This window comes from Mercurialis annua, linkage group LG6 (assembly GCF_937616625.2).
Source record: "Mercurialis annua linkage group LG6, ddMerAnnu1.2, whole genome shotgun sequence".
Lineage (NCBI taxonomy): Eukaryota > Viridiplantae > Streptophyta > Magnoliopsida > Malpighiales > Euphorbiaceae > Mercurialis > Mercurialis annua.
In genome coordinates, this window is record NC_065575.1 from 8557622 (window position 1) to 8673896 (window position 116275).

Consider the following 116275-nt stretch of genomic DNA (forward strand, 5'->3'; position numbering starts at 1 on the left):
TACCACTAGACCAAACTCGTGTGGGCCAAGAAAAAGTATATTGTAAGCACCATTTAGTTGATATTTTTAGGATTGAGACTACAAAGGTGTTTTTAGTTAAATTATTTAGTTATAAAAATTTGTGTCCTAATTTTTTTTTTAGGTCAGTAATCTCAAAATTGCATTTTCTCATTACTTTGATTTGCATTGCATACACAGATACAATGATTTCATGGATGCTGCTATTGTGCACAAAACAGGAATAAGTAAATTGTAAGCACTTTTCAATTAATTTTCTTATATTAAGACTAAATAGAGTCTTAAATAGAAACATAAGACCACACGACATTCAAGAAAAATGGCACAAAAATAAGAAAAAGCAAACAACTTTATGTGCATGTAGCAAGAACAGAGACAAAAATTGAGTGAAATCCTTAAATCAGATAAAACCAAACCACCCAGAAGCGAAAATTATTGGCACTGTACCTTAGCCATAGTTGTAAGAGGGAGCTTAGAGTGACATATTAAATTCAGCAAACTGAGAGTTTCCACTTAAATTTTCGTTTTCATGTGCTTGCGATTCGAGTGTGTTTGAGTTTTTTCAAGAATATCAGGAAACAAAAATTAAAACAAAATAACATATGATCAAAATGGGCCCTCGACCTGTGTACTCCTAACTTTGAAGGCTTTTTGATAGGGATAACTACAAAAATATCCTACAAATCACTTAAAATGGATATTTAATTAAAAAAAATTAACTGCACCAAAGAAATTTAAAAACTTTACATAAAATAAGTACTTTTTTTTACTATAAAAAAGTTTGCATATTTGATAGATGTTTAATACATCTCTGATACTGTACGTAAAAAGTGAAAACTTATTTCGTATTTTTATAAAAAAAATTGGTATTAAATGTAATTTTTTTGAAAAGTTCATATTTTTATAATTTTTTCCGTTTTTTGAATTTTTCAGTAATTTTTCCCTTTTAATATAAAATACTGTTAATTTTAACAATATTTATTTTTTTATTACCTTTTGAAAATTTTGAAAAAATTAAAAAATTATCTAAAAAGCAAAAATATAAATATTTTTAATTTCAAAAATCCAACTTAACTTTTTTACTCCAACGTACTTATTTTTTACTGTTCTATCCTATTCATTTTGTTTCATCCTTTACCTCTTTGAATTTCATATTTTTTTTAGTTTATTCAAATAAAATAACTAACAATTCAGCACATAAATTTAAAATTTTCAATTTATAAAAATTCAACAGATTAATTTTTCTACCAAACTGTTAAACATTTTACTATTTTCAGTCTTCTAATCATCCTCTTTGTAATATGTCTGTTATATCAGTATACTTATCTTCAGAGAAAAAAATAGTAGTAATGCTATTTAATTTATTTTAGGATTAATTATATATAAAATCATCATCTTTACACCATTTTTAAAAGTAACTCAACTTTTAAAACATGCCAATTCAGGGCATCACCTTTTATTTATTTTTTCAAAAACAACATGAGTATATTTTCAGGTAAAATTGTGCCGATGTGGACATCCGATGAGTATGCCACGTGTCCTGCCACGTCAGCAAAAATGCCAATAAAAATTGCCAATGTTGTTTTTAAAAAGAAACGAGAGATGAACCCCAGAATTAACACGTTTGAAAAATCGAATTATTTTTAAAAATTCGTATAAAAATGATGATTTATATGTAATTAATCCTTTATTTTATTACATCACCTTAAGTGGTAATAGATAAATAAACAGAGGAAGACAATTTTTTAAAAATTATACACATTTGAGGAGAAATTAAACAAATGAAAATTTGGCAAACAAATAGAAACGAAAGAAAATACAAATTAGCAATTTATAAAATATATATTTTTTTAGCCCGTACGGATTTGGTCCAATGGTCTAAACTTCAGCCATCTGGGCGTCAAATGTTGCGAATTCGAATTTCGGCTACGCTATTTTTTAATATGGAGTGGTTGAGATTGGATTGCTGGTCATTGTAGTCATGAATTACCAGGTATGTGGATTTGCGGGCAGTCCACATCCCGAATTTTGACAATAATATTGAATTTCGGCTCAGTAGAGTGAGTCCTCGTCACAAATTTTTTTTAGCCGGCGGAGTACAGAAAAAAAACATGAACAGATACAAACACGTGCAGCCAAACAAACAGCAGTTTCTTCAACATGTTGACATAAAATAAAGCCATTTCGTACAGTCTCCACGTCAAACACTTTTTAAACAACAATGTCACAGTCTCACCTTCACTCTGTCTCTTCCTATGTAAAAGAACCCATCACAATCATCGCAAAAAAATCAAATCCAACAGATGTTTTCAATTGGGTCCTTCAATTTCCCCCTCCACCTCCAAACCCACCAAAATTCTTCACCAAAGTCTCCACCTTTGTCAAATGCAAGAACAAAAGCAATGGCTAAAACCCCATATCCACCCTCAAATTCAACTAGTTTTAGATTCAGGGACTTAATGGAAACTTTGACAGTGGATGTAGAGAGGGCAGAGAATAGGCCATTGAATGTTCCTTTGATTGCACCCTTTACTATAGCTTCTTCGAGGCTTGATAAAGTGGAGAATGTGGCTATTCGGATTGAGCTTAGTAATGGGTGTGTGGGATGGGGTGAGACTCCTATATTGCCATTTGTTACTGCTGAGGATCAGCCAACAGCTATGGTGAAAGCTAGGGAGGTTTGTGAGTTGCTGAGGGATTGTCCACCTGTGAGTTTGAGGTTACTTTTGGAGAAGATTGGTGAGGTTCTTCCTGGACATCAGTTTGCTTCTGTAAGTATATTTGGAATTGTTTTGATTTTGTTGTGTTTTTTATTGTCAATTATGCTATGTTTTTGGTTAGCTTGGTAATTGTTTTGCTTGATTTAAGTAAATCTTTCAACTTTAAGTTTTGTTCTTGAGAAAACTGGCATGTTAACCAATCCTAGTACAAGTACACACATGATTAGATATTTTAGACTTTGTTGATATGTGTGTGTTTAGTGTTTTCATAAGGTTCGGTTTTTATTAAGATTTTGGGGAGATTTCAGTTGGTGAACTTGAAAGTTAAGTTTGATATCATGGCAAGGGGGAAATTTTGGAAACTTAACTCAGCCATATTACTTCTGCAAGTATGTCAGAGGGACACAATTGCTGATAACAAGTTTTGTTTGTAGGTGTTGGTGACCATGTTCTGATATGTAGTGTAACTAATAAGTGAAACCTGGTTGGCAATTGGGTGATAGATATTAACATTTCATATGTACTAATTGAACTTTTGTTGCTCTTAAAAGGTGCGGGCGGGAGTCGAGATGGCATTGATTGATTCGGTGGCTAATAGCATTGGCATACCTTTATGGAGGCTATTTGGTGGAGCTTCAGATACTATAACTACTGATATAACAGTTCAGTGCCTTTGGTAGTGATTCTGCAGTTAGAGGATCATTTTTCTTTTTGTGTTTGACATTAATTGCTTCATAAAGAATACACTTGAAAAATATGTAAATAAAGCTTATCCACGTTATTTGTGCAGATTCCCATTGTATCACCAGCTGAAGCTGCTGATTTGGCTTTGAAGTATCACAAACAGGGATTTAAAACTTTGAAGCTGAAGGTGGGAAAGAATCTCAAGGCAGATATTGAAGTTCTTCAGTCCATTCGTGCAGTCTACCCTGATTGTCTCTTTATCTTGGATGCCAATGAGGGATACAAACCCAAGGAAGCTATTGAAGTTCTTGAAAAGTTACATGGTACATGGTTTAGTGTTTGTTGTTTTACGCGTTCCATTTCATGATAGCTTTAGCACTCTCTATGTAAAGAGAGTAATTCATACGCTTTAAAATAGTAGTTCAATCGTGAAACATATATATGCTTTGATGTGTAAAATTAACTTAAACTACCACTTCTTCTAGAAATGCAGGTTACACCTATTCTCTTTGAACAACCAGTTCATAGAGATGACTGGGAAGGTCTTGGTCACGTTACTAATGTTGCAAAAAACAAATACGGGGTGTCTGTTGCAGCCGATGAAAGCTGCCGGGGTTTAAATGACGTGAAGAAAATAGTAGCAGGTAAGCTTGCTGATGTCGTTAACATCAAGCTTGCCAAAGTTGGAGTTGTCGGGGCACTTGAGATTATTGAGTTGGCTAGATCATCAGGATTGGATCTTATGATTGGCGGTATGGTTGAGACCAGGCTTGCCATGGGCTTTGCAGGGCACCTTGCTGCTGGCCTAGGGTGTTTCAAGTAAGTACATTGAACTTCTAATTGCCTGCAACTTGCAGTCGACCTAGTTAGTTTATTTAATTCTTTGTAATATTATGCTTAATTTGAAATTCCGAAATAGCTCCTTCCTTTTCCGAGTTTCCATTTATAATGGTCGGGCTTACTTCATTATCCTGTGGCTTACTCTTCAGTATAAAATACTCTCCTTTTTGAGTGTTTAGTTACAAATGTTCAATGCAGGTTCATAGACCTAGATACTCCTCTTTTGATGTCAGAAGATCCTGTTCATGGGGGTTATGAAGGTAATTAAATCTTTTCATTGGTCACGCAATCTATAATAATCTAACTTCTATATTTAAAGCAATTCAGTATCATTATATTTATGGAAGTAATTTTAAAAATTGATGATGCTTTTCTTTTTTCATATGCTAGTATCGGGTGCTGTCTACAAATTTACGAATGCTAGAGGCCATGCTGGTTTTCTTCATTGGGACAACATTATCTAGTGAGTTTTACTTTATCGTATGCCACTTCAATATACTGGCTTAAGTCTAACAAGATTTACCATTGTGCTGTTATAATATGTAAACCTTGCATTGTCAGGGAGCTCCATTATAAGCCAAAAAGTATTTTAATCTTTCGCTTTTATCATGCACATCTCAATTGATAATTTACGTTTGCTATTGAGCACAGTAAATAGCAAATAGTTCCATGCGTACTAGACACAATGCTAATCATGCAGAATTCTTAATGGGTATAATAAGCTACCAAATGATAATAATTCTCGATTGTAGTCTAATAGCTTCTTTAGGTAATAAGAAATCTTTTTCTTGACATGCTGACATCGTGTTGTGGTCAAAGATAAGACTATTGATCATTATGGAAATTGCATGGCAGGAGGTAGAACTTTGAAACGAATTTCTTTAGCAAATATTCAAATTTACGGTTCCTTAGGTTCAAGATTTTTAATATTTTGTGTTGCAAGATAGTGGGAACATCGATTAGTAATGAACATAACACGTCACGTGCCCGTTAGCTTGTGCAAAACTATGTTAAGGAGCAAATATCAAAATAAAACTGAAGGCTCACTGGTAGATGTAGCCATGTAGGTAGAGAGGAAGAGATGGGCTTATGTTAACATGGAGGATAGTGATTCAAGATGATTCACAAGTCTTGGACCTTTCTGAAGATATGACCCAAATTAACTTGGGATTAAGGTTTAGTTGAGATAAGTTGAGTTGTAAAGGCAAATCAGTGAATTTTCTTTTGTCATTGATTGATCTCATGGGATTTCAACTTATGACAATGGAAAGTGGTACTATTCCTTTTCAACCACTTGGTTACCGATTGTGTCCTTCAAAACACATCACTATCTCGGTAACCTTCTGGTAGTTTCTTTCTTCAATGATTACCAGTCCATAGGAGTATTTTGTGTCCAACTTCTAAGAATCGACTTCTTGCAGGAGCCATTTACTGACTTAAGACTGATTGTTATGGGCATTAAACACTCCTGTTAGTACTGTTTCCACGAAGTTCTAACCTCTTTAATGGGATGGCTTGAGATTTATCTTGTCTCATTTCCCATGTAAGTGGCAAATAAACTACAGTAAATTTTGACGCTCTCATATAAGATTATGAATGTGTTGAGATTTTTGTATCCTGGTATCATAGGTAACAATCACATCATGAATGCCGACTGGTTGAACATTTTTTGCAGTGCTTAAAATTGAAAATGAAGTACAATTCTCATTTGTTGATTTATAAGTGCCTAAAATATAAGATTTATTTTTCTCGTTCGATCTCCGAGTATCATAGAGAAGAAAAGAAGTAAGAGAACAGTAAACTTTATGCATAATTGCATTTTGGTCCTATTAGTCATATTTTTGTAGTGCACTACTAAATGTGTTACTGGCTGAGCTATCAGAAACAAAAACTGTCAAGACTAATTCTGCAAATCATTACCTACTCATAACATCAATTGTTCGAGTGAGACACTATTTCTGAAATGAAAATGCGTACTACTGCCGATTTTTTTTGTGAATTTTCGTGTCAATATAGTACTTATTGATCTCTTTTAATCCAGGCTGATTGAATATTTATTTTGCCTCTCAAATGTAGGAATTCATCGGCTGTCTAGGAGCTTCTCGTCCTCAGTGTTTGTGAAACAATTAGTGCTGTTACGAAGATTGGTTGCCTCTCAACTCTTTTAAAAGCCTTGCCGACAAGAACTTAGCAGAAGAGAGATCTGTGCAAGGCTGCTGGCACAAGGATTTGCTGGAAGAATGAGAGGTATGCTATTTAATCTAGCAGTTTTCTGTGTTTCCCGCGATGTGAATATAATCAGGGAACTGCATTTTGTCGGTTTATTTTCAATCTAAGACGTTATATCTCGAGTGAGGGTAATTGCAGTTCTTGTTATGCATCTTTCATTCTTGAAAGTTTCAATTGCTGCAAAGTTGAGAATCTTTAATACCTTTATCACATCAGTAAGATAACATTACTTGAACAAGATATTTAACTTCCATCAACATTATAATAAAAATTACAGACAAGAATTTGTTTTATATTACTAATTTGACTTCTTTTTTTTATTCATAAAAAAAATTTGACTTTTTTTTTTTAATTTTTCCCATTCAATGTGTTAAGTAAATTAAGTGTTGGAATAAAACCGTGCAGATCGGAAGAAAAGAAACCATATATAGCCGGGGATTATTGTCGAGTTTAGTTGAACCATTGAAATTTACTATGCCATTCTAGTGAAATGTATTGATGATCTGAATTGGACTTCAACTTAAAAAGAAACCAACAAATGAAGATTTCATAAACTTCATAACTATTAATCAATCAACCATTAACTTCATGATCAACTGAGCGTGAAATCAAATGAATATTTCAGAATTATTTTAATTAAGCAAATTAGCGTGAAATCAAATAAAACTTTACTAAGAAATATAATTTATATTCTTTGACTTTCATAATGTGTATAATATTTATGTTTTTAAACTAAATTTAACATTAAAATTAAATTATAAAGCATCTCGGATTTATAATTCTGCAACTATGTCAATATGAAATCAATTGTTTATAGATTTTGAATTTTCAAATCAATATTTAATAATAAATTTGATTTAGATTCATATAAAAGTTCTTCTTGGGGCCATGATTTTACATTATTAAATGCAAATTGTTCATGGTTTGAACCATTTTCATGAAGTATTATAATGTGATCGACTTAGTCAACGGATAATGTGATAGACTCAGTCTGTTTAAAAATAGAGAAAATTAGGAAAAATACTCTTTTTAAAAATAATAGGATTTCCTACCTCAAAAAGGAAAAGATAGAGAAAATACCTCACCCTTTTACTATAATTTTTTTTTTACTCTAAGACATATTTATATTATAATTATACCTACTTTTAATTATTATTTTACTCTAATCATATTTTTTTTACTCTAATCATATACTATCTGTCACTTTTTTTTCTTTTTCTCTTTCATTTCTCTTCTCTTCTCTGCTTTCTTTTTTTTCCGCCATTTTTCTTCTTCTTCTTCTTCTTTTTCTTCTTTATTCTTCTTTTCTTCTCCATTTTTATTCTTTTTTTCGTCATCGTTCCTTCATCGATCCGTTGTCGCTCCGCCATCGTTTCGTCGTCGCTCCGCCGTTCTTTCATATTTGATTTTAGCGATTTTTTTCTTAATTCGTAGTGATAAATATAATTCATTTTAACTTTCAGATCTAAATAAATTAATCTTGATTTTTTTCAATTTTAGATCTAAAAAGCTGCATGAAAAACGATTTTATGATGAAAAAAACGATTTTCTGCACGGAAAAACGATTTTCTGCAAACAAAACAGCATCTGATTATCATATGAGTATCACTGCATTATCATCACATTATCATAACACTGCAGAAAAAATTATTTTTTTTTATAAAAAAACAGCCTCTGATTATCATATGAGTATCACTGTATTATCATGTAGTTATCATAACATTGCGGGGAAAAAAATTCTGCATAAAATAATGTTTGATTATAAAATCATTATCATAATATTATCATATTTCGTTATCATAACATTATCATATGATACCGTGATGATGATATTTATGGTATCAAGATGATAATGTTATGATAATATCTATGATTATGTTATGATAAAACAATATTTGATTATCATGTCAGTATCAGTATATTATCATGTTGTTATCATAAAACTGCAGTAAGATAACTAGATGATAATGAAATATGATAATGTTATGATAATATCTATGATTATGTTATGATAAAACAGTATCTGATTATCATCTCAGTATCAGTATATTATCATGTTGTTATCATAACACTGCAGTAAGATAACTAGATGATAATGAAATATGATAAGATTATGATAATTGGATGATAACGTGCGCAAACATATAATTACAGAAGGATTTATGATAACCAGATGATAACGGAGTAAAATCATAAATATTTTTAAGTCCGGAGTAAAAACATAAATCTGAAAAAAGCGTGAGGTATTTTCTGCAACTTTTCAGTGTTGAGGTAAAATGTGCAAATATTTTCATTTTTAGAGTAAATACCTAAACTTCCCTTAAAAATATATCATAAGTTAATTTGAAAAATAAGATTGAACTTATTACTAGCAAATTAGTAAATGTTGCTTTCAAAGTAGCAAATTTTAAAAAAGTCAATTAGTTAACAAATTAATAAATGTCGTCTTTAATATTAAATTTTGAGTATTGGTGAAGGGATCGCTAGTGGAAGAAATTAAACACACGACTATAGTTCATTGATTTAGTATTAAATCAGTAAATAAGTAAACGATGCATTTGCTATCAAATTCATAAATTAATAAATTAGTTAGCAAATTAATAACTATTGCCTAACCCTAAAAAAAGCAAACATCTATATCTATACTATAATATAATCTTGAACTCCAAATTAATTTTGACAAGTGGATCGCCTACAAATTCCCATGTGGCAATTACTCATTTAAAATTTATTTATTATTTTATCTATACTATAATATAATCTTGAACTCCAAATTAATTTTGACAAGTGGATCGACTACAAATTGTTAAAATTTATTTATTATTTTATTAAAAAATCTAATAATTAATATTTTTAAAATTATAAAATATAAAATATAAAAATTTAAAACTTGCAATAATTAAATTTGTTTCATAACTTATAAATATTAATAGTATAGAAAAACTCTTAAGATTTTATAACTTATAAACATGAAAAAAGAAACTCTTCAAAAATCTTGAACTCCAAATTAATTTTGACAAGTGAATCGACTACAAATTGTCATGTGGCAATTACTCATTTAAAATTTATTTATTATTTTATTAAAGAATCTAATAATTAATATTTTTTAAGATATAAAAAATAAAAAGTTAAAACTTGCAATAATTAAATTAGTAAAGAAAAACACTTAAGATTTTATAACTTATAAACATGAAAAAAGAAACTCTTCAAATTTCATCGCCATCAAACTATACTATAATATAATCTTGATCTCCAAATTAATTTTGACAAGTGGATCGACTACAAATTTCCATGTGGCAATTACTCATTTAAAATTTATTTATTATTTTATTAAAGAATCTAATAATTAATATTTTTTAAGTTATAAAATATAAAAAGTTAAAACTTGCAATAATTAAATTTGTTTTATAACTTATAAATATTAATAGTATAGAAAAACTCTTAAGATTTTATAACTTATAAACAGGAAAAAAAAAACTCTTCAAATTTCATGGCCATCAAATTTTATAAAATTCTATAAGTCTAACTTTAAATTAATTTTTTTTATTTTTAATATATAATAATATAAAAAATATTTTATTTCTCATAATTTAAAAATACATCCTATTGAATATTACATATTTTAAAATAATATTATAAGAATTAAAAAATTAAATTATGAGAACTAAAATACTTTTATTTTATTATATGCTAAAAATATGAATAATTTTAAAACTAAATTTAGTTAATTAAAATTTCAAGTTATAGAATTTTATAAATGTGATGGTTATAAAATTTGAAGAGTTTCTATTTATGTTTATAAGTTATAAAATATTAAGAATTTTTAAATACTATTAACATTTATAGGTTATGAAACCAAATGTATTAATTTTTTTTAACTTTTCATATTTTTAAAAATAAATTTTATATAACATATTTAACTTTTCATATTTTTCAATTAATTACAACTTTTTTGTCATGAAATATATAAGTGTATATATATATATATATATATATATATATATATATATATATATATATATATATATATATAAATCCATGCACACATATTTAATTATAAACAAACATGGGTTTTTAGGATTCTTTCTAATTTTTTCATACTTGATATTGTCTCATGCAACTTTTTCCCGCAATAAAAGAGCTTTTAATCATTCATAATGAAGTACGCTTGGAGTAAGTATCGTCTATCTTTTTGAAATTGTTTAGTTTATGTGTATGGTTGTTGTTGTTGTTGTTGTATTTTAATTTATTTTAGTAACATGTAACCTAACTTGCTAAAGAATTCAAAGAAACGAGGATTGAATGCCATTGGAACATATATATTTTAAACATGAACCATACAATCGAAATTATATGATTTCAATGATAATGTTGATTTTATGAGGTTCATCAAAACAATTTAACATAAAAGATTTTAGGGTTAATTTCTAAAAAAAATCACGAACTTTACACGAAGTTTCATTTTAATCATGACCTTTAAAAGTTGTCATTTAAAGCATGGATTTAAATCGCGGTAACGGCCGCAGTCGCGGCCGCGGCCGTATATAACGGTAACATATTAGTAACGACCGTAACGTTGCGTAACGGACTTCCGAAATGCAATTTTTTAATTTTTTTTAAAGTATGCGGAAATAACATATTTTGAAATAGTAATAATAGAATTTAACTATACAAATGTCTAATAAAATAGACTGTACAAAATATACATATTTTTTTTAATATTTTATACTATAATCAAAATTTTATTTGAGAGAGTAATTTTTTAATAATTTTATTTTTGTAAAACAATTACACTGTTAAAATTTAAAATTATAATTAATTAATTGATTTTTGGTAAATAATTTAATATTAATGTATCTAATTAATTAACTTACTTAAAAAACTATTAAAAAAATAAAATTGATTATTTAAATTTAAAACTAGTAAAAAAAAGTTAATGAAACATTGAATTTATCGCATTAACTGTTAATAACTCTGTAAATAGTAGGTTTATTATAGAGTTGAAACTTCAAAGTATTATACCATTATTCACTATTTCTTCTTTCAGGTGTGACACGTGTGTAGTCCATGTGTTACTATCCTAATTTTTAGATAAGAATAATTATACAACGCAACGGTTGCGCCACGTCATTCGTGCAACAAACCAATAAGGCGTCATGTGAAAATGTTTAACGATAAAAAAATAAGTAATAAATAAAGATTCCCTATCGCAAATGATTATTGGCTTGTTGTAAAAATGACGCGGCACATCCGTTGTGTGGGATAAACACTCCTTAGATAAACAAATCAATCATATTCTTTAAATCCCTTTCTATTTCTTAGATAAACAGATCACTGTTTCTTCTTCACTCACCATCACCAAATTCACAACATGATATTAAATACCTTCTACTCTTATACTCCATGCATGTTGAATCTCTTCATCTTTCTTTCATTTTTTTCTTTTATATCTTTACTTTTACCTAAAGGTAACGGATAAACAAAACAACTGTGCCCTATATATAACGGAGATAATGGCCGTTACCTTAACAAAAAAATAAAAGATGTAAAGTAACGGCCTAACGGTAATGTTGAGCCTCAAAACCTATAAATAACGGCCGTTACGTTATGTAACGGCTTAAAGGCACAAACTTTCAGTTTGTTTCAAATCTATCACCAAAGTAAAATTCTGTGTATTTTATCCGACTAAAAATTTCTAATCCTACATAATCCAAATGAAGGATAATAAGATTTAATGTCGATTTATAATTTCCGTCTTTTATTATTGGTTTAATGAAAAATTTAGTTAACAAAAATACACTTAAATGATAGATTTGAAACAAACTGAAAGTTCGTGCCTTTAAATGACAACTTTTAAAGGTCGTGATTAAAATGAAATTTCATGTAAAGTTCGTGATTTTTTATGGAATTAACCCAAGATTTTATGTTTTGCATTAAATTAATTTAAGGTTGACTTTTATTTTCCATCAAATGTCTTTTTAATTCATTTATATGACATATCTCTTTTTTTTTAGATTATATTTTAAAAAAAACAGTATGTTAATAAAATAATTGATTATAAATTTTAAATGTTTAATTATAATATCATTATTTATATATTATGAAATATGAAATATTTTTGAAATTAAATAAAAGTAATTAAAATTTAAATCTTAATAAGTTTTTTTATTGTTTTGGTTATGAAATTTAATGAATTTTAGTTAAAATTTAATGAAATTTCCTTAAAGTTTATGAGTAGTTCTAGTTTACGTTTAAAAGGTATGAAATATGATGAAATTTTATTAATGTATTAAATATATGAAATTTGAAGAATTTTTATTATATTTAAAACTTATGAAATTTATCATGTTTATAAATTATGATATAGAGAATATTTTTTAAAATTATTAAAATCACCCGCGCAACGCGCGAGCATCGACCTAGTTATCTATTAATTACCAAATTGATAAATATTGATTTTATTATCTATAATAGCTATTTTCCCAGACCATATTTCAATAGCTTTGAAAAATGGGGCGATGACAAAAGTACCTAAAATTTTAAAAATATTTACAAAAGTACCAGTAAACTTTTTTTATTTACAAAAATACGACTGATTTAAAATTAATTATAAAAGTACCAAAAAATGAAAATTAATTATAAAAGTACGATTTGTATAATGTCGGTATAATTATGGTATAATTTTGGAATACTAAAACTATAAATCAGATAATTTAAAAATAATATTTGGTTTATTATTGGTATAATTTCAGTATATTTTTGGTATATCGATTATAAATTTTTATATATTTTTTCTAGTTGATAACATGTATATTTTTTTTATATGTACTTTTCACTATAGTTGGTAATGAACTAGAGAATTTGTATATTGTTTGTATAATTTTAGTATATTGTTAGGTTAATATTTAGTATGCGATGTGGTGTAATGTTGATGTAATAATAAAATTTCAGTATATTTTGATGTGTACACTTTTGGTATACTGTTGGTATAATTTTCATATATAATTAATTTAATTTTTAGTATACGATTTGATGTAATTTTGGCAAATTTCCATTTAATATTAATAAAATCTCAGTATGTATAATGTCGGTATAATTTTGGTATAGTGTTGATATAATGTTAGTTTATTAGTATACTAACATTATACCCACAGTATACACCGTATGTTTGATATTTATTTTTTATTTTTTTGTACTTTTGTAAATATTATTAATATTTTTGTAAATGAAAAAAGTCAACATGTAGTTTTGTAATTATTTTCATTTTTTTTATAAATGGTGTAATTTCCTCTTGAAAAATTGCGCATAGATTAAAAAATATATCGAATAGTATATTTTACTAAATTATTTTTATTAATTATCACTCAATTCGTCAAAAAAAAATTCTCACTTCATCAGTTTCACACGGTTAAAATAACACAATTAATATTTTAAGTTTTTATAATTTTAATTTTATTTTATTGTCATAATCTTATTAATTTTTATGAGTAATTCACATTTTTGGGAGAATGATGATAAATAATTAACTTTAAACAAGAGGAAAAAAAGATAATTTTAAAAATTGTGATTTCATAGAAAGCTTTATCGTCAACAAATATCCCCGCTTTTTTTTTACTTTTCTTTTCGTTTTTAGTCTCATTTTAAATTTTTTAAATTTTAGTTCATTTTTTAATTTTCAGTTTTAATTATAGCCATTTTTTCAAATTAGAGTGGAAAAAAATTTAAAAACGCTTTTAATATTGATTCATATTGTTCAATTTGCATTTTTATCATATAAAATTATGAACATGAAGTAATATGAGGAATATACTCAAACTTTTTTCCACTCTAGTTTAAACAAATGACTACAATTGAAACTGAAAATTGAAAACTAGACCAAAATTAAAATGGGACAATAATGAAAAAAGTCAAAAAATATGGATTATGTTTAGATGATTAAACCTTGATAAAAATGAGCAAATATTTGGAAAAAATAAAGAAGAACATGGACAACTGTATTAAGTAGAAGGAGTATTATTTTTATGTTTAACTATATTTTTTAATCTCTTTAAATTATCTTATAAAAAATAAATTTAGAAAAATAGCAATAAATACTCCTTTCATATCTTAAAGGGATAAATATTATGGATTAAACAAACTTCTCCTAGATGACATATATTATAAACCAAAGAAAATATAAATTAGCAAATTACTACATCATTATATTTTTTTCTGGTCAATCACCAAAAGAACAACTTTTATTATTGCTAAAAAAAAGAGAGATACACAAAAAAACAAGCCTAAACAGGACAAAACTATAGGCTAAAAAGCCCACAACGGCTCTATCAAAACTCAGAACACAAAACTAGCTTCAGCTGCAAAACAAAGGCCAACACCAGAAAGGCCCAAAAAATCTCAGCTATAATTCCTCAACTCAACATTGTACCTGATTCTGTCAAAAATATGGGAGCTGGAATACCTCTTATTGTTGAATATAAGATCATTCCTTGCTGACCAAATGTTGTATACTGCTGCACAGAAATCAATCTTCCTGGACTTAGCAGTCATGGACTTCCCTCTAACTCTTCTTGAGAAGAAACTAACTTCTCTCCTCCAACTGACCGGGTCTCTATTAAAACCCAAATAAACCAGAACTTTTCTCCAGATATCAGCAGAGAAACAACAATCAAAAAATAAGTGGCTAACAGTCTCACTAAATTGATTGCAGAAACAACAATTACCATCAGAGATAGTCCCCCATTTGAAGAGTTTATCTCTTGTCTGCAGCTTGTTGTGTAAAGCAAGCCAGGTAATGAATGAGTACCTGGGCACATTGTCTGCAAACCAAATTAAATGGGACCAGCTAACTTTGTTCTTTATAGGTAAGATATTCTTCCACACACTGTTAGTGGTAAAACCATTGGGATTAGGCCTCCGGATGATCTTATCTCTCCCTTCATTGACTCTGTAGTTAGACTTGATAAACTCCCAAGCTTCCTGGGTTTTAGTATCTAGGGGATCTGGCAAGGACCAGTCATCATTCAAGAAACACTCCTTAACTAATGCTCTTCTAGGAACATCAGAATTCTTAATACACACTTCAGGAAACTTATCAATAATAGAATATCCATTAAGCCATGGATCAAACCAGAAAGACAAGGAACTCCCATCACCTAGCTTATACAGAAACAGGTGCTTGATCTTCTCCCTCGGATTTAGCATTTGCCCCCAACTCCATGAGCAATTGCTAGGCTTAACTATCCCCCAAAAGCTCATTTTCCTCAAGTTTATAGCAGACAACCACCTAGCCAATATAGAGGTCTTGAGAGTAACTAGGTTCCATATGTGCTTAGTTATGGCTGCAATATTGCAGAGTTGAATAGGCCTAACCCCTAGCCCTCCTTCATTCTTCCTGCTACACACAGAGCTCCAGTTAACTAGTCCACCTTTATTCCTGTCCATAGTACCAAACCAGAGGAACTTTCTACACACAGCATCTACACCTTTAAATACTGCTTTTGGCAAGATGAATAAGGAACACCAATAAGTATTCATACTAAGCAACACAACGTTAATGAGCTGCAGTCTTCCTGCATAAGAGAGAAACTTAGAAACCCAGCTGCCTATTCTTGATGTAATTCTGGTTACTAGCTCACTACAATGAGACTTAGAAAGTCTAGTGGATATGAGAGGAACCCCAAGGTAGTTTATAGGCAATTTACCTTCCTGAAATCCAATGGTCCTTAAAATTCCATCTTTTTGAGCTGAGGTACCATTAAAGAACACAGTACTTTTAGCATTATTAGGATAGAGACTTGAGCACTCAGAGAACTCATCTAAAGCTTTTTAAAAAACTCTGACAGATTCCAAGTCATTACCACAAAACAGGAACAAGTCATCAGCAAAAAGCAGTTGAAAGAGATTCATCTTCTTGCAGTTTCTATGAAACTTAAAATCAGGTTTCTGTCTGATTTTCATGCTAATAAGCCTGGTAAAGTACTCCATATAAAGCACAAAAAGAATAGGGGAGATTGGATCCCCTTTCCTTAAACCTCTTTTCCAGCAAAATAGCCATTAACCTCTCCATTGATCATGATAGAGAACTTGACAGTTCTGACACAAGCCATAATTGTCTCTATCAACCTCCTGGGGAATCTGAAACCATAGAGGACTTCTTCCACAAAGTCCCATTCTATTGAGTCGTAGGCCTTCTGAATATCAATCTTCATAGCACAGGAGTCTCCATTTCCTCTGTGGTAGTTGTTAACAATCTCATGAGCTACCAAAACATTGTCTGCAATGTTCCTTCCAGGGATAAAGGCAGATTGAGTATCACTCACAATACTCCCTATGATTTTGCAGATTCTGTTTGTGACAATTTTAGAAATGCATTTATAGACCACATTGCAGCAAGCAATGGCTCTATAATGACTGGTTGTGGTAGGAGACTGGACTTTAGGAACCAAAGTAATGAGGGTAGCATTAGTTTGGGACAACATTTTCCTTGAGGCAAAGAAATCCTTAATTGCTAAAGTAACATCTGAGCCAACAATACCCCAGCTTTTTTTATAAAATTCACTGCTATAAAATAAGTGAATGGGTGTAGGTAGGATAGAATAGATATTTTCCAAATTCCGGTATTCGCTTCGGAATTGAGTGAGTTTAAATAAAAATATAAAATTAAATTTAATAATTTAAATTATCTAAATGTAACAATTTAAAAAGAATAGTTATTTTAATATCCAAAATTAGATATATGCATGATTTATATTTAATTTTAATTTAAACTGATATGATGCTATAAAAATTAAAATATATGAAAAATGTGTAAAATGAAAAATAACATTATTTAAGTATTATAATCAACTACTGGTATAAAATAACAAGTTAAATTTATAAGATAAAAATAATTATTTAAAAATTTACAATTTAATAGTAAAACAATTGAAGTAATTAACTAAATGTTAGTCGTTAAATAATTTAATTAGTGATTTTTTATAATGTTTTCCAATTACTGAACTGTGACATGTAATTGTTTTAAAAATTTAAGTCAACAAAAATGAATCAAAAATTAAAAAGACTAGATGTCAAGTTTAAATTTAATAAGTTAGTACTTGAGAGCTTAGTCTAATGGCTAAGCCTCTCACATGTACATCCCGTGGTTAGGGGTTTGGCCCTATCTCTCGCACATGCCGTGTTTGTCTGGTTTAAAATTTGATTAATTTTTTGCTAATTCCGTTCACAACTAACTGACATGTATAACATTTTGAAGTTGATGACAAAATTCATATTTAAATTTCTACTATTTGTTTTCTGAAATCAAATTTATTACTATTTTAAATTTAATTTATTATAATTATTTATATAAAAAAAAAGTTATGTTAGTATTTTTAAGGAATTATTTTATTATAAAGGTTGTTTATCAAGAGAGATTATTTTTGAAAGTTTTGTCATGTATGAAAAAAGAAATTAAAAATTTGACTTTTTAAAAAAATTGAATAGTTGACTATAATCAAAATGTAATTGTCGATATTCGACTCAAATGATGTTTTTAAAAGATTAGAATTAATAAAAAAAATGTAATATTTAAGTGATTAGACTTTTTGAGAATGTAGAGCAATTTTCGTTTATCTTTATATGACCAAAATTTTCAAAAGAAATGATTACCAAGGTTATTATTAGATCGAGATGAATGGTTGCAAAATTTTATTGCATTAGTTCAAAAATCTTAGACCGATGATTGAGCACGGAGTATGTCGAGCCAGAAATTCTTAGATAAACCAAGTTCTGAAACCCCCCCCACCCCCCCCCCCACCCCACCACAACAAAGTGATAAGTGATAACTCAATCATTTAAAAACTGATAATTAGCAATCTCTCATTTGGCCTAGACAAAGAGAAAAGTAATTGTTATGTTCGTGATGATGAATAGTACAATCTTTTAGAATATGTTAAAGCAACTTAATCATTGCAACGCCTCTATCCTTACTTGGTAAAGCTTTTTGTTTTTTGTTTTAGTTTTTGACTAATCTATATCTATCTATCTATACTATATATAAAAGCACGGATGGGGGGGACAGGCAAATTTACCGAATAATCCTTTTCAGTTTAGTATTAAATAAAGGTTTTATAGTCATTACCTAATTAGTTATTTAATTAATCACTATTATAATTATAGTCCTAATTAGAATAGGTAGCTAACTTATCTTCAATTTAGTTTTAATATGTAAAAAATAACTAAATTGTCTACAAATTAGTAGGAATACCTATCTTTTAGTTTGATTGAACTACAAAATTAAAATACTGTATGTGGTCAATATATTATTATTTAAATTTCTATCTTATTATTTCTAAAGATATTATTAATAAAATTAAGTTAATTATTTAATTATGGTTATTATAAAACCAAAAGAAGAATAAATTCAGTATCAAACAAATTTAATAACCGAATATATTATATTTACTTTTACAAAAATTCTTAACTAATTTAATATTAATTATAAATAAAAAATTGATATAATTATAATAAATTTACTAATATATTCATTGACCAGTTACGTTACGAGCCACGTGCATAGCACGTAATGCGAAACTAGTGTTATTAAAAGGGTTAATAGTATTCCGTTGTCGCGGATCCAGAATTATTTTCAAATTTTAAGTTCATTTTTTATTCTCCATCGGTCAGTTTAAATCTCCAAAAATTCACAATAAATCCTATTTTAATTTTTTCCAAAAAATCAGACCTTAGCCTAAATTGAGCTTACTCTAGTAGTGTAATTCTGTCCCTAATTGTACCAAACAAAATTCAGGTTTGTTTGTTCTTTTATAAATCTACTTAATTTTTTAGTTTTAATAATTTTAGTTAAATTTGTAAGATTAGCATTAATTTTACTTAATTTCATTGAAAATATAGTTCCACATTTTTAGTGTGTTGAATAATAAATTATGAAAATTTTAATGTGATTTTTTAAGTTTCATTTTGATTTTGTATTTTATCTCATATTAATTAAATAATCTTAAATTTGAGTTAAAATTCTTGTTAACCTTTAACATTGTATGAAGATCACTAAAAATCGATTAGATTTATAACAATAAAAAATTACTCATTAGACCTTATTAAAGAAATAATTTAGAGCAAGCATGAAGATTAAAAGGTGAAAGCTTCATGATTTGTAAGGACTCCATCATGATTTCAAGCACTCTAACCTTGACTCAAAGTGGACTGCATAATCTAGTATGACATATTATAATAATTTTTTTAATTACTGTCTAATTAAATAGTTTCTCACAGTCACATCACATGTGGCTCAATTGAATGGATTTTAGCATGCTTAGTTGAGAAAATAATGGGTCCTTGTTGATTTATACATTCTTAATTAACATTTCAGGTTCTCTCTTGCTAAAGTTGAAAATTATACTTTATTAAAGGCCTAATGATTGGAAAAAGGTAAATTTAGATCTATCTTTGATATTATGTCTGACAATGGAAAGTATATAGTAAAAAGTTATGTTAAAATTACCAATAATGTATGATGGTATTTGATAAATCACCACCGAGCTCCGGATTGTGAGAGACCTGAAAGAACAGAACAGAAAGGTTGGAAGGAACACCGGTATGGGGTCGCTGGATGTCCGCTTCGACGGTCTAGTCAGTTTTCTATGCGGAAAGAAGAAGAAAATGGTGAAAAAGTACCTTTAGGGTCTGCACATAAGGTGGTTTTTATAGTTCCACCCATACAAAGCCTGCTAACCTGTCCTTTCCTCTCCTCTCTTGGTTTCCACTTTTCTGTTATGCTGAAATGTCTGATTCTGCTTCGTTCGGAGCAGTTTGGTAGGTGCGCTCTGCACAGAGGATATTCCTCTCGTGTTGTTAGAGAATCTTCTGTGATCCCCAAAAATTTGTTGGATGATCTGTATGCGTCATCTGGTTAGCTTTACTTATCTCTTGAGGAGTACTTTACGAGGCCGACTTACAGACCTCATTCTATGAGTCTTGTTGTTTTATATCTTGGTATATTGAGTTTGGCTCCTTAGGTAACTCGGTGATTGTCCGTTCTATAGCCTCAGACTATTCTTTCAGGATCCGGTGACCTTCGCCCTCTAATGTCTTGGTTATCTCAGAATTTCTGTTCCGAGTCTATTTTTGTTTTGTTCTTTGACTATGTCAGTCGTTTTTTTGGCCGACTTAGTGATGGTCGTTGCGGGTGAGGTTGTTTTGCCCCTAACCATTACTAGTGCTATATTATCAGTATTAAATTTTAATGCGTGTTCAACTGTAATATCTACATTTGAAAAACTGGCTCGAAATTCACCACAAGAGGTAGCACATCCTGTATGCTTAGACCATGATAAAATGAAATGAAGTCACAATGTCATAGCTGTTTAAATTTCAGAGAAATAAACTATGATCTTTATTGATATAAAAAAAGTAATGATTACAATAGTAAGAATCAATTTATATAGCTAACTGATTTTGCATAAAAAGTAATTGCTCCTATGACAGAAATTAACAACTAATTAGCATATAACTTGTGCGATACTAATAGCTCGCTGATGTGGTACGGTGGTATTATGGGCAACAACACGGCCCTGATGCAGCCTATAATGGTCTTCTGATATAATCTTTTAAGGCGTTTTCTAGTTTTTGTAAATATTTTTATATTGTGTTTTTTCGGGTTAAGAGTGTAAAAGACAACAATTCTACCTAAAATTATTTAGATTTTTTATTATTGAATTTAATAAACCATTTGTGTCGATTCGATCAATGATCATTAGAGCGTTTCTAAATATAATCTTGTCGATCCGCTAGTTTCACCTCTCCCATTAACCATTGTGTAATGTCCAAAAGTAACGATTTTTCATTTGTTTGTAGAAAAAAGAAAAGAAGATAAAATAAATTGTTTATGAATTGATGAGATCATATAGAAAAATCCACATATGTATATTGTAAAGCTAAACAAGCAATTTTTATAACTAAGAACTCGAGTAAATCACCTAAATGTTGTCAAAATGATGCAACCTTTTTCGGCTTAAAGCAAAAGTGTGAAGTACACTATTATGTAATCACAATGCAATATATAAATATTATGAAGCAAAATGTTAATCATTAATTAATCTAGTAATTAGCATATACCTTAACAAGGTATAAAATGATTACTAGTAACCAGGGGCGGAATTAGAAAAGGTAGAGTTCATTTATTTCACTATTTTTTTTCAATTATCATTTTCTCACTTTGGCTGTAAAATAGGCATATCCTAATAAGTAGTAGCGGAAAAAAAACCCGGTTAAATCGATTTACCGAATCAAAACTGTAACACCGAAAGAAAATGCGTTAATCGGTCCAAAAATTTAAGTTTAGATTTTGATTTTTAATTTTATACTTAATTGTTTAGGTTTAGGTTTTGAAATTTTTAAAAACTGCAATTAACCGGTTTATAAATAATATATATTTTTAAAAATTATATATATATATATGGACATACATACATATACATACATACATTTTTGATAATTCAAATAAAATTTATTTTATAATCTACACACATAAAAAATTTAAATACAAAAATATGTTTAATAAATATTTTGTTTAGATATATTTTTATTTTAGGAGAATATATATATATATATATATATCTATATATATATATATATCTATATATATATATATATAGATAAAATTTTCTCTTCCTTAATAAAATATTTACCTAATTATATAAAATATATATATCTATGATTAAATGAAATGAAAATGAAAATTTAATTATTAAACTATATTTAAAATGTTATCTACAATTATATGGTTAAAATTCGCAAAATCAAAAATCATATTATATTAAATAGTTAATTATTTAAAAAAATTAATTTTTAATTTTAAAAATTATATTATTGTAAATCGGTTTATAAATTATTTTCATGCACCTGTTAAAAGTATGAAGAAAAATAAGGTTAAAAAGAGTGGAGTGAAGCTAATGATGAATATATTCCATCAATTCTCTCCTCTCTCTCTCTCTCAAATAGAAAACCCTAGCCGTCAAGCGTTTCTACTCTTGTTTTCGCTTCGGCTGCCGTCAATGGTTTATTTTTGCCGTTGACGGTAGCCATTTCTTTTTTATTGCTTTCGAATAAAATAAATGACCGACTCTTTTTCATCTTTTTCATTTTGGTTGGTAAATCTATCGACGAGGCGCATCAATTTCAATAAATAAAAAATCAGAGATAGATCAAGACCTTTCAAGATTGAAGATGAAATCGTTATAGGTTATATTAGTTTTTTTTTGATAACTATTTTACAGCGATTGTCTTTCTTTTTGAAAGTTTTGCTGTTCTTTCTATATGAAAGATTTGTTGTTTTTTTATGAAGAGTTTGTGAGTGTTCTGTTAGACAGAAAAGGATTGGATCTTATGTGTTAGAGCAGTTATGTAATTCTGATTTTATTTTGTAAGGCGATCTGCGAATCAAGATTTATATCTTGTTCCATGTCAGGTCATTAGAAACGGTTATAGCCTTTCTGAATTCTTACACCTGTAACTGCTCTTTATTATTAATGGAAGATTATTCGATTGTCAAAAAAAAAAGCTAATGATGAATTAACATGCGGCTAAACAAGAGGCAATAGAAATGGAACAAGCCTACCAATATCACCGAAAGACCACTTTGGCACTAACTGTAATGGGAAAGCGGACCCCACTGTGTCGTGGCATGGAAATGAAGACCATAGTTCGAATTGTTCCAATGATTTCTAAAAATTTATAGAACCTACAATTTTTGTATAAAACTATTCATATTAAATAATGGGTCAGAAATATGGACAGTAGATATAAGATTTAAAAAATTTAAATTCGAATTTTATAAAATAAATTTTATAAAAAATATTTGTGGATGAGTTATTAAATGATTTGCAGGCGATGGAATGCAAAGTTAGCCTCTTCGAAAGTTTATTCTAGTGCTCTGATGTCCTTAAAGGGAGTGGTCGTACCCCTTCGGGGTTACCTCGTCACCCAAAAAAAGAAAAATATTTTTAAAAAAGTTTAATAACAAAATTTAACGTTTTAAGTATATTTAATTATAACATAATAATAAATATTTCACACTTTTATGTGATAAAATTAAGTTTATGAAAAACATTTCTCATAAACTCCCATGCTTTGTGACGTTGGCTTGGCTCCCCATCCACTCTTACTTGAATCCCTTTTAATTTATTGTTTCCTTCTTGATAACAACTTTACGGTACTTTTAATAAATGTATTCAATTCTTAGCAATGGCGATGAGGAGTTTGATACGCTTAAATAACATTGACCTTCAAGTCTCGTGAACGGAAAAATTATACTCCCTCCGTCCTAAAATAATAGTACACTTTTATTTTTTTTTCTTTTTTTAAATAATTGTCCACATTTCTTTATAAATCATAATTTAAAATGTTGATTTTTTTTTTTAGATAAATGATAATTTATTAGGCACTACCACAAGCAGTGGAAGGCAAAAGACCCTTAAAATGATCAATTAAAAGAGGTTACAAAATTATCCAAACATCTAAAAACGTCATTCCCGCTATAAGGAAAATGAGGATGATAACAAGAATAAAATTGGACCGCCTTGCCAATACATAAATAAGCTAAAGACTCGTACGAACTTTCTATTCCGTTAAACACTCTATTATTCCTTCCTTTCCAAAGCTCCCAAACGCCAAAAAACCAAATAAGACGCCATAAATCCTTGTAGGAGGATTGAGAAAACGAAACCCAGAAGCTGAAAAATTGTGGGATCGAGGTAGGCGAGACCCAAAGAATACCACACTTGGATAAGATAGAGCACCATAATTTCCATGCAAAACGGCAATGACAAATAATGTGAATGCTTGTTTCCTCCAAATTACAAACCAAACACCCGACGAGATTCGGATCCATAACACCTCTAGCAACCAAAGAAGCATTAGAGAAAATCCTATCATTAACAAGAAGCCATGAAAAGAATTGAATACGGGGCGGTATCTTCCACTTCCACACTGCCGGTAATAAAACATACCTGCTGATATCAAAATGAGTTGCCTGCTGCACTGAACGGGATACATCCCTTGATCTGAAAGAATTCGGTCTTCCATTCCAGCAAAGAACATCAGCCTTGTTGTCATTCAAGCTAACTGCTGAGGCTTCTAACCACAGATCACGCAATAACTGTTGTTCCCCTATCCTTAGACGCCGATTCCAGCAGAAATAAGGAGCTGAACCCGTCAACTGGAGCTGATCTTTGACGGAGATGAGTTTGCTGCGGGATAAAGCAAATAAAGAAGGGAATTTAGCTGCAAAACATGGAGCACCTGCCCAAGAATCCGTCCAGAAATTAACGTCCCCTCCATTCCCAATTCGAACTGAAATTCCTTCCTTAAAAACAGACCAAATATCTAAATTTCTAACACAGTGCTTATGAATATTCTTCCAAAGGTGAGAAAGAGTATTGACATTGCATTGCTCAAAATCATGCCAAGAATTAATAGAACAACTATTAATCACCACAGAGAACCATAGCGAATTACCTCTCAACCGAATTTTCCATAACCATTTGCATAAGAGGCTTTGATTTTTAACCCGAAAAGGAATAATATTTAAACCCCCTTTATCATAAGGAAGACAGATTCTCGACCAAGAAATCTTGCAAATTTCCTTTCCCGTAGGATTACCACACCACAGAAATTGTTTCATACAACGCTCCAAAGAAATAATAATAGACTGAGGGATAGCCAGAGAGCCCATAAAATAAACTGGAAGGCTATGTAAAACTGCTTTTATTAAAATTAATCGACCTGCAGGCGAAAGCAAATTACCTTTCCACAAAGCCAGTTGATATGAAAATCTTGACATTACCGGCTTCCACAGGGCTGCTTTAATTGACTTGATCGAGAGAGGAAGACCCAAATAAGTAATGGGAAAATGGTCCACAGCACAATTAAGAATATCTGAAGCAGCAGCAAGAGAGTCATCGTCTACATTAATACCCAGAATGGAACTTTTCTGGTAATTAATTGAAAGGCCTGAAACAATCTCAAAGCATCTAAGAACACGCAACAAGTTTCTTAGCATTTCGAAATCCTGCGGAATAAATAACAATGTATCATCTGCAAATTGAAGAATAGAAACCGGGTCATCATATCCCTCGATTCGAACCTCGTCCATCAAATTAAGGTTAACTGCCTCACTAATCATAGCTTTAAGACCTTCTACTGCCAGAACAAAAAGCATAGGAGATAAAGGATCTCCCTGTCTCACTCCTTTCCCCATTGTGAAGTTCTTGGTAGGACTCCCATTAATAAGAACCGAAAGCTGAGAAGAATTAAAAATTGCCGAAATCCACTTCAGCCAAGTAGAATCGAAATTCAGTCTAGCTAACATTTTAAGGATAAAATCCCAAGAGATACAATCAAAAGCCTTTCTAAAATCCAATTTTAGAACAAAAAGTTTCTCCTTTCGGCGAGAAGCAATGTGAATAATTTCTGATGCAATCATATGACAATCATGGATACTTCTACCTCTGATAAACCCAAATTGATTTTCTGAAATAAGCTTAGGGAGAAAAGCAGATAGCCTATTTGCTAAAACCTTTGAAATCAACTTGAAAATGCCATTAATCAGACTAATAGGCCTGAAGTCCGAAATGTTAGTAGCTCCCTTAACTTTCGGAATAAGAACAAGAAAAGCAGTATTGATACCTGGAGGAAAAGTACCCGTGCTGTGGAAGGACTGAAAGATCTCAATAATGTCTGATTTAAGGATATGCCAAGCTCGCTTGTAGAAAAAATAATTAAAGCCATCAAGACCAGGGGCTTTATTATCATCACAGCACATTAATGTCTGGTAAATTTCCTCCTCAGAAAAAGGAGCAGTCAAAACCGTAGCCTCTGAATCAGACAAGCCATGCAGAGATAAATTGTCAAGGGAGAAAGGAATCCCAACATACCTGCTATAGAGCTTCTTATAAAATAAGAAAACTTGATCCTTGATATCAGAAGGATTATCAAAGGTAGAAGATTCGACCATAATTTCAGAAATCAGATTACTCCTAGAGTGAACCGAAGCAATAGAATGAAAAAATGTTGTATTTCTGTCCCCAGAAAGATTCCAATTCACCCTAGACTTTTGATTTTTTTATTTTATCCTTATTTAATGTTTATCATTTATCACCATATGAAGTGGACTATTGTTTGGGATGGAAGGATTATATAACTAATGAGTTATAGTTCAGACGGTATAGATATTAAATATTATCCTATTAAATTATAAATTTAATTTTTTTCTCCAAACGTTACTGCTACTTTAATTATTAAAAATTATTACATACATTAAAATTAATATATTTTTATAAATTCATATGATTTTATGAAGTCCATCAAAATTCTGAAGTATTTTAGATATCGCATGTCACTAAAAACTTATGGTTTAATATATTATATTTTAAAAAGTAAATAATATATATTATTAATCATAAAACTGTTTCCACAATGTAAAGTTTTCAAAATAATAGCAATTTGTCCCTTCAACTTGTAAGCAATGGACAATTAACACACAAATTAACTTTGTTGGCAAATCAGTACATGAACTTGGTGATTATGACAATTAGCCTATTTTAACAAATTAATTTACAAGTTAAGGGGAAAAAATGCCTATAGCAGATAAAAAAACAATTACAAATTAAGAGGGCAAAGTGTTAAAATGGAACAAATTGCCATAATTACCAAATTCCTGTATTGATTTGCCCATAAAATTAATTTATGTGTTAATTGTTTATTGCTTACAAGTTGAAGAGGCATATTGTCATTTAAGTCGCTTTTAACTTTAAAATATTTTGATTTTTAAAAATTGGAAAAAAAGTTAAACTGTATTTGAGTTTCTCATCCAATTTTCATAAACATTAACACTACTAAAAAAGATAACATGGATCAATTATTACGCAAGAGGTGCACCTTCATGCAGCCATGCTAGGATATAAATTATGCATTCACCAACTGTATGAAAAATGTTAATAATTAATTTTTTAAATAAGAGGAATAGGTGCGTGCATGCATGCTTCTCGAAATAATTGGACTACATTCTGCATAGATCTATAGACCCCATGCTTCTGATATTTCTTTTATTTGATAATTTTACAAACAAAAATCAATATTCTATTTTTAAAAAATCAACTCTTAATTTTATATTTAATTTTTTTTAAATTTATAAATTCATTAATTTAAATTAATTATAAAATTATAAAATTATAAAATTATAAAATTATAAAACTAAACAAACAGTAATTATTTTATAAATTTATTTATGCATATAATAATTATTATTATCAAAATAAAAATAACATACATACTTAAATTGTAATCTCTTTTTAATTTAAATGTGAGAAATAGGATGGAAAATAAGGAAGAAAGCTGGAGTACTAGTAGTTGGTAGATAAAGGAGGTGGCCTCTAGTGGTGTAACTGAGTCGAGTCGAGTCGAAAGACTCGAAACACTGTCAAGCTCGAGCTCGAGCTCGACTCTTAAATATAAAGCTCAAAACTCGACTCGAACTAGATCAAGTTTTATTTTGGGAGCTCGAGCTCGAGCTCGAACTCGATAAAATAATTGAGACTCAGTATCTATATAAATATTTAAAAATTATATTTTAATATAAATTAAAGGTATTATTATAAATATATATAAATAAAAAAGATAAATTAATTAACTGAAACTCGATTAGACTCGCGAGCTCATCGAGTCAAGTATTTTGGAGCTCGAACTCTACTCGATAATTAACTTGAATAGCTCGAACTGGAGCTCGACTTAATATGAGTCAAGTTGATTTCGAGTATTTTTCGAGTCAATCTCGAATAGCTCGCGAGTTAGCTCGACTCGGTTACATCTCTAGTGGTTTCCCCCCGCCTCACCCCTACCTTACCACTTTTCAAAAGAAAATATCTTTTGATCGTAATAAATATTTGGTTTAACAATAAAATAAATTTAAATATTTGATTGTTGTGATTTTAATCAAAGAATTTAATTTTTATAATAATATTACTTCTTTAAAATTCTAGCTAATTTTTTTAATCAATTTAATTATCCTAATTTTTAGTTGAATTTATATATTAACTCCGTAATTAGTAAAATCCATTTTTCATATTTTGAAATTTAACTTCTAATCTCAAAAATAAAAAATAATGTTAAAATATAGTTAAATCTTTTAACTTTTTGTTGGTTGAAGTAAAAAAAATTCAAATTAAAAAATTAAATAAAACTAATAAATATCGTATTGAAGTGAAAGATTAAAAAATTAAATTGATTAATAAAATCTAACTAGAATTACAACAAAATGTTCAATTCGGAAATTATCACAAAAATATAAAATATTTGGTTAAAATTGCAACAACTTATAACGATTTATATTTATTTTGCTATTAGAACTAAAAAAACTTATTAATATAAAAAGAAAAATTATTTTATCAAAAATTATATAAAAAGATACCCTAAAAGTATACAGAAATAATTCTAATTAAATAATAAAAGTATATTTATATTTTTCAATTGTGTTATTAATGAAGCTATTTGGATGGTTTTATTTAGAGTTAATGTCATAAAAATTCACCAATTTTACATGTTTTTTCATTTTAATCACGTTGTTTAAAAATTGTCATTTTCAATACGAATAATTAGTTTTTCTCAAATTCGTACGGTGAAAACTGTTTAGTTGGCAACCGGATAGTGATATACCGTAACGAACGTGACACATAAGTAATTTTAGAAAGATTTTTAAATGTTGTATGAATTTGAGAAAAATCGATAGTTCGTATATGAAAATGATAATTTTTAAACGGTGTAATTAAAATAAAAAATATATTAAATTGATAAATTTTTATGATATTCTTTTTTATTTATTCAAGAAAAAAATAGCGAAGCAGGACGTACTGCCCATGCCATTGCAATTCAAGCCATGCTCTCACCCGTAAACATGGTATCTGAGTAGTAGGCTTGAAGCTCCACCTTTCCTCTTATTACAATTTAAATGCTTTAACATTACCACTTGATTTATCGGGATTAACCCATTTTAAAGTTTTAATTTTACTTTTTCCATTTTTGTTTAGTTATCCATTTAATTAAATTATATATTTTAAAATAGTGAGTGTTTTAGTTTAAATTATAAATATAAATATAACCCTATTAGCTAATAAATACACCATAAATTTATTTATAGAGTCATTTATTAAAAATGGATAATTTTAGAAGATAATAGTTAAAATCACATTAAAATTTTAAATAGACAACTAATTAGATATTTTGCTAAATGAACAACTAAAAGAACAGAAAAATATATTTTACTGTTTTTTTTATTAAATTTTTATTTGATATTATCTTATTTTTTAATTATATATTTTTTGTTAATTTAGTCTTTAAATTTTTATTTGCTCTTATTTGATTTCTAAACTTTAATATTTAATTTTATCTGATTTTTGGATTTTAAATTTTTTATTCTTCAAGTCCTCAAACGGTGCCTATTGAGGACTTGAGGAAGCGAAAAATCAAATTTTAAAAACCCGATAAGATCAAATGAAAATTTAAAAAATTTAAAAATTTAAAAATTAAATAAATAAAAAATAAATAATTAAGAAATCAAATAAGATCAAATGAAATTTAGAAATCAGATAAATAAATATCCTAAAATTAAGCGATTTTAAAATAGATTAATCTAATTTATCGCAGCTACAGCAAATTGAAACAATTCGGTATCCTTTACTATCACTTAACCACTTAATTAGCTCCAAAAGAAAAACTAATCTTTAAAATAAATAAATCTTGTATTTAAGAGTCATTCAATTTTATTTTTAATCAGGCAAAACGTGTCTAAACGAGTACTCAGTCGCCTGCTTTAGTTACCATGATAGTGGATAAACGAGGAACGTCGGTAGAAAATGATGGATGTATGCCGACATTGGAAGGAGGCACAAATTAGTTTCAAAAGTTATCATGTACATATACTATTATTACAATAGGTTTATAGAAAGTTTTGAGACGTCAAAAAACCACTATCTTTTAAGTAATAATTATTTGCTTAATTATTTAAAACTATTCAACGTCGCTCAATTTTTTAATTTTGTTAATCGTTCGATGAGTATATTTTAATTATAGCCAACTGAATCAATAATACATATTCAATCTTAGTCAATTTGTTCTAGTCGATTTAATAGTGTATGCTCAATTCTGCATAAAATCTACGTTGTAAAATATTATGCTGATGTAAATTCACGGACAAAACGTTTGCTAAAATTATAAAATAAAAGTTTTAGTTAGAATTATAGAAGGCAAAATATGTTTATATTTTTTAGTTCACTAAGCATTGCCATGCCTATATGAAATTTTTGACTATAAGGAGGTTATGTGGAATTGGCAAATACTAACACTATTAAACCGGTTGGACCAAATTAGTTAAAATAATCGCCCATGTTTGAGATAGAATTAATTTCAAACTTCACTTTGGCCACAATTGAAAAAAAATCAAAAAGATTTTGAATCAATTTCATTTTGAAAGTTATTTATTGTAGTTGGCAATAAAACAAAATTTTGTGCAGTATGAAAAGTAGTATTTTCAATATAAATATGTGTCATTCACTTATTCTTTTATACATGCTGGATTTTTGCAGGAAATTCCGTTGGTTTTGTTGCATCCACACAAAAATTAAAGATATCTTAATACATAAGGACATGATATTATGTATATTAAGACAACGTCAAAAGCATACTGATATGACATAAAACAAAATATATAGGATTAATATATAGTATCATTCACGGATTGCTTGTTAAATTTAAAATATGTAGGATTAATATATAGTATCATTCACGGATTAGTATTATTTATAATAATACTATAAAACTGTTTATAGTAATTTCTGTAAAAGAATACAAAATAAACTTCCATAAAACAAGGCAGAACAAACTTTTACAAAAAAAAAAAATAACTGCTAAAAATTAAATGTATTTCTAACTATCTTTATTCTTGTTGATGAGCCGTCTCAATATAGTCTTCAAGTTTGAAATTTATACTAAAAAATGGAGGGAATTCAAGTTTTATTATATTTAATACTTATTAATAATAATAATAAGGACAAAGAAAAATAAAAACAAAAATAAAACTGATATTAACCATCATCAACATTAAACAAAATTAAATTTTATACAGTTGACAATAGATAAAAAAATAAAAGTAAAAACATCTTTGCGCCGCTATAATTTTTTTTTTAAGAACAAATAGGGATTTTAGGGTATGTATTTAGACCAAATCATACATTTTTTTTTGAGAAAAAAAAAATTCTAAGTGATAAGGAATTTGGAATTTTCATCTTATGTCAGCAGAAAGGCACTCTTAAATTTTATAACTTTTATTATGGCTTAGTAAAAGATTTAATATTTGAAAGAAGTGATAATGAATTTCATAATTAATATTTGAGAAATTCACATGTTATGAATGAAAAAGATAAGAAAAATTATTCTTTTTATAAATTCACTTGATTTGATTATAAAAAGTTAATGTCAAAAATGTCAAAATAACAGTTTTTTTGCTATAAAAAGAAAAATTAAATTTTAGTATTTAAATAAATATCAAGGGTTATATAAATTAATGAATGATTAATAATTACATGTGATTTAATTGTATCTATTACTGTAATGTCTATAAGTATTATTTTTTTATTAAATAAAATTTAATAAAATTAATTGTTTTTTTATAAATAATAAAATTAGTTGTTAGTATCAGATATAATATGTTATTACGTTTGAACTTTTTCTTTAAGAGAAAGTCTAATTGACCTTTACCTAAGAAAATTGAAGATGGAGGGACCTCCATATTGTGTTTTCTTCCCATTCCATTATTTCTTACTAACCCACCAAGTCTATCTCACTAATTAGTGTATTCATTGTGGGTTTAATGTTTGTGTATTTTTTTTCAATATTGCAATTACCAAACATTTAAGAAGAGAAGAGAGTTTTTTTTTTTCAAAGATAACTTAAGATTTTTAAAGTCTTAATTTGTTAATTTTTAGTTGCGGAAATGGAATTTGAACTCATGACCTCTTCATACATTTGAAGACAGTTTAACCATCTAAATTAGACAAACACTAACGAATCAAAAAAGAGCTCAAATTTAATCTTTTTTGTTAAATTCAGTGTTAAAAACGTGACCTATGTCTAGTTCACTGCCAGTTAATCGATTTAATAACTTACTAGACATGAATTTTGGTCTAATCAGTTGAACCAGAACATCATCAGTTTAACCGGCAGTTCAAACCAATCATTTGCCAGATTTTTCGGTTTTTAGAATAAATCAAGCCGGCCAGCTGGCCAGCTCCGTTCTATCGGCTAGTCCGGTCCGGTTTTCTAGTCACTAGTTAAATCATAATATTAGCTTCCTTTTCACACCTCTCCTATCTATAAATAAGAAGCAAATGAAGCCTCAACCAAACACACAACTCATCCCTCTCTCTTAGTCCCATACACACTAAAAGTCTTACAAATTTTGAGCTCTCTCTTCTATTTGAAGGCCAAAAAATGAAGGCATCATCATCATATGTAGCAGTTTGCACTCTTTTGGTGCTACTCTTAGCTGAAGCACAAGTGACAATGGCTGCAGTACCATGTAACCCTACCCAACTGAGTTCTTGTGTGAATGCAATCACATCAAATACTAAACCATCAGCACTCTGTTGCAGCAAGATCAAAGAACAAAAACCTTGTCTTTGCACTTACCTAAAGAATCCAAATCTTGGTAAGTTTATCAATACTCCAAATGCTAGGAGAGTTGCTAGCACTTGTGGAACTCCTTATCCCAAGTGCTAAATTTGATCATCCTCTCACTTTAGTGGGTTAATTTGAAGTTTTATTTGGTGCTGTGGGTAATTATGTTATGAAATAAGTTAATGGAGCACTAGCTAGCTAGTTGTTGTTGTTGTTCATGGAAATAAATTTGTTGGGTCACATTCTCATGTGCCTAACTTTGTTCTTGGGTGTGGTTTATCATGTCACTACTATGTAAGGAAAAAAGAGAGGCACTATTACCTTTAATGGGTGTTATCATTTGGATCATGTTGTTAGTACTATTAATCATAAAACTTGTTTTTCTTTTTAAATTATCTTCATTTAAATTTTCAATTGTTCTATTTAATTTATTTTATCTTCAGAACTCAAAAAATTGCTTTTTATGCAAGTCCATGTTTTAGAGTTGAGACCATCTTTCTTTTTCTTTTCTAAATTATCTTCAGAACTCGAAAAATCATTTTTTTTTTATGCAAGTCCATGTTTGAGACCATCTTTCTGGGAAAGATGATTAAATCTAGTGCAGTTTCTTCATTTTAGTTCAATGTATTAATTACGGTTAGTATAAACCGAAAAACCAAATAAAACCAATAAACTTAATTCTGTTTTTAATTTTTCGGTTCAGTTTGATATTTTTGGACATAAATTTTCACTTTAATTTTAATACAGCCTGATTCAATTCAAAGGAATTATATTCTTATAAATTTAATGCACAAGGTATAAAAAAAACCTTTTAACTTATTCAAAAAAAAAACACATCTTTTTATTGTTTTTGGCCATTTAAGCCCTTAATATTTTGAAATGGTGCAACTAAATCCGAATGCTTGAAAAAACCCGCATAAACAACTAAAAATATGACGGGGTAAGTGTTAAAAAAAAATTGAAGGTTTTTTTTGTACCTTTAACCTAAATTTAATTTGGCACGATTCAAATGGAATGCATACTCTGTAGTCTTGATGACCAATAACAAACAAATTTGTAATAGAAGATCTCCAGAAATTTTATTGATTTCTGGCAGTAAGGAAAAGAAAAGAGGCAACAAACAAACACATGGAAACAGAATGAATCATTCTTTTGTTACTGAAAATGCATCAGTCACGCCAGAATTTAACATGAATTTTTAAAAAATAAATCTAAAAAGCAAGAAAAAAAACTCCAATAATATTCATTTACATGTAGAGAAATTGGAATTACTTACTTACATCTCACAAATGAAGAAGGTTTGAAATAGGATTCCACCCCATGATCCATGGTCTCTTATCTGTAGGTAGTGCAATATTGAGCTCAAACATCTCTTTTGACATGTTACCTCCTTCACAGAATCCTACAAGCTTTGCCACAATCTCTGCACTCTCTTGTACATGTCTCGAGTCGTGAGGGTTCGTCCATAATTTGTTCACAAACTGCAGCTTCCTCTGCTTACCTTCCAGTGGAACATCCCATTTCATGTACAACACATCTCTCTCTTCCACACTTAACCGTGAAGTCAATCGTTTCGCCAAAAATTCCCTTTCACGTCTCAGCGCCCTTACACTGCAAAACCGATATGAAAATAGAAACGTTGAAACGAGAAATGCTGAAATGAGACATAACAAATGTCTTTCTGAAAATGGAAATGAAATGCTGAAAATGTAAAACTCCAAAAAGTTTTGGTACAACATCATTCTTGTATAAGTTCATTAGGCAAAAGAGAGAACAAAACCTTGATGACAGGGAAATTGTAGGCTCGTCTCCAACACGAGAAGGAGCAGGGCTTGTGTTGCCGACTTCTGCCAAATGCTGCTGCAACCAAGTCAAGCGCCTAAGCTCAACTTCCATGTATATTTGATCAGCAACGTCCCCCTTGAATAACAAATAAAACTGTGTCCTGTGAATGATGGACACAAGGCACACATCCCACAATTCAATGATCTGCTGCCTTTGATCCTTAAACGTTATTTGCCAGGGAACTTGTGTCTCTGGTTCGATAAACTCTTCCTCATCCTCGAGATTTTGTCCAGCTGCTTCATTTGCTTCCAGCTCAAGAACCTAAAGGTTTAATAAATATATGAATGAAAATAAGTTTGCTGATAAAATAAAACAGAACTGATGATAAAGATTTAGTACTCAAATGCCAACTGAACCATTAGAAAAGCATTGAAATCAATCGCAAATAATCTACCTGGCAAACAAGTAGCTGCTTTTGGTATTGCAGTTTGGCAACACGTTCCTTCAGTTCCGTCACGTAAGCTCTTATGCTTCTTACATTCTCCTCTGCTGCATTCTGGAACATCTTCTGCATTTTCTTCATATTGACTGAACTAGAACGTCGGTAGCCAGGAGTTCCTGGAGTTCCTTCTTTTGATGAAACATCTCCACATTCTTCACTCTTTGTAGGAGTCTCTTTCTCAGACTCTGTCTGGATCTCATTGGACATTACATTTTCATTCTCTGGTGCTCTATTCTCAGTCTCATTTTCCAAAACTTGCCGAGACGTTGATAATGGCGAGCATGGAGACCTTATAAAATTTTGTCGGTTTGCACCATTACTTGAAGTCAAAGGAAGTGTCTTTTTCTTTTTCTGCTGATTTTTAGCTTTGTAAGGTGCTTCACAGTTTGACTGCAAGCCATTGCTTGGAAGCGACATTACCAATTTGTCTATAGATTTCTGAACATTTTCCAACTGCTCTTCCAGATTTGCAATAGTGCTGCCTTGCGAATGAAGTCTTGTTATCTCATCTTTGAGATTGGCACTGACACTCTTGTTAGGGGCGATAACATTCCCAATTTCTATTTCTTTCAGAAGAGGTTGAATAGATCGCATTTCCCTTATTTCTTCTTGCAGCTTAGCAATGGTCTCTGCCGCATCTTGGTTACCTAGTCTATGACAAGCAACCTCCTTTTGTAATACCTCTAGTGCTCGATTGGCTTCTTCCCCAAGTTGCTCTTGAAGATGTTCGAGTTTCCGAATTTCATGCACTAGAGTAAAAGGTGCAGTCGATGACTGCCTCATAGACTGCCTTAACATAGTTTTCCTTCCTTTGTCACTGATGCTTATGTCCTTATAAGAGAGGCACTTCTTCACAGATAGCCGCGATGGTGATTCATCCACTTGAAGTTTTCTTTGTAGCTCATCCACTTGAGACTTTGCAAGATCTCTCTGGATTCTAAGCTCTTCAATTTCTCTCTCCATCTGTATGCAATGAAATGAAAAGATGTAAATAGGGTACATTCATTAGCATGACTCTGAAATTCAACTAAGCTAGAAATTCACCTGCTGAATTATCAAGTCTTTTTCCTTTGAAGGGTCAGGGGTCCTCAGCACTGCTTCCAGTCTGGCTACTTCCTTCTGCAGATGTTTAACCAGCTGCTTATCGGAGACGACCTAATAAAGTTTGTACAAGAAATGAAAAAGAAAAGTTAATTTTTGTTGTGTTTTAAGTCAGAACTCCGAAGGAAACCTGAAACAGACAACTTAAGAAACTTGGGTCTGTACCATGTTGACTTGAGCATTGTTAGTGACTTCCTTTGCTCTTGTGGCAAAGTAGAGAGTGTTTCGGGATTGTTCAACATGGCAAAGTGCAGGACTTAGAGTACATATGATGGCAGTACGTGCATTCCCACCGAGTGAGTGCTGCAATATGCGAGTAAGTTTTGAGTCTCTGTAGGGTATATGACCGCTTCTTTTCCCAACACTGCAAAGAAAAAAATGATACTTAAAATGCAGTCATATAAAAACCAGACAAGAGTTTAGCACTATCTTAGAAACCCACTGAAACCATGTAAGAGTCAAAATGAAACTATCTGCACCTGTAAAAGTTGGAGATGAAATCAAAATAACAATCAGAAATACGTTACTAGTAGAGTCTGACCTGAGCTTTCTTATTACAGTTGTCAGAGTCATCAGACTAAGATTGATATGGCATCCTTCCCTGAGCCTGGCCCCCTCTGCATTTGTCTGTGAAGCTCTTTCACTTCCAGCCAAGTCAACAAAATTCTGAAAACCGTGGATCATTTCAGCAACTTCTATGCAGTAAAATTAAACATACAGTTTGCATGTCTAATTATTTATAATGCCAAAAAAATTCAACTTTTACCAGGCTTGCTACGAAAGATCTAACACAATCTGAATTTTCACGGAGAGTGCTTTCAATAGTCTGCAGCCAGACAAACAAAGAAAATATATAAGCTTTAACATAAACGCTATCAGAAGTGTATCAATAAAAGAATGAGACTCAGTTGAACTACATCAATAAAAAAAATGATTGTGAATCTTACCAGCCTTATGATTTGATGTGACCGTGAGCTAGTATCATTAAGAGCTGTTTCACCAACTTGCCTTTGGGCTGCAATACAACCAATGGTAAATGTGTATAAATAGTTACACTTGCAAGTGTCAAATGAAGCTGAGCCAAAACTGAAAAGAAGTGCTTCAGTAAGTTACCTTCACAAATACTTATCAGATGCCTCAAATGCTGATCATTAGTTGCTGTTTCTTCTACCAACTTCTCAACTACTGTACCTTTCTGCATACAAGAATCACAGCAAACCCAGTAGTTCAGAGAAAGCCAATTGAAAACATAAATAAACATAAACTCTTAAATTCTATATGCATATACCTCTGGATCATCTAGAAGCTTGAGATTTCGACCTGATTCTGAGTTTAGCAGGTCCTTGACATTTTCATTATAGATTTCCAGTCCAGAAATCTTAATTGTGAAATCTCTTTGTGGGGTCTGCAGCAAAATTCAAGGAAAGTTCAACAACAATTTATAATCTAAAGCGGCGGAACATGTGAATTATGAAACAACTGGTCAAAAAGATAGGGCAAGCTTACATTCATTATATGCTTATAGATGTCATATACAGCTTTCTCTGTTATTCCTCTCATTGTATACGTCTTCCCGCTGCTAGTTTGCCCATATGCAAATATGGTTGCTGTAATTTTAAGTGCAAAATTAGTCTCAAGTATAGATTGAAGGTTACATAATATGTTCAAAGGACATAACCAGATAATAGCAATATAATGTATTAATGTGCACCTACCATTTATCCCGTTCAAAGCAGATAAAGCAACATTCTTCACACCATCCTCATACACAGATTCAGTTTGAGAATTGGGGCCAAAAACTTTATCTGAAAAAGAAATTTTCAAAAGCATTATTTAGAGAACAACACGAATCACGTATTACACTAAAGTGGAATAATCAATCACAGGGACAATATATGATAGGAAGTTACCAAATGTGAAAGGGGTCCATTGAGCTGTGCGGTCCTGAGTTGGTGGCTTATAAACAATGGTGTGGTCATCAACACACTCCCAAGCTACTTGGTCCTTGGCTAACTGCTCTTTTTTGTTTAGAGGTCTTAATCGGACAGTAACGACAATCTTCTCTTCCTTCGATCTAGGACCTCCCGGAGTTGTTGCTGGTGTCCTGTCAATCTTAGAAGCTGGAGTTCCAGGTGTTCTTACTGTCATCTTTCTGTTATAATTTACAGTTATCCTCTATGCACAAGAGACCAAACAGAAGTAAAATAAGCCCCCCTCACACAGAAGCTAAGTTTATCCCCTCTTGTGCTGAAATATCAGCAGCAACCAAATCCAATACTATCAAAAACAGACAATAAAACTTCGTATCAGTCAATAAAAAATAAAACTAACAAAAAGAAGTCCCTCGTCTATCACAATTTAACAGTTTTTTTTTGTACTAAGGACCTTAAACTCATATCAATTTTTGGACAGTTATATTGAACTTGCTTAATCCTAAAAAATTAGGTCAACAGAAATGAAGTAGGTCAATTAATCTGCTGGTAAACAATTCTTCAATTTCACAGCTTAATAAGTCATTAAAAATACACACAAGTGTGATATTTTCTTCAGATAAATAAATCTAAAAGAATCAGGGAAAACAAACAATAAAATCGCCTGAAAATTAAATCAAAACTTAAATGAAGCTACAAAAGGAAATTACAGATGAAGTAATTTACATCAATCAATTTAATCCTTATCTCACTGATCAAATTACCATATCTGTACATCAAAATAATATTTCAATTTTTTTAGATTCAGAATAATAAGCTATAGATACACTGAATCAAATAAAGCTACCAAATAAAATCAATCATTCAAACCATACTACAATCACAAAACAAGCTAAGAGCAAAGGAAATTTAAGAATCATTTATTTAATTAAATAAGTTTATCTTATCCAAATCAAATTATGTCCATTCTAAGCTCTAATTATAAGGAAATAAAACTAAATTACCAAAGAAATAATACTCACAGCTATCTCAAGCCGAGATCTCTCTCGATTTAGAAACTATAACAACAGCGCAGATGCACCGCACACACAGAGCTCTAGAGAGAGAAAATGCTTTTAGAGAGAGAAACAGAGATTTTGATTGAGGTTTTTGAAGAAGATGAAGAAAAAGGACGAGGTTTGTTTGCTGGTGTTTCTCTTAATTAATGAAAAAACGGACCCATGGCGTTTGAATTTTTGTGAGCCCCTAACGGCTAGTTTCTTTTTGTCTCTTTCATTTCTCTTTTTAGTTTTAATTTGCTTCCTCCTCCATTATTAGGAAAAACTACAACTATTAATTATTAATAAATTCGGATTCTGCTCAAGGAATAACGAGTTTTGATATTTTTTAAATAATTCAAGAACAATAAATGAAAAATAATCATATTATAAATTTATATGCATTATGAATGATGTATAAAAAAAGGAATGATGCTATTTCTAAAATTAAATTATTATTCAAATAAAAAAAATATATAAGGTTAAAAGATGAGTGGTTTTATAGCATCATTTGGTTCGATTAAAACAGAAGAAAAATCTTTTAAACCGACCAAACCAAACTCTCCTAATTTAAAATCTATCGAAAAATATGTCTTTTATTGAAATCAAACCAACTATAAAAGAAATCAAAACCAAACTAGGCTGAAAATTGAATTTTTTTCAAAATTTTGGATAAAAAGCAAAAAAGAAAGTAAACAATAAATTGTTTGGTTGATTAATTTAAATTTTTGCAATTAGGGTTGTGCATTCAGTTAGTTCGGTCGGTTCGGTCATTAAACCGAACACCGAAGTTTGGTAAAAATCCCAAACCGGACCGAAATTTAATTTTGGCTTACATCAAACCGAACCGAAAAGTTTGGTTTGGTTCGATTCGATGAAAAACCGAAATTGTTTGTTTTCTCCTGTTTTTAATTTTTTTTAACATAAAATAAAGTCTAATATTAAATAATAAATGTTCAATAAATATTTTTATATATTTATTAGTATAATTATATGTTATATGAAATTTATTAACTTATATATCAACTATAGTTAAAATATTAAAACCAAAAAATATGAATATACATATATGTATATTTATTTTTTATTTTTTATTTAATTGTTCGGTTTTTTGGTTTTTTCGGTTTTTAAAATGCTCAAACCGAACTGAAAACCGAACATCAAACTTTTACCTAATTATAAACCGAACCAAACCATAGTCATCATATAACCGAACCATAATTGTAATTTCGGTTCGTTCGATGAAACAGTTCGTTTTGATTCGGTTTTTACACAGCCTATTTGCAATGCCCAAAACTGAACCAATTTAGGATTTAACCAAACCAATCGATCAAAATTATTGGTTCGACCGGTCAGGCTAAAAAATTTATTCACCCATAATTTATACTATATATTTTTGGGTTAATATCATAAAAATCACAAACTTTATACGAAGTTTCATTTTAATCACGATTTTTAAAAGTTGCCATATAATATCATGACCTTTCATTTTTTTTTAAATCTATTACCGATTATTTTTAGTGTATTTTTACCTTTCATTTTTTTTTCAAATCAGCCGGATTCCGGTTGCCACGTCAGCAAAAATACACTGAAAATTAATTGTGTGATAGATCTGAAAAATATGAAAGCTCATGATTTTATATGAGAATTTTTAAAAATCGTGATTAAAATGAAACTTCGTGAAAGGATCATATCTTTTATAGCATTAACCCATAAAAATATAATTTCTTAAATTTTATCTATAATACAATTTCTAAAATGTTTTATATTTTCATTTTATGCACAACAGATTATATTTTAAAAATAACATCAGCTAAAGAAAAAAAAAATCAGGTTCTGCTATGTTTTATGCGTTTTACAAAACGGCGTTTTTGATTCATTGGTTCATTATTTTGTGTCAGACAATATAAAAAAAGAATATAAGGACAACATTTTGCATAAAGGTTCCTCCATGTTGGCTATTTTATCGTAATTAACTGTACTCATATTTTGTATTCTATTTTAACCCTTCAACATATTTAATATTTTATTTTGTTTTCTTTAAAATATAATAAAAAAGGATAATTTTCTATTGGGCTTATTAGGTTGTATTTACCTAAAAAAAATATAAAATAATATTTCAGCGCGGATGTCAAGAATTTATTTTATTTCCATTTTCTATAAATACTAAATTTTCAAGCAAACTTATCAAAAATTAAATGAACGTTAAGAATTTATTTTATGTCCATATTTCATCTTATTTTCATTTTCCATCTTATTATAGTGTCATTATCAGTATCGTATGTAGAAAATTATTATATGATAATATGATGATACTGCTGGATAATATAAGACAAAATTACAGTATCATTATCATATGATTATCACTGTATCACCTTATCATATGATTATCACAGCTTCACCTTAACATGTAATTATCAGTGTATCATATTGTATTGGTATCTTATTATCATATCATTATCACACTACTAGAAAACAGTGAATTAGCGACGGATTTTAGTGACGGAACTAAAATACGTCGCTAAATTCATTGTTTTGCGACAGACTTTGCAACGGATAATACATCCGTCGCAGATTTACTTTAGCGACGGACTATCCGTCGGCAGGCCATCACTAACGTGGCGGGAGCTTGGAGGGAAGGTTGGCGCCAATGTTTTTGGTCAAATTTAGCGATGGACTGGTATATCCGTCGCTAAATTGGACTTCATTTTGAAACACAGCGTTTTAATGTAGAGAATTTAGCGACGGATGCTAAATGCCGTCGCTAATTAGCGAAGGAACTTATCATCCGTCGCTAATATAATGGATTAATGAAACGCAACGTTTCATTTATCCATTTGCGACGGAATGGTTGATTTTAGCGACGAATTATATCCATCGCTAAAATCGAACCCATTTAACTTTCAGGGCGCTGAACTCATTCATTTTTTCTCTCTTCTTCATTGAAATATGCCGCTCCCTTCTTCCTTCCCCTCCATTTCTTCAATTTGTTTGTTAATTTCATTAGTTAGGGATTTAGGTTAATTAATTTGTAATTTTTTAGGGATTTACTTTTCTCCTCCCTCTTATTCCACCATCGTCGCCGCCGTCCATTTTCCGACCACCGCCACCGCCTTCCTCTTCATTCTAGTCAGACTTTTGGTAAGTTTTGGGTTATTTAATTTTGTTTTTTATTTTCTATTTATTATATGATTTTTAGTTAATTTTTTTTATTTTAAAATGGAAACAGCCCGCTACCCCCGCTGCTCCGGTGAGTCGCTGCTTCCGCCACCTCCGGCGAACTCAGTCGCTGCTCCGGTAAATTTCAGTTTTTTATTTTTTATTTTACATTTCTTTTATTAAATGTTATTAGTTAGATTTAGAGTAAATGATTAATATATAGGTTTAAATACAATTTAGTCTTAATTATTAGTTTAATTGTTAAAACGTTAAATGAATATTTAATTAATTATTAGGATTATTTTTAAGTTTTTAGTTTAAAATAAAAATTGTATAAAATAAAAATTGTTATATAATATAGGTTTAAATATAATTAGTTGGTTATTTATTAAATGGTTTATATGATTTTGTAATTTTTAATTTAATTATTATATTATTTTTAGGTTAATTTTTAGTTTTAATTGTTAGATTTTTTATTAGGTTAATTATTAATTTTAATTGTTATTAGTTTCGTTAAATGAATATATCATTTAATGATTAGGTTTATTTTTAAGTTCTTAGTTTAAAATAAAAATTGTATAAAATAAAAATTGTTATATTGATAACTAGGTTATATTAGTTTAACTTAATTATATAATTAAATTGAATATTAGTAGTTTGTTGGTTTGTGTATTGTAGAATAGTGATTTGTCTATTATAATTTATTTGCAGGACTTCCCTGAAAAATGAGTGATGCTCATTTTTAGGGGAAGTGCTGCCAAATTTTTATTAGAAAAACAAAGTTGATAAATATTAATATATAATTAAATTGATAGGTTTGCATTGGATGACGGTAGTTGCTAGTTGTCTATTGCCGCACATATTTGTTCCGACTGATCTTGTTGTTTCTTCGATCTTTTGCGGTTCTGCACGTCAACAAGTAGGTGTTATTTTTTTTTTATTTTATGGTATATTGAATTATAATTAAAACATTCAACCTAAATTGACCTCAATTTTATTCCCACCGAATAAAATCGTAAACCTAGCTGTAGATTTCCCGTCCCGTGTGTTCAAGAGATTGAACGACACGGGATTGTACAGTTTGTACAGTTCACAAAACTGGTCCTCCCGTAACTCGATCACGAAAAAACATATATGTCTAGTAGCGATAGAAAAATATTCGGTTGTTTTCCAGCGTTTGTTCTCCGGGTGGATGTATAGTATATGTTCTGCAACGCTTATTCCTTGCGGAATATATAATTAGCGTTACAGCGCATATACTAAATATCGCACTGAAGGAGAACGACGCCGGAAGGCTGTCGAATATTTTTCTCCGTTATTAGGCATATAGCGTGGCCGAGTTAAGGGGAGCCAGTTTTGCGAATGGGATAGGTCCATACCTTTAAAGCAGTCAATTACATTGACTTTACTATTTTCGAGCGAAAACCCTCCTAATTATCTGTGCTACAGAAATGGATACAGACCGAAGTTGGATATATAGGCGGCTCCAGGGCGGGTTGCTGTACCCTGGTTTTGACGAGCGCGTCCAAGAGTTTGTTAATTTCGCTTTACGCCATCCAGCGTGTATGAGCGGGCCTGAGATTAAATGCCCCTGTCCTAGGGTGGGATGTAAAAATACGAGTTACCGAGATGTCGAAACAGTGAAGCTCCACATTTTGCAGAAAGGGTTTGTCAAAAATTATCAAGTTTGGGTTTTTCATGGGGAGGGAAATGTTTTAAATCCCCGTCCTGTTACACAACTACCGAAGTATGACATTGACATGGAATATTAGGGGGGTGACGAGTTCAGCTCAGTTCAGAGAATGGTTATCGATGCTGCCGGCCCAGAAGTAGTGTTCACGGAGGAGGAGCCGAATAATGAAGCTAAACATTTTTATGATATGATGCATGCAGCCGAAGAACCTGTATGCGCCGGTAATAGCAAACACTCTCCCTTGTCTGCAGCTGCTAAAATGTTGGACATCAAATGTCGACATAGTGGGTCAGTAGCTTTAGTAGATGATGTGACCGAATTTATACAAGAGCTGCTACCAGAAGACAACAAGATGCCGAAGAACTTTGTTGAAATTAAGAAAATGGTTAGAGGTCTTGGGTTGCCGGTTGAAGTTATCGATTGTTGTTTCCGCAACTGCATGATTTACTGGGGGTCAGACGCGGAGTTAACGCGATACAAAATTTGTGATCACGAACGATGGAAACCGCCCCCTAAAGGAAATTCTGTGAAAAGACGAGTTAACGTCCCTTATAGGAAAATGTTTTATTTTCCTATAACTCCGAGACTGCAGAGGTTGTACGCTTCTAAAGCCACCGCCAAGCATATGACGTGGCACGCAGAACACAAAATGGTTGATGGAAAGATGTGTCACCCGTCAGACTCCCCGGCGTGGAAACATTTTAGTGAATTGCATACAGACTTTGCGGAAGAAGTTCAAAATATCAGACTGGGCCTGTGTACTGATGGGTTTCAACCATTTGGGGCCTTCGGGCAGAATTATTCATCATGGCCAGTAATTTTGACACCCTACAATCTTCCCCCAGGGATGTGTATGAAAGATGAGTTCATATTTTTAACTGTTATTGTCCCTGGGCCTTGAAATCCTAAACACCAAATGGATATTTTCCTGCAGCCGTTGATAGCTGAGCTGAACCAACTGTGGGATTTCGGAGTCCAGACATTCAACGTTCAAAGGCGACAAAATTTCCGAATGAAAGCGGCACTTATGTGGACAATTAATGATTTTCCTGCTTATTCGATGTTGTCTGGCTGGAGCACATCTGGGAGACTGGCTTGACCACACTGCATGGAAAATACGGATGCTTTTACGCTTAAAGGGAGTAGAAAACAGTCGTGGTTTTACTGTCACAGAAAGTTCTTTTCTCGTGGTCACCTGTACCATCGTAATACAACTCATTTCCGAAAAGGAAAAACCGTAAACAAAGAATTCGGACAGCCGAAAACCGGAGAAGAATTGTTGGCAGAGGTGGACAGTCTGGGGTTTATGAAGGCATATGAAATTGGGGCTGAGAAAAATAATGTTGCGAAGTTGTAAAATTATGGTTGGAATAAAAAAAGTATATTCTGGGATTTGCCGTATTGGAAAACGAATCTCATTCGTCACAATCTCGATGTCATGCATATTGAGAAAAACGTATTCGACAACATTTTCAATACTGTACTAAATATTCCCGGGAAAACAAAAGACCATGTAAAATCTAGAGAAGAGTTGAATGACATATGTGCTCGACCTGAGTTAGCAAAAGATCCGGTTACTGGGAGATTTCCTAAGGCAATGTATGCTTTGGACAGGGACGAAAAAAAGGCTTTGCTCGAGTGGATTAAGTTAATAAAATTTCCAGATGGCTATGCGTCCAACTTGTCCAGATGTGTCAATACAATCGGTATGAAAATGCATGGAATGAAAAGTCACGACTGCCACATTTTTATGCAAAGACTTCTGCCAATCGCTCTCCGTGAGCTATTACCGAAGGAAGTGTGGGAGCCTATAGCAGAGTTGAGTGTCTTCTTTCGTGAGTTAACCTCCACGTCTCTAACAGAGAAAGATCTAGATTGTATGAGGCTGAAAATCCCAAAGATATTGTGTAAGCTGGAATGTATTTTTTCTCCCAGCTTTTTTGACTCCATGGAACATCTACCCGTACATCTACCGTACGAAGCTATGATGGCAGGGCCGTTTCAATATCGCTGGATGTACCCATTTGAAAGGTAATATTACTGAAGTTTCTCAATTCTGTGTATCAGTATATTAACATGTAATGTTTACTAACTGTGGCATATGTGGAATCAGATATTTGAGAAAACTGAAAAAAAAGTGAGCAATAAAGGGAGGGTGGAAGGAAGTATTAGTAACGGATACTTAAATGAAGAAACCGCAAAATTTGCAGCTTATTATTTTTCAGAAGGTGACCTAATGATACCTGAGCGGCTGCAAAGAAATAAAGTTTCTTATATTGAAGTCGACGACGATGTTGACAGACTATCTATTTTCAAGCCGCACGGGCAATCAGTGGGTGCTTGCCGCAAGAGATATCTTGAAGATGCTGAGATTGTTGCTGCTCGGGCATATGTTCTGTTGAATTGTTCAGAAATTGAAAATTACAGAGAGTAAGCTTTAATACAGCTGTAAATGTAATTAACAATGATTATTTAGCTTCTAATTATTGTTTTCTTCGTAACTAAAGGGTTTTCGAAGGCGAGTTGCACAGAGGAAACCCTGAAATCAGCACCTCGCAAATTGAAGCAAAGTTCGAGAGTGACTTTGCCTACTGGTTTCAACAATATGTAAGTATTTTACATAATATATTTCGATTCTTTTAGTTAAAAGTTTCGATTTATAATACACTTTTACGCTACAGGTGCAAGATCCAACTGTCTGTACCAATCCCTTCATTCTTAGTCTCGCTAAAGGACCTCTTAGATCAGTCAGAACATTTAAGGGGTACCGTGTAAACGGGTTCAAGTTTCAGACTCAAGCTTATGGGGAGGAACAACTTACAATGAATAGTGGAGTCTGCGTAAGGGGAACTCAATATGTCGATAGCGAAAATGACTTTTATGGATTTCTGACAGACATAATTGAGTTAGAGTATCCAACGCTTCCAATAAAAACGACTGTCTTATTTAAATGCGAATGGTTCGACCCAACGCAAAATTCAGGCACAATTAGTAACAAAAAATACAACATGGTGGATATTAATAACAGAAAGAGATACAACAAGTATGAACCGTTCATCTTAGCCGAACAAGCCGACCAAGTTCATTACCTGCCATATCCGAGTAAAAGAAGGGATAAAATAAATTGGTGGGCAGTTTGCAGGATAAAGGCGCGATCAGAGCTTAACATGCCCGAGGGGATTATCCCGGCCTTTCAAGATGACATAGAAGAAAATCCTCTCGTTGTTGCAACGGAAGACAATCCGACATATTTAGCTGATCAAACTGGAGAAGCTGAAGAAGATGCGTTGTTCATGGCTCCTGAACAAGAAACAGAAGATGAGTTAGTCGCATCCTCATCAGACGAAGATGAAAGCGAAGAAGTTTAGTAGTTTAGTAAATTTTATAGATTAGATTTTTTGCAACCATAATCAATTGTTAAAGATGATGTATTAACCCTGCTTGAAACTATGTTTTTTAATTATATTATTCAAGTGTATACTTGTTGAATTTGAATTTATATTTCTTAGTTTTATGTTTCACGAACGAATGTATAATTTTATTAATATAATGTGTTGGTTGTTTGTCGAACATTTAAAATTGATGTATGTGCATGTATGAGGGGTCGAGGTCGAGGATCAGGCACAGGCCGAGGATCAGCCTCAGGCCGAGGACGCGGACGGGGATCAGAACCTGATCCTGGCGATGACGACGTTGCTGAGGAGCAGCAGCAGTTGGAGGCTGGAGCACCTGTTCAGCCTCGACAGCAGCGTGAGCCTGGCGAGCCCCCTGCTGTTCTGGACGACCGGGGTAGGGCGAGGGTTCACCCGGACCCTAGCAGGTATGTTTTTAATTTAGTTATCCACATGTGAATTTGTAATATGTATATATACTAAACTTTGTTTAAAAAATCACAGGACGATGTTGATCGACTCTGGACCTGTTCACGGGCTATGCGGGAGATTTTTAGGAAGTGCTGGTTCGATAATGGAACAGCATGGCGCTTTCTAACAGCGGAGCAGAGAGAGTTCTACTTCCAGGAGTTCCAGGTAATTCAATTTACAGCTTTGTAACGTTTCAATTATGTTTTTTTTTTTTAAAAAACTAACTCATGCAACATGTTTGTACTGTTTGCAGAAAGAGTTCTGGTGGGATAGTGCGGCGTACAGTGAGGAGGTCATTAGACAGGTCTTCATGGTCCACGCAGCCAACCGCTATAAAGACAACATCCACAGAATGAGGAGGACGCAACAGAAGCATATTTCTGTGACCCGGGATATCTGGGATGCTTGGAACGCGTTCTGGAACTCAGAGAAAGAGAAGAAAAGGTCAAAAACCGCCCGAGCGAATCGGATGAGCGAGCCAGCGGGCGCCGGTTCTGGACTTGTCCGCCATACTGGGGGATCTCGCTCTGCTCTCAAGCATATGGATATGATGGTTTGTTTTAAAATTCAGTAATTAAAATACTTAAATAACGTATTTGTTTTATTTTGATACTAATTGAATTGTATTTTTTCTGTTAGGAAAGGGAGCTTGGCCGAAAACTGAGTGCGACGGATTTGTACACTCGCCTTCACTCCACGAAGGCTGACAAGAAGCCGGTCGACAAACGGGCTCAGGATATGACTGTAAGTTTTTATTAAACTTGTAATTCTCTAAGTTGAATTTAATAATTCGGAAATGATATATTAGATTGAAAATGCTTGTAGGTTAGCTGTTAAACATGTTTATTGGTTGGATTATATACTGTAATTTGCTTGCAGGACTTCCCTGAAAAATGGGTGATGCTCATATTACAGAGGAAATGCTGTCGAAATTTCGTTAGAAATTAGGTTTACTTTTTAATATGTTATGCATTTTTGGTTGCTTTAAAACTAAACTAATATCTTTTTTATTATTTTGTAGGACGCCATCACTGAGAGGCTTGCTGCTGCGACACAGCCTCAGACCGGAGAAGGTAGCTCCTCGAGCCCAGCTGCAGTGGACGAGACCCAGGTGTTTCTAGACATCGAGGGCATCAACAAGAAGAAACGCGTGTACGGCTTGGGTTCTGCAAGCAGCAGGTACGCCGAGCCAAGCAGCAGGGTGCAACGAGGCAGCTCTTCTAGGACGTCGTAGCAGCCAGACGAGGAGGTCGAGCGCCGTGTGCAGGCCGGCATTCAGGAGGTCTGCGACTGGCTCGGGAACAGCAGGCTGCGAACATGGCCCAGATGATACGCGAGGAGATTTCCAGGATGATTCCTAACCTTCCGGCAGAGTATCGGCCACAGCCCCCACCTACCCCACCAGACGATGACGACACTCCAGCTTTGTAGTGTCGTGTTAGCTTATTTTATTACAAACATATAATACAGTTTTATTTTTATTTTTTGACGTTTATATGTATACTCTGATATATATATATATATATATATATATATATATATATATATATATATATATATATATTTATCAGTTTCAATTGATTGTAATTTATAAATGAATTATTATTACTGTATTTAAAATGACAGGGAAAAACGGCAAAAAATAGCGTAAAAGGGTAGAAAAGTGCCGAAAAATTAAAAAATTTGCGACGGACCATTTGGATTTTGCGACGGACATGTCCGTCGCAAATGGCATCAGCCTTGGAGACAAAAGCTGATGACTTTGCGACGGATTAAGTCCGTCACTGATTTGCGACGGACGCATCCATCGCAAATGCCTCAGCTTTTGTCTCCAAGGCTGAGGCAATTTGCGACGGACATGTCCGTCGCAAAACCCAAATGGCCCGTCGCAAATTTGTCTCCAAATCATATCGTTTGGAGACAAATTGGCGACGGAATTTGTTAAGATTAGCGACGGACTGTTCCGTCGCTAAGTTAGCCACATACAAGGTATTGGTCGCAAACTATGTTTGCGACCAATAATGTTGCGACTGACATTGTCGCAAAACTACTTTTGCGACGGATTAGAGGGCTTTAGCGACAGATTTTTCCGTCGCTAAAGCCCTGTTTTCTTGTAGTGTCAGTATCGTATGTAGCAGATTATTACATGATAATGTGATGATACTGTTAGATAATATTAGACAAAATCACAGTATCATATTATCATATGATTATCATAGTATTCCATTATCATATGATTATCACATTTTCATCTTATCATATAGTTATCGATGTACTCCCTCCGTCCCATTCTAATTGAGAAAATTTCAATTGCACATTATTTAAGAAATTTTAGTAACATTACTTTTATATCCTTACATTACATTAAATGCATCACAACTTTTCAAAAATATGCTTTCTAAATACATTAATTGAAGAGGATATAAAGAGAAAAGTAGTGTAAAAACTACTCTATAAATGGAAAGTGTCAATTAGAATGGGACACCCAAAAAAGAAATAGTGTTCAATTAGAATGGGACGGAGAGAGTATCATATTGCATTGTCATCTTATTATCATGCCATTATTAGTATCGTATGTATTATATTATCAATACTATTATCATTTTATTATTAATAAAAATCTTATCATATTATTATCTTCACATTATCATCTCGTTATCAAAATTTTTATGTATTTTTTTCATACAGATATCATATTGTCATATTATATCATAACTGCATAATTTAATTATCATCTCGTTATAACTGGTATCATGCATTTTTTTGTAATTATATTTTCACGTACGTTATCATCCAATTACCATAATCTTATCATACTTTATTATCATCTAGTTATCATATTGCAGTGTTATATAATAATGTTATGATAACGACATGATAATGAAGTGATACTCATATGATAATCAGACGTTGTTTATTTTATAAAAAAATTATTTTTCTTTTCAGTTTTATGATAATGATATGATAATACAATGATAATTATATGATAATCAGATGCTTGTTTTTTTGCAAAAATTGTTTTTGTGCAGAAAATCATTTTTTCATCATAACATCGTTTCTTTTGCAAATTTTTAGATCTAAAGTTGAAAAAAAAAATTCAAGCGTAATTTATTTAGATCTGAAAATAATTAAAATAAATTGTATTTATCATAACGAATTAAGAAAAAATGGCTAAAATCAAATATGAAAGGACAGCGAAACGATGGCAGAGCGACAGAGGAACGACAAAGAAGAAAAGAATAACAATAGAGACGAAAAGAAGAAAAAAAATTAAAGAAGAAAAAAAATGGCGAACAAAAAAGAACCAGAGAAGAAGATGAAAGAGAGAAAGAAATAAAAAGAGAAAAATGACAGGTGTCACATAGAGAAAAATAAGTATAATTAGAATAAAACAATAATAAGGAATATGTATAATTATAATATAAACATGTCTTGGAGTAAAAAAATAAATATATTAAAAGGGTGAGGTATTTTCTCTATCTTTTTCTTATTGAGGAAGGAAATCATATTATTTTCAAAAAGAGTATTTTTTTTTCTAATTTTCTCTTTTTTATTTGACGAGGGATGTGCACGATTTGAAAAAAAATCTGAATATTGATAATCTTCGAAACCATACTAAAAGTCGGAAATCTTTAAAATAAGATCTCTGGAACCTTACTATAAATTGGTTCGGTTCAGAAATTTTATTTTCCGGTACGAGATTCGGTGCTAACAGTTCAGTGTGGTTCGGCACGGATATCAATAAAACCACTTATATTTTTTATCTATGATATAATTTCTAAAATTTTATGCCACATTATTTTGACTCATCAATTTAACAAAAGAAAATCTAATTTTTTTAGCTTTGTACCCGTAAATGTATTCTATTGTTATTGATTTTATAAAATATCACAAATAAATAAATAATAAAAAAGCAATAAAATGAAATTGAAAAGGATATTATCCCCTCAAGTTCAAAACTCCTCCGTTCCCTCAAGTCCACTTATATTAATGACACACAAGTAAATTGATAAATAAATTATCACATTAAATCAAAATATACTTATGTGTCATCCATCTAAATGGACTTGAGAGAAATGGAGGAATTTTGGACTTGAGGGGAGCCATTTCCAATAATAACATATGAATCCATATACTTCTATATTTGTTTTTGTTTAAATGTTTTAAAATATTTGGAAAGTTCAAACACCAATATTGCAATTGTCTAGTTTTTAAATTTCTCTCTCTCAACTCTCTCTTTCTCTTTCACAAACCCTAATATCCTCCTCTTTAAAAATGTGATTTTTGGTCAATCTTTGATTAAAATCATCTCCTCACATTTAAATCTTCTTATAAATCGTATAAAATAAATATGATGACGTAAAATTGGACTGTGACAATGAGCGATCCTAGTGATAACATTAGTCTTAATGGTTTACTCCCATCACTAGTCAATAAAGTGCATCTACGAATGTAGGCATATTTTTGCTTGATCATTTGCTCTCACTAGATCTCCCTAAATTCAAAGTTAAAGTGAATTAAAACCAATCAAGTTAATTAACAAAATCACTCTCGTGTTATTAAATTCAACTTAATAAAAAACCTGAAGGACACTTAACATGAATAGATCAATCATTACACACAACCAACAATACAAACATAAAATAAATACAAATTGTTTTAATAGAATCTTTTAAATCCGAAAGTCGTTTTTTGGCTTCGATTTTGTACAATCTCATTTACAAATTTGAATTTGAAACAATCTATCTCATTCAAATTCAAATTGCGCATTCAAATTTTTTTAAATATATTTTATACTTTCCATTAGCAAGGACTCACAAAAGAAGTAGGAAAGGCATAATAAGGATTTCAAAATCAAATATATTAAATACTCAAACTCAATGTTGATGAATCCATAATATGCTTGCTCAATCCCAAATGTTGATTACGATTAGGGGTGTTAACGAACCGAGCCGTTCGCGAGCAGCTCGGTGTTCGGCTCGATAAGAGCTCGGTTCCTGTTCGTTCGGATTCTAAACGAACCGAGCTCGAGCTTGATTTTACGTTCGTTAATTTAAACGAACCGAACATGAACATAGTGGTGTTCGGCTCGTTTACGTTCACGAACAGCTCGATTAAGTGTTCGTGAACAAGTTCGTGAACGAGCTCGATTAAGTGTTCGTGAACAAGTTCGTGAACGAGCTCGTTTAAGAATTCGTGAACAAGCTCGTTTAAAACTCGATTAAGTGTTCATGAATTAACTTATATTTAAATTTATTTATACAAATATATTATAAAATTATAAATATTTAACTGAACATCAAAACTACGTAGTTTTGAATAATAAAACTAATAACCTAAAATGCTAAGAAAACTAATAACCTAAACAGATTCACAATTCTAAACCCTAATGCCTCTAAACACCACGCCGCCTCTCCAATATTCAGCTTCTTCTTCATTTCGTCACGCCAATAACTCTTCACGCTGGTGACTCTTCACGTCGCCACAACGGTCTGCTCTTCATCGCCTATTCTCCTTCAAAGATCTGGTCTTCGTCGTCTCTGCTCTTTCAACGACCTGCTCTTTGGCCGCCTCTTTTGTTCGTCGGTCTGCTTATACTCGGAAGCTTTAGTGTTCGTTCTCCTCTGCTCCATTGCCGACCACATCTGCTTCTCTGAGGTTAGTAATTTGAATGCTGAGTTTGAAATCCTTCATTACTTTGTTTTTTTCTTTATCTATAATTGTCCTGCCATATCCGGCATATAATATGCTTTTTAACTGTATATGCTTTTATTCTGTTTCGCTGCGATACGCTTATTATGGTCTAGTTCTATTTCATAGCGGAATTTTATAGAATAGACCTCAACATTCTCAAGTCTTTAGCTTAGTATTACTATTAAGTGTGTAATTGCTTGAAGAGTAGGGTGTGTGATGGGTCACTTAAAATGTTGTTATTTAATTCCTGTTATTTAATTGTTATAGAGTTTGAAAGCTGAATATGGATTTTTGATGCCTTGGTATTAGATGATATTTGTTTATTTAGTTTCAAATCTATAATAGTTTTTTTTGTGTATCTTTTAACTATAATGTTTAATTGATATTTGTAACAGAATGTCAAATATAAATGAGGGTGCCATTCAAATCCAATTGACTCAAGACTCACAAACAAGCCCAATTTTGGATAATATTGCTGAAAATGAAGATGTTGAAAAAGAAGGAAATGCATCTACTACAATAGAAGATAATGAAGCTGAAGCAGAAAATCCTTTTTGTTCAAAGAGAAGGAAAAAGACATCTAAGGCATGGTCGGAGTTTAAGGAAGTAACTCTTAAAGATGGCACATCAAAGGCAGAATGTATCCATTGCAAGTATCGGCTAGCAATAACCAAGGGTGGTCCTACGACACAGTTTCTTAGACACCTAAAAACTTGTGTTAGGAGGAAACTCAACTTAAAAGGGCAGCAAGAACTTACAATAAGTACAGCTATTGCGGGAAAAGAAGTAGTAAATTCGGTGCAAAATTTTAAGTATGATCATGCTAAGATTGGAGAGATATTAGCCCATATTATTATGGTTCATGAGTTACCATTTCTGTTTGCGGAATATGACCTTTTCAATTTGTTGATGAAGACTGCTAGTCCACATTTTTCAGAGTATTAGTCGGGCAACTGTTCGAAAAGATTGTTTCACATGTTATGAGTTGGAGAAGAAGAAGGTTTTTGCACTACTAAAGACGGTGGACAAAGTAAGTGTAACTACCGACTTATGGAAGTCGACTAGCCAGAAACTTTCTTACATGGTTGTCACAGCCCATTTTGTTGATGCTAATTGTAATTTACAAAAACGTACTTTGAGTTTTTGTGATGTTCCTCCTCCTCACACCGGAGTCAATATATGTGATGCATTGCACAAGTGTTTAATTGAATGGGAAATTGAAGACAAGGTGTGGTCGGTGACCGTTGACAATGCTGCCTACAATGATGTTGCTATTCGGATGTTGAAGGAAAACCTTTCCTACAAGAATCAACTTCCCATAGATGGCAAGTTATTTCATGTAAGATGTTGTGCTCATATTCTTAATCTCCTTGTGCATGATGGAATGTCGGAGATCGGAAACATAATTAAGGATGTCCGCGATAGTGTGAAGCATATTGTTAATGTAGAAAGTCGTCTCATCACTTTTGGAGAAATTGTGAAGCAACTCAAGTTATCTTCTAAGCAACTCATTCTTGATTGTTGCACAAGGTGGAATGCTACTTATTTTATGCTGTCTGCGGCTTTGGAGTTCAAAGATGTATTTCCTCGGTATCAACGAAGAGATCCAATATACTATTCCTTGCCGAGTGATGAAGATTGGGCAAAAATTCAAGAAGTTTGCTCTTTTTTGGAAGAGTTCAATGAAGTCACTAATATAATTTCAGGTATTAGTTTGATTTCATATTTTATTTTAATTTTGAATAATCTAGTATTATAATTTCTGGTATTTGATATGCTTGTTGGTTGTTTTTATCGGTTGATTTTGCGCTAAGCTTTGGCTGTCTTTTACACTGTTTTGTGGCTGTTTCTGTGCAGTTTTTTTTGGCTGGTTTCTGGTTGTTATTTGGATGCTTTTGTTGCTGTTTTAGGGCTGTTTTAGGGCTGTGTTTTAGCTGATTTCTGGGTGATATTTAGACTGTTTTAGGGCTGTTTTTAGGATGTTTTCTAGCATGTTTTAGGGCTGTTTGCTGGTTAATATTTGGATGCTTTTGTGGATGTTTTTAAGGCTGTTTTTTGGCTGATTTCTTGTTGATATTTGAATGCTTTCGTAGTTGTTTTAAGGTTGTTTTAGTGCTGTTTTTAGTTGATAATCTGATCAGGTTTTTGTTATGTATTATTAATCTTGTTTTTATGAATATTATATTTTTATTGTAGGATCTGAATATCCAACATCAAATCTTTTTCTTTATGAACTTTATAATATCAAAAAATTGTTGGATGATAAATACAATACCGAAGGGGGTTTCATGAAAGCAATGGTTGGAAAAATGAAGGATAAATTTGATAAATATTGGGGTGATTGCAATTTGCTTATTTCTATGGGTGCTGTGATGGATCCTAGAAATAAGATGAAAATAATTGATTATTGCTTTCCCCTTGTTTATTCTCGAGATGATTGTATAAAACATGTTGCTATTATTAAGGAGTCTTTGAATAAACTTTATAATGAGTATCTTGAGACTTATCGACACAATACTATTAAAGTGGTGGAAACTAGGAGAGATTGTAGTAGTACGACTACAATTGGGAAAGGAAAAAATAGAGGGAGAGAAAAATTTTATAATTATGTAAGAAGTGTTGAGACAGTGAATGAGCGAATTAAGTCTGAATTGGATATTTATTTTGAAGAAGGTTGTCATATGTGGGATGATGAATCAAATTTTGATGTGTTGGGATGGTGGAAGATGAATAGTTTGAAATATAAAGTGTTGTCAAAGATGGTATGTGATTTGTTGTCTATTCCGATAACATCTGTTGCTTCAGAGTCGGCTTTTAGTGCCGGAGGTCGAGTGATCGATCAGTATCGAGCTTCATTAGGAACTGATGCAGTTCAGGTGCTACTATGAGGTGAAGATTGGTTACGTGCCTCATATCAGATCAAGAGAAAAAAAAAAGATAATTACAAAACTTATATTATATTTAAAACTATTGTTCTATTATATCTAATTATTATTTGTATTTCTCTTTGTTTTTTTTTGTAGGACAAGGATGATATCAAAGAGTACATGATTCCAATTAAAAATTCATAATTTGGAGAAGATCTTTCAGAATGTTTATTTCTATTGGCTTTTTTGGACTATCGGTTGTTAAATTTATCTTTAGAATTTTATGTTGCTTATGTATTTGGTAATTTATGTTTGGATAATGTTTTGTTGGATTTATTGGTTGGACTTTAAAATTTATTATGTGTTTGAAAAAAAATCATTATTAGGTGAAACTAATTCAGCTTGTATTCGTGTTTGGCATAACGGGTTGAGCTTATGTTCATTCGTTTAGCCACTAAACGAACAGGCTCGCGAACAGGCTCGCGAACAGGCTTATCAAACAGGTTCACGAACGAGCTCGCGAACGAGCTCGTTTATTACTTATCGAGCTTGTTCGCGAACTTGTTCGCGAGCCTGTTCGAGAGCTTGTTCGTTTAGCCGCTAAACGAACGAACACGAGCTGAACACGAGCTGAACATAAACACTGTAAAATGTAAACGAACCGAACACGAACACCTTGCTTAAAGCTCGAACGAACATGAACCGAACATGAACACCTTGTTTGCTAAACGAGCTGAACATGAACACTCTAAAACTCGGCTCGGCTCGGTTCATTTACACCCATAATTACAATTATAAAAAGAATAAAGTGTCAACGTGCCCCCTGAACTTGTTACTCAGGGTCATTTAATCCAATTTTAACTTGTTTAAGCAACTAACCCCAATTTTTTTTCATATTTGGGTCAAATTGCCCCAAAATTTTATTTTGAAACGCGTAAAATATAAATTGAAAATGAGAGATGTGAAAAATAAATTAGAAAGTTCATTAATTATTGCAATAAAATTATCGTAAACTTATTTTTTGCAATAAAAATATAAATTATGGGGTAATTTGACCAAAAAATGAAGAGTTTTGGGGTTAGTTGCTCAAACAAGTTTAAATTGGTATAGATGATCTCGTATTACAAATTCAGGGGCTGCGTTGATCCTTTGTTCATTATAAAAAGGGTTAATTGCAAATTAATACACGAATTTTACTCTAATTTGCAATTACAACACGAATTTTGAAACTTGGCAATTTAATACACCAACTTTCATTTTTTTGGCAAATTAGTACACCGACCAATCATACAACAACACGTAGCTTTATATGACAATATCCACGTTAGTGTTTTTTCAGTTCGGTGTATCAATTCGCCAAAAAATGAAAATCGGTGTACCAATTTGTCAAATTTTAAAGTTTGTGCTGTAATTGCAAATTAGAGTAAGGTTTGTGTATTAATTTGCAATTAATCCTTATAAAAACAACCAATTTTATGCTAAAGCTATGGGTGTTAGAGTATACAAAGAGTAAATGGAGGTTGGTTGCCTCGAAATTAGGGCTCCCCTAGGGACAAAAAAGACACAATTATGCACCCGCTCAGCTCTGCTTGGGTTACAACCATAAGAGGTCTTGCGACCGCAAGTCCCTTTGCCAAAGACCTTTTGTTGTGCGATCGCAAGGCCCTATATTTCTGCACTTCTAGCTTTGCTTCCATCCGCTTGCTTCTGGGTTATTTCTCGATTGATCCCCGATGCTTCGGAAAGCTTCAATTAATTCTCCAAAGTCCTCGGTCTTACACCTAGAGAATTAGAGTATTTATTTTTACTCGTCCTCAAGCAAAACACAATCATGCAATAACCCAAAACAATAACCATGTCAAGATTACCTTACAAGTTCAACTAACAACTTAAGTTTACATCAAATAATAATGAGACAAATTCTCAATAGGTGACCCAGCTTATACTTCTGACACGAACCAGTTTATCATCAAGATTACTCAAACATATTAATTAATACTCAAATAAACACAATGTATGCAAGGCATGTAGACAAATATGAGTACTTTTAAAAGTTGGTGTATTTTTAAGTCATTTTTAATCGATAAATGAGTGACACATCAACACCATGTATACATTTGGAGAAAAAAAATAAAGTTTGGTGTAATTTTATGAGAAGTTTTAAAGAACGTGTAAAATTGGTGAATTCTAAAAAAATTTGGTTTCATAAAGTTTACTTATTAATTTGGTATCAAACACTAAATTGTCATTTTTAAGTTTTCTTTGGCATAATTATTACTCCCTCCTTTTTAAAATAATAGTCCACTTTCTCCTCTTTATACAATTTAAAAAACACAATAAATATTCTAATTTTTTTACAGCTTTATCTTCATCTTTCCTAACATACCCTTAGTAAATATTATGATAATTTACTTTTTAAATTAATGGTGATAAATAGTTAACTTTAAATAAGGGTAATATAAAAGAATTAACACTTTAAATTGTGATTTTTTTAAAAATATGGATAGTTATTTGGGACGAAAAGAAAAGTTGAATTATTACTTTGAGACGGAGGGAGTATTTGCTAATTCTCCATTGCATATATACCTACGGTGATGCTTGTTTTGATGATAAGCTTTTGACAATGAGTTGTAGAGTAGCATCTTTTCTTTCTTTTATCATAAATTGGTATGTGGTTAGAAAATGATCTACATTAGACAATTAACAATCCAGAGTCAAATCATTCCATACCATGGAAATTAGGGTTCTTTCCCATTTAATTCCCTTAAAATTAATTATTTCTCAATTGATGCCTGACCTCTCAATCCACAAGTATGAGTTGCGAATTCACCATGAATCCGCAAGTCATACTTGCGAACTCCCCTTAATCATAGATTAAGGGGAGTTTGTTAATTGATTCCCGTTTGATTTTCATGTGGGAATCAATTAATTGATTTCCACGTGGAATCAATTAAACTAATTCCCATATGGAAATCAATTTAATTGATTCTTACGTGGGAACCGAACCCACTGCCGATAATTTTTTTAAAAAAAAATTATAAATTCAAAAAAAAACACTCCTCTCTTCATAGAATTTTAAAAATAAAATATTAATTTTTGATACTTTTTCGATTTAAATTGCGATTTTCTAATTTAAAAATATTGGAGTAAGGCGTTGAAATTTTAGAAGTAGACAGTGTAATATATTCCTGAGGACTACAAGAGGTGAGTGAATATTTTATTTACTTTAATTTTAAATATAAATTATTCATTAAATGTTAAAAAATAGTTTAAATAAAAAAAATATAATTTAAAGAATTTAGTGTAACTGTAAAATTCTAGTGATTAGTCAAATATAGAAAAATATTAAGATTTTTAGTATTTTATTTTATTGTTTAAAAATGTTAGAAAACCGTATTTGTTAAAATTGTTGATCTATTATTTAGTGTTGGTAAAATGATAGGTATTATTAAAGTTTTCAACACTTCACAAAATACTTCGGTTTGATTGTAAAAAAAACGTTTAAGAGAAGTCTTATATGATTTTGAAACGTATTAAGTAAAAAAGAACGTAGAGAGAAAAGAGAGCGTCAAGTTTGTATGAGAGCGTTTTATTTGGAGTTAAACCGAAGTGTTTTGCAAAATGTTAAAAACTTTAATAATACCTATCATTTTACTAACACTAAATAATAAATCAATAATTTTAACAATTACAGTTTTCTAATATTTTTAAACAATAAAATAAAATACTTAAAAATTTAATATAAAAGGTGGAGTGTTTTTTAGAAAAAAAATTATAATTTAAAAAAAAATGATAGAGAGTGGGTTTGGTTCCCACGTGGAAATCAATTAAATTGATTCCCACGTGGAAATCAATTATTTCCACGTGAGAATCAATTAATTGATTCCCACATGGGAATCAGGAATCAATTAACAAACTCCCCTTAATTCATGATTAAGGGGAGTCTGCAAGTATGACTTATGGTGAATCCGCAACTCATACTTGCGGATTGGGGTGTCAGACACCATTTGAGAAATAATTAATTTCAGGGGACTTAAATGAAAAAAAACCATGGAAACTAAAGCATTTCTAGCGGTAGATAGACTTTGTTTTTTCTGCAGACAGCAATTTGCTTTACAATTTTCTCCTCTTGACCTCTTCAAAGATTTAATGATTTATCACTTTCATTTGGTCATTTCATTAAAAAAAAAAATTCTAAATTCAAGCTAGCAGGAAAATATCACTCTATTCAACTGATTAAAACGCTCTGTCTAATCGTATCCAAGAAAATTTCTTACATGATCAGCAGAACTTCCCATTTATCTCGAACGAAAATTATAATCGAAACTGCTAATGCATTAACATATTTACATGCTTCAGACATCCCTCGCGGCGTTAACATTCTTAATTTCTGACAACCAAGGAAGCAAATTTGCATGAACCAAGTCGGGATTGTCGTCATGGGGACAATGTCCAACACCTTGCAATACACAAAGATTTACATTTGAGAGCTGAGAAGGCAGAGAAGAGAAATATTGACCGACAGGACCATCGAGCGGTGTGAACGGGTCTTGATCACCCCATAGAAGTAGAACAGGTATAGATGATATTGTTGGCATGAGCTGCACTGGATTTGGCCCCGGTGGCCCTGTGACTATGGAAACAAAAGCTTCCAGTGCTCCTTCATCATTTGCAGGTCCTCTTATGATCTGCATATTATATTATATACTTTTCATGTAATTACAATTGAATATTATTATATTTGTATTACATTAAATCAATGTCAAAGGAAATAATACCTCTACAAGTTCGTCATCCACAGACTCCTTATTTCCGTAAACAGACAACAGAACGTTCCTCAGTGTATCTCTGCATATTGAGTAATATTACAGTGTATGAATTAGCCGGAGCAAACGCTCATTTCAGTCTATGAATTTGTACGTCATGGTCAATTAACTTACACTTAGTCATTTTAATCAATTAAGTACATTACTTTGTATTTTAGATCAACAAAGGACCAAATTGTACAAAAGAACAAGTTCAACGAACGAAATGACCTAATTTTATTCTTAATTGGCCTAAAAATAAATAGTATTGTCCTTAATTGTTTAAAATGGCTAAGTGTGAGTTAATTGACCATATGCATAAATTCAAAGACCGCGATGACCCTTTGTTCGAATTGGTAGCACAACAAAACACAAGCTTACCTACCTCTGTTTAACACGCTCGAAGATCCACGAAGCAATCGGGCGTTGGTTCAATAGAAAATCAACTAATAAAAGCAAAGGAAGCAACAATTTGATTCTCCAATCATCGACCACCGCCTTGTTGTTCATGCCACCGGCACAATTCAACAGCACGAGCCCTCGAACTAGAGGTTGACTAGCCGAAGCCGCCGCAATGACGCAAGCAAGACTGCCAACAGAGTTCCCTATAAGCACGGCCGGTCGCTCAACAACTTGTTCCAGGAAATCCAGAATTAGCTGAAACACAAGTCCATTCTTCTATGTATTAGGAAACATTAATTTTGTTATAACATTAATTAGCAAACTTTAGTTAAGCAGCACCTCTGCCCATGCCTCCATTGTATATGTAAAACCCTTTGGCTTATCCGAATCGCCAAATCCGACAAGGTCAATCGCATAGACAGTGTAGTTTTGTGCCAATGTAGGAATGTTCCTGTAAGTAAGTTGTTTCATTATGTGGTTATAACCCTTTAGTAGATAAGAATTGTGTGGTTCTACGCAACAGTTCTCCCACGTCATTTTTACAACTATTCAGAACGATCATTTCATTTATTTGTTGTACGAATAACGTAACACAACCATTGCGTTTTGACTGATTATTCGAGATTTGCATACATACCTGCGCCAGTGAGGAATGGAGGCACCGAAGCCGTGAACGAGAAGAAGAGGAGGAGACTGTAAATGAGAATCTGAATCATCAGAAACCAAGTAATTTATTGAGTATTGCCCTTTCCATACCCATTTTTTGCACTGTTTTCTAATTTCTTCTCTGCCATAACTAGCGTTACACCTGAAGAATATCTTCTTGTTATGGGGATGATTTAATGAGTGTTTTCTTGGCAGAAAATGTATTCCTTTTCTTGCAAATAATAGCTTCGTTTGAACCTCGGCTGCTACTGCCACATTCATTCTTGCTCCAACTCCAACTACTGCTTCATCTCTCTTTTACATTTCTATACAAAACCATAGTTTAGCCACTCAACTCAACATTCCATTAATGTCTTATCGCCACAAAAATCAAAGGCCTCAAAATTAGTGGGTCAAAGGTTCAAAGAGGCCCCTCAACTTATTCATGTGGTTCAAATAACACAGAATTAGCTGCTTCTGTTTTTTGTCAAAAACAAATAAAAATCTTGCGGTCCTAAACTTGTGGCACGATGCTCAAATCACTCAGAACTAGGGGTTTATTTTATTTAAAATTAAAATAATTAATAAATTATTATTTATTTCTCCTCTATCACTCCAATATGTTCTACATTGGCATATATTGATGGAAATTTTTTATCTAAATCTGATCCATAAAATATTCACAGACTTATTCAATAAAAAAGAAAAAATTGTAAAAAAAAAATATAAATTTCTATTAGACTTTCTAACATTTAGTTGAATAGATTTATGAATTTTTCATGAACGAGGTCTATGTAAGGTTTGAGTATATAAAAATAAATTGATTGAAAAAAATTAAATACAATTTCTATGAAATTGCTTAGTTATAATAGATTTATAAATTTTGAAAATTTTAGATATAGTTGTAAAAAGTTGAAAAAATTAGTTTTTTTTTGCACTATAATTAAACCATTTTATTCTTGCTGTTGTCAGTACTGCGATTGAGAATGCCATATGATTTAGTCTCCTTAAAGCTTGCTTGATGGGTTTTTTTTTTTTTGAGGTTTTCTCTTGTTTCTAGTAAAAAAAAGTCAACTAGCAAGTTGATAAGTAAAATGAAAATTAAAAATTAGAGTCTCAATTTAAAATGTCAAATTTAGTTCCTTCCGGGCATCTAATGACTGCATTTTGTTACCTGTACGAAGGTAACATGAATTTTAATAGCCAAAAAGTCTTCTCGTACTATGACAACAACCAAGCTAATTTAAACAAGTAATAGCAATTTGACACATCTGTTAATACTTTATACTCGTAGCAATTGACACTTCCAGATTTATGAATAAAAAAGCATAGTCATTTACAAATTTTATTACTTTATAGACTATTCAATTCGATTTTGAATTAATTGAAAACCAGAATAATTTCCGAATATTGAAAGTCTTGAATAAAAAGTATTGAACAAATATTTTATTTTTCATGGAATTTTGAAATAGTGATTCCCCTCAAAATAAAAACAGGTTTGAGGTTATGATGTTAACAGTCACAATTTTTTAATTTGTAGATTTACACAAGTAGAGTTAAATTGTATTGTTTGAAAATCTATTTTATCGATTATTTTTTATTGCCACAAGATGGTTTCATCTATAGATAATAAATCGATGACAAGAGTCTCAGGTCTAGCCAAAAAAACGAGTTAGATAATTACAATAAATCAACCTATCTGACAACTAAATGTGTGAGTTAAAAAGAACATCACAAATCTAGATCTAAAACTAAATTTAGTTAAATGACATAAAATTTATAAATCTAAAAAATACAGCAAGATGATAGCTATAGAAATATCCAAATTCTAACGACACGCTTGTTGTGATAACCTTCTAAACGAAAAACTATCGAACAATCTCGAAAAGCGCAAAACATCAGATTGTATATTTTAAGATTTATTGTAGAAATCAAGAGTAAATACCATATGAAGCTCAAGGAAACAATTCATATAGAATTTTTAAAAGAAAAATTTAGGTATTTACCTAAAAAAATAAAAATATTTGTACTTTTCACCTCAACACGGAAAAGTTACTATGCATTAACTAAATGAAAATGTCTTTTTTCCGGTGAATGAATTTATAATCATTTCGATTTGATCAATAAAGTGATATTTTCCTCTCAAAAAATTAATTTATTAGTGAGTCTCTTTTTTTGTACGTGAAATATACTCTCCTGCAGATGGGTGAAAATGATACGAGATGGAAGGCATTCAATTTTTTTATCAATGTTTTTAAAAATGACTTTTCGATATTTCGTTCGAAATTGAAGGGTTGAATTAATCCTTTGTTATTATTTAATCCATATGTATATTCTATGATTCAACAATCAGACACGCAAACAATAAATATATTAGTCTCATTAGTCAAAATTTAGTTTTACAGAACACTTGATTTATAGTTGACACTTCACAACATTAGTTTAACTATTCTTTAATTCTTTAATTATCCATCTCTTTAACCAATAATTTGACAAATTCATCCCTCTAATCAATTTCTGTAATGAAACCATCTCCTCTCAAATCTCAATTTCTCTCCCTTCTGTTCACTCTCCTCTCACTCTCATTCCATTCAAAATATGCCTACAGTGACAATGAAGAACTATACTATTCCAATTGTGCCCCTTTTAGCTGTGGTAACACAACAAATTTCAGCTACCCTTTTTGGGGAAATGCCCAACCTGAGTACTGTGGATTACCAGGTTTCAGAATTGACTGTAATAAAGGCTCAGCAACATTACAGATCCTGTCCTTGAAGTATAACATCATCGAAATCGATCCTGATCGTCAAATCCTCAGGATCGCCAGACTCGATCTAACGGATAATATTTGTCCTACAGGTCAACACTTAAACACCACCTTGGATGTTACTCTCTTCAGGTATACTTCAAATGACGAAAATGCCACTCTGTTATACAATTGTGACTTCTCATCAGAATCACAGGTTCCTTACGAATTCGATTGCAACGTAAACAATGTTCGTCGAAAAGGGTACTTGACATGGCCGTCGATTAGTACTAGTGAGTTTGCGATTGGTTGTAATGTTAGTGTTTCGATTCCGGTTCTGGAGAGAGCAGTTGAGGGATTAATTTCGCAAGCGAAAATGACAGTTAGCCAAGTTTTAACTGAAGGATTTGAGATTTGGTGGATTAGTGATCAAGTCAAGTGCAAAGAATGTTTAATGTCGAATGGGAGATGCGGGTATAACTTGACTATTAATGGATTCAGTTGTTTCTGTCATGATCGGCCTTACGACCGGACATGTCCGAGTCCCCTGCCGCCGATGGATCCGGCAGCGATACCGTCTGGTGAAAATGGTTCAGGTATGTGTGTATTTAATCTTTTGAATATTAGTACTAATTTTAGTGTTTGAAGAATTAGAAGTAATACTGTCTGGTACCTTAAGTTTCTTGTTAGGATAGACTGATCCAACCAAGATGCATTATTAATTGAAATCGAATTAAAGAGTTACATTCCATGAACACGAAAATTGAAATACAAAAACGTGAAAACTAAAAATGACATGGATAAATGACAATTTAAATCAAAAGACATTCGAAATGTTTATTTAACAACGATGGAGCCGAAATGGTTATTTAACAATCAATAGAAATATTGTCCGATCCTATGAACATTTAGTCTGTGTTTTTTTAGAAAATTACGCTCTACATTTGAAAAATGAAAATAATTATAAAAATACTTAATTGACTAATTTTTTTAAAAACAATACTTGTTTGACTAAAAGTATTTGCAAAAATAAAAATTAATTTAAGTGAAAATATTTGCAAAAGTACTTACTTAGATTTGGGTTAGCTTTAAATTATGGGAGTATTTGACCCAAAAATGAAGAATTTTGGGGTTAGTTGCTCAAACAAGTTAAAACTGGGTGTAATGACCTTATGTCACAAGTTCAGGAGGCGCGTTGACTCTTTGTTCTTTAAGGTTTGGTTTTTAGAGTTTAGGGTTATCGTTTTTAGGATTTAGCTTCTACGATAGCGGCCGGTGGTGGCTGACGGTTTCTGCCGGAGACCGAATGACCGTCAATGGGGGATGGCCGACAGTTTTTGTCGAGGACCGTCGGTGGGGTGGTGGCTGGCGGAGGAAGAGCAGTGGTCGACGGTGGTCAGCGATTTCTGTTCGGGGCGGGGGTGGTTGCTGGAGGTGTGCAACGGTGGTCGGCGGTGGCTAAAGGCCAGAGGTGGTGACCAGTGGTTTCCGCTTGGGATCGTTAATAGGGGTAGTAGGCAGTAGTGGCCGACTTTAACCCGCAATTTTCTCTAGTGACCGTCGGTAGAGGTGGTGGTCGAAGTCAACAATGGTGGCCGGAGTTGGGGGTGATGGTTGGAAGTAGGGGTGGTGGTCGGAGGCCGCGATGGCCAGCTGAAAGTGGCTGGACAAAAGCGGTGGTGGCTGGCCAGAGGTGGCGGTGGTTGCTGGAGGCGGCAGTGGCTGGCCAGATGTGGTCGGTGGTTATATTGGGTTGGTTTAACTTATGGTTAAGTATTTTCACTGTTTCAAATATTTTTACAACTTTATATGGTCAAATGTGTATTTTTTTCAATATAAAAAGTCACTTTGTATTTTTGCAATAATTTTCATTTCTTGAGTGATTTTCAAAAAAACTCCTACTACCACAATCTTTAATCATTTGAATGATGTGAACCAAATTTTGAAAGACTAATTCAATAGTTTACCTCCAAAAACTTTCCATTTTAATATGACTTGTAACAATTAACTTCAAAATATTATGTAAATCATTATAATATAAAAATTCAAACAGTGATTTAAACTGAGTTATCCATTACGGGTAATAGTGGGTGCTCCTTAGTATGATTATAGCAGTGATTAAAGAAGGGGGCCGAACTACACCGACCAATTTAACCGGTTGAATTAAAATCTGACCAACTATTCTATCCAACTAAGTTTAAAGTGTAGAAATTCGGTCTAAGTAAAAAACTGAATTCAACCGACGGTTAAACCATAGATCAAACAGGTTAAACCTGCAATTAAACCTGTTAAATCAGCCGTTAGGCCATAAACCATCCAAATTAGGTCTACACTATGTTTGGATTGAGGGTTGAGGAGGGTTAGTAAAGATTGACAGAGGTTGGAAAATTTTAATCCTTATTTGGGAAATTCTTTTAAAGATTTGGAGGGGTTGAAAAATATTTTCCAGCCTTCTTCAACCCTCATATGCCAACCCCCAAAGAGAGATTCTTAGGTAGACGCAGTCCAGCACGTCATCCGTAGACTAACCTATCATATAATGACACGTCATTAAAATGATGGCAATCTTGCAAATTCGTTTATTACTTATTTACACTTTTGAATAGTAATATTACAAGATTGCCATCATTTTAATGACGTGTCATTATGTGATAAGCGTAATCCACGGATGACGTGGTGGACTGAGTCTGCCTAAGAATTTCCCCCTCCAAATTGGAGTGTTGGATTATTTTTGACTGATTTTTTTTATAAATCTTTTATTTACTTTATTATTTTTTCAAACATGGAAGAGTTAAACACAACCCTTACTTTTCTTTACCATCCCTTACGTTACTTTACTTTACTTTAAAAACATGTAATTTACTTTACTACCTTCTCTTCCAAACAAAGCCCTAATGTTTACATTTCCTTTAAAAATTTAACTCAATTGATTATATTGACAGTTGAACTGGAAATTAGTTATTATATCGGTTTGACGATTTTTTTTAAAAACCCTGTGATATAGAATGACATCTACAACTATTTTTACACAGCAAAAATTGATGTGTAATGATTTAAAAATAATTAACATTTGATAAAAATAGAGATTATCATGCACTATAAAAGATATAAGAAATTGGGCAATTTGCCTACGCTTATAGGCAAATGAACTGGTAGGGAGCCAGTGCCTAAGTTCTTCAAGTGTATTTTAGAGATGTCAACTTTGACATTCACTCAAATTAAGATTTATTTAACATAACATATATCTAACAATTAACCTATTGGAGAAAAAACCTAATAGAGAATCGATGGCGAAACAGTCCAATGAAATAATATGTAAATATGCTCTAAAAATACTTCCTGAGACTAATCACTCACAAAAAAAAAATCAAATCAAGTTAAGATATAACATATATCCTAGTAGTCCCTAAATATGAAGAAATATTTAAATGAACTAAATTCGTAATTTATTACTTTGAAATATTTATTTGTTGTGAGACACATGACGTAATTGAGTTATAATTATTAATTAATAAAAATCATATTGAGAAGATGATTGACAATTGTAGGTGAACAATTTAGTTCATATAAATGTATATCTTACACATATAAAAGAATAGTTATATGACTATAAAGAAAATAAAAGTATCATTAGAAATTTTAATTATCTTAATCAACATAGCCAAATTAAAGTCTGTAAAACAAATTTAAAATAATATAGAATTTATAACATTTCTAACATGACACATACAAAAGCAACTTCTTTGTAGCTTCATTGTGGTCAAACTTTGGGTAGAAACTACAACTTTTTTTTGCTAAGCAATGTAAATGGAAATTTGGGCATATGGGGTTTTACACTAATCGCCTGCCAAATAATTTTCTTTAGATTGTACTCAAAATAAAGTCTTGGTCAAATGTGATCTCTACTATAATATATAAACATACAAAATAATAATCATTTCTGCTTCAGAATTAGCCGTAGCTTTTCTATCCCTTTCATTACTTGCAATAAAATATATATTTCATTTAACAATTCTCGTCATCTCCGATCAAAAATCTGCTCGCTCTTACCAATTCTACTTAATTGGAGAAAGAAATAAAGAAATGAAAGTCCAATTTCTGCAATCTCAAGTGAATTCCATCATCATCACCACCACCACGCTCTTCTTTCTCTTGATATTTTTGTTTCCAATTATATCTTATTCTCAAGAAGAAGATGAGAATTACAGAGAGTGCGGCACTCCTTTTAGCTGCGGAACCTTCATGAATCTTTTTTACCCATTTTGGAGCGACGATCGTTCCGAACTATGCGGTCATCCAGGCTACAAGCTTACTTGCATCGCAGGTCAGCAGCCCATAATTACCATAAAAAATGAAGAATTTCGCGTTGTTTCTGTAAAACAAGAAAAGAGTTTGATGACAATAGCCAGAGAGGACTACTGGGAAAATATATGTCCTGGAGACTTCGCAAACACAACCCTGGATCAAGCTCTCTTCAATTTCACTCAACCATTTCCAAATATTAGTTTATTTTATAACTGCGCCCACCTGCCCTCGAGCTTCCCGGAGATCATATTGCCATGCTATTCTCCAAACAATCAGAGACCCAATGCGTTCTACGCGACCGATGAGAAACTGAGAGAGTTGAAAATCGAACGACCGCAGTGCGAGCACAGAGTAAATGTTCCGATTCCGATGGATGCGCTCAAAGAAATTTTGAATGGAGTGGATGCTTTAAGCAGAGTATTGAGACGAGGGTTCGAGGTGATTTACGAGTATCATCAAAATTGCCGAGGATGCCATGACAGTGGAGGAAGATGCGGTACTAATACGACTACCTCCAATTTCACTTGCCTTTGCCCTGATCACCCCTACGAGTCTTCGTGTCCCCGTAAAAACGGTATGCCGTTCTTCTTCTTAATTAGTTAACTAGCCTTTAGCCTCTGATCTATATTAACCTGTTTTTTGCGTAATTAATTATAATTATGTGTGATATAATGCGTGCATAGAGTGATGATAAATTTAATTCCTAAAGATTTTGTTTCACTCCGAAACTTATTCTCTAGTCCGCTTCTGACCTCTCGATAATCCGGACTTAACTTTTTCCAACTCTAAATTCATTGTAAAGTCAATCGAATGCCGGTCGGAGCCGGAGCTAATCTTAAGCTTTTAGTGGTAAGGCCATTGGCTAGATTATGGTGTAGGACAATAAAGAATGTAGAATAGTCCTGGAAATATAATTGTTGACTTAGTAAATGAAAAAACATTCTTTGTTTGCTTCTCTTTCTAATTCTACGCGTGAACTCTGAAGTTTGAACCTGTCAATGCTCTTTTCCAATTATTATCTTCGAATTTGCGTTTGCGTATTTGTTATTGCAACCTTAATTTCCTAGTCATAGGCTCCTGTGTCCAATTTTGTTCTCAATTGAGACCCAGGCTTGGGCTCACAGCAGATTGCAATCCCAAATAGAGATGTCAAAACCCATTTGATTCAAATATTTTTAATCAAGCTACCCTTTTTAAAAAAGATTGAATTTTCTAGGTTATTTTTTCAAAAAAAGATATCTTACTTTTTTTGAATTTTTTATAAAAGAATATATTAAATTTATAATCTTTATATATATTTCTGCAATTATTTAAACAATCATTATATATTTTATAAAGTAAATTAACACAACTTCTATTTTTTCACAAAAATTAACTATTTACAAAAGATAAAAAAATAAACAGAATACATAAAAAGTACATGCCTAATGATTAAAAGTTTAGCATATTTTGGTTTATTTCATTTTTCCCTAAAGCGAAATAAATTCAAACGTTTAAAAGAATATGGATACTATTAAGACAAATAAATTGAGATAAGCTACCATCGATAAATATAAAAGTTTGGGAAAAATTGAGATACTCGCTAAACCTTTCGATTTGTCTGCTCATTAAGCCAAAAGTATATAAAAATTATATATTTGTACATAAAATAACATATAAAAGTACAATTTTATAAGTTTAATTTTTTCAATTTTCATGTTTAAGGATGTAAGAGATGTCACATTTTGTTCTAATTCTGTTACATTTTTTTAAAGATTAATGTCATAAAAATTCACCAACTTTACACGTTTTCTCATTTTAATCATGTAGTTTAAATTTTCTCATTTTCATAGACGAACTACCACTTTTTCTCAAATTCATGCACGGTGCTGAGGTGTCACGACTCCATTGGTGTAATTCGCTGAGGTGGAGGTTATTTTACACCAATGAATGATTGCCACCTCAGCGTCATGCATGAATTTGGGAAAAAGTGGTAGTTCGTGCATGAAAATGAGAAATTTTAAACTGCGTGATTAAAATGAGAAAACGTGTAAATTTCGTGATTTTTCTTTTGATATTAACCCTTTTTTTAATATTGCATCACAGTCTAAGAGAATTTTTTCCGGAATTATATTATTTGAGTTACATTTGATTTGTTTGGTTTTGTAAATAACATATTTGATTGGATAAATCTATGAACAAAACATGAACCGGATCTAATTAAAAAATTCTCATTGAGTTGATAACAGTTTTAATATATTTCACATAAGAGATGTCATTTTTGTTGCATGCCTGCTACTTTCTTTGCTATTAAAGGTAATATCTTCTTTGATGATTAATTATATAAGAAAAATCGAAGAAATAATATATAATAAAATTGGCAAAAACAAAATTTTATTTTTCTACACTTTCGGTTCAACAACACCAAGTCGTCCACTCTCAAACAAGTCTTCCTCTTAAAAAAAAAAAATGCTGTACCCAGAGACTCTTTCAATATCTACTCTTAGCTGTTAAATTTCCCAAATTGTCATCACCTAACTTCCCCAATTTCTTCATTACTCCAGCATTTTCCCCAATTTTAAAATTCTAACAAATAGGTTATTTTCTTCAATTTGTTTAATCAAATCAATCATTAACCTTATAATGTATTTTATTTTAATTCTGATTTTTGATTAAAGAGTGAATTGAACTATGTGTAGAAAATGCTTCTTATAACATTAGTATTTTACGAAGTTGTGGATTATTGTACTAAAATTTTAACTGATTTTGAAATAAAATTTAACACCAAACTGAAATTTCATTTTATTTTGTCTGTTTTGCCTCAATTTTTCTTCGCCTATTTTAGCCTAACACTTTGTTTGAGGGGTGTTCAGTTTGGCTACTAACCAGAAAACAAAAAAACTAGAGCCACAAAATTAAATGGTAATGGTGGATATGGACTGTCATAATTAGAGGCAAAATCTAAGCATGAAAATTGAATGTCTAAGTGGTCCAACAGTCCCCTCATATAAAAACATGCTTCAATCAAATCTCTAAAAAAAGTAATATTTTTTTTTCATATTAATTGGGTGTTCAACCAAGTCTGAAATAGGAGTATGCAACCGCTTTAAACCAAATTCAATCTAGTCCGAAATAGGAGCATGCAACCGCTTTAAACCAAATTCAATCTAGTCCGAAATAGGAGTATGCAACCGCTTTAAACCGAATCTAATCTAGTCTGAAATAGGAGTATGCAACCGCTTTAAACCGAATCTAATTTAGTCTGAAATAGGAGTATGCAATCGTTTTAAACCGAACCAAATTGTACCACAATTTAACTGAAGTTCTTACTTACAAATTGAACTGAAAAAAACATTTTTTATTATATAATATCAAAGCGTACTGAGATTATTGCTTCGATTTATCTATTCGGTTTGGTTCGAATTTTGTACAACCCTAGTGTGAAAGGTTGAAAACGATTTCTTTTCTATTTTAATAATTACATATAAAATCCAAGGTTGTTGAGCACACTACCTTTGCTTGTCTTGCAAACCAATAGATTTTGACTTTTGTCCTCATTTTTCAAACTCCAACTATTATTAAACCAAATTCAGAAAAATAAAACACAATAACTTTCCAATTTCCTCCAAATGCTTCTCCTCTCCAAATGGAGCTTACACCAATGCATATTCTCATCTATCTCACTCTTCTCTTCTTCACATATTCACCAAACTATTCTTCATCATTAGATCAAAAATTCCAAGCTTGTGAACCAAAATCCTGTGGCCAAGGTCCTCTCATAAGCTACCCTTTTCGCTTGCCTCACGTTCAAGAATCCTTCTGTGGCTACCCGAATTTCGATATCACTTGCAATGATGATCACCACCCGGTACTTAAAATCTCGTACGAAGATTATATCATCAAAGACATATTTTATCCGAATCAGTCTTTCTTGGTAGCCACGGCATCTGTTTATGACGAACAGAATACATGTCCTGCTCCTCTGCATAATGTGACACTTGATCGAACTCCGTTTAATATTAGCTCCGGTAATATCGACTTTTCTTTCTTGTATAACTGTACTTCCAAGCCTGAAGAGTACCCTTCGTACCCGATTGATTGTGCTGCTACTAGCAATAAATCTCTTGTTTCTTTTGCTGGGTTTCATGTTGAAGAATTAGGGAATTTGTATAATTATTCTTCATGCCACTACGTTGTTAACGCGCCTTTGCATACCCTCGGCGATCCTGCTTTTGATGATAAGCTGTTTACGATGAATTATACTGAAATCCTGAAGACGGGCTTCGTCTTGAATTGGACTGCACAAAATTGCAGCACTTGTCAAGGAAGTGGTGGTCGTTGTGGATTTGAGAATAATGAATTTGTTTGTTTTTGCAAGGATAAGCCTCATCTTCTTTCTTGTGATGATGGTAAAAATTTAATTTTTTCATTTTCTTGATTAGTTTAAGAGTATGAATTTCGGATTTAGCTTAGGTTAGAGTCTTAGAATTTACCCCCTCATATTTCTTTATCATAAATATGAATTTAGAGCAACATATATTTTTATTTTCATGATAAATTAGCTGTGGTTAAGAAATGATGTACATTGACAGTCAACAATCCAGAGTCAAATGATTCCATGCCATGGAAATAAAACCAATTCTAGTTTGTTTATTCTGCAGACTGCAATTTGCTTCACATTTTTCTTCTCTTGACCACTTCAAAGATTTGTCCCTTTGAAGTAGTCATTTCACTCACAAAAATTTCCAAATTCAATCTCTGTCATATAATAGCCAATAAATTTTCTTGCATCAGCAGATTACTTTTACTTACTTCCTTGACAAGTGTTATAATATGTAACTTTTATGATGTTGATAAACCTTAAGAATCTTTAATATTTCCAGGTTTTGAATGTCTGAGCTCTAACATTTGTTACTGCATAATTATCTATTGCAGGCACTGATAAGAATATAGAGTTGAAAGTTGGTATAGGTAAGAGTTTCCCTTCATCTCCTCTGCATTTCGACGACAAAAACTTTTCTTTCAGACCAAACTTTGTTATTCCAGTACTTATAAATTTCTATCTTCTTTGGTTCAGCAATCGGAGCTTCGTTTGGAGGTATACTCATAACATCTGTAATATTTGCCATATATCTCCGCCGCAAGAAAAAAGGACCCTATGCTTCATCCTCTTATGTCTCTCAAATGCTGACGAATTCATCGGACTTCTCTTCAAGATCAGATATGGAGAAAGGCGGTAGCCATTTTGGGGTCCATTTATTCACCTATCAAGAACTCGAAACAGCAACTAACAATTTTGATTCTGCTAAGGAACTTGGAGAAGGAGGCTTCGGCACTGTATACTATGGTAAGAATGCACTATGCACAACACTTTTTTACAAAATATGTTATAAATTATAAAAAGTTTGAAGTTTCAGCAGTGTTTTCAGAAATGAAAATAAAATTCTGAACTCGACAAGTTACTGTGTAACATAACTTGAAAGCAATAAGTTGAAAAATCTGTTTTCTTGCAACTCAGGCACCCTCAAAGACGGGCGATCTGTTGCTGTCAAGCGATTGTATGAGAATAACTTCAAAAGAGTTGAGCAATTCATGAATGAAGTCGACATCCTTACTCGCCTACGCCATCAAAATCTCGTCTCATTATATGGTTGCACTTCTCGCCACAGCCGCGAGCTTCTATTAGTATACGAGTACATTTCCAATGGCACAGTTGCTGATCATCTTCATGGAGAAAGAGCGAAGCCTGGTGAACTACCATGGTCTACCCGAATAAAAATTGCAGTCGAAACTGCAAATGCATTAACATATTTACACGCTTCAGACATCATCCACCGCGACGTTAAGACCAATAACATTCTCCTCGACAACAATTTTGTGGTTAAGGTTGCAGATTTCGGATTATCTCGTCTCTTTCCAATGCATGTCACCCACATTTCAACTGCTCCACAAGGTACTCCCGGTTATGTTGATCCCGAGTATCACCAGTGCTATCAACTGACAGATAAGAGCGATGTGTATAGCTTCGGAGTGGTCTTAATCGAACTCATATCATCAATGCCTGCTGTCGACATTACTAGACATCGACACGAGATCAACTTGTCAAACATGGCAATCAACAAGATCCAAACCGGCGCATTGGATGAACTTGTAGACAAGAATCTCGGGTACGAAACAGAATATGATGTTCGAAAAATGATAAACGCAGTGGCCGAATTAGCGTTTCAATGTCTGCAAAGCGCGAAGGAGTTACGACCGTCGATGGAGGAAGTGTTACTGACACTCAAAGAAATACAAACAAAAGATTACAGTTTAGAAAAAGCAGAGGAAGATGATGCTGTTGGATTGTTGAAGAGTGGGCCTTTGCTACTGTCTCCTGATACTGTGATGATCCAATGGAACAGTAGCAGTTCTACAACTCCTAATGTTAGTGGTTAAATTTATTTTAAATTTTGTTCCACTAAATAGTTTCAATTATGTCAGTATTATTTTGTAATCTGCTAGGCATGATTATGGGTGGGATGTACATATATGATTTCAGAAAGTTTTGTTCACTGATATTGTCTTACTAATATAAGTTAGTTAAAATGAAATATTGTTTTATTCATCATCATGATTGTATATGTTAATGTTGCAACGGGAACTTCTATATTTTGGTGTTTCTTTTACGATTCAGCAAAATGCTTCTCTGTTTCAGTGCTACATCTAATTAATGAATGTGAGTGCTTAGAATGTATGACTACCTCAATAGAGGTGGCAATTGATAGCAGAATCCTATCCAACTTTAAAAAAAATACAGTTTGTTTTTGTCCAATATAAATTTAAGTTATTTTTCATTCAACCTGTTCTCATCCAAAATATTTTTAAGGAGCAAACTACTCTCGTACCCCTCAAATATTTTATAATTGATACTTTAACTCTATTTTAAAATTCTACTTATATCCATCATTTTTAATTATGTAAAATACTAGACCCTTCTGTTAATTTTTCATGTTATTTCCGTTGATTATGAACGAAAAGATAAAAATATCCCTTACCTAAGTGGCGACGTTTCATTTAAATAAAAAACCTTCGGTTGACCGAGTCAAACCTAGGCTCGTATGGGTTCAACACGGGTGAACCCAGACGCATTTGGGTTCGCCTGAGATGAACCCAGACGAATATGGATTTGACTCGGTCAACTGGAGATTTTTTTTTTAAATAAAACGTCGTTGTTTCAGATAAGGTGTATTTTTGCTTTTTTGTTCGTATTTAATGGAAAAAATATGAAATATTAACAGAAGGGTCTAGTATTTTACATATTTGAAATTTGAGATTTATTTAAATAACTCAGTTGGTATAATTAAATGACATATTTGAGATTCAAGATTTAATTAAATAACAATCAAAATGTTCAATTTTAATTTCAATATAATTTTAGATAATAATTATTTATAATTTAAGAAAAATTTCATTTAATGTTTTAAAAATAAATTCTAAAAGAATCATTTAAAAAAAAATCAAACCGAACATTTTTTTTTATATTTTTTAAAATAATCTGAATCAAAATTTTAGAGAATAATTTTCAACTGAACCGAACCTAACCGATTTTATTTTTATAAATAATTTCGAATTGAATCCAACCAAATGATTGAAAAATAATTTTTCAAAACTAGACTGAACTATTATATTAAATTAAACGTTATATATATTTAAAAAGATTTGATCACTGGATTTATGGGTTATGAAATTTAATCAACAAATTATTATATTAAATTATACTAATAAATTATTAGATTTTATTAATACTAATAAATTTGATGATTTAATTTATTGTAAGTTAGATAAATGATTTTTTAACCCACTAAATAAATATATTTTATAATTATATAAAATTAATAAATAATTTTTTTTTGACTGTGGTAGAATCTAATTACGTTAGTAGTTAATGGTTAGTAGTTTGTAATATCCCATGTTTTTTCGTATTTTTATGAACTTTCCGAGGTGTTTTGAGTTGATTTTTGGTGATTTGGTTCATTGAAACCTTGGTTTAGTGTTCTTAATCTTTTCATTTATGTTTGACATTGTTATAAGTGTTTAAACCTTCTTTTGGCCAAGGAAAATTGAGTTTTAACTTTCAGGATCGTTTGGACGATCGTTCCTTCCACTACAACAAAAATGATTTATTGTGACACAGAAAAAATGTCACTCAAAGCTTAAAAAACGTTACTTAAAGTTTATACCAACATTTTTCACAAATGTCACTAAAGTGTTACATTAGCTGGTGTCGTTATGTGTTTAAGTGACATTTAAACTAAATGTTTGTAGCCATTTATAGTAACATTTTAATGTATTTATTGTGACATATTAAACATTGCTATAGTACATAATATAGTAATATTTATAAAATGTTACAATAACTATTTAATATTTTTCCATAATATTATGAATTATAATGATAATTAATTATTATTTTTTCTTCATTCATTATTATATTTATCATGGTTAACACAATTCAATCATAAATATTAAAAAAATAAACAAAATACATAAATTAACAAGATAAATATATTTAAACAAAACTAATTTTTATTCATTAGTATTTAATTCTTTACACAAACTAACAAAAAAAGATTAAGTAATACAACAAACATCTATCTGCTTCCTTTTCCTCTAATTTATATTAGACACTTCAAGTTTATCAAAATGGTAAGATGAGAGATATGTCCTCTTTTCCAACGACAAGCTCGGGTGAGAACCCAAATCTTAAATTTGATTTATAATTTGAGAACATTTTCAAGATGATTTCGAGCTGAGAGCTACTATCCAATTTATTTGTTGATTTTTGCAAGCTTCTGAGCGCGCTGCTGCCTCATCATGCTTCTGCATTACAAAACAAATGGATAAATTTTAGAAATGATTCATGTCTTTTATCTAGAGAATATAAATTCACATATTCATTATTTAGATGTAAGGTTAAAGAATTGAACTCAGAACACAATGGATCTTTATCAAAACGATGAGGGAAAAGAGTCACAAATTATTATCAAGACGACATGTAGTTAAAAACAATCAAAATGAAGCATACAGTTGCAAAATTTACACGTTTCACACTTCAAGGACGGAACAATCGCATTCTTATAAGGTATTATATATAAACTATCTAAATAACAAATTATAGTGTAATATAAAACAAAGGGCTAATTAATCTCTGATGCAAATGAAATAACACAAATTACTAACCAGAAACTATATGTTGGAGCCTGTAAACAGATTAAGTAAACCACAACAATTCATCAAGGAGGTTCTCTGTGTTAGTCTTGGAATTGAAGATTATCATTTAACAAATACAAAATTAAAATATATACAACAACTGACCTGAATCATAAGATTATCACAAGCGGTGTCAATTCTAGCACCCATCAAAACCTATAAATCAAACCAAATCAAAATCTAAAGGATATAAAAAAATGATACTGATCTAAAATGAAACTTGAATCTTGGAAGGAAATAAGAAGAAGATCCGGTTTTGTTAAAAAAACCTGATTTTAACTATCCGACGACAGTGTTGAATGGCAGCGTCGGAAGAGTAACACGGCAGCGGCAGCGGCAGCGGCAACCAGAGAAGAAAGGGACAGATATTGGGAAGGAACAGTAAGACTTTTAAAAGCGGTTTCTGAATTAGAGCTAATTTGGATGTTAATCTAAGCACGATTTTAGTCCAAGCACGATGTTAAAGTGGTTAGATGCAAATTAAATTTCAAAATGAAGTTGAAAAGTAATAATTTTTTTTACTTTAACAATTAAAATAATTACATATTTTTACTGTCGTTTATCAAATATTATTTAAACAGTGTTTTATTATTTAAAATGATGTTTGTTAAAAATGTTACAATAAATATGTCACTGGAGAGTATTTTTGTTGTAGTGTTCCATGAACGATCGTTTACAATTGTTTTTGTGCTTACAGTGTTTTGAACGATCCCGTAAACGATTGCTAAATGATAGTTCAAACCGTTTTGAACGACCGTTTATTTTTAAACGATCGTTTATGCTGAAATTCTATAAATACGACTTTAACGAATTAAATCAGTTTTCACCCAATTCTAAAACCCTAAAACGTCTGTTGCTCTCTGATTTTCATCTCCTATCATTCATTAGTCCTTTTTAATCAATTGTAAGTATTTATTCACTCCTTCCCATTGTTTAATCATTGGATTAGCACTCAACCATGTTTCCTATTCATTGTTCTTCCTTTTATGTTGTCATAGGCTGATTTGGATTGTTATATTTTCTGGATTTCCTTCTATTGATTGTTTTTAGTCTATTTCAAGAGGTATGTAACTCTAATCTATTGCTATGGCTTGTAGAAATTGTTAGTTGATGTTTTGATTCATTATTTTGGGTGGTTTGGCTTATATTTTCTATGTTGCTTTGATTCTAAAATCTGTAAATGTTGATTTGTATTGTAATTGTCTTGTTTATGTCGCTTATACCTTGGGTGGATTGGTAGGGTTGATGAAATTGATTAACTAATCAACTTGTTGAGGTTTCTGAGTTATAATAATGTTTTAGGCTTACGAATTTTTGTTTAAGGTTTGTCTTAGATTGCTAGTTTTTGGTTATTCATTGATTAGTTAGATTCCTTGAAATAGAATTGAGATGGTGTTGATGGAGGTCGTTCTTCATAATAAATTGCTGTTTTAAGAACTTATTAAGTGGCTAAAAAAATTATTCAAGGGCTGATTTTAATCAATTAAAAGTTACTTTGGATACCTAATTGATGGGTGGTCTAATTAATATTTTGACTTATGTTATGTTGCTTAGTTTTACCTTGAGTTGTTGAGAAATCAATTGATTTATATTGTGGTAAGTTATCTTAGGAGTTGGTATTGTATACTTTGGGTTATTAGAAATATATTCTATGAATAGTTTGATTTATTTGGGGCACTAGGCTTTGGTCTAGTTATTAATATCTATTTGACTTTAATTGGTAACGGTTTACTATGTTGAAATAATATCGTTTTGGAGTATTATAAATTGTCAAAGTATTTTATAATCTTTTATTCGGATAATTACTAGGGAATTATCGTTTGAGAATTTTTAGCTTGTTATTGGCTAAATTATAAATTTAGTTTTTAAAACGCTTTCTTAACTTACTTTAGTTAAGTATTGGTTGTAACTTTTTGATCGAAGTATTGGTTGTAACTTTGATTACTTAAATTTTAAGCTATTAGGTTCCATTTTGATTTTGATTTTTGATTCTATCAAAGTTGTTTAATTAATTATAAACTATGGTTTATAATTTAAATATATTATTTTATCAAAGTTATTTTTGGAATTATAAACTCTGGTTTATATTTTGATAAAATATTTGGGTCGGGTTAGACTTGGGTCGCCCGACATGTGAGATTAGCATGGTAGTTATCGGTAATTCGGCTAACCCACTGTTTTGGAAATTGGATTGTTTTATTATTTAATGTTATTTAAATAATATTTTTCAAATTGGATTTTAAAGCGGGAACTCAATAGGCTTGGTTTGTTTACGTTTGATGTTTATCTGAGTATGATGTTTACTTTGGATTGCCTTACCTTAATTTGTTATTTGTGCTAGTCCTATGTGGTGTCTAGTACTCTATAGAGTTAAGGTTGTTTTAATAATTATTCATTTGTGTTTAGACTTGTCGACTGTTCGTGCTTTCGAGGCGAACCGAGTTTAGGTTGCTTGCCAGGAGTTTTCACATGGATTAGTAAGCAGTGAGTTCGTACTTACTATTTACCGCTTTATTAAGTAAATTGTTATTTTAATATATAAATATATATTGTACGTATATTTCGAACTGTTTTATCATTATGTCTTTTAGTTGGAACATGCTATCTAATGGGCATCATTAGGACTGCGTGCGCACCGGTATTGATCTAGATAAGGTATGTGAAATGTGGTGGTAACTCGGTGTGAGCATAGCTCTCAGGACCAGTAGAGTAACTCGGTGTAGCTCAGCTCTCGGGACTCTGGTTATGAATTAAGAGTGGTCGGTGGTAACTCGGTGTAGCCCAGCTCTCGGGAGCAGGCCTATTGGATTATGGTTATATGTAGTATTGTGGATTAGGGTTCCAACTATTAAACGTAATGCTGTTATAAATGTTTTAAACGGTTTTAAAGGTTTTCCACTTGATAAATGTAAATAGTGGTATAAACTCATCACAGTATATCTGACCCCGTTGTTTTTCCCAATTTGCCAGGGTTATTATTTGAGAGAGTCAGCTGATCTCCGTTTATTTACTTTCCTCGGAGGTTCCATTTATTTTGATAAAGTTATTAAACTATTTTATTCTTACACCACAGTAGTAACTAGAAGTCTTTATTATATTCTAGTTGTTTGTCGGATTGGTCCGACCGGATATATTTGCTTTGGCATGTTATACAGTTATTCTGATTTAATTATATATATGTCATCTTAGAGACTCGTAGTTGTACGAGCATTTATTAATTATGTTAAATATTATAAACTGCTAGAACTAGGCTGAAGTCTCGGTTACCCCGAGCATTGGTTTTATGCAGGTACATTGTTTAAATTATAATTTTTGGTTATCCGCAAAGGCTAGCTACGGGTTTTGGTACAACCATACCCATACCCTAGCGCCGGTCGCGATTTCATGAAAATAAGTCGTGACATAGTTAAACTTCCATTTTTAATTCGGCCTTAAACACTGGCCCTACTGAGACTCGAAACCGAGATCTCAGGAATGCACTGGAGCGTCTTAATCACTTGGGTTAGGCCTCACTGGCTAATAAATAATTTAGCAAGACATCTTAATTAACATTACACATATTTAAAATAATATTGTATAAATTGAAAAATATAATTGTGAGATTAAAAAAAATTACATGTTAGAAAATATAAAAAAAATAAAATTAAGTTTAATTTAATTTATTAAAATCAAAAGTCGTAGAATTTTATAAATTTTATGGTTATGTGATTTGAAAAGTTTTTTTTATATTTATAATTTATAAAATTTCAAGAGTTTTGATATATTGTCAATATTTATAGATTATGAAACAAAATATTTTTAAATTTTTATTAACATTACACAAATTTAAAATAATATTGTATAAATTGAAAAATATAATTGTGAGATTAAAAAAAATTACATGTTAGAAAATATAAAAAAAAATAAAATTAAGTTTAATTTAATTTATTAAAATCAAAAGTTGTAGAATTTTATAAATTTTATGGTTATGTGATTTGAAAAGTTTTTTTTATATTTATAATTTATAAAATTTCAAGAGTTTTGATATATTGTCGATATTTATAGATTATGAAACAAGAGTTTTAAATTTGATCACTGAATTTATATATATTATATTAATAAATTTTAATATTTAATATATATTAAAAATTTAAATAATTCAATTTAATGCAAATTGTGGAAAACTTAATAATTTGATCACATTAAATTTATATACTTAATTTTAAATGTACATCTCATATTAAATTTAAAATATTTTAAAATTAATTTTTCTTCGTATAATGCGAGTGTATCAGCTTAATTAATAATAAAATGGTAAAGTTGTCGCGACGGATCACCACTATCAAATCGTCGCTCTTCATAAATTTTGTCTTATTCTTGTCCATTCAGAAAAAAACGTGTCTTTAAGTCATCCGATGGATCTTCATTAATAACATGATTTCACACGTTATTAACTAACGAAAGCCTAAATAATATTCCAAATAAGGAAAGAGAATTTCTTGATTAAAGCTCAAGTCGGATTCATGTTCGCCATGTCAATAAAATTACACATGCACACACTGTTAATACACCGTTTAAGAAAAATGCATATTTGGCCCTTTTCTAAGACGTAATTGCTTATTTACTCCTTTCTAAAAATGTTAGGGGCTTATTTGCTCTATTTTAAATGTTAGGAGCATATTTGCTACTCACTCCAAACATTAGGAGCACATTTGCCCCTTTTCCTATTATTTCCAGTTTTGTGAAAGAAATTCAATTAGCCCATTTAAATCAACAAACTGTTCTCCGGCCCTGCCAACCGCCGCCGACGAACCAGCTGCTGCCGTCAAAGATCAAGGAGCTGACGAGCCGAAGGTCCTTACAACTGCTTCCGTCGACGAACCAAATGTTGCCTATGAAAATTACGAGCAGCAGCCTCTGACAAACGGACTACCACTGGAGAAGAACAATCTGTTGCTGCCGATGGAAAGACCGTCGCCGGAGAAAAAACATTTCCACGGATGATTATTATGCCAATTCACATGTGAGTGTAATTAATTCAGCTTTAATGAATATGCTGGAAACAAGTTCTAATTTTTTTTTCTCAGTTAGTGAAGGGATTTCTAGGGCTCATTCTACTGCTAAACAGAGCTCAGATAGTTACAGTTATCAGCTTGTTTTCATCGGTTTGGCATGATTATTTTGGTAGGATTGAAAATATGGTTTAAGATGTCATCTGATAGAATTTCTGCACTTTGTTAGCATGCTTATGTTATGTCAAAATCACAATTATGTTTAAGGTCATGGTGCATATCAATTCAGTGGTAATTTAGTACTAATCTATGTTGCACGTTTCAGTATTTCGTTTTCATTTCCGGAAATGCTTCTGAAATACCAAACTTTATATTTATCCTTTGAGCATTTTCCGTTTCCGTGCAAGATAGGTACTAATACGTGATAGTTTTAACCCAAAATACACACTCTGCTCAATGATCAATTCTAATTTCAACACTATGACTCTGTATTTCATAACATCCTCTAAATTATCTGACTGGCTATCTTTTCTTTTAAGAGCAGCCAAAAGAGAAAGGCATCGGCAGCACAGCCAAACTGCTTATTAGATTATGGCAGCACCGCCAAACTGCTACACTTTAAGATGCAGTTCATCTCCACAGTGTCAAACATGCAGAGCCAATTGTTTATGCACTTAGGCCAAGCTTACAGGTATGTGCTTGTCTGGAACTTTGGTTAACTGGTAGCTGGTTGTGGTTAACATTATTTTTTTTCATTGCTTCCTGGATTTGGAGACTTGGTTAAATTTGCAAGACAATTCTCATGCTTACTTACAGAATATGAAACCTAATAAAAAGAATACATGGAAAATTTGCATGCTATCTATTCATAAAATTGACTAACCTCTGCAGAAGATGAACTCTCATTTGTATACTTTCTTTTTATAAATCTGAAGTTGGAGAAGGGTTACTATCAGAATTTTGAGGGGAAAATTGGAAGGGTTGTGGAGGAATTGTCAATACCTCAGTGGAAACTTCTAACATAACCAAAACTTCACCTATTGATGGTCTGTTTGATGGATTTGTCTGAATGCACCGTAATCCTACTAACACCATATTCCTCGCAATTTCTTCATCCTCATTTGTCACAACAGAACACAATCCTAGGTCATTTCCAAGTCTGAGACGCTCGTAAATCCAATGTGGAAAAAATATAGTTTTTCTTCTATGATCTTCTTTGACGTTTTTATTTTTTCTTCCACTAACCATCTCTAAAACCATCATTCCGTAGCTATAGACGTCAGACTTATGCGAAACATTCCCAAATGTTCTACTATACACTTCAGGTGCAATATACCCGATTGTTCCCCTTGCCTTCTCCATTGATACAATGCTTTGTTTCCTAGAGGACAATTTAGAGAGCCCAAAATCTGCAATTTTTGGACAAAAGTCTTCATCCAAAAGGATATTATGAGGTTTGATGTCTAGGTGCAATATTCTAGTGTGGCATCCTCGATGCAGGTACTCGAGACCTCGAGCTATCCCGATTGCTATTTGATGCATAATTTTCCAACCTAGGCATTCTTTTGTAATGTTTCCATCATGTAAGCACTTGTCAAGTGAACCATTAACCATAAACTCATAAACAAGTGCTCTTTTGCGATCCTGAAAGCAAAATCCTATAAGAGAAACGATGTTAACATGACAAGTCTGACTAATACTGGCAACCTCATTGATGAATTCTTCCCCTATTCCTTGTGATTTGTTGAGAAGTTTTACTGCCACAAGACGATCATCTTGTAGCTTCCCTTTATATACACTTCCATAACCTCCCTCACCTAGTTTAACCTTAAATGAGTTTGTCATTTTTTTGATATCTGAATAGCTATATCTTTGGGGAGCTACATGTTTATACTTCCTGATCAACATCTCGATGTTCTTATCATTGTGGTTTATCGTTTTACAAAAGGATCTTGTCATTTTATTTGATATCGTCGTCCTTCTGATGATGCAAAATGAGAAAGTAGCGATACATAGAGATAACACCACAGCTGCTGCAAGCTCAATGCCTGTATTTTTCAGGGAAAAAAGAGTTCTTTAAGCAAATAAATATCCGCAAATCAAAATCTTATCTAAATGTTCGATAACCAGACTAGCTCTGTTATCACCTATCTCTGATATAAGGTCTTAAAGAGTTGCTGATGCATGCTCATTTCATATTTCATAGTCTATGTTTGCCTACACCAAAGGTGCAATGCATCAAGATATAGAAAAAGCTACACAAGTTCAAAAAAGTAGCTTTTTCATTAGTGTAATCTTCAAATATAACTTGGATATCTGCATTTTTTGGAAGTATGTTTATCATTGGCAACTTGGTGCATTGCTTAGTGCAGGCAAGCATTTTTCTTCATCTTATATCTGTTCCTGGTTAAGTATGTTATAGGACCTCTTATTGTTCTTTCTCTCTTTTCTTTTACCTATCTACAACAAGTCGAGTTGGGGGATAGATAAGAGGGAAAAGTAGAATGAATGAATGGAACGTATTACCTATTTTTAACTTCTTCGAATGCGACTCTTTATAGTGATCTGCATCATAATTAGTCTGTATAGTCAAGCTAAGATCAACATGATAATGCAGTTGTATATCAAAATAAACTCTTTTGTGTACCTGATATTGGTCCTGGCACAGGTACATCCGTATCAGGTTGATCATGATCTTTAAGAGTAAGGCAGATAAATCTATGGTTAGTAACGTTAGATCCGCAATAACCATGAAGAGAATTTTTACAGTGGGTACAAGCATGCCTGTTTGTAGTAAATTCAACTTTAAAACCGTGACTCAGAGCTTCTTGCACATTGATGGTACCCTTAAGTAGTTCCATAAGAGCTTCTTTAGAAACTGGAAGAGTAACATTCCTTTTACAAGCCTTAAAGTACTCCTTTTGCATCTCCCAAGTGACTTCATCTGCATAGTAATTATAGTCGTTTGGACTGCTGGTATGAACACCACATGTGAAATTACTCTTGCGCATGAAAGGGAGCATAGGGCATCCATATACTAATGTTAGATTTCTTACTGTATCTGTATAAGCGAAGTTCCGATGATCCGAAGGATAGTATTGATAGTTCTTGTAACTATCGGGACAAGGATTCCAGCCGAATAGGGATATGCTCATCGTATAATTATCTTGATCAATGTCTAGCAGAGTAAACAATTGTTTGTTGATGCCAATGACCGGAACAATGTCTCCTATGCACATGAGATAGAACATGTGGTTTCCACAATATTCAGGTATCTTTCCTCCCCAGAAAGGGTAGCTGATCCCTCGCAAGGTTCCACACCTGTATGCAGTAGTAGTTGTCACACAGGTGGTGAGCTGGTCCGGGATGTTGCAGTTGGATAACGAAATTGAAACCAATAAGAAAATGAGGAATTTGTGGAGAATTAGCTGGAGATGTTGGGATTTCATTTCCGAGACATACCATTGTAAGGAAGGTGTCTAAGGTGTTATATGTTTTAAAGCTCATTGGAGTCTCCGAATATTGATACAAGAGAATTTTATATGTGGATTTTCTTGCATAGCTGATAATAACTATATGTCTATAGCTGATGTGGATATGTGATGGGGATGGATTTTGTACTTTTAGGGGTAAAAAAATATTATTATTTCTTTATAATGTTTCCTTCATAATTCTAGCTAGCATTTTCATTTGATCTAATTGGTCACTAAATCTTGGTTTTGGTCTCTCAATTTTGTTTTAGCTCATCCTTGTATTTGTCAATTGTGTACTAGACTCGTGTACTATTCCTGAGAATAACTCAAAATACTTTATTTTTAAGATGTACAAGTGATTGAAAAATTATTTTCTTGTGCACATTCTTAGATATCGTATGTGAATCTGATTTGCACTTTCATTTGCTTTTCGTCCATTTCTAGAATCATTGTTCCGTAGCTATATGGAGGACTTATGCGAAACTCTTCCAAAACTTTTACTATACACTTCAGGACTTGCATATTGTATTGTTCCTCATGCAGTTTCTACAGCTGTAATACTTTTTTGAAACATAGTTTACAGAGAGCCTGAAATTAGCGATCTTTGGATCAAATATTCGTCCTTGAGAATGTTATGAGGTTTGACATCGAAATGCAAAATTCTGAGTGTTGCATTGAATTCCTCGAATCAATCCCTCGTGCTATTCAGTTGCAATCTGATGCAGACTTTCCCATCCAAGTCAGGGAGTGGCTGTAGAATTCCTTTGTATAAGAAGTTTTCGAGTGATCATTCATCGGTGCTGGAAAAAAATGATCAAGAAAGACAAGTAAAATCACACTGGAAAAAAAGTGATCATTCATCGGTGCTGGGATTGTAGCTAGGGGTGTACAAAATCAACAAATTCAGTTGGATTTGGGACTATAGCTAGAGGTGTACAGAATCAACAAATTTAGTTTGATTTGGTTAGGAGTGGCTTAAAATTATACTAGTAATATTTTTTTTAGCTTTTTGGTTTGTTTTGATTTTAATAGTAAAAAACATCAGTTCAATTTGATACAAACTGAACTGGAAAAAAAGTCAATCAAACCAGATTAATTAATGGGTGAGAATAAGGTTTTACTGGATTTAGATAATAGAAATACTTTTATATTCTGGTTTAACATTACAGAAAAATGGGTAGAAGAAACCAACAGGTTTTAAAGACTAACCTTAGCCAAAAAGGCATATAATGCCAAGCTGTTGTAAAAAAACCCACTACATACATATATATCATCTTCTTATACCTATTAACCCTAATATTATTGACACATTAATTAAGCAAAACATAAGACTAAGCAAATCACACTGCCAAAACATTTAATTTAAATACGTCATCCTTAATCCTCTTGTTTAAAATATATGAGTATTTATGCTACCGTGATCGATCAGTTTCCGTTCATATAAAAGACCCCGGAATCAATCCCGATGAGGACTCAGAAAGGTCATATCGGATGCCGGGATTAATTGGTTCATCATGATTCCAATTGAAGTATCCCATATCAGTATCGTTGATTTGATCCCCCATCTCAAAATATCTCTCACTTGAATGATCAATTTGATGATATGATTTTACCATTGCTTGATGATGATCATTAGAGTATTGATCCACTAGATTCTCACCTATTAAGTTTCAATCAATTAAAATGTTATTAATTGTGCAAAATTAAATACTCATATGGCTAATTCATAAGCTTTATAAAAAAAAATTAATTTAAGCAAAGAAATGTCACTTGAAACTGCAATAATCTCTTCTAAGGAACTCCATTTTGCATACGCTTGTCTTGCCAAATTTTCAATATAGCTCTGAATCAATTTGCAAACACAATCAAATGATGATCAAGAAATTAAATGAAAATTTTGTGATTAATTAATGAGTAATTAAGATTAATTAGACATACCCTATTAATGGTTGGAAGATCTTGAGTAGAGTAAGCTTGGCCATCAATAATAGCATTCATAATTTGACAAATAGGGTTTAATGTGACAGTGAAATTATGTTCATTAAAAATGTAATGTTTGTTGCCCATCTCACATGTCCTTGCATGCTTTAATGTTACTTCCCACATTTTTTCAGACATCCCATTTCCTAAAATCTGTCAAAATAGAAAAATAAAATATAAACATTATTTTTGTTTAAATTAAGAGTGATTCATTACACATAATTTACCAAATTATTATCACTATAATGTAACAATTAAAATATCATTTGATCTATTTATAAACTGTTGCGATCGTATGTAAAGGTAACGAAAAAATTAAGTTGTGTGCCGGTGTAAAATAAAACTTTTTATATTTTGTAAAATTAATAAAAATATTTTCAAATTATTTCAATAAATTTAAGATAACGATATTAGCACATTCAACGACGTCTCACGAAAGCTTACCGTCTTGAGCTTGGATTTGTCAACAATGGACAATTTCAAGAAATCTTGAACATTTTCAATGTTTGAAGCAGATAGTTTCTTGTGGAAAGCTCCATCTTTCCCAATCTTTTCAAGGCGCCAAACTTCATCGTTCAACATTGGTGGATAATGTTTCTTGTACACTATAATTATAACATTAAAATGAAATTAATTAGTCCCTTTAAAATAGAAAAAAATACATAAAAAATAACTAAATACATTGCTAGCTATTAGCCATAAAATATTATTGATTCAATATCATATTTATTTTATTTTTTGATAAAATAAGGCATAGACAGTCAAACATATGATGTGCACATGTGTTAATTTGTATGATCTCACTGATACAAATTAATTGAAATATTTGATAAACCCTAAATTAGGTGAAAGAAAATAAATAATAATGAGTTTGTTTTGGCATTTCACCAAAGGGGTTGAGTCAAAATTTGTATAATTTAATCATTTGGAGACATAATTAAGATGAAATCACTCAGTTATAGTTTAAAATCACCTAACCAACTTTATCTAAACAGAAATTAAGGTAAGTATTAAATTGAGGATATATTATATAATAAATAGAACTGAATTGGCGGTCCAGAGTCGGATAATATAAGCAGCCATTTGATGATTATTGAATTAATATCCTACTGTCCCATCACATGATCTCACTAAACGCTTGTATTTTATTTCAATTAAAAGTCTTGATTACGTTAGGAGTAGGACATACATAAAATTATATGTTTAGACAGGTTAATTATCATTATGTACATATTTGCATAACAGTAAAGACACATTTAAACTTTACAAATTAGATTGTCAAAAATATAAGACATTAATGTTGGATTAATGTTATCAAAAAAAAATTGTTAAGAACTCCACGATCTCAATTAAATAGTCGAGTTCATTCATATAAGAGCGGTCTATCATAAATCTGATTTAGATAAAAATATATTTCTCATAGGTATATATTATAATCATAATTAAAACTAGCACATAAATAAGTGAACATGCATGAATAAGGTAGAAGAAATGAAAGAACTTACATTCTCCACGATGATCCTTAACAACAAAAGCATCACTCATTGCTTCACGAATCATAACACCTTGAGAGCTACCAAGAACAACTCGAGCACCAACTCGAAATTTTCTGCCCCGAATCCAGCTCGAATTATCCGTAAACTCAACGTCTCCAATTCCGGCAATTCCATCTCTTAACGTAACCGTCAAGCAATCTCCAGCCAGCAACGGCCTTTTTCCGGTTCGTTCCTTCACGATTTTATTGTCAAACTCTTCGCTAGTCCACGTGGCCCTATCATCTGAAGGGAAATCTCCATCAAGAACAACAACCTCTAGTTTTACTGGATGAGTAAGAGATGTTGGGATCTTTACACCATCCTCAGTTGTGTCTACTAGTTGGATTTGAAGAGAATTGCCATTAATGTCGACGATTTTGCTTCCGGTAAATATCGGTAGCAAAAGTTTTTCCTTGAAGATAAGTTGTAATCTTGATGGCGATGGTTCTGGAGCCCGGATTTGTAGCGAAGGAGAGCGAGTGAAAGAGCGTACACGTAACCGATTTAGAGTAATCTCCATTTCTTCATTCACCTATACATAGAAATTAATAAATTATATTACACTTGTAATATGTTATGTAAATTGTGTGGTCGTCCAACTTTGCCAGTTGCAACATAAATAATTATTGGCCATAATTTATATATTCCATTATTTAAAAATGAAAGCTCAGATATCAAAATATAAAGTATACAAACTAATCTTTCACAAGCAAATGAATTAAAAAAAAAAGGATTACGTGACAATGAAGTAATATAAAATAGGTGAAGTTGAAGAATAAAATTAGTATAAAAAGCGGTATTTTATGCGGATTTTCCATGAATATGTTAATTAATTATTATTTTCATGAATTTATCATATTATAAAGGAAGATCCAAATCTAAGAGTTTAACTTACCACTTTTCTAAGCATTGGCTCCAAGATCGAACAGAAATTCTGTACGGAATTCACCATAACATGAGCTCCACTATAAAGAAATTGCACCCTAATTTAGTCATTAATCACAACTTAATAATTCTAAACTTCAAAAATATAAAAAGAATTCATCTGAAAAATAGTCAAGAAAACAAAAACCAAGTAAAAGAATTGAAATAAAACGGAAAATATTTCAAGAATATCATATTCCGAAGTAGAAATGACTTGAAAAAACAAAAATTAATCATCAAGAAACAGAAATACAGACGAAGTAGAAGAAGGTCTGGTTCTGGGTCGTTTATGATCAGTCGGGTCTGAAGCAGGTTCATCAAGAAACCGTTTTGCCGCCATATGTAAGGACATATATAGTATTTAGTGTAAGAGAGATGAGCAATTGAAGAGTTAAGGGTTTTGTGTATATAAAGAGTATGAGGTTAGGCAAATCGGCGCTAAAATAATAATAAAAAAGAAGGTTCTGGAAATCTAAATGGAAAGATCGTAGCAAGTGTACAGCGTAATGACCTGGTCCTGCATGATGTAAAGAATTTGACGTCAAAGAAAATCACCAAATTTTCTCTCCATTTCCCAATTTGGTGAAATTCACTCCTCACCAATTAACATACTTTCTTAGTTTTTAATATTTTAATTATTTTTAATTCTTAATATTTTATACACTTTTAGCAAAATCAGCTCAAAAACTTTCTTTCCCTGATTTCACTCGAGAGAATGAGACAGACTCTCTGATTTTGATAATGACCTTTTAACGACAAAAAATTTAAAATGATCTTAGATTTTAATTTTTTTTTTTAAATTAATAACAATTTAAAAAATTAATTTTTTTAATTTTAAAATTTTATATATCAAATTAATATTGACTAAAATACTTAAGTGGCAATTTGTCCCTTCAACTTGTAAGCAATGACAATTAACACATATATTAATTTTGTGGGCAAATTAGTCACGAACTTGTTGATAATGGGAAACCCATTTTGGCAATTTGCCCCCTCAACTTGTAAACTAATTTGCCTAAATGGGATTTTTTTTGCCCATAATTACCAAGTTCGTAACTAATTTGCCCACAAAATTAATTTATGTGTTAATTGCCATTCCGGAATTCTTCACCGGCAGCTGCTCATCGTCGTCTCTTATAGAGATGATCAGGTCGTCTCTGTGAAAGACGAAGCTCGTTGTCTCTGTGACAGACGAAAAGTTCGTCTCCAACAATGGGTTCGTCTCTCAACGGAGACGAGCTGCTCGTCTAGTTTTAGGGCGGTGGTAGGTGAGTTTTAGCGGTGGCTGGTAGGATTTGGACGGTGTTTGGTGGCGGTCGCGGTGGAGGAAGAGGGACAGTCGTGGTGGTGGTGCAAAAGACCAATGAAAATAAGTTTATATTAATTAAGGTTAAATATTTAATTAAATTTGGTTAATTACAGTTAATTATTTAAAATTTAGAATCTCACTCTTCAGTTAAGATGCCACATCAGCGTAGTGGGGGGTTTTAAGCCGGTAAGTTTAAGAAATTTTTGATCTTGTTGGGAGTGTAAAATGATCTTTGTTCAATAAGGAAAAATGTAAAATGTATTAAAAGATTCCTAAATTTTTATTTAAAAAACTAAAATGATTTTTGAACTATAAAAATTATAGAAATATAATTGAAAATTAAAAATAATGATGTGCTAACTAAGTAGCACGGAAACAGATACGGAAAATTGAGGGAAAATAACATTTTTTTTTAAATAAAGGATACAAAATGTGGGAAAACGTATAAATATAAAAATATAGCGATATATTTATAATATATTAAATTATAATATATTAATTTTATTTATACATTTATATCAATTAATAGAAAAATCAATAATTAATCCAATTAAAACAAAAAGATACAATTTATTGAAGATAATGTGAATAAAAAAAAATTGTCGTTAATTAAGTAAAAACATTTATTGGCTGAGAATTTTTTAGATTTTTATTACAACTGCCTAATATTTTTTATCTACCGACCTGAAATGTTTCATATGAGTTTCCGAGAGTTTTCGGTTTCCAAAACTTTTTCGAAACGGGACACGCGATTTTGTCACAGTTTTTGTCCTTCCTAGTGTGTTAATTTGAAGAACGAATTAAATATTAATGGTCTTTTCAATTTTTTTTAGCATTTTGAATCCAATTTAGGTGAGAATGGCCCTTTTAATATTTCATGATAAGTTAGAGGGGTTAATTGATTCTTTATTCCAAAATAAAACTAGTGAAAGTTGCTCTTTCATTTTTAGAAGTGTTTCTATTCTTGAATAAAGGATCATTTGACCCCTCAATTTGGTACAAAATATCAAATAAGTGCAAATTCGTGAAAGTGGAATATTTTTATCCTAAACATAAAAAGAACGTATCAAGTTTACTTCCCCTACTCTCACCTCCGAGAGTAAAAACACTCTTCAGTTTTGAATAAAAAAAGATTTAAAACGATCCTTAATTTTATTCAACTTTTCAAATTAGTGCTTAAAATTTTTAACTTTTTATATTTTTAAAAGTTTAATTATCATATAAATTTTTATTGCAAATCAGAGGACATTTTTACACTCCTTCCATTTTCACTCAATTTAAAAAACTGAAAAATTTAAAAGCCCAATTAAACTTTCAGTTCTCTTCTCTTCTCCTTTAACCGCTGCCTCTATCGACTTTGACTGCCGACATGATGCTCGTGTCATCTTCAGCATCTGCCGCTTGCTTCAACCGACTAATAGAAGCATTGATCAACGAAAGGAGTTGTTGATTCATGGAATCGATAAAGGTTGTGGTGCTGGAATAGACGAAGACGACTACAATCAGCTCGCTTCTGTCCATTTCCGATGATTGGTTTCTCTGGCTACCATCAGTTTTTGAGTCCTCATTTTCCTCTTCGGCATTATTTTCGACTTCCCCATCAGCACCATCATTTTCATCAGGCGGCGCAGCAACGACAACATCTACATAATTGCCAATAATCCTCTCAAGGACCGGAGAAATGGCGCCAGTGCTGTCAAATATTCTTAGTGTGGTCGAATGATCAAGACTAGTAACATCACACTCAGATATGTCATTATCTACTAACATTAACATATAAAATTGAATCCTCACAGACACACACCCACACACACTATAGCATAATCTAATCATACTATTATCATAACCGTATTATAATATTATCATAACCATATAATATTATGATACTGATATGATAACGTTATGATATAGATATGTTAACGTTAATGATATCGATATGATAATCAAGTATTTTTATTTTGACAAAAAATTGTTTTTCTCAGTGTACTGATACTGATATGATATTATTATAGTGATTACGATATGATAATCAGAAGCTGTTTTTTGTAGAAAATCATTTTTCTTGTAGAAAATTATTTTTTATCATGAAATTATTTTTTATGCAAATTTTTATATCTGAAACTGAAAAACATTAAAAAGAAACTTTTATAGATTTGAAAATTAACATAAATCATAATGATACCATGATCTAAAAAAAGAACCTCTCATATGGAAGAACGGCGGGTCGACGGCGGCGTGATGGCGGATTGATGTCAGTGTGATGGCAGAACAACAGCGGATCGATAAAGGAACGGTGGCGGAGCGATAAAGAAGAAGAAAAAAATGAAGAGGAAAAAAATGGAGAAGACAAAAAATATAGAAGAAGAAGAAGAAAGAAGAAAAAAAGAGAGAAAGAAGAAAAAAAAAACACGTGTTAGAGTAAAAATAGATGTTTAGAGTAAAAACTAAGTACTATTATAATAAAAAGCGACCTTAGAGTAAAAAAAAGTGTTAAAAGAGTGAGGTATATTTCTATTTTTTTTTTGAGATAAAAATTACTATTATTTAAAAAAAATAGGGTGTTTTCCTCAATTTTCTCATTTATTTATAAAATATATATGATCCATTGAGTTTTAATACTTACAGAGTTTATAATACATGTGAAAAATGAATCCTAAAAAGTCGTCTTTATTAATTTCTACTAACGTGATAAAATTGAAAATTAAATACTGAATTTTAAATGATGAATATAATAATTGTTATATTTTTTAAGTGTTGAATCATATAAGTTCGATTTTTAACCTTAAAATAATTATAGATATGAAATTTTAATTTTACCAATTTAACCATTGAACATTAATTATTTGTCATTTAAACTACTAAAATTATGCTATAAATTATTGGGTTAATTACATAAAAAAATCACGATCTTTACATGTAGTTTCATTTTAATCACGACTTTTAAGAGTTGGCATTTATATACACAACCTTTTATTTTATTTCAAATCTATCATTAAAATAAAATTTGGTGTATATTTTATGACCAAAAATTCATAATCCTACATACTCTAACCGAAAGATAATAAGATTTGGTGTTGATTTATAATTTGAATCTTTAATTAATGTTTTAGTGAAAAATTTAGTCAATAAAAATACATTGAAATGATGAATTTGAAAAAAAAAATAAAGATCGTGCTTTTAAATGCCACCTTTTAAAAGTCATGATTAAAATGAAACTACATGTAAAGATCGTGATATTTTATGTAATTAATTTTAAATTATTTTAACTCTTGAAAATATAAATGAATAATACATGACTATAATCACCGTTACAATAGAAATATTGATATTATAATAAGTATTTAAACTCTTCTGTTTTAGTGTTTACTTTAGCCTTTTTTTTATCAAAAATTATTCGATATTTTAAATTATAAAAAAATAGTTTGTGTCATATATTATTAAAATTTAAAAATTGTGTTGTAATCGAAAAACATGTTAAAATAGTATTTCATATTCATAGGAGATCATACTTTTGCTTTTTTTTATCAATCTTTAGTTCTCATTTCGGTTGTCCTACACAAGCTCTCTCCTTACATTCTCTTTCTATAAAAACCTTCCTCTTATCTCTAAAAACTTTTTTCTCATTTTGATCTTATTAAAAGCGGGAGAAGATGATTTCCGATTTTAATCGGAAAATTATCTTATCTCCGTCCAAATTATTACTTATCTTTATTATATATTTTTTTTTATTAAATAAATCTCTCTATTTAGAATTTTTCTTACATTTGATTGAAGTTTTTTGAGATGTGTTTGATCTATTTTTGTGAGACCTATTAAAGATGAAGATGCCAATTTGGGCCTAGTTTAAATAGTTAAGGCAAATTTTTAAATGGAATTCAATATAAAATTTCGTCTAATGGGATAAAAAATTTATTCTCTAAGTGCATCAAGAGATTGTGGGTTCGTACCACGCCTCGATAACTAACAAACTAACAATTGAGACTATAAAAGAGTCTATCACTATCTTTGACAAAAAAAAATTAAAGATGAAGATCGGAAAGTTAGAATTTAATGGATCAAGCGGATCGTACTGGGATCTATATTAAAGATAAAACTTGAAAAGTCTGAAGTTTCAAGATTCAAGCGTATTTAAGATCATGTATTTTCAATATTGGAATCTTATATGTATTTGCGTAATCTTTTGATGGTTTTAAAAGCCATATTTAATGACTGTAATAACAGCTCTCATCATTATCTTAAAATAGTTCTTTCAATTTATTGAAAAACCTTTCATATTTGTAATTTTCATTATCATGGAAGTTTTAGTCTTAAAAAAAAGTTCTAATTTCAGAGGCGGGACCATTTTCAAGAATCAAAAAAATTGAGCTGAGAATAGAATTAGACTGTAACTAGCTCTAAATTATTAGCTTTTATAGATTCTAAAGGGTCATTTGGTTTAAAGTTGGAAATCGGGATGAGAATTAGAATGAGAATAAATAGAAATGATTGTTTTTATTTTTTGTTTGGTTCCGATTAGTGTAGGTATAGGAATTGGTAAAGTTTAATAAAATAAATTTATTTATTTTTCATTAAAATTACTTTTTTTTAAATTATATAAAAAATAATTTATTTTTAAAAAACAAAATATTAAAAAATATTTTTTCATTATTTTAAGTATATTTTTTAAAATAAATATTTAAAAATAACTTTTTTAATATATATTTATTACACATTATTAAAATATTTTGTTAAATTTTGATTCTTATTTTCAAAAGTTCATTCCCATTGGATAAGGGAAAATGGGTGATTCTCATTAAAGAGATAATCACATTCTCATTCCCAAATACAATTTGACAAAACAAACACAAAAAATAAAAATTATTTCCATTTTTATTTTCATTCTGTCTTTTTTTTTTACGAACCAAATGACTCCTAAAAATATACCTCCTTCGTCTTTTTTTTTTAAATAGATTGATAATTGATTCAAAAAATTCAGTTTGATTTATTTATTTAATTATGGGGTTGTAGCTAGCTAGGGGTATACAATATCAAACAAATTAGTTCTTTTGGTTCGGATTGGCTTAAAATTATAATTTGTCTAATCTTTCGGTTTCTTTTTTAAGAATCGGTTTGTTTTTATTGTAATAGTAAATAACATCAATTCAATTTAATACAAACTTAAGTTAAAAAGAATAGTAAAACCTGATTAATTAATGGATGAAAAATTAGGTCTAAGTGGATTCAGATGAGATATAAATACTTTCATTATTTTTTTGACAACATATAAATACTTTCATATTAATTATATTTATCATTATAGAAAAAGGGCAGAAGGAACCAACAGGTTAAAGACTAGCCTAAGCCAAAAGGCATACAAATGCCACCCTGTTGTAAAAAAACCCACTACATACATAATATCATCTTCTTATACCTAAATTCTATTATTAATACATTAATATAGCAAAACACAACACTAATTAGCAATGACACTGCCATAACATTAATTTCAGCATGCCATGCTAAATCATATTCTTCTTTAATATGTACATTTATGTTATCATACGATCAGTTTCCATTCATGTAATTGGACCTGGGAGTCAATACGCCACCATCCGATGATGGCCCGGAGATGGTATATCGGATGTCGGGACTAATCGGTGAACCATGATGCCAATTGATGTATCCCATATGTGCATTAGTATTGTTGATATGGTCATCGCCCATCTCACAATATCTCTCACTTGAATAATCAATTTGTTGATATGTTTTCACCATTGCTTGATGATGATCATTAGAGTATTGATCCACTAGGTTCTCACCTATTAAATATCAAGCAATAAAAATGTTACCAATTGTGAAAAATTAAATTTTAATATGGCTAATTGATAAGCATTATAAAAAAAAATTAATTAATTAATTAATACCTTGTTTAAGCAAAGGAATGTCACTTGAAACTGCAATAATCTCTTGTAAGGAGCTCCACTTTGCATATGCTTGTCTTACCAAATTTTCAATATAGCTCTGAATAAATTTGCAAACACAATCAAAATGATGATCAAGAAATTAAATAAGAAATTTGTGATTAATTGGGATTAAGATTAATTAAACTTACCCTATTAATGGTTGGAAGATCTTGAGTAGTGTAAGTTTGGCCACCAATAATAGCACTAATCATTTGACAAATAGGGTTTAATGTGACAGTGCAATTATGTCCCTGAAAAACATAATGTTTGTTGCCCATCTCACATGTCCTTGCATGCTTTATTGTTACTTCCCACATTTTTTCAGACATCCCATTTCCTAAAATCTGTCAAAATAGGAAAAAAAAAACATTAAAAAAATTATTTTTTTAAATTAAGGGTCATCTTCATAACACACAATTTACTAAATTTTTATCACTATAATGTGGCAGTTAAAATATCATTTGATCAATTTCAAAGCTGTTGCAAAAGCTTACCGTCCTAAGCTTGGCTTTGTCAACAATGGACAATTTCAAAAAATCTTGAACATTTTTAATGTTTGCAGCAGATAGTTTCTTGTGAAAAGCTCCATCTTTCCCAATCTTCTCAAGGCGCCAAACTTCATCGTTCAACATTGGTGGATAATGTTTCTTGTACACTATAATTACAATATTAAAATGAAATTTATTAGTCCCTTTTGATAGAAAAAAAATAGATAAAACATTAATTAACTTAAAAATAGTATTGATTAACTATATTGTTGTTATAAAAATGATGTGTATATGTGTAAATTAATTAGGTGAAGAAAAACATTTTGAGTTTGTTTGGTCATTTCACTTGACTCAAAATTTGTATAATTTGATCATTTGGAGACTTATAAAGGATTAAATCATTTAGTAAGAGTTTATCATCACCTAACTAACTTTATCTAAACAGAAATTAAGGTTAAGTATCATATAAATTGAGTATATTATAATAATTAGAACTGAATTAGTGGTCCAGATTCAGATAATATAAGCAGCCATTTGATGATTATTGAACTAATATCCTACTGTCCATCACATGATCTCATTAAACTAACCCTATTATAAATAATCATTTCCACAATCTTGTATTTTATTTCAATTAGAAGTCTTGATTACGTTAGGACATACATAAAATAACATGTTTGGATATGTTAGTTACAAATTAGATTATAAGACATTGTTGAACAAATCTTATTATTGTTAAAAAAACATTTTGTTGAGAAGTTTAAATTCATAAAATTGAAACTAGTTTTAAATCATCTATTGTAAAAATGTAATTTAATTTGTTAGTTGATTAGGCACAGTCTATACGAAAACAAATATAAGATTCCACGATCTTAATTAAATAGTCGAGTGCACTCATATTAGACTAGTCTATCATAAATCCGATCTAGATAAAGAAAAATTATTGAAGGCATAATATAGAAATTCGCAATAATTAATATGAGCATATAAATAAGTTGAAAATGAATAAGGTAGAAGATATGATCAATGAACTTACATTCTCCACGATGATCCTTAACAACAAAAGCATCACTCATTGCTTCACGAATAATAACACCTTGAGAGCTACCAAGAACAACTCGAGCACCAACTCGAAATTTTCTGCCCCGAATCCAGCTCGAATTATCCGTAAACTCAACATCTCCAATTCCGGCAATTCCATCTCTTAGCGTGACTGTCAAGCAATCTCCGGCCAGCAACGGCCTTTTTCCGGTTCGTTCCTTCACGATTTTATTGTCAAACTCTTCACTAGTCCACGTGGCCCTATCATCCGAAGGGAAATCTCCATCAAGAACTACAACTTCTACTTTTACTGGATGAGTAAGAGATGTTGGGATCTTTGCACCATCCTCAGTTGTGTCTACTAGTTGAATTTGAAGAGAGTTGCCATTAACGTCGACGATTTTGCTTCCGGTAAATATCGGTAGCATAAGTTTCTCCTTGAAGATAAGTTGTAATCTTGATGGCGATGGTTCCGGGGCCTGGATTCGTAGCGAAGGAGAGCGAGTGAAAGAGCGTGCGCGTAACCGATTTAGACTACTCTCCATTTCTTCATTCACCTGTTTTTAGAAATTAATTCATTATTTTAGAGCTTAAATTATTAAGTAATTAAGACTAGCTAATCTCTCATAACAAAATGGACAAAAGTGAATTGCGTGACAATGAAGTAATATATAATAGCTGACGTTGAAGAAAAATTTGTATTTAAAGTGTCATTTTATGCGGATTTCCCATGAAAAGAGTAAGTAATTAACATGTTTTTATTAAATTATAAAGGAAAGATGTAAATATACGAATTTAACTTACCACTCTTCTAAGCATTGGCTCCAAGATCGAGCAGAAATTCTGTGCGGAATTCACCATAAGAGCTTCACTAATCACTCTGCAAATAAAGAAATTACACCTTAATTAGTCATTAATTCTAAACTTCAAAAATATAAAAAAGAATTCATCTGAAACATAGTCAAGAAAACAAAAACCTACGAAAGAAATTAAAATAAACCAGAAAATACTTCAAGAAACAGAAATACATACGAGGCAAAAGACGGTCTAGTTCTGGGTCGTTTATGATCGGTTGGGTCTGAACCTGGTTCATCAAGAAATCGTTTTGCCGCCATATGTAAGGACATGTATAGTTACTATTATGACAAGAGATGTAAGAGAGATAAGCAGTTGAAGTTAGGGTTTAAGAGAGAAGAGTTTGTGTATATAAAGAGTATGAGGTTAGGCAAATAGGCAGTAAAATAATAATAAAAAAGAAGGTTCTGGGAATCATAAAGGAAGGATCGGAGCAAGTGTAGAACGTAATGACCTGGGCCTGCATGATGTAAAGACTTTGACGTCAACTCAACCTAACTCTTCTCTCTATTCTCATAAATCTTTCTATCAATCTGCTTTGCACCATCTAATTATAAACATAAAATAATAAGTAATGATTAAATTGATAAAAATGTTTTTAAAAAATATTTCGATAATTTGGCATGTTAATTTTATGAATATGGTAAAAAAATTAAAAAAATAAAGAATCTAATTAATAAAACGTAAAATATAATTATATATTTATGTCATTTTACAATAAATTAATTTAATTTTAAAAATATTAAAAATTATTTACAATTACATAAGTAAAAAAAGTTTAAATTAAAATTATTGACTTATATATTATCAAAACTCGTAAAATTATTTTCAGAAATATCTCTGTCAATTCCATTATAGTCATGCTGGATAAAAAAAAATTGCCCATTATAATTCTTATATTGAACATCAAATTATATTTAATTAAATTAAATTATTTAAAATTATTATATAATGATATAAATTTTTATTAAATACAAGAATAGTTTATATTTTGACGTGGCCACACTATATTGAGATAAAATATAGTCAACTCTATCTATCTTTTGTGCCTCTAATTTATCTTCCTTAAATATATCATGTGATCTAATCATGTGATCTAATTATATGATTCAGCTGAAACTGAGGGCTATGATCAACTAATTCCTGATAGATTTTGGGTCCCAATAATATTTTAATTTTATTGTACTTTTGTGAAAATATTAGAATTGTTGTTGGGGGCTGATAAAGATATTAATTTATTTGGCTATGCTTCCAAGAAACAGGATCTATGCACCCTCGAAGGTACTTCAATTATAATAGGTGCACCCTTTTTTTGGATTTCTTAGAGCTTAGAGACGTTGACAATGTTGTGTTAACATTTTCAAAGTTATGTCAATAAATTCAATCCATGTCTTTTTCTTTTTTTTTAACCAACTAAGAAAAATTTAAACTTATTATACTGACGGCTATGTTTTATAGTATGATGAGTACATAATTTTTCAGGAGTATGTTTTAACCAAACTTTTTAAATTTAACTAATTTATGTTAAATTCAACAATTAATTTCAATTATGTCCCAATTGACTCAAATTGATTCGAAAGTTTGTGTAATTGCTCACATATTTGCAACAAGTAATGTCATATAAGATCATATACATATACACACACTTTATTCATCATTTGTGATAGAGAGGTTACAACAGTTACACATGATATTTTCTTTCGGGATACAATTGGAATGAAATATTGAAATAGGGATTAATTAGTCAATTCATTAAAAAATTGCATCTTTTTAGACTTTTGGTTATGTAATGATATACACATATTTGTCTTTAAATTAGGAAAAACTAAAGAGTATTAATGATAATTGAAGACTAGTTTTAGAAGTGGAATGTCACTTCAAATGTGGTCCAATTATAATAATAGCATCTTTCTGTGCTAAAAGTTCATGTAATTATTTTTCAGAATTAAAATTCCATTTATGATTTATGCAAAATATTGCTAATTGATTGATGGCGGCCCAAAAATCATCAACAAAACGTAGCCGCAAATTCTGTACTCATCTTAATTACTATAAATCTGTCCTGAAAAATCAGACTGCAATGACTTTAACCCCCAAAAGGAGAAGTATCCTGCCGACTGTTTGGAAGTTTGTTGGCACTTTCATAATAACATAATTTGATCATCTTCAAATGGCAGGAAATTGATTCATCAGGAATTATATATCATCTTCTCTTTATTTTTAATGTTTTGATTATTAAATTTTTAAATGTAACGAATTGAACATTGCTAATATGCTTTTAACGACTTAAATATATTTTAATAGTTTGGTCAATTCATATTTACATAGAATAATAACATAATTTGATCAGATTCAAATGGCATGTAATTGGCTCCGGAGATTATAATATTATTTTTATTTTTACTGTTTTAATTATGGCTTAATCACCAAAAAATACCAAACCTATACGTTTTATGTCAATTATAACCAAACCTTTAAAAATCACCAGATTTAGCCAAACCTTATATGTTCTGTTTCTTTTTTAGCCATTTTTGAATCGAACCGGTTTTTCTGACACCGTGTCGTCCATGTCACCGCCAACTAAGAAATTGGCTGACATGTCGGCTGAAATATTTAAATAAGGTTTGGCTATAACTGACACAAAAAAAATAGGTTTGGTATTTTTTGAGTGAATAAACCTAATTTTAAATTCAAGCCAATTTTTAAGTTTAATAATTAGTAAATTAATTATATCATTTATAAAATTTATATATATTTAAAAATAATTAATATTTTCTATTTAATACTAATTTTAATTAATTTTAATTTTTTATTAAACCTAATTAAACCTAATAAATTTATATTATAATATATTTTAATGAATATGTAATTAAAAAAATGAATTAATATATTACTTAGAAATTAATGTTGAATTAAATTTGGTGAAAGCATTTAATGTTCATGATGATTTTGAACTTGATTTATTATTTTTAATGTTGTTGAGATCTTGATATGACTGGATTTAGGTAATAAATAAAATAGTTATGTGTAAATTAAGGTAAGTTTTTGGCTATGCCGAGTAAAATAACATATGCGTTTATACTTATAAACATCATGATATATATTGATTACACCACAATGAGCTTCACTTTTTAAAGAAAAAAAAAAGAGAAAATAATTACACTCGTCCTTTAAATAAGCAGTCTATTCAGTGATTATTTTTATATTTATGTGTGTATAGTTTAATTACGAACACTGTCGTATGTTTGTTGTGTATATTACTCTCAGATTTCTCGTTGGAAGACGAACAATTGGGTCTCAAACGACAGCGGTGTCAAAGAACCGACGACTGGAATTTAAAAAAAATAAATTTTAAGATGAATATGACATTTTTTGTTTTTAATAGAATTTAAATTAATTATATATCCATCAAATATATAAAAAATATTTATTAGAATTATTTAAATTTAGTAAAAAAATAAATTAATTTTAATTAGCGTTAAATAAAAATATTATTTTTTAAATATATATGAATTTTATTATAATATAATTAATCATTTAATTATTTTATTTTAAAATTAGTTTTATTCACCAAAAAATACCAAACCTATGCATTCTGTGTCAATTATAGCCAAACCTTATTTAAATATTTCAGTTGCCATGCCAGCCAATTGCTTAGTTGGCGGTGACGTGGACGACACGGTGTCATAAAAACCGGTTCGATTCAAAAATGGCTAAAAAAGAAACAGAACATATAAGATTTGGCTAAATCTGGTGATTTTTAAAGGTTTGGCTATAATTGACACAAGACGTATAGGTTTGGCATTTTTTGGTGATTAAGCCTTTAATTATTGATGGAAAATACAATTCCATGTAATGAGCCGAATTCTATAGAATTCACAGAGCGAAGCAAACTTCATGACTCGTCGAAGAATAATAAGTCAAGACGAGATCAAGTCACGGATAAAACCCAACTCCTACTAGTGAGGCCGAGGGGGTGGCATATAATCATACCTGATGGAACCCCAGTTACGGAATGATATAATGGGCAAAGCTCCACAGGATTCAGCCACTGAAGCGAAATCTAGGACTCGTCCTTAGAGAGCCAAGTTCAAGCTGATACCTAGCGCATTAGAGCTCGCCTACTTAGGTAATCCAAGAGGATTTTCAAACAAATTCAACGATCGAATCCAGTAGGATTAGGTAACCAGATCTAGTATGACTCATCAAAAAATTTAGATATAATTCAACTACAATATCGACAATAAAAGAGATTGTAGAAGACACAGATTTTTTGAAATCTCCGTACTTGGAAACACATTTCTATTTAGCAGTTTAATCCTATTTAGGACTCATCCTTAAATAAAACTTTTGCTGAATATGAATCACTTTACAACCACATGTCAATTTACAACTGCCATCTGATCAGCCATCTACCTTGTTTTGTAGGCTTAAACCCGTTCTGAAGGCCATACTCCATCTATACCCAAAACAAAATAAAGAACCCTAATTTACTTTACTATAGCTAAACTACATAGTGCACACACACATACCATTCAAAACCACAGGTTTCTACACTTCGATTTACTCAAGAATGAACTAATGCCTATTAATCCAAAGCTGGAATCTACATCAGAATCGCTAGAAAACAGGACAAGAATTCAAAACGGTACCTCTGAGGATCCAGTTTTATCTTTTATCAATTTTGTATGTTTCTGTTAAATTCTGTCTTTAGAATCCTATGTTTAACCATAAACTGCCGTAATTACTAAAAATGTCGTTTTTGCCATGATTTTTATGATATCGAACTAAAAACATGTTTTTGGGTGTTTTAACAGTTTTAATCATCATATTTGATTCCAAAATGTTCCAGTGTGTTTTTTATGCATTTTGATCGTTTCTTGGTCGCTTTTGCATGTAAAACCGAGACCCAAAACAATAGTGTTTTTGTGTTTTCGTCCTCGTTTGATCTTGAAATATTGTAGGAAATTATTTTAAATTGTAATTGTACTGTCCAAGTCAGCATCGACCTGCTATATCAAATTTGTTGGGCTGCCACATTATCTGGACCCTAAAGCTCAAGCTTGATAGAGACCAGCAACTTCCACACATAATTTTGGGTTCGTTTGAACTCGGAATTGACCTCGGCTTAAACCAATGGATTCGTATCGACCAGAAAAGAACTTTCGTGTCTTGACTGAATCCATATTTAGACCACACTGACAACAAGACGACAGATGAGTGCCAGACACTCAGGTTCTTAAAGGTTAAAAGTATCTCTAACTTTATATGTATATCCACTGTATATGAGCATGTTTATATTTTTTATTGCTTTGAAAGTATATCCAAACTCAACATTTAACATGCTTAATAACTTAACTACGTTAACTTAGCTCCAAATCCAACAAATCACCTAGAAATCTTAGGACTATCATGAAAATGTAAATAGTAGCTATATAGGCATTCAAAATTACTAACTAAAATCAATCTCACATATACATCGGGTTTGGATTTTGTGCATGAAAAATGACTGATAGGAGTAGAAATACTCCTATATTATATGTGTTTTATATGTCATATATGTGCATTTGACGTTGGTTTTGAGCTTCTTTGTACTTATTTTTGTGTTTGAGCATTTCAGGCATAATGTGGAGTTTTTCATGATATTCAAGCCATTTGGAAGCCATTGGGATCATAATTGAAGCTTTGAGGAAAATTGTGCGAAAATCCGATGAAAATAGGCGCCGAGAGCACAAGTTTCTACTTGTGAAATTGACCCCTCTTCATTGATTGAAGATTTTGGAATACTTGGAGACTTCAATTGACTTTATGTTCTTCACAAGAAATAAATTAGACATCCTAAGCTTTCCATAGAATCAAGAATCGACTCATTCCGACGTTTCTACACCGAGTTATGACCTTTTGAAGTTGACAGTTGTGCAGCAGAAAAAGTGCACGAACGTGTAACCTAAAGTGCACGAACGTGTACTTTGGCCGAAGGGAAATTGAAGGCGAAACTGAAGAAAAAAGTGAAAAATTGGCTAAGTGCTGGGGTGCACGAACGTGTACCCATGGAGCACGAACGTGTACCCCCAGAATCAACAAAATGTGCACGAACGTGCACCAAAGTGCACGAACGTGAACTTGAGGTTCCTGCGACCTGTTTTGGACGAAAATGCCCCGAAACATTGCCAAACACCACCAAACTCGAGGGCACTTCTGGGTTTTCACTTAAACTCGACCTAAAGTCATTCTCTGAGCCAAAAGACATATAAAGACCGCATTAAGACATTGAAGGGGGGGTTCGCTTAATTCGCCACATTAGACATTAGTTTTACATTAGTTTAGTTTAGCTTTTGATTACCGTTCATCGTTTTAGCTTGTATTATGGATTTTCTTCATCATTGTTTTGGGATTATTGTCGATTAAGGTACGATAACTATTAAGAGATTAATTATTATTGTTTCTTATTCAGCCATGAATTCTTATTACATTATTGTTGAACTTTCTTTGAATATGTGTAGCTAAACCTTTCATTAGGGATTATTAATGGGATTTATGTCTGTTTAAACGAATTGAATTTGTGGGTTATTGTTATTACTATGTTTTAACTATTGTTCTTAACGCTTGAATTTATTTGGCCAATTTATTCATTGTCCTGTGTTTTGGTTTTAGCTCGAGAGAGTAAAACTGGAATAGACCAACATAATTAAGAACGTAGGAGTTAATTGCGCGAGAGTGAATTGACGAGTACGTGTTCTTAGGGTTTACTTCATAAACATTAATTGATTAGTAATTTAGGTTAATCATTGTGCGAGAGTGAGTAATTAGCCTATTACTACTTTGTTATCTGTTTTTGCCTGCAATTGCTCGAGAGAGAATTTTAGGTGCTTACGATTAGCCTGAACCTTAGTAGAACAACCAAATCCATATTCCAATCTGATTAAACAGCATAATGAAAGTTAATAATCCCTGTTCTTCCCATCATTGTTAAAACCTTATTTTCATTACAGCTTTAGTTAATTTTATCCATAATTGTTATTTCAGTTTATTTAGTTTAATAACAACATTCAAATATATTTTTGGCTATTCGAATCGAGTTTCCTAACTGGTTGTCTTTAGAAGCTTTCTCTGTGGGTACGATATCCGGACTTCGCAGTCTGTATTACAAGTTGGCATACGTACGCTTGCGTATTTTTACCAACAAGTTTTTGGCGCCGTTGCCGGGGAAAGCGTATCTTTAACAACTAAGTTGGGATAGCTCGGCTTGATTTAGTTTTTTTATTTTCTTGTTTTACGCCGTGGGTATTTGTTGATTTATCTTCAGGTACCTTTTCCATGGTGCACTGTTTTTAAAGAAGTGTAATGGCTTGGAATCATAATTGCATTGTTTGTGGGAGTTTCTATCACACTGAGTCCGAATGTCCAATACTTTTTCCAGCTTCAAATGAAGATGTCAACTTTGTGGGCAGTCAATGTCAAGCTAATGATCCCTATTCCAACACGTACAATTTGGGGTGGGACAACCATCAAAAGTTTTGTTGGAACAACAATTGGGGGAACTTCCATACATATCAAGACCAATGTAACTCTAATTTCAACTTTGGCGATGAACTGGTGTATTCATATGAGACTGAACAACACCAGAGAGCTCTAGAAGAGTCACTTTCCCGCAAGATGGATATGCTACTTGATATGATGGAAAAGAGTGATGTTGAGTTCCAAAAGATGTCTAAGATTCAGTCTGAATCTATTCACAATCTTGAGGTACAATGTACTCAATTTTCTAGTGCTTTACAAGTTGAAAACCAAAACGGGTTACTGACAACAATGGAAGCTACTCCAAAAGAACAATGCATGGACATGGAGTTGGAGTTGGAAAGCGACAAGGCATTAGTGGAATGTCATTCCATAAAGGTGTCTGCAGAGGGCGAGAAAGAACAGTGTGAGGGTAGTAATCTTGAAGCTTCAGTTCCTGACCCACTTACTTTTTCCATGAGCTTCAATGAGGAAAGTGGGGAGGAATTTGGTATTACAGTACTCTATGAGGAAATCGACAAAACCTTTGATTACAAGGATCCATTCTTAGAAGGGTTTGATTCCGAGTATGATGGAAATAATATCAAACATATGAATATGCTTAACACTCCTCCTGTTCTTTATTACAGGGACAATGATTATTCTGTATTATCTGATCTATATTTGAAGGAGCCATCAAAGGAAAGGAGGGAGAAGATGCTACCAAGACGGCTTCCTCATGTTAGGTTGTATTATTAACAACCTTACACGAAGAGTCTAGCTTTGGACTCTAACTAAAGCGCGCTTGGGAGGCAATCCCAAGGGTATCTTTCCTTTCACCCTTTACACTTTTATGTTTCAGTTATGCTTTATTTTTTTTATTTCATTGCATTGGGGACAATGCATGAACTAGTGTGAGGGTGGGGAAAACATTATGTTTTATGTTTTTAGCTTAGTTTTTGTTTTTGGTTTTCGTTTTTTGTTCATGTTTGGTATGTAGGATGATTTGTGGCGAACCTCTTTATAGATGTTTTTGTATGTCTTTTGCTTAGCATGTCATGCCTTGCTTGTTTTGTTTGTCCTCTATATCATGCCTATGCCGTATTTCTTGCCAATGTCAGAATTTTGAAATTTTATTGTTTTTGTTCCCCCTATTTAATGAGTTAGTTAAGTTGTGTTTTTGTGATTGAACAACATGTTTAGAATGACAGTCAAATAACTGTGTCTTTTAGCCGACATGATCTAATAGGATTGAGAAGAAAATTTGTACTTCACAAATGCATAATTTATGTTGAAAGTCATTTTTTAGGGCATATGAACTTGGCAAGAACATTGTTGAACAACTGAATCTCTGAGCTTTTAAGCAGGATGTATAGAAAATCATAGAGTATTAACCCGATTTGTGAGAGGATTTTGAGCCATATCGAACATATTATTTTTATGTCTCATTTGTTGTGGTGTGAGTCAATGCATGTTAATTCTCTAGAATTTGCCATGTGTCCATAGTAAAATTGCATGATTGGTTGAATAAATTGAAAATGATAAATGGCACCTAAGATTACCCATTTCCTTAGACCACTTTAAATAGCCTACCCAATTTCCCCTAGATAACCCAAGTTGAGCCTTAGCCTTATTTTTTGTTACACCTATGTTTACACATTTTCCTTTTCTCATTTACCTCTTTCTACCCATTTGACTTGTCAAATTGAATAAGTATTAAAAGAACTAGTGTGAGGATGGTAAACATCCAAAGCTCGTGTTGTTAGTTGATTATCTCTTGTGCTATATGATTAGTATGCCTTGTGAAGTTAAGAAAAAGAAAGCGAGAAAAAGAGAAAAAAAAAACTTGTTGGTAAAAAAAAAAAAGTTGAGCTTAAAAGATAAAAATTATGAAAAACAAAAGTGTAAAGCTTGAGGCATGAAAAGTAAAGAAAAAGAGATTGAAAGTGTTTATGAGCTAAGAGTTTAAGTGTTAGTTTCTTTTGATATTTGTTTAGTTTGTCAAGTCACACTACCCATATTTGTTTATCTGTACCACACCTTTACCTAAACCCCGTTACAACCTGTGAAAAGCCCATTTTGATTCTTTTTATTTGATGTAATTAGCAGTGGAATTGTGGACTATTGGCAAACTTATGGTAGAATTGCATGTTTTGGCATGAGAGTTTTATTGATTACCCTTAAACACTTGTGTGTGAGAGAGTACCTTGTGAGACACATACTTCTTAGTTGCTATGCATGTTGTTTTTCCGCTCAGAGTTTGTTGTTCATCGTTGTTTTGAGATTGTTTAGACTGCCCTAGAGATTGAATTGATTTTTGAGCTATGCAAGAGTGAGTACATTTGAGTATTCTCGGTGTTATTATTTCATGTGTGAGCATTGGACATCGTTATTTGTTGTTTTTCTCTTTACGTTGTTCTTCTCTAAAGCATAATTTGATTGATTCATTACTTAGGGGGGGTGAAAGTGCTTTAATTTCTTATATTCTGACATGGTTGTGTGATTAGCATTTGGGCATTGTTCGTATTTGCTTGAGGACAAGCAAAAGGTAAGTGTGAGGGTATTTGATAGGAGTAGAAATACTCCTATATTATATGTGTTTTATATGTCATATATGTGCATTTGACGTTGGTTTTGAGCTTCTTTGTACTTATTTTTGTGTTTGAGCATTTCAGGCATAATGTGGAGTTTTTCATGATATTCAAGCCATTTGGAAGCCATTGGGATCATAATTGAAGCTTTGAGGAAAATTGTGCGAAAATCCGATGAAAATAGGCGCCGAGAGCACAAGTTTCTACTTGTGAAATTGACCCCTCTTCATTGATTGAAGATTTTGGAATACTTGGAGACTTCAATTGACTTTATGTTCTTCACAAGAAATAAATTAGACATCCTAAGCTTTCCATAGAATCAAGAATCGACTCATTCCGACGTTTCTACACCGAGTTATGACCTTTTGAAGTTGACAGTTGTGCAGCAGAAAAAGTGCACGAACGTGTAACCTAAAGTGCACGAACGTGTACTTTGGCCGAAGGGAAATTGAAGGCGAAACTGAAGAAAAAAGTGAAAAATTGGCTAAGTGCTGGGGTGCACGAACGTGTACCCATGGAGCACGAACGTGTACCCCCAGAATCAACAAAATGTGCACGAACGTGCACCAAAGTGCACGAACGTGAACTTGAGGTTCCTGCGACCTGTTTTGGACGAAAATGCCCCGAAACATTGCCAAACACCACCAAACTCGAGGGCACTTCTGGGTTTTCACTTAAACTCGACCTAAAGTCATTCTCTGAGCCAAAAGACATATAAAGACCGCATTAAGACATTGAAGGGGGGGTTCGCTTAATTCGCCACATTAGACATTAGTTTTACATTAGTTTAGTTTAGCTTTTGATTACCGTTCATCGTTTTAGCTTGTATTATGGATTTTCTTCATCATTGTTTTGGGATTATTGTCGATTAAGGTACGATAACTATTAAGAGATTAATTATTATTGTTTCTTATTCAGCCATGAATTCTTATTACATTATTGTTGAACTTTCTTTGAATATGTGTAGCTAAACCTTTCATTAGGGATTATTAATGGGATTTATGTCTGTTTAAACGAATTGAATTTGTGGGTTATTGTTATTACTATGTTTTAACTATTGTTCTTAACGCTTGAATTTATTTGGCCAATTTATTCATTGTCCTGTGTTTTGGTTTTAGCTCGAGAGAGTAAAACTGGAATAGACCAACATAATTAAGAACGTAGGAGTTAATTGCGCGAGAGTGAATTGACGAGTACGTGTTCTTAGGGTTTACTTCATAAACATTAATTGATTAGTAATTTAGGTTAATCATTGTGCGAGAGTGAGTAATTAGCCTATTACTACTTTGTTATCTGTTTTTGCCTGCAATTGCTCGAGAGAGAATTTTAGGTGCTTACGATTAGCCTGAACCTTAGTAGAACAACCAAATCCATATTCCAATCTGATTAAACAGCATAATGAAAGTTAATAATCCCTGTTCTTCCCATCATTGTTAAAACCTTATTTTCATTACAGCTTTAGTTAATTTTATCCATAATTGTTATTTCAGTTTATTTAGTTTAATAACAACATTCAAATATATTTTTGGCTATTCGAATCGAGTTTCCTAACTGGTTGTCTTTAGAAGCTTTCTCTGTGGGTACGATATCCGGACTTCGCAGTCTGTATTACAAGTTGGCATACGTACGCTTGCGTATTTTTACCAACAATGACTATGACCCAGCATTATCTGATACATGATAGAAATACAGGATTAGATGCATGTTCAGGATTATTTGTTATATGCTCACATGCCACTCCAGATTGAGTTATATGCGCATCTCACATGATTTTCAACTTCCGGACTTGTTTATGTTCCAACATATTATCTTGTGGACTTCATGTATGATTAATATGTGATAGGAGTAGAATACTCCTAGTATTTAGATAGTTTTCGCATCGCTTTATTGCGTTTTGACATGTGTTTTTAGGTGTTTCGATACCTTATTATGTGTGTTGGCGTTTCAGGTGATTTGGAGTGTTTGCGGAACTATTTGGGCTAAAAAGAGTGAAGAATTAAAGAAATATCAAAGTCGGAAGCTAAAGCAAAGAGTTAAAGAGAAATCAAGTTTTTAAAGCATGTCTTGGAAGAGAAGTTCATGAGCGAAAGAGAAACTGAGAAGCAAAAGAAACATGTGTAATTTAACACATGTCTCGACCAAGACATGGTGCTTCTCGACCAAGACATGAAGGACCATTTTGCACGAAGGGTCATCAAAGGAGCTTCTCGACCAAGACATGGGTAAAAAGCTGAAGACGAAATTTGTGTGAAGAAAGAGCTTTAGGTGGCCCACTTCCCTTTTTAGCCCAACAACTCTTGTACTAGGGTGTTATTATTTCCCTTTTTATCCAGACTATATAAGACACTTTATATTTTAGGTTAAGGATCATTCACTGTTGTAGACAACAATTTTGAATCAATCAATTTCATTCTTTTTGCTCTCTATTTTAAGATAGAATCTATATAGTTCTTGATGTTCATCAATTATTTTCCAGATTTTGCTATATTGGGAAACTTATTAAATATAAGTATTGATCTTTTAATTCAAGCTTCATTATCGTGTTCATGTGTTTAAAGTTCAATTATTACTCCAAGGTATTTATTCTTTACTTTATGCCTAATCTTTACTATTGCTTAATTAGTTATGCCATGATGATGATTAGTAGCTAAACCCCTAGTTTGGGGGTTGTTATGATTGCCATGATTGATTAGATAGGTGAGTAGGGTGAGGGTTTATGGGTGACGTTGGTTGTTGTGCTTCTTGAGCTTAATGCTTAGAATAGGTTGGCCTCTTATTCTTTGCTATGTGGTTTAATTAGGAGAACGAGAGTTAACTAATTAGACTATACCTAGGGGAGTACATGCTTTAGACCTAGATGCATTAGCATGATCTAGGACTATTTTGGTTGTGGAGTTTGCTTGATTAGTTGGCTTTATTAACTCTCTTGAAATCTATGAGCACGAGAGTGGATTAGATTTCGGGATTGTTAATCAAGTTTCGACTCTTTCAATTCCGGCTCGAGAGAGCGGAATTGGTTCCGTAGAATAGCTTGACCCGACCTAAGTTCCCATCACCTTAACCCAAACTACTTAGATATGACTTTGGCATGACTAGCAACCTCTAAACGCTTTACCCTTTTGTTTAAATCGCGTGTTAATTAGTTGATTGTTGATTAATTGTTTTAGTTAAGTAGCGTGTTTAAGTAATAGTTGTTTGCAAGTTTTTTTTACGTGAAAATTCAACCATTTGTATTTCCGCTAGACGAATTGAATCGTAACCAAATTTCATTCTCATCAATTGCTCCTAACACACTCTCCGTGGGATCGACATCCGACTTCCGGATTTCTACAAGTTGGGTTAATTCTCAACAAGTTTTTGGCGCCGTTGCCGGGGAGTGACGAGTGTTTATTGATTGATTGAAATTAGTTATTGTTCGGTCGAGTTAGCTTTATTTTCTGTTTTTATCACTTTTGTTGTTTTTGCTTCTTTCCGGATTTACGCGTGGTTTGTTTGTTGTTGTTTGTGTAGGAGATCGACTATAGTGTATGCACAATACACGAAGGGCCAATCTTCCGCTAGAACCGTTCCAAGACAACCTCGGGAGATTTGAAAGAAGTGTGAGAGGGGAGAATCGTAGACCCGTTATCATGGAACATAGGGAAGATAATTATGAGGAGGAGCAATATCACCCTCAAAACGATGGAGTGAGGCAACATCCGCCTCCTCCACTCGATGAGAGAAATCGGCAAGAGCAACAAGGGGACAATCACCCTCAAGTTCAAGGCCATCAAGCACAAAGACAAACTTTGGGGGATTTCTTCCTCCCGGATGTGGATAATGCTACCTATGGGTGCTTTGCAAGACCGGTCACCGCGGCTACTTTTGAGATCAAGCCTAGCACGATTCAACTCCTAGAGAATCGGTGCCAATTCTTTGGGTTAGCAAGTGAGGATCCGAATGAACACATGGCCAAGTTCTTGGGAGTGTTGGACACATTCAAGCTCCATAATGTCACCTCCGATCAAATCAAGCTTCGGATGTTTCCATTCTCACTAAGAGATAAGGCAAGCTTGTGGCTTCGGTCATTACCTAATGCATCAATCCACAATTGGCGGGATCTTGCTCAAGCTTTCCTTCACAAGTACTTTCCGATGGGGAGAACCGCAAAGTTGACAAAGGACATCATTGATTATTACCAATATGAAGGGGAATCTCTCTATGAAACTTGGGAGAGGTTCAAGGATCCCCAAAGGCACGTACCTCATCATCGACTTGTAAGGGAGCATGTGCTTCAAATATTTTATAATGGTTTGGGTGAGATCACAAGATCTACCATTGATTCGGCCGCGGGAGGTTCTTTGATGCAAAAGACGCTTGATGAGGCTAATGAGTTGATTGAAAAATTGGCTATGGTGAGTAGCACTTGGTCCTCGGAGAGGAGAAGACCACCGGCTCAAAAGGCATTGATGACACTTGACCAATCCAAGGAGTTTGAAGCGATGAAAGCCATGAATGCCTCTTTACAAAGTCAAGTTGATGCCTTGAAGAAGCAAGTGGGTTCACGGAATGCTCCGGTTGCATATGTTCAAGTAGGTTGTGAGCATTGTGGGGATTTCAATCATGGAAGTAGTGAGTGCTATGCTACGGGTCAAGCGTGGAGTGAACAAGTGAATTATGTGGGAGGTAAACGCC

General features: G+C 31.7%; 10 protein-coding genes, 2 long non-coding RNA genes and 1 other non-coding gene across 17 annotated transcripts in view; 5 read left to right on the plus strand and 8 right to left on the minus strand.

Annotated features, from left to right (window-relative positions):
• Positions 1-644, minus strand: part of LOC126687522 (F-box/FBD/LRR-repeat protein At1g13570-like) — a 2739-nt gene extending 2095 nt beyond the window's left edge. The window contains exon 1 of the mRNA XM_050382083.2: positions 466-644. Within this exon, the coding sequence (XP_050238040.1) occupies positions 466-474 (9 nt within the window). The 5' untranslated portion in view covers positions 475-644. The remainder of the gene's footprint in view (positions 1-465) is intronic.
• Positions 645-2211: 1567 nt separating this feature from the next.
• Positions 2212-6733, plus strand: LOC126654128 (L-Ala-D/L-amino acid epimerase). Its single transcript, XM_050348193.2, has 7 exons — positions 2212-2789; positions 3290-3400; positions 3529-3745; positions 3908-4241; positions 4461-4522; positions 4653-4725; positions 6339-6733. Coding segments are annotated over exons 1-7 (1266 nt in total). The 5' UTR covers positions 2212-2321; the 3' UTR covers positions 6340-6733.
• Positions 6734-32923: 26190 nt separating this feature from the next.
• Positions 32924-33601, plus strand: LOC126685712 (non-specific lipid-transfer protein 2-like). Its single transcript, XM_050379639.2, has one exon. The coding sequence runs from the start codon at positions 33024-33026 to the stop codon at positions 33309-33311; it is 288 nt and encodes a 95-aa protein (XP_050235596.1). The 5' UTR covers positions 32924-33023; the 3' UTR covers positions 33312-33601.
• A 643-nt stretch (positions 33602-34244) lies between these two features.
• LOC126688042 (kinesin-like protein NACK1) lies at positions 34245-39738 on the minus strand. The gene is made up of 14 exons (XM_050382607.2): positions 39551-39738; positions 38508-38874; positions 38313-38402; positions 38104-38204; positions 37886-38002; positions 37711-37792; positions 37545-37612; positions 37364-37423; positions 37139-37263; positions 36763-36961; positions 36541-36651; positions 35449-36459; positions 34990-35315; positions 34245-34820 (listed from the first exon to the last, which is right to left on the minus strand). The coding sequence occupies exons 2-14, from the start codon at positions 38743-38745 to the stop codon at positions 34493-34495; spliced, it is 2856 nt and encodes a 951-aa protein (XP_050238564.1). The 5' UTR covers positions 38746-38874; positions 39551-39738; the 3' UTR covers positions 34245-34492.
• A 13914-nt stretch (positions 39739-53652) lies between these two features.
• LOC126686371 (zinc finger BED domain-containing protein RICESLEEPER 1-like) lies at positions 53653-57316 on the plus strand. 2 transcript variants are annotated; one of them, XM_050380410.1, is made up of 4 exons: positions 53653-53938; positions 54370-55680; positions 56171-56863; positions 56998-57316. In XM_050380410.1, the coding sequence occupies exons 2-3, from the start codon at positions 55056-55058 to the stop codon at positions 56860-56862; spliced, it is 1317 nt and encodes a 438-aa protein (XP_050236367.1). In that variant the 5' UTR covers positions 53653-53938; positions 54370-55055; the 3' UTR covers position 56863; positions 56998-57316. The 2 variants fall into 2 exon arrangements, with proteins under 2 accessions (XP_050236367.1, XP_050236368.1); XM_050380411.2 differs by lacking the exon at positions 56998-57316 and having other exon boundaries at positions 56171-56986.
• Positions 57317-61047: 3731 nt separating this feature from the next.
• Positions 61048-63043, minus strand: LOC126654030 (uncharacterized). Its single transcript, XM_050348068.2, has 5 exons — positions 62686-63043; positions 62388-62499; positions 62032-62303; positions 61620-61689; positions 61048-61529 (listed from the first exon to the last, which is right to left on the minus strand). Exons 1-5 carry the CDS (start codon positions 62973-62975, stop codon positions 61197-61199), a joined length of 1077 nt encoding a protein of 358 aa, XP_050204025.1. The 5' UTR covers positions 62976-63043; the 3' UTR covers positions 61048-61196.
• Positions 63044-65197: 2154 nt separating this feature from the next.
• LOC126687120 (LEAF RUST 10 DISEASE-RESISTANCE LOCUS RECEPTOR-LIKE PROTEIN KINASE-like 1.2) lies at positions 65198-76333 on the plus strand. Of its 3 annotated transcripts, none has more exons than XM_050381502.2 (4): positions 65198-66035; positions 74659-74694; positions 74801-75070; positions 75242-76333. In XM_050381502.2, the coding sequence occupies exons 1-4, from the start codon at positions 65216-65218 to the stop codon at positions 76159-76161; spliced, it is 2046 nt and encodes a 681-aa protein (XP_050237459.1). In that variant the 5' UTR covers positions 65198-65215; the 3' UTR covers positions 76162-76333. The 3 variants fall into 3 exon arrangements, with proteins under 3 accessions (XP_050237459.1, XP_050237461.1, XP_050237460.1); XM_050381504.2 differs by lacking the exon at positions 65198-66035 and adding an exon at positions 69362-70318; XM_050381503.2 differs by lacking the exon at positions 65198-66035 and adding an exon at positions 73223-74132.
• A 2031-nt stretch (positions 76334-78364) lies between these two features.
• LOC126653936 (uncharacterized) lies at positions 78365-79445 on the minus strand. The gene is made up of 3 exons (XR_007632374.2): positions 79245-79445; positions 79081-79131; positions 78365-78585 (listed from the first exon to the last, which is right to left on the minus strand). It is a non-coding gene; the product is annotated as an uncharacterized LOC126653936 (long non-coding RNA).
• A 4293-nt stretch (positions 79446-83738) lies between these two features.
• LOC126687104 (LEAF RUST 10 DISEASE-RESISTANCE LOCUS RECEPTOR-LIKE PROTEIN KINASE-like 2.4) lies at positions 83739-87415 on the minus strand. Its single transcript, XM_050381481.2, has 3 exons — positions 86614-87415; positions 86493-86531; positions 83739-86014 (listed from the first exon to the last, which is right to left on the minus strand). Exons 1-3 carry the CDS (start codon positions 87413-87415, stop codon positions 84888-84890), a joined length of 1968 nt encoding a protein of 655 aa, XP_050237438.1. The 3' UTR covers positions 83739-84887.
• LOC126687108 (uncharacterized) lies at positions 83889-87785 on the plus strand. The gene is made up of 3 exons (XR_007644045.2): positions 83889-83977; positions 84506-84657; positions 86635-87785. It is a non-coding gene; the product is annotated as an uncharacterized LOC126687108 (long non-coding RNA).
• A 785-nt stretch (positions 87786-88570) lies between these two features.
• On the minus strand, positions 88571-92423 carry LOC126687107 (protein SAR DEFICIENT 1-like). Of its 2 annotated transcripts, none has more exons than XM_050381484.2 (7): positions 92136-92423; positions 91850-91937; positions 90925-91486; positions 89864-90024; positions 89378-89572; positions 89210-89282; positions 88571-89099 (listed from the first exon to the last, which is right to left on the minus strand). In XM_050381484.2, the coding sequence occupies exons 1-7, from the start codon at positions 92228-92230 to the stop codon at positions 88876-88878; spliced, it is 1398 nt and encodes a 465-aa protein (XP_050237441.1). In that variant the 5' UTR covers positions 92231-92423; the 3' UTR covers positions 88571-88875. The 2 variants fall into 2 exon arrangements, with proteins under 2 accessions (XP_050237441.1, XP_050237442.1); XM_050381485.2 differs by having other exon boundaries at positions 91850-91919; positions 92136-92422.
• Positions 92424-98454: 6031 nt separating this feature from the next.
• On the minus strand, positions 98455-101842 carry LOC126687106 (protein SAR DEFICIENT 1-like). The gene is made up of 7 exons (XM_050381483.2): positions 101691-101842; positions 101463-101538; positions 100654-101215; positions 99624-99784; positions 99279-99473; positions 99091-99187; positions 98455-98985 (listed from the first exon to the last, which is right to left on the minus strand). Exons 1-7 carry the CDS (start codon positions 101783-101785, stop codon positions 98732-98734), a joined length of 1440 nt encoding a protein of 479 aa, XP_050237440.1. The 5' UTR covers positions 101786-101842; the 3' UTR covers positions 98455-98731.
• Positions 101843-115749: 13907 nt separating this feature from the next.
• Positions 115750-115857, minus strand: LOC126654192 (small nucleolar RNA R71). Its single transcript, XR_007632448.1, has one exon. It is a non-coding gene; the product is annotated as a small nucleolar RNA R71 (small nucleolar RNA).
• Positions 115858-116275: the final 418 nt, after the last annotated feature.

Bases quoted from the DNA above. Each gene is read 5' to 3' on its own strand.
- LOC126654128 (XM_050348193.2), top strand. From the start codon at position 2,322: ATGTTTTCAATTGGGTCCTTCAATTTCCCCCTCCACCTCCAAACCCAC. The intron at 2,790-3,289 runs GTAAGTATATTT...TGCTCTTAAAAG, and splicing joins CTGGACATCAGTTTGCTTCT to GTGCGGGCGGGAGTCGAGAT. The intron at 4,523-4,652 runs GTAATTAAATCT...TTCATATGCTAG, and splicing joins TGTTCATGGGGGTTATGAAG to TATCGGGTGCTGTCTACAAA.
- LOC126685712 (XM_050379639.2), top strand. From the start codon at position 33,024: ATGAAGGCATCATCATCATATGTAGCAGTTTGCACTCTTTTGGTGCTA.
- LOC126688042 (XM_050382607.2), bottom strand. From the start codon at position 38,745: ATGACAGTAAGAACACCTGGAACTCCAGCTTCTAAGATTGACAGGACA. The intron at 35,316-35,448 runs GTAGATTATTTG...TTAAACCTTTAG, and splicing joins AGCAGCTACTTGTTTGCCAG to GTTCTTGAGCTGGAAGCAAA. The intron at 34,821-34,989 runs GTTTTGTTCTCT...TCGGTTTTGCAG, and splicing joins ACAATTTCCCTGTCATCAAG to TGTAAGGGCGCTGAGACGTG.
- LOC126686371 (XM_050380410.1), top strand. From the start codon at position 55,056: ATGGTTGTCACAGCCCATTTTGTTGATGCTAATTGTAATTTACAAAAA. The intron at 55,681-56,170 runs GTATTAGTTTGA...TTTTTATTGTAG, and splicing joins AGTCACTAATATAATTTCAG to GATCTGAATATCCAACATCA.
- LOC126654030 (XM_050348068.2), bottom strand. From the start codon at position 62,975: ATGAATGTGGCAGTAGCAGCCGAGGTTCAAACGAAGCTATTATTTGCA. The intron at 62,304-62,387 runs GTGCTGCTTAAC...CTTGTGTTTCAG, and splicing joins CAATGGAGGCATGGGCAGAG to CTAATTCTGGATTTCCTGGA. The intron at 61,530-61,619 runs GTATTATTTCCT...TATAATATGCAG, and splicing joins TGGATGACGAACTTGTAGAG to ATCATAAGAGGACCTGCAAA.
- LOC126687120 (XM_050381502.2), top strand. From the start codon at position 65,216: ATGAAACCATCTCCTCTCAAATCTCAATTTCTCTCCCTTCTGTTCACT. The intron at 66,036-74,658 runs GTATGTGTGTAT...TATCTATTGCAG, and splicing joins GTCTGGTGAAAATGGTTCAG to GCACTGATAAGAATATAGAG. The intron at 75,071-75,241 runs GTAAGAATGCAC...CTTGCAACTCAG, and splicing joins CTTCGGCACTGTATACTATG to GCACCCTCAAAGACGGGCGA.
- LOC126687104 (XM_050381481.2), bottom strand. From the start codon at position 87,415: ATGAAATCCCAACATCTCCAGCTAATTCTCCACAAATTCCTCATTTTC. The intron at 86,532-86,613 runs GTACACAAAAGA...ATTATGATGCAG, and splicing joins TGTGCCAGGACCAATATCAG to ATCACTATAAAGAGTCGCAT. The intron at 86,015-86,492 runs GTAATACGTTCC...TGAAAAATACAG, and splicing joins TTCGAAGAAGTTAAAAATAG to GCATTGAGCTTGCAGCAGCT.
- LOC126687107 (XM_050381484.2), bottom strand. From the start codon at position 92,230: ATGTCCTTACATATGGCGGCAAAACGGTTTCTTGATGAACCTGCTTCA. The intron at 91,487-91,849 runs GTAAGTTAAACT...TTCTATGTATAG, and splicing joins AGCCAATGCTTAGAAAAGTG to GTGAATGAAGAAATGGAGAT. The intron at 89,573-89,863 runs GTAAGCTTTCGT...CTATTTTGACAG, and splicing joins ACAAATCCAAGCTCAAGACG to ATTTTAGGAAATGGGATGTC.
- LOC126687106 (XM_050381483.2), bottom strand. From the start codon at position 101,785: ATGTCCTTACATATGGCGGCAAAACGATTTCTTGATGAACCAGGTTCA. The intron at 101,539-101,690 runs GTATGTATTTCT...CTTTATTTGCAG, and splicing joins ACTAGACCGTCTTTTGCCTC to AGTGATTAGTGAAGCTCTTA. The intron at 99,474-99,623 runs GTAAGCTTTTGC...CTATTTTGACAG, and splicing joins ACAAAGCCAAGCTTAGGACG to ATTTTAGGAAATGGGATGTC.